Source organism: Lutra lutra, chromosome 2 (assembly GCF_902655055.1).
Source record: "Lutra lutra chromosome 2, mLutLut1.2, whole genome shotgun sequence".
Lineage (NCBI taxonomy): Eukaryota > Metazoa > Chordata > Mammalia > Carnivora > Mustelidae > Lutra > Lutra lutra.
The window spans coordinates 19,065,262-19,209,121 of NC_062279.1; the positions used below are offsets into that span (position 1 = coordinate 19,065,262).

General features: G+C 44.8%; 2 protein-coding genes, 1 non-coding gene and 2 pseudogenes across 4 annotated transcripts; 3 read left to right on the forward strand and 2 right to left on the reverse strand.

Moving 5' to 3' along the window:
* Nucleotides 1-4,198: 4,198 nt before the first annotated feature.
* Nucleotides 4,199-4,845, forward strand: LOC125094008 (ubiquitin-conjugating enzyme E2 N-like; annotated as a pseudogene).
* Nucleotides 4,846-13,798: 8,953 nt separating this feature from the next.
* On the reverse strand, nt 13,799-14,158 carry LOC125094009 (60S ribosomal protein L30-like; annotated as a pseudogene).
* Nucleotides 14,159-17,799: 3,641 nt separating this feature from the next.
* Nucleotides 17,800-60,728, forward strand: LOC125091756 (prolow-density lipoprotein receptor-related protein 1-like). Of its 2 annotated transcripts, none has more exons than XM_047715703.1 (33): nt 17,800-17,895; nt 20,557-20,670; nt 22,111-22,230; nt 22,632-22,871; nt 23,913-24,026; nt 25,271-25,390; nt 26,332-26,457; nt 27,170-27,373; nt 28,082-28,250; nt 28,551-28,719; nt 29,639-29,864; nt 30,370-30,495; nt 32,876-33,100; nt 37,958-38,269; nt 38,965-39,177; nt 40,309-40,503; nt 41,044-41,259; nt 42,804-43,042; nt 44,383-44,512; nt 44,717-44,901; nt 45,664-45,850; nt 46,418-46,636; nt 47,002-47,185; nt 48,412-48,613; nt 48,700-48,864; nt 49,249-49,449; nt 50,450-50,999; nt 51,403-51,528; nt 52,832-52,942; nt 53,815-54,051; nt 55,648-56,125; nt 57,404-57,512; nt 58,241-60,728. In XM_047715703.1, the coding sequence occupies exons 1-33, from the start codon at nt 17,820-17,822 to the stop codon at nt 58,265-58,267; spliced, it is 6,315 nt and encodes a 2,104-aa protein (XP_047571659.1). In that variant the 5' UTR covers nt 17,800-17,819; the 3' UTR covers nt 58,268-60,728. The 2 variants fall into 2 exon arrangements, with proteins under 2 accessions (XP_047571659.1, XP_047571669.1); XM_047715713.1 differs by lacking the exon at nt 17,800-17,895 and adding an exon at nt 20,273-20,432.
* Nucleotides 60,729-66,539: 5,811 nt separating this feature from the next.
* Nucleotides 66,540-68,289, reverse strand: CLDN23 (claudin 23). The gene has a single exon (XM_047715726.1). It carries the CDS (start codon nt 67,983-67,985, stop codon nt 67,104-67,106), a length of 882 nt encoding a protein of 293 aa, XP_047571682.1. The 5' UTR covers nt 67,986-68,289; the 3' UTR covers nt 66,540-67,103.
* Nucleotides 68,290-104,961: 36,672 nt separating this feature from the next.
* TRNAM-CAU (transfer RNA methionine (anticodon CAU)) lies at nt 104,962-105,034 on the forward strand. Its single transcript has one exon. It is a non-coding gene; the product is annotated as a tRNA-Met (tRNA).
* Nucleotides 105,035-143,860: the final 38,826 nt, after the last annotated feature.

Here is a 143,860-nt window from a genome sequence, read left to right on the forward strand (position 1 = left end):
AAATATGGAAAAGCCTCATGGTGAAAGGACATTTTACCATTCGTTGGGGGGGGGTGGTCGTCCTGGTTGCTCAGCTGTGGGGTGATCTTCCCAGGCACATGAGGGAATCAAGCATGTCATACTATCAAGAGCTGTTGACTTTGAAACCCAAGATTTGAGTTTGAACCCTGGGGCTTATCATTTACTAGTTGTATTATTTTTTTTTTTTGGACAGGGAACTTGATTTTTCTGAACCTTGGTTTGTTTCCTTGTTTGTAAAGAAGGGGTAAGAGTAGCTATCTGATTGTGAGGAGTAGATGGGATGATGGACGGACGAGAGGTCTGGCTCAGAGGAAGCAGGAAATAGATGCTGGTGTTTCCTGTGAATTTTGTCATTCTTATTTCCACTGGGGGGTAGGGGTGGGTGGGGTGTGGCCTCATCTCAACCTCTGGCTAACTCAGGAGGGGTAGTGTGGACTACGTGGAATTTCCAGGCTGAGAATGTGTGACCCTGGGAGTCTACACAGGGGTCATCTCAGGGCCTGGCATGGGAAGATGCCCGGTATGAATTGTGCCATTTTCTCCCTGACACATAGATGTATGTCTGTAAGTCCTGGATACACACCATATTCACTGTGCAAGATGCAGCCAATACGGGTGTTTAAGGGACCATTTGGCAACTGTGAAACAGCGCCAGAAGGCAAAGTGCTGTGCCCAGACTAGACTGTAGGTGGCAGCAGAAACTCAGACATGGAAAAAGGAGCCAGTCCCTAAAGCCTTCCTGGGAACTGCCCTGTAGGGGGTTCGCTACTTGCTTTTAGTAATTTATAAAAAAGACGCGGAAGCCGTAACAGCCATAACTTTAGTAGATCTGACACACCATTTGAAGCTATCTTATCTGTTCCTCAGAATGAATGAAGATATCCGAGATCAGTAATACAAACTCCCCCAAAGCATAAATTTGCGGTCCTTTACGTTAAAAAGAAAATCAGAATGCTTTCAGCAATAGAGTATTATGAGATTAGGTTCAACATTTAATGAGGAATCGCTTCCAAATTATGGCCTGTGATGGCCATCATTCATGTTATTCATGGCGAGACAAGTTCTCCCTTTGGGGGGAAAATTATTTATTTATTTATTTATTTAGGGGTGAAGGGCAGAGGAAGAGAGAGGACCTCAGGCAGACTCCGTGCTGAGCATTGAGACTGATGTGGGGCTCCATCACATGAACCTGAGATCAGATCTGAGCAGAAACGACTGCCTTGGAATTTCTTTTCATCTGATATTCTCTGGTTTGCATATGTCTGATTAATATTTACCTACCCCTTTTCAAATTTTCTGTGAAAACATGTACAGTATATACGTGTCGCCTAGAGATCATAGAGCGCCATATTGTATCTTAACCCAGTCTGAGAGTCCCTGTTGTCTGATCCTGGACTTGCCCCCATTCCCATCTCTTGTGGTAGTTTGATTCCTTCCTCTTACTGTATCTTTGCCATTTACTATATTTATTATTGTTCATGCTCTTCCCCTTTTCACATTTCTTTCAGATAAATTGGGACATCCATTTTTCAAATACTTTTCCCCATCCTCCTTCATCTCAGGCAACACACCCGTTCATCTATAGCTCTTACGTTTTGCATCATCTTTCAAGTTGGAAGTCCCCATCACTGTGCTGGAACCACGGTGTCCCCTTGATGCTCCAAAGATTTAACATCATCCTTTTCCCCTGTCAACCATTCCTGACCTCTATATTTTGTTTGTAAAATTAGAATTTGTAGTTGTGGATCCTTTCTTCTAATTTTTTTTTAAGATTTTTATTTATTCATTTGACAGACAGAGATCACAAGCAGGCAGAGAGGCAGGCAGAGAGAGACGGGGAAGCAGGCTCCCTGCTGAGCAGAGAGCCCGATGCAGGGTTTGATCCCAGGACCCTGAGATCCTCACCGGAGCCGAAGGCAGAGGCTTTAACCCACTGAGCCACCCAGGTGCCCCTCTTCTAATTTTTTTTTTTAAACAATTTTACAATTGGAAAAACAAAACTAGGTGTGCCTGGCTGCCTTGGTTGGTGGCCCATGTGACTCTTGATCTCAGGGTTGTGAGTTCAAGCCCCACGTTGGGTATAGAGATTACTGAAAAATAAAATCTTAAAAAAAAAAAGAAGGAAAAGAAAGCTAGTACAAAATGCATCTGCAATGCCCTTTGTCGGACTTCTTATTAACATTTTTACCCCAACCTCCTCTATCGTTTACTTTCCTGTACACACATACACTGGGATATAATTATTTTTTGAGGGTAAGTTACATATATACCCTTCTATCTACTCTTATCTCTAAACACTTTGTGTGTACTTACTAAGAGTGATAGTCTCTTACAATTCCCATGGCATACTTATGGTTTTGTACATTTTGTTAAAATATTTTAATTTAATGTACAGTTAATATTCATGTTTTGCCAGTTGACGTCCGGCAGTAATGTTTTCTAGGGCATTCCCCACCTCCACCGTGCAGGGTTAAGTATCATATTTGATTGTGCCTCTTTAGCCTTCTTTACTCTGGAAATTTCTATAGCCTTTCTTGGTATTTGATGACATTCACATTTTTTAAATTGAAGGGTAATTAACACACAGGGTTATAGCAGGTTTCAGGTGTACAATATAGTGATTCAACAATTCTATATATTACTCAGTGCTCGTCACTATCAGTGTACTCTGAATCCCCCTCACCTATTTCTCGGTGCCCCTTCCCACCCCTGCAACCATGAGATTAGTCTCTGTATTTCAGTCTGGTTTTTTGGTTTCTGTTTGCTCTTTTTCCTTTGTTCATTTGTCTTGGTTCTTAAATTCCACATACGTGTGAGATTTTATGGTATTTATCTTTCTCTGATTTATTTTACTTAATATTATATCCTCTAGATATATCTGGCAAGATTTCATTCTTTTTATGTCTGAGTAGTATCCTTGTGTGCGTGTGTGTGTGTGTGTGTGCGTGTATTTACCACCTCTTCTTATCCACTTACATATAGATGGACACTTCGGTTGCTTCCAAATCTGGGTATTATGAATAATGCTGCAATAAACATAGGGGTGCATGTATCTTTAGGAATTAGTGTTTTCATTGTATTTGGGTGAATACCCACTAGTGGAATTACTGGATCATATGGTAATTTTATATTTAATTTTTTGAGGAGCTTCCATACTGTCTTCCATGGCAGCTGCACCCGTTGGCATTCCCACCGACAGGGCACAAGGGGTCCTTTTTATCCACATCCTCGCCAACACCTGATGTTTGTTGTCTTGTTGATTTCAGCCATCCTGACCCCTGTGAGCTGATCTCTCACCGTGGTTTTGATTTGCATTTCCCTTGATGAGTGATGTCGAGCATTTTTTAAGGTGTCTGCTGGCTATCTGGATGTCTTCTTGGAAAATGTTCACATTTTATAGGATCAGAGTTTCCCTTGACATTTAAAAAAATAGAAGGTTGCTTATTTTGTGCCTGAGTCTTCCATCATGACTAATTCAGAGTACACCTCCTCATCTCGCTCTCATCAAGGGAACTTGGGTCTCCCTTAGCTCCTCCCATCTGCCCTCACACAACACGGACCTGTCCTCTGGAGCTGATGTGAAGTTTGATCGCCTGTGCAGACCGTTGTCTTATTTTCTGTTCTGTCATTATGGTTTTCTTTCTCTCCCTCGCCACCAATAATCAGTCAGAGTGCTATACCTCATTGCCATGCAACTCTCCTGCTCCTTATCAAAATCCCCCCCAGATTGATCATTTACTGATGACTCTTGCCTGATCCAGTCATTACTTGCGATGCTTGCAAAATAGGGATTTTTCCTGCTCCGTCACCCCTGCACACTGACCAATCAGCTCCCGGCATTCAGCGGAAAACTAGAACCCTTATTTCATCTCTCTGTTTACCTATCAGTCTAATCTATTAGCATGGACTGATGAATCCCTCTGTTTTCAATGGAGTGTAATTCAGTACTGTGCTTAATTATTTTGGCACTCAAATTGTGTCAGATTTGGCAGTGGGAGTCATATCTGTGTGTCCCTTCTTCCGCCGTGAGAACTTGGCTCCCAATAACCAGCGCGTTTAGTCCGCTCCATTCTTGAATCCAGCTAAAGTAGTTTCAGAATTACTTTGTCCATGCCGCTAAAATAAGCAAATCACTAAAAAGAGTTCAAGATTCATCTTCAATTCTGCCTTCACCTCAATGGCCTGGAATGAGGCAATGTAGGCAAATATTGTGTTCACAAGGTACTTGGATTCCTCTCTTCCTTCCTTCCTTCCTCCCTTCCTACCGTCCCTCCCTCCCTATACATACATACATAATAACAATTTGAGCAAAGAGATGTTTAAAAAGTAGTATTGGGATAATCGAGACCAGAGGCAGAACTCCGGATCCGACAAGACAGTGGGGTTGCCCCCACAGGATTATCAGGGAAACAGCATTTGCTGGCAGAACCAGTTCCTGGCATAAAAGCAGAACCGGATGAGAACAATGCCTGTTATTTTCATAGGGTCATTGCTGGGCCCCCGGGGTCCCCCCTTTGAGGGAGGGACTTTTAAGCTTGAACTATTCCTACCAGAAAATTACCCGATAGCAGCCCCTAAAGTATGTTTCATGGCCAAAACTTATCATCCAGAAAAGTTGGGAAGAACATGTTTAGATATGTTGGAAGATAAGTGCTCCCCGGCCCAGCAGATCCGCCCAGTTCTGCTGGCGATCCAGGCTCGGTTAAATGCTCCCAATCCAGATGATCCATTAGCAAATGATGGAGCGGAGCAGCGGGAGACCATCGAAGCCCCCGCCGGAGAGCTGAAGCATGGACTAGGCTGTCTGCCATGAATAATTTTTAAAATCAATCTGATCATCAAGTGGGCATCACTTCTTCTGTTCTGCCAAGACGTCTTCCTTTTTTGTATGCATTTAACGGACACAGTCTTAGAAACATTACAGAATAAAATCCCGGACATCCTCAGCCCTTTGGTGATTAAATGCCCATTAGCAAATCTCTGTCTTGTCCTGAGTCACTGCTGGAAAGCAGGAGCAGAGGCTTGAAGTACCATCTGGATTGTGGTGAATTGTTTAAAGGCAGTGACTCTTCTCTTTTTATTCATGTCCCCCACCCTGGTTTAAGCATAAAGCACTTCAATGAAGGTAGTTAGCTGTCAGGGTTAGCTGCCAGAGTGTGGGTGTCTTTTTTTTTTTTTTTTTTTTTTAGGGGAAGAGGTAGTTTTATTTTAATTTTCTGGGCTCCTTTCCCCCTTTTTATGGTAATCTAATTGCATTGGTTAAAAGCAGCAAACCAGTTCTTTCAAATATCCTCTCTAGCCAAGTCTAACTTTATTTAGATGCTGTAGATGGACGAGCTTGATTAGAACCAAAATGGGAAACTAAACAGACCTCATAGCCCTCACTAATAACACTGCAACTAGAATCCTTCCCTCAAGAAAAAGCTTGGGACCATTTTGTATGGCGTGTCTGGAAACTTCTGTAAATCTTAAGTTTTAGTAAAATTGTTTTTTGTTATTCTAAAAAGAATAAAAATAAAAAGTAGTATTGGATTAGGACAGAGGTGTAAAGTAAGAATCCCTCAGTTCCTGTTGATATAAATACATGCTTGAAGAAAAAAGGAAGGAAGGAAGGAGAGAGGGCACAACTATATATCATTTGTGCTCATTTGCATTTGGCTTATCGTTTTAAATTTATACATTTTATAGGAATATATATGCTTGTCACAGTTTTTTGTATTCTCACATTTTTTGTCATTAAGTTTTGGAATCAAATTAATTTTTCTTTTTCTTTCTTTCTTTCTTTTTTTTTTTTTTGAGTATTGTGTGACTTCCTTGGTAACAAAACAAAGGTGATACATTTCTGAATTCTTGAATGTCTGCAAATCTCCTTCTTCCACCCTCGCATTCGAATGGCACGTTTCTGTCCTTGGCTCCCAGATCGCAGGCCTGGTCTACCAGAAGTCTGCACACGAACCATTTGCTCTTAGCCTAGATTCTCTTATTATGCAAGCAGTGTTTTCTCTGTCTGAAACTTGTATTTTCTTCATTCTCTGGGTTCAGAAACTTCAGTGATGTATAGCTAGATAGAAGTCTGTTCTCATTAAGTTTGCCTGGGAATTGGCAAGCACCTTCTGACAGAAAACAGTTTCTTTTCAGTTTAGGGAAATTTTCTTCTATATTTATTCAAGCATTAATTTCTCCCCTTCTAGTGCTTTTTCTCCCTCAGAAACTCTATTATGCACATGATAAATCTCCAGGCAAGGCCCATTCTTATCTCTTCCTTCATTTTTTTTCTATTTCTTTGTGTTTTGTTCAGTGGGCTCAGCTCTTTTTTTCCCATTTCTTTTCCCAAAATCTGAGTTCGATTCTTGACAGGGACCATTGTATTTCTCGTGTCTGCTGACTTTCTAAATTCATAAATCATATTTTGAACTTCTGAAAGTCTTCTATTTACTCCAATTTTATCTCCAAAGGGTTATTTTTATGTATTTATTGAAATGTCCTTCTGTCTTGTGTGCTGATTCTACCTCAGCAGGAGCCCCCTGTTCTCAACCAGTCTCCCCACTCTTCCTCACTCACCACCTGCTCATGGGCTCGGGGGGCATCTCTCAGCCCCCACCGAAGTCAGGCTGTGGAAAACCATGGCAAGGGGTGAACCGGAAGGACATTTTGAATGACATGGCAGATTAGTTTGATAGAGGATGGGGGAGCTTGTGGTTTGGGGAGAGGGGAAGCCATGCATGTTGTGTGGAAGAGTTCCAGGGAGAGGGAAAGTCTCTTCTGGAGTCAGGTGGAGAGCAGTTTACTCCTTATGTGGCTCAGCTCAGTTCTGAAGTCTTCCCTGGGACCACATGCAACAAACACGCAGAGTGCCAGAAAGATCCATCGGAATCTCTCAGTTGGGCTTTCTCAGACCACCTCAGCTTCTGCAGTCTGGATCCTGAAGCTTCTCTATGGGAGACACAAAGTTTTCTGCTTTCCACCAAGCATGTCCAAAGTCAGTCTCTGCACCTATCCAGCTCCTGGAGAATTTAATTCTCAGACTCGCTCAAGAATCCCTCAAGGGACCTACACATGCCCAGCAGCAGCTGCCTTACCTGGGAGTTAGAAATGCAGATTCTCATGCCTCCCCTCAGATCTACTGAAAAGGAATGTACGAAATAACAAGACCCCTAGATCATCTGTCTCTATTTTAAAGCATTAAAAAACCATGCCCTGGGCCACGGCCCCCAGCCATGGACACCTGCTGGTACGTCAAAGTCATCTTGGTTGTTGGGTGGCCTTGGAAAGGAGGTGGGTGGCTGGAGGGTCCAGAAATGTACACTTCCCCTGACATTTTCTCAGAATTCCATCCTTACAGGTTTGCAAGAGTATTTTTAGATGTTTGTAACAATTTGGTTTTCAATTCATAGAATAATGAAGTTTAGAAAGATCTAGAAGAGAATCGGTTTTCCATCATCTGATTTTCTACATGAGGTCTAAAGAGGCCCCAAAGTTTAATAACTGTCATAGAGCAAATCAGCAGCAGAGCAAGGGGAAGAATTCAGATCTCTTCATTTCTAGACCATAGCTTTCTTCCCTCACTTCACCACCGAGATGGTCCTGGGCGGTAATTTTTATCGATGTTCTATCAACAGATGAGTATGATCTTCAAATATTACTAGGACAAACCTAAACTAGAAGCAAATCAAGACAACAAAAACCACCACCACTTGGGGTGCCTGGGTGGCTCAGTAGGTTAAGTGTCTGCCTTCAGCTCAGGTCATGGTCCCAGGGTCCTGGGATAGAGCCCTGAGTCAGGCTCCCTGCTCAGCGGGGAGCTTACTTCTCCCTCTGCCTCTGCTGCTCCCCCTGCTTGTGCTCTCCGTGCTGTCTCTCTCTCTCTCTCTTACTTGCTCTCATTCTATCTCAAATAAATAAATAAAATCTTAAAAAAAAAAACCAAAAACACCACCACCAGAAAAGATAAAAAAGAAAAGAAAGAAAGAAGGGGGAGGGAAAAGAAAAAAAAATCCAGTTAGTTAAAAAACAAGCCACACTTCCAAAAGTCTAATAAAATCAGATAGCTGTATCTTTCTCTTAGTCACGATCTTGCAGTATTTGGTAAAAAAGAAACAGAGAAAGAAAATTTCTGAGACAGCAGGGTCTGTATTTAATTGTGTGGAAAAACGCTTATGGCCATGTTGGAGAGCAGCCTGCTGCAGGGACAGGAGCGGCTCACAAGCACACTGGTGCCCACACAGACACTGAGCACAAGCCTCTGAGAAGGGCACATGAGGGACGCCACAGGGGCCAGAGCTGGGGTGGGGCCAGGGGACATTGCAGGGGAGGGGGGTGGATGGGAGAGGGAGAAGCCAGTAGAATAGGTGGAATTATTTGACCTCATGAATACTTACTTGATTGAACCAGCAAGACAACTGTTAGCAGGGTATAGACGAAATTCACTAACAAATGCTTTTCTTCTTCTTTTTTGTAAAGATTTTATTTATTTGAGAGATAGAGCATGAGAGAGCATGAGTGGGGTGTAGGGGTAAAGGGAGAGGGAGAAGCAGGATCCCCACTGAGCAAGGAGCCCGATGTGGGGCTCGATCCTAGGACCCCAGGATAATGATCGCAGCCAAAGGCAGACACTTAGTGGACTGATCCACCCAGGTGCCCATGAATGCTTTTCCTGTTAGAAACTTAATATGTAAACAGAACACGCTGGCACAGACACTGTCCCCAAACGTTCGGCTGCAGCTCGGAAGTCTTGCTATATCTGTACCTTTTGTGGTCCCTGCTTGCGATGATTCCATGCTGACATTTGCCACTATTTTTAAGAGAAAGACTAATAATGCTATAAAAAAAAATAAATGAAATGCCAGTACGGGACTTGCTATTTTTTTTCTGCTCTATAACTTCAAGGTCTTTTACTCTCTGGGTTTCAGCGTGGGTGTCTCCAGGCATACTCTTTGGAGAAACACAGCAGAAGGAGTTAAAAAGACTCATTTTTACCAGGGACGATAGCATTTGAATGACTCTTTAGAAATGGAAAGTGTGACGTTATAAATGGAAATAATCCATGACACACGTTTGGGTAAGGAGTGAAATCAAAGGATCTTTAGAATGGAGAGACAGACCTCACCCAGAAACGCGGTTAAAGTCATTGGTGGGAAAGCAGGTCGCCGTTTTGGAAACGTCTCTTGTCACACCAGATTATATTAGCAATCTGTTTATCGGATGGCCCAGATGGACACCCGCAAGGGAGGCTGGGTAAAGGTGATTCTCTGATATTTATACTCGAACAGATGGGTGCATCCAACCTGCTTCAGCCTCCCGCTGCTGCCAAATTAACAGCCAAGGAGATGAACACAGATCTGACTTCCTGTATAAATGATCCTCTGTAGCATGTACTTTCTTCTTTCAAATGGCTGCTTGAATTTTACCTCTTTCATGAAATCTCTCCAGGCTAATATCTCTTGGCATGTCATCATTTCACATTTATTCCTTTTGGCTGCTTGACTTAACGTGGACACCCACACGGCTCTCTGCTACCCAGCTTTGCAGGGGAAATCAGCTCACTGACGCAGGATTCAAGATGCTTAAATGTACACAAATTAGCAAATTCCACAATTAGGAGATAAAATACGTACGACACTAAATTAATAACTTTAGTATCAATCATTGGTATAAAGCTTTGGAGCAGCTTATCCCATCATTTTATTATTAATAAAATAAGAACAGTAATTATTATAAAAGAACCACAAGGGCCAATCTGGCCACAGCATTGGCTGAGAAATGTCCATGGGGGCTGTAGGGAGCAGAGGGACCCCTCAGGCATTTCTACTTGACAGGCTGAGGCCAGCCCAAAATATTGGTTTAACATCTGCAAATAGATCAATATAATAATCTATCATACTAGTAGGAAACAGGATTTTTAAAAAACCACGTGACCACATCAATAGATTAAAAAAAAAGCACTTGACAAAATTTAACTCCTTTCATGATAAAAATACTGAACAAACTGGGAATAGAAGGAACTTTCTCAACCTGTTAAAGGGCGTCTATAAAAAAACCCATAGTGAACATCTTATATAATGGATGAAGCCTGAATGCTTTCCCTTGAGATTGGGAATGTTGCTGGCTCAAAATTCAGTCCCAGGGGAGACGAATCAGCCACGTCTGGGTCACCTACCTGCTCCCTTACCCTACTGCGGAGGACAGAGAAAGAATCTGACCCTGGCCCTTAGTGGGAGGCAGGGACTAGGCTCCCACCAAGATGCCCTCACAGCAGGGAGCAGGGAATTCCACAAATTCCATTGGCTTTGTGGAAAGTGTTGCTGTTTGGTAATATTCAGGTCTCCTCACTCCAAGTTCTTTGCTATGTCACCACATTTAAGTATATCTTTGATAGTTCAAAAGATTTTTTTGAGATCTTAATTATGAACTTCAATGTTATTAAAGAATCTATGGCCAATGGATTTTGAAATAAAGGCTGTTGTTCATCCTTGCCTCCAGACCATTCCTTCCCTGGCAGATTCCATGTCTGATGACTCTACCCTTCTCCTGGCACCAGCGGGAGGGAAGCCAGCAGTATGTGTCTGGTTTCTTACTTCTAGTTGCTGGACCAGGCATCCTCCAGTTAGAACTTCTAGAATGGCTGTACCTGCAATCCCTTTACCAACACGTCCCCTCCCACTGGATCTCCTCTTTACCTCTGGCAGCCTCAACCTGGGTCTAGTTTGACTCTCGTACTCCTATGTGGATGTCCAGAACTTTCTACAATTTAGCTCATCAGCCATCTCATGGTCTGGGGTCTGCCTGTCTGTCCAGCTTCCTTGCCTGCTACCTCCTCATGAGAACCCTTCACTCCAGCAATTCTGGATTAATGAGAATTTCTTAGAACACATCTTGGCGCCTTCATATATTCTACTCTGTCTGCCTGGAATGTTCTTTATACAGATAACGTGTCTTTCAAAAGTTAGCTCAACATCATGACCTCTCTGAAGCCTGCCCTGATGGTGTGTCTCCCAGGTCAACCCTGTGTCCTCTCTGCGTCCATGACATACCTGTGTGTTCCCACTGTTATATTTATACTATATTTGTATTATATCATATTATATTTATATTTATATATATTTATACTATAGTCCTTGGTAGGCTGGTAGGCTGGTGTGTTACCGTTGCTGTAAGTTGTAGGACACACATCCTAAATTATTTTGAATCTTCACTTCTCGGTGCTCTGTAAAATTCTTTAAGTGTCTATTGCCTGGAGCACAGAGTTTCACTTCCTGGCTTTTTTTTTTTTTAATCAACCAGAGCTGAGAGGGAGGGCAATTTTATTAATAACAATCAACTAAATCCATGAAGCACTTTAGTTTTCATAAAACAACCCGTATTTTCTAGATTGGATCAGAAGGCTGAGGCTTTAAAATAAAAAGTGAAAAATAAGAAAAAAAAAAAACCTTAACAGAAGAACAATCATTAAGAGCAGTTCAACTTGGTTTAACATTTGTCACGTATATCCTGTAGGCAGGACACTGGTTAGTTACTAGGATATAGGTTCATTTTCACTAGATATGGAACTTTGGGAAAAAAGTAAAAATATGAAGTTTCAGAATACCTGTGTGCTAGATTCCAGTTGTGAGAGTTCAGCATTGCAGATTATATTGCATAATTCTTCTGTCTTGTTTTCCTTATATGGATTGAAATTTTGGGGCATAACCATATATGCAAATCTCCTGTTAAGATATGTATAAAAATAGGAGAACTAATGTAAGATTTTTCTAGACAGAATCTTGAACATGCCAAAAAATTACCTAATAGAACTCTAGAGGCCCAGGGGTTGAAGTCTAGATTTTGGTTATATATATGGTTCAAATTTAGGGTGATATTCACTCAAATTTCATGACACTGATGGATTCATCAGGGTTCTCCAAAGCAACAGAACCAATAGGATATATAAATAAAGACATTGATGTAGATAAATAGATAAGAGGAGATTTATTGTGGGAATTGGCTCACATGATTATGAGGGTTTATATATACCACAATATACCATCTGAAAGCGGGGGATTGGAAAGCCAGGGTGACTGCTGGTGTAAGTCCTGGAGTCCAAAGGCTGGAGAACCAGGAGTTCTGCTGTGGGAGCGCAGGAGAAGATGGATGTCCCAGCTCAAGATGAATGAGAGAATTCTCAACTTCCTCCATATTTTTGTTCTTATCGGGGTCCTCAGTGGATTGGATGATGCCAGCCCGCATATGGGAGGGTGGCTCTTCTTTACTCCATGTACTGATTCAAATGCTAATCTCTTCCAGAAACATCCTCACAGACATGCCCAGAAATAATGTTTACCGGTGACCTGGGCATCGCTTAGCATCTCAAGTTAACACATGGAATTAACAATCATGACCGGTTCAGATCGCCCCTATAGATGACTGCAGGATGTGTCTTGTAGGGCCACATCAAAAGGTAGTTAAGCATTTGACTACCAAGTTCTGGAGCATGGTTATGGAAGGACATGTCCTCAGCAGGGAACAGAACGGCTGGGTCCACTCCTTTAAACATCATTCACCCAGGCACCAATCACAGATTCTTCTCTTATACCAAAAATATGCTATGGCTGGTTGGTGGAGCTTAAAGATGATGAAGAAGGGCACCTGGGCCGCTCAGTTGGCTAAGCATCTGCACTCAGCTCAAGTCATGATCCTGGGGTCCTGGGATCGAGCCCCACATCTGGCTTTCTGCTCAGAGGGGAGCCTATTTCTCCCTCTTTCTCTCTGCCTGCCGCTCTGCCTCCTTGTGATTTCTCTCTCTCTGTCAAATAAATAAAGTCTTAAAAAAATTAAAAAAGAAATTAAGGTCTTATATCTAGAAACATATATATCTATGTATTAATATTAATAAGAAATATTCTAATATACTATTTTAATATTAATAGAAGTATTATAATGTTATATTTATCATATATTTAATATTAATAAAATCTGGTAGATTTTTATAGTTTCAATCTATGTCTTGTCCCTTTTATATTTCAAGTATTTTGTAGACTTTTTTAATTATTTTTTTTGCATTTCCATTTCCACTGTTTGTTTGCTTTCAGAGAAAGTACTATTATATTGTTTCCACCCATGTTAGCAAATTCTCTTATGAATTTTAGTTTAACTAAGGGTTTGTTTTCTGTATATAGCACCATTGGTAAACAAAATATTTCTTTATTTTATAATACATTTGATTGTACTGCCTATTTTGTTTCCCTGTCTTATAGGAATGGCTGCTGAATTTCATCAAAGGTTTTGAGCATATATTTATAAAACATATGGATAATAGAATACTAATCCTTTAATTTTTGAGATAATTACTTATATTAAAGATTTCCTAATGATAAATGAACTTTGCCTTCCCAAAATAAACCATACTTGTTATTCAGTATTATATATTTTAAACTAGTTGATATAATTTACTTTATCGTGTTTAGACTTTTTGCCTCCATTTTCATATATGTCTGTTATGAATTATTATTAATCTTTAACCAGCTAAAAATTTTGGTCATTTAGCTTTTTTTAAAAGCTAAGGTGCCCTAGGTGGCTCAGTGGGTTAAGCCTCTGTCTTTGGCTCAGGTCATGATCCAAGGTCCTGGGATTGAGCCCCACATCGGGCTCTCTGCTCAGCAGGGAGCCTGCTTCTCTCTCTCTCTCTGCCTGCCTCTCTGTCTACTTGTGATCTTTCTCTGTCAAATAAATAAATAAAATCTTAAAAAAACCAAAACCAAACAAAAAACCAAAAAGCTCTGGCCAGTTTTACTAAAGAAAACTTTTATGTGATTTGCGTTTCATCTGGCTGTTCTGGCATGCCCCCAATGATACCAGAATCACCTGGATCAATGAGAGACAGTGAACGTACCCTGTAGGATTTCCCACATGCTGGGCCCAATTCAATATTATTGCCACGGTTAATGGTGGACACCAGTTCTGGCCAACATGGTATAGTATTCTACCTCAGATTTCCTCAAGGCTGGCTGGGCAGTTGTTGGCAAGGATGACTAGTTTTGCTTTGTCATGCTTGGTCATTTTTGGAGTCTGCTCGTACCCCAGCACGTACTTTCCACGTCTCATAGCGAGGTGGAGCCTAGAGTTGATCGAACCCAGAGACTTTGGTTTTATTTGCGACCACCATCTTCCTGTGTTAACAGCCCCAAGCTGGAGCAGCTGCCAAGGTGGATGGGAGCAAGAAAGGGGTCAGCTGGCTTCTTATTATTGAGTTGTAAAAGTTCTTTATATATGGTGGATATGAGGCCTTCCTGAGATGGTCTATGTATACCTGCAGGTCTGCAAAGCCAAAACTATTTTCAAAATAATATTTGCCTTTTTCATTACATTGACATTTGCCCTGATGGTAAACAAACAAACAAACACTAATGGTGGGTAAAACTGTTGCCTCCTTACCATGACTCAAGGTGGTGGCACCAAACTGTCCTAGCCATCAGTATATTCTATACTACCACATCCTTGTAGCTTTAAAATATGCCTTTAAAAAAAAAAAAACATAAGAATGTACTTCATGCAATACAAATGATTAATTTTATTAAATTTTAGCCTGATAGTATATAGCTTTTTAATGTTCTCTGTTACTAACTGGAGCATTTGCATTAAGCCCCTTCCATGGCGTACCAGCGTTGGTGGAGGAAACCACCTGTACCACCGTCTGACTTGCAAGCATAATGAGCCCCACTTCTCACCAATTACCATTTTTACAGGAAAGAATGACTGAAAGACATCTGGTTATTCAGACTCGGGTACTTGGCAGACTCGATCCTCAAAAATGAGTGGTGCATATGCATCACTTCAAGGAAAACGACTGGCAATATTTGTTGCCAATGATACAATTCAAGCTTTTGAGGGAATATAGTTTTTGGAAACTGGAGGCCACCCTCATGAGCTTACCAGATTTCCAACAGTCAAAACCTTTTCTGATGATATCAGTAGGGATGGTCACAAAGGTGACCTACAAAATATTGTAGGATAGAGGCGTCAACATTTGGAGTATCAGCATAACTTAGTGAACCTTTATTTTCGAAATGATCAAGGCATGATGTTACAAAGTCATGTGTGGGTGAAAGATCCACTCAAAGTACAAAATAAGTTGATGGGGTTTATTTTATTTTAAGTATTTTATTTATTTATTTGAGAGAGAGAGAGAGCGCATGTGCACCTGCATGGGCCAGGGGAGGGGCAGAAGGAGAGGGAGAAAATTCCCTCCCAAGCAGGGAGCCTGATGTGAGGCTTGATCCTTGGACTCTGGAGTTCATGACCTAAGCTGAAGGCAGACGCTTAACCGACTGAGCCACCCATGTGCCCTTAAGGTGATGGATTTTAATAAGAACAGTATGAAATGTTCATCGATGTGGTTTTGGATTCTGCACTGCAGTTAACCTTTAAGAAATGATCACTTCTTCAGTTTTGGTCTTTGTATCTATGCTAATTTCATAGGAATGACATAACAAATTACCAGCAACCGGGTGACTTAAAACAGAAATGTACTGCCCACATTTCCGGAGGCCAGACGTCTGGAGTCAAGGTGTCCGTGTTCTCTCTGAAAGCTCTAGCAGAAAGATCCTCCTGGCCTCTTCTATCTTCTGGGAGCTTCAGATGCTCCTCGGCTTGTAGAAGCATAATTCCTATCTCTGCCTCCATCTTCACATGGCCTTCTCTCTGTGTCTCTTCACACTGTCTTCCTTCTGTATATATCTGCATCCATATTTTAAGGACATCAGTCACATTGGATACGGTCCCACTCTAATGCTCTCCCCTGAACTTGAGTAAATATGCACAGACCCTTGTCCAAATAAGGTCACGTTCTGAGGTACTGGGAGTTAGGACATCGACATAATTTTTGGGAGGCAGAAAATCAAACCAATAACAGCATCAAAGAGTATCTACAGCTTAACTGGAAAGGCTGTTACTTTTTCTGTAGCCAACACTCACCTGGGTGAGGCCAGATTTTCTTCATATCCTGCAACCAGAACAACAATAAATCACATTTTTTACAGGCTCTGGGGATTAGAATGTTACCTTTTTCAGGTGGCAGTGGTGGTAGGACATTATTCTGCTCACCATGGGCTGACAAGGTGATTAAAAAGGTGAAATGGAGGGACAGACCTAGGAGAGGACAACACATCACTAAGAATGAGTCAGAATATAAGGATTTAAAGGCAAATACAAATGTTACTGAAATTCTTATATCACGCATGTCTGTGGTTTTCTCAGCTGGTGTGGGTTATTAAGAGCTGACATGGGCTGTTTTAACATTATAGCTGCCATTTGCGTCCACACGTCACTTCATTTAGCTGAGACTGAACCCAGGTCTCCCACACTTCAATTCCAGGAACTCACCCCTAGCTTCAGTGCCTTTCTGGGAGGAAAACTAGTCTATATTCTTAAAACTCTGAGTGCTCTCTTATGTCACTCAAGACCAATAAGCATCTGAAATAATCTGGTTCTAAAGCAACAACCTTTCAGCAGAAATCAATATGATACACTAGGAGATTTTTGTTAAAAGCGGAGGGGTCCTTTTAAGTGGCTTATGCAATCAGAGCATACAACGAATTTAAAGAAAACTTTAGAGCATATGGCATTCTGATATCTTCAAAGTGTGGTTTGATGGGACCAGCAGTGAACATGAAGAGGAGGTATGATTTAAAGAAAGCTGTTGGAGTACTGTGTTGCAAATAAATTCTAAGAAGGCACTTTGCAATTCAGTTTTCTGTTTCTATTTTCTTTCCTAGTGTTTTATTGCTGCCTTGCACTCCCAAACACTATAAATGTTCCTTGCCAGTTTTACATTCTAAAATTCTAACTCAGTCACGTTCTCTCCAAGAATCTGACACTCACGTCTCCCAGTGTACTGGAAAGAAGGAATGCCACAGCTTAGCTAAATAAGGGGATGGGAGGATAGTCTATGTCCTTGGTAATGTGTCACCAACTCTCATTTTTATCCATCATCTCATCCCAGAATGTCAGTTTTTGCATAAAATGACCTTCAAATTCTTTCAGTCCCCGAAGTCTGCGACCCTCCGGGGATTAGGTTTGACTCTGGTTTAGACCCACCAAATGGGCTCGGCGTCCTTGTTTATGAGAGCATCCCATTCCTGCGACCCAGACTGAAAGAGGAATGGTGTTTTTCAGGGCCTTTCATACTCTTTGTATTTACAGTATGGGGGCCGCCAGCTAAAGAGCACTGAGACCTCAGAGCCATCCGCCCAGACCCAGGTCAGGAAGGCCAGCTTCTGCCAAGGTCGCTGGGAAGACCAGAGGCAGAGAGGGGCACCTGGGCTCCCAGTGCTGCCTTAGTTTGGAAGCTATTAAGCCCTGGCGTTTCAGTGTGAGGTCTGAGGCAATAAAGGCATTACCTGATGATAATTTTGTTAGAGACTCTCAGGCCCCGCTTCAGATTTGCAGGATCAGAGTCTGCCTATTAAGGAGAGTTCCAGGCGATTCCTGTGCTCATTTAAGTTTGGGAATCCTTTGGTTAAGCATGGCTGAGCGCTCCTACTTTGCCCCTCAGCGTGGCAATGGCCAGGCCCCGAGTTAGGCGAGGGTGTGCTGTCCCACGGCTTGTGGGAGACCAGCGGAGGGGCTGGCGCGGTGCTCCCGGTAGCTTGGCTGGGTCTCGGGCAGCTCGGCCACCGGAGCTGGAGGCGCAGATGCTCCCACGCCCCGCCCACGGTCCCAGCCAGACCCAATGAGCGGCGCGAGCGGAGGAAAGCCCGCCCCCGGCAGCGCCCGCGCTCCTCCCGCCAGCGCGACACCGGCCGCCGGCTCACAGTCGGTTCCCAGCCATGGGGCGCCGGGAGCTCCTTCTGCTCTTGCCGCGGGTGCTGGCAGCGCTGGGCGGCCTCGCGGGCTCCGGGACCGGTGAGTGGGGCCGCGGGCGGGGCTCCCGGGAAGGGACCGCAGCCCGCCTCGCAAAGTGCAGGGGTGGCGGGCTGGGGTTGGGGGGCGCTGCACAGGGCGGGAAGGGAGCCTGGGGCATCCTGGCTGGCGAGCGCGCTGTCCCCCACCCCGCGTTCTGGAGTGACTTTCCATAGAGGAGGGTGACATCGGACCTTCTGGGGGGGCCGCCAGATGAGTCGCGTGGTCCCCGGCTTCTCTGCGCTTGACTCCCCGTCCTGCTCAGTGGGTGGAAAGGTAGGTGGGCTCAGCGGACACCCTTGGGGTCTTTCCTTCATCCTTCCCCAAGCGTGTGGGAGGGAGCTCTCTGCACCCCTGAGGGCAGGTGCACTCCAACGGCCTGACCTAGTGGGATTTGCTTTCTAGCCCTGGTCTCCGAGGGGACCTCCAGCTCAGGGTTCCCCAGAGAGCAGATTTACCCTGGGTGGAGGCCGGGGGCCGGGGCCTCCGGAAGACATGACCTCACTCCGGAAACAGCACGGGGAAATGGGGCTTGGGTCAGAGGTGCAGCTTGGAAGCAACTCTCTGTGGCACTTGTTGATACCATTCAGGTTTAGGCAGACCCCAGGGCAGAGGAGAGCTGAGTGGATGCCCCAGAGTGACCAAGACATCCACATTTCCCAAGTGGTGGGTGGCTGGTTGGTGGCTTAGCCATGTCTAGGAGGTGCCTAGCATTGGTCAAACTGGCCTGCAGTCTCTCCCCACAGGTGTTGTCAGTGGCCCTCATAGATTGAAGTCTGTTTTTAAATAATTTTCACTTAGCAGACTCTTGGTCAAGGGGGTGTTAACTAGGTCGGAGGATGTGCCACTTAATTGAGTTGTTCGTCTTCCAGGAGGGATTCTAACCCACAGGATTTTTGCCACAGGTGGTGGGGCATCTCTGCCGTGATGAGGAGCCCTTGCTCTGTGTGGTCTTTTTGCATCACTCTTGAAGCATCTTTACAGTTGCTTGCATTTCTTATTAAACAATGGTTACCAAAGCTTTCTGGCATGTAGCCCTCTTTCGGATGCCCATTCTAGAATAGCATGTGATCACCCTACTTTGCATATTAACAGACTCTGAGAAAGCTACCTTATACTTAACATTTAAGTAAATATGTTGATACATTTCTTATTTATTCACAGCAAGCATCTACATAAGTGAAAAATAATGGTTTGAGATCCACTTGCAGACGTGTAGAATCTGTATGCACACTTGGTCTCCAGACCAAGAATCAGCAGGGCAAAATATTATTCAAGGTGTGACTCACCTGGAAGTGTGAGTCTTTGAGGGCTGACTGGACCCCTAATTAGGATCCTTCTGGAAGGATCTGCTGGAAGTGGTAGCAAAAGAGTTAATGCTTTACAAAGATTTATATGGTGGGTATAGGGTACCAAGTGGCTTTGTGCCCATTTATTCTTTGAATCTTTCTCTTCTGATCACTTATTTATTAGTCTCATTTTATAGATAGAAAACTGAGATCCCGAGAGAGGAAGTAGCTCTCCCAAGGTCACATTGTTAGTAAGTGATTTCACTAAAATGCCAACCTATGCAGCCTGACAGCTAAGTCTGTGCTTCCGTATTAGTGGCTGGTAACATCACCTGCTCTTGGTGGTTTTGGTCAAGCTAAGTGAGACTGCTTGGATGGCATGTGAGTAGATGGGAGAGTCGTTAGGTACCCATTAGTCACCAATACTTTTTGAATATTTAAAATGTTTTTTATACACCAGCCTCAAAAAAAAAAAAATCAAACCTTGAGTAGCTAAGCTAAAATATTATCTTAGAAGGATACAAGTAAGACTAAGAAATGGTCTCTTAGAGAAGAAGGTGTGGTCTACACAATGGCCTTCCATTATCAACTTCCATTACACAACTTTGCATAGCGCTTTCCATTCCATGTACAGATTGTTCCTGGGAGTAGGACCGTGGGGTGGGGGGAAGTCTTTACTGGATCTTACAGAGACTCCAGTATAAGACATGTGGTTTATCTTTTCTAGGAACTAAAGATTGGCTTTTTCTCTTTGAAAGTTAGGACAGTATAGTAAATTTGCTATAGTCAGGCCTTCCTGGTGCTTCCTTCTGAGGACCACATTCCAAAACAGGCTTAAGTTTGACCGTTAGTTATTCAAGGTTGATAAATAGAAGTTCATGACTTGAATAAGACACAGTAAATCAATCTTAGGCAAATCACTGAGCACTTAAATATTTATAACCAACCTATTAGAGGTATTCTTATGAAGATTGTGTGTAGGATCTAAAATCCGAATCTAATTTTTAGATGTAAAAAGTAAACTTAAAAGTAAACTATAGAGTCCAGACTTTGAGCTTAGACTTCTAAACGTTCAACCATTCAGAGTCTTTAAGATCAAACCAGAAGAAGTAGCTGGGTCTCTTGGAGCACAGTGCACGTTGGTCCCATTCCAATGGGAAAACGGCAGCGAATGGTGATTTCCCAACCCCACAGCACCAGAAAGAACAGTATCCAAGGATCATTACTGCAGAAGTCCAATGGATTTTTATGGTACTGAATCCCCCTAATGTTCTCCTGGGTATTAGTTGAAGGACCTTCCTCTGAATAATCTTTTCACTACAGCTTCTCATGAAAAGGTGCTCACATGGATTTGCTTTTTGTTCATCCAATGCAGATGAAGCAAGGTGTAACATGACAAGGCAAGCTGCGTGTGGGAACAGGTGCATTCCTGTGGCCTGGCTCTGCGATGGACAGCAAGAGTGCCCTGATGGGACAGACGAGCAGTGTGGTGAGCACTCCTCGCCGTTTCGTGTCCTCATCCACGAACAGCTGTGTGCCCGGCCGACAGAGTCAGGTCCTGTGGTTTTCACTCGTAGTGGGTATTTGGAAATAGGAGGTGTTCTGGGTTGTGGCAGGCTTTCAGCTCGTAAGTCTAGGGATGTAGGTGTTGGTAGCACTGTTGTCAAGACAAGTGTGGAAGGGCTAATTGGGATAGAAAATCCAGATGTTCTCAAGACAAGTGTGGTGGGCTAGCTGGGATAGAAAATCCAGGACGAGTCTGGCTTCTTGCCTTTAAGTCTAGCTTCAACACGTGGCGGGTACTGAAACTGGACTAACACAAGATCGCTCCATGGGCAGCCCTCACTGACCGCAGCACACACTTGTAAATAGATAGAATCAACTACTTTAGCTTTACTTCGAGCTTTTGTACAATGAGAAGACAATTTTTCAAATGGAGGACAGAAGAAAACTATAAGTCCAATAGAAGCCAAGTTAGCCATTTGGTAAATGTGTTCCTGAAATCCAGCTCAAACATCTCCATGCTAAGAGTGCTCCCAGCCCCAGAAGGGACATCTGACCCTCTGAAGATGAGGAAAGCCTTTTAACCGATGCTTCACATCCTTGAGCGGTGAATATGGAAGGAGAAAATTCCTGAGTAAAAGAGGAACCCCCCCCCGAAAAACTTGGGGAGTGCTCCATTCCTTTTCTCTACCCTGATTGCACACTCCTGGGCTGGCCATTTACTGTAACTAATTTAATATGAAAACTTTGATTTTAAAACCTGTACTATTACAGGTTCAAATTACATTTTATACTTGCAGAAGTGCCTTGTGCTGTTCTCCCCCCATTACTTCCTCACAGCTCTCCAGGTTTACTTGCATCTGCCAAGAGGCATACTTAGGTGGAAATATTCGAAGGTCCCATTAGACCCCAGACTGACAGTGCCCAGGTTGTCTTCAATCTCAGTGTGGTCTCAAATGCCAAAGGGGTTCCAAGAAGTGACACTATAAGGCTGTACTGGCCCATACAGTAGCCATTAGCCAACGTGTGAAGATTTACATGTATTTAAATAATAAATATAGCTATTTTATCCTACTAACCACGCTTCAGATGCTCAGTAGCCACACGTGACTAGTGACAGCCCCTTTGGACAATGCCTCCATTGTCACAGAAGTTTTTATTGGACAACTTCATCATTCTAGCAGCATGACTGGGAGTGTAAGCGATGTTGGGCTGCTAGGTGATTGTCCCTAAGGCAGGGTATGGTGTGCGGTTAGGGTGACATGGAAAGGACAGGCAAATTTAGGATGGACTCTGTGGCAGACGGGGACTTAATTGTTGTTCTGCTAATGAAAATACTTCATACAAAACCCCAGCTGAAAAGTTATCAGTGCCCTGGCAAACAGCTCTTCCTCTCTGCCCCTCAAACATTCCCCTTGGCCCGCAGAGGAAGCGTGTCGCGGACATCCACAGGCCTGGCAGTGTGACGACGGGAAGTGTATTTCTAGTAGCCGGCTTTGTGATGGTACCGGGGACTGCCTGGACGGCTCCGATGAGGTTAACTGCGGTAGGTACAATCTACTTTCTCTTCGGACATGACATGTCAAGTTAGCTGCCTTGAGGAATGAACTTCCACGGTATTAAGTGACACCAGCAAGTCCCTAGGTAGTCTTCTGCTGGACGGGGGCTAAATGCCTATGTTCAGTTGTCGCTGGGATGACAGGTGACCTTTTATCCACTACTACATTTTGCAAAATCACCTAAAAGATTCTCGCTTCTGTTGGCTTTTTATACTCCTTTGGGCTCACACTTTGGGGTGCCGAATTGGGGCCTCATCTCCAGTGGCTGGCCTCCTGCTCAGTTCTTGGTATTCTGGAGACCAAAGCGTGAGCAAACCGTGAATACCCAAGGGCACAAGCCGGCAGGTCAGGCCTTCCACCTCACTGGGCCAATGCCTGCCTTTTACAGAGACTTCTATGGTGTGCCCTGGACAGAAAATCCAGTGTCCAGGACAGTCTCAGTGTCTCGAGCCTTGGGAACTCTGTGACGTCCCCCGGGACTGTGAAGATGGGCTCGATGAAGCACGCTGCTCCCCGAACCACTGCCTGGTGGGCCAGTGGCTGTGCAGGAGCAAGCTGTGTGTCCCGGAGAGCTGGAGGTGCAATGGCGTCAATGACTGCGGGGACTCCTCGGACGAGGACGCCTGTGGTGAGTGCCCCTCCCCCACCCCCTCCTGGCCTGTCCTCTAAAGAGGAAGGTACCTGTAAAGGTATCATGTGGGCTGCTTTCTGCGGGTTGCATTTTAATTCCTAGGACTGAGACGCCATCCTAAAAACAGGATGTCTCCTAGCAGTAACCAAGATGTAGTTACCCGTGGAAACATCGAGCAGTGCTTGAATAGTAACTCCATGCAGGACACTCTAGGCAATGTGGCCACGGCACAGAACACCAGAGTGTCCGTATTTGAAGGAGCCTCCTAACGGATGCCTCATGTCCTTGTGGGGTCCATGATGGGGAAATTCCTCATTAAAAGAGGACCTCCTGCTCCGCTCCCCCAAGCCCTGCAACAAACTCGTTGAGTACAATGTTCCTTTTCTTGATTCCACATACACAGTGCAGTGGAACCTCCAGCTTGTCAGTAAACCACAATTCCACTCGATCTTTGTAAAATTAAATCTGCAATATTCAGATTCTAACATTTTTATCTTTATAAACTGGTTTCTTTTCTTTTTTTTTTTAAGATTTTATTTATTTATTTGACAGACAGAGATCACAAGTAGGCAGAGAGGCAGGCAGAGAGAGAAAGAGAGGAAGCAGGCTCCCCGCTGAGCAGAGAGCCCGATGCGGGGCTCGATCCCAGGACCCTGAGATCATGACCTGAGCTGAAGGCAGAGGCTTAACCCACTGAGCCACCCACGTTCCCCTATAAACCGGTTTCTTAAGAAGATCTTCTTTTAGGGCTCATGTTCACCGACTTTAACACCATCAAAGTTAGAACTACTTAATGCTAATTCAATTTGATCAATATTATTTCAACCAAGTGCCCACATGGCCTGCTTGACTTCATCATTATCAGTCTTAACTCCCAATTCCCTGAAAACTCTGCTTAAAATGATAAAACTTTCTTTCCTACCTCAACTTGCCTTGGGTTCTGGAAACCCTGCTACCTTACTGTAATTAATAAGGGTCTGTTTTGACTCCCCCTGCCCCCACGTGCTGTTGGAAAAGAAAGCTCTCCTTCCTACGCAGCCTCCTGTCCAGAAGGCATGGTGAGATGTGATGAAGGGAAATGCATCCTGGAATCCCTGATGTGTGACGGGGAACTTGACTGCGTAGATGGTACTGATGAACCGGCTACATGTGGTGAGGACCCAACTGCCAGGCGTCATGTGGGGGGTGGGCAGAATCCGATTACATTAGCCAATGCCTCAGTTATCATGGGGGTCCACGCTCTCAGAGAATGCTCGGACCAGACCCCTATGTCAGCAATCATCCTTCCGTGGTGGGTCCCCCACGTCTTACAAGTTCCGAGCCTTGGCTCTGGTCTCCTGAGTGTGCGCAGAGCTTACCTGAGCTGGAAAACTCAGTGAGCTTGCCTCATGCTGTGGCTCTAAGGAAATAGACTAAATGCCTCAAACCACACTGCTCCAAAAATTCTGGAATAAAGAACAGACTGTGGCACTGAGAAGTGAATCCTGTGTTCAAGACCGTATGGTGAATTCTCTAAGGATTTAACTGAGGAAGGACTGAGGAAGACTATTTCCTAGTGAGGAGGGAGCTCCTGAGCAAGTGTCTGAAAATTTAAAACCTTGTGATTCTCACTCTAAAAATCACTGTTGGTTCAGGTTGAGGGGGATGGGGACGGGGCAGGTCTCCCCAGGTCACTTTGTCATCTGTCTCGTTTCCTCCTTAATCTGGGCTTAGATGTGTATGACGAGACCTTTGTTAGTGCTAAGGGCTGTGCAGGCCACTTTTATTTATTTATTTGACAGAGAGAGATCACAAGTAGGCAGAGAGGCAGGCAGAGGGAGAGGAAGGGAAGCAGGCTCCCTGGTGAGCAGAGAGCTTGATGTGGGGCTCGATCCCAGGACCCTGGGATCATGACCTGAGCCGAAGGCAGAAGCTTTAACCCACTGAGCCACCCAGGTGCCCCGAAGGCCACCTTCTACTGAGGGAACACATAAGACACAGGAAGCATGAACAGTGGGACGACACACAGGTTTTTGGTGCTGTAGAGGTAATTCACTGGGATTAAGAAATTACTATATCACTTCCTGGGGCAAGGGTCCTGGCCCCTCAAATTTTCTAGAGGAAATAGGGAAGAGGTTGCTGGGCCTTCTGTGGGTGAGCAATACACCAGCATTTGAAATTGTCCAGACTGTCTGCCTAGAAAAGTCCTTTCCCCTGGTCCATGATTCTTCACTTTCTCTGTTCTGTGGTCTTTCCCCGAAGCGTTCACATTCCTAGGTCAGAGGGCGGGGTCAAAGGTTATTCTTCAGAAGCCTCTATAGCCCTCACAGCAAGTAGGGGCTTGTAACACCACGGCTTAGAAAATGTTTGATCTGTACCGTGTTCAACTCTCCTGACCACTGCCCTGTCTCTACCAGGGAGGAACTGCTCTGTGGCCAACGGGGGCTGTGAGGGACAGTGCAGTGACACCGCCTGGGGAGTCCAGTGTTCATGTGGAGCTGGGTGGCAGTTACAGCCAGACGGCCAGAGCTGTGCAGGTCAGAGTTCATCGGGCGCATCTTCCAAAGTTTTCATGGCAGTGGGATAGACATGCCACACAGCTTACCATCTTAATCACGTTAAGGATGTAATTCAGTGGCCTCCACCACATTCACGACGCGTGTGAACATCACCACGATCCATTTCCAGAACTCTCTTATCTTCCCTGACAGAAACTCTGTCCCCATTAAACAAGAACTCTGTCTCCAATCCCCAAGAAACTCCATCCACTTCCTCTCTGAATTTGCCTGTTCTAGTCTTGCATCTAAGTGCAGTCCTGTGGGATCTGTCCCTCTGGGCCAGGCTTTTTTCACTTAGCCTGTCATTAAGTTTCATCCATGTCATAGCAAGGTCAGACTCTCCTTCCCTTTCTAAGGCCAAATACCTCATTGCATACATATGCCCCATTTTATTTATCCGTTGATGGGCATTTGGGTAGTTTCTACGTTTTGGCTCTCATGGGCGATGCTATGAGCAACTGGTGTACACATGCCCAAATCCCAGCTTTCCACACTCTGGGGTATACACCAGATGTGGGATTGTCGTATCCTGCAGCAACTTCTGCGTTTAACTTGAGAAAACTTCAAGCTGTTTTCCACGGTGGCTGCCCCACTTGACATTCCCCCAGCAGGGCACAAGTGTTTCCAATTCTCCATGTCTTACCATTCATTCCAAATCAGCAACGCCCCCGAGTGTTGCTAGAGTAACCTTCACCTGGATTCCGTGCCAGCCGTATGTCTGGGGCCTCCACACTGACGTTCCCACTTAATTGCTCATATGGCAACTCCTCAGCGGCAGGGACACTATCTGTGCCAGCACCAGCACAGGGATTTCCACATAGTATGTGTCCAGCGAGCATCTGAAAGGGGGGCCCAATGGCCCAGAAATACTCAGGAGATGGCTCCGTGGTCATCTCTGATTTCTGGCTCTCTGTCATCAGATATAGATGAGTGCTCCCAGGCCTACAGTCCCTGTGGCCAGCTGTGCCGTAACATCCCGGGCTCCTACTCCTGTGCATGTGTTCAAGGTCACCAGCTCTACAATGGGACCAGTTGTCGAGTTACAGGTGAGATTCATGACCCTGAGCAAAGCCTAGCCCTTGCTCTGTCCTTAGTGGTCATTATAGATAGAAGTGTTGTTCATGGTTTACTTTAGGGTCTGGTATGAGAGTGACATTATTCTTTCCATAAAGAAGCTGCTATTAACAACATTCCTTGGCCAAATCAAGTATCAGTTGCTATTAGGTGTCTTTATGTTTCTTTAAGTTTATCTGTTAAATCTACACCCAACATGGGCTTAGATCTTACGACCCTAAGATCAAGAGTTGCATGCTCTCCTGACTGAGCCAGCCAGGCGCCCCTATTAAGTATCTTTAAAATGACTTAGCTGTCCTGCAGGCTGTACACCTGGGTGTGCTGGAGACCACACTGACGTAGTGTTAACTTGGCCTGTGCTGCTTTAATGAGGGAGTGGTGAATTCCATTCGGCTGCTTGTGTACAAGACAGGGAGAGGAGCTCTGTCTAGGTGGGGGGAAGGGCAGAATCTGAAATCAAACAGGCCCAGAGTTCCAAAGATGAGTTGGAATGTGCTGGAGTTCAGAGGAGGAATTGGGGCTTAGGGTGGTAGGCTAGATTGCCTCTGGACACGCTTCAGTCCAGACCTGAGCTGTCGGTGGATTTTAGCACAGGAGACGGGACAGCATCTTTGGTGAAAGAGAATGGCCTGAAAGAAAGTATCCAAGGAGTGTGTCACTGTTCCTTTTCCCCCTTTATTGCAGATGATGCTGTTAAAATTCTTATAGCGGCAGAGAGAGAACTTGGGGTTCTGGATCGGAGAACAGGCATCTATGAGCCTCTGGTTCCTATAAACTCGAGGCCGACTTCTGTAGCCTATGATCTCGACAGAAGCATGTACTTTTGGGTGGATGAAGCCTTACACGTGTTTGTCCTTGGGAAGCCAAACCCGGTTCCTCTCTATCCAGGTATATTTCTTGACGTCCAGAGCCCTGGCTTCTTAAAGCGCCTTCAGCAGAGTATAAGAGGCCTGTGTATTCATCTGGACGTCGTCTGGGACTCACTTGTTGTGACTTCCCAGAGTGTGTGCAACCCTGATTTGAGATAAGGCCATGTAATTTGGCTCAACAGGAGCTTTGCTGGAGCATAACCGGCGAACGAGGTTGCTCTCAAGAGGTACAGAAAGTTGGGCATGTGGGCTCAGGCCAGGGTTAATCTCCGCTTCATCCCTGGGTATGTGACTTAGAGCCCGTCGTTAACTCCTTTGAACCGCGCTCAATAAGACGAAAGGGACAGCCCTTGTCTCACTGGGTAAGCGGGGGTAGGGGGGATTCAAGAAGAACGGTCCATGGGAGGAAGTGCTTAGTTGTCCTGGGCATGTAGAAACCCTCTGTTAGCCACTCCCCTGAGACTTCTGTAACAGATGCTGCCCCAGACTGAGGCTGCATTCTCTTGGATTTCTTGGTTCTGCTTCTGCTAAGGTCCTTCTCTTTTCCGGCCGCCCACAGTATATTGCACAGAGCTCATTTCTGGCTCTCCTTCCCTGTGTCCCACCGGCTGCCTTGTACAGCTTGAAATCAGAAGATGTAGAAAAGTTTAGTCCAGATCTTTTTTTCAAGGTAAGAAGAAGGTAGGAGAATACAGGAGCATAGTAATACTGTCTTGTGTATCCCCAGAACTTCAGGCCGTGGACAGTATCTCTTTGGACTGGCTCACGGGGCTGCTGTATTGGGCTAGCAGCTTTGCAAGGGTCATCGGTGCTGGCTTGAGTGATGGCAGAGGCTACGTCAAAATCTTGGAGAAGGATCTGGTGCCAGAGCAGCTCATCGTGTTTCCCCCGAAGAAGTAAGTAGCATTTCTTTGAGAATATATCCCAAATCACTGGTTATCTTAGACATTTAAGTTGATAAGAGGACCTTTCCACATTTTCAACATAGGTCTTCATTTGCTCCAAAAATATCTTCTAAATTGAATCCTACAGAGAGCCCCTTTTCAGTTCACAGGGCAGAGATCTGCATTCTTAGCTGCTCAATGACCGGGGGCCTGAACAAGAACGCTCCAGGGGCCTGGCTGTTCAGAAGAGCGTGTGTTCAGGGCTGTGGATGAGGGGGGATGGTTAACACTCTGTGCTTTTGCTTCCCTCAGGTCATTATATTGGGTAAATCGTGGTAAGAAAGGCACGAGAACTCTCGAGGCTGCAGGGATGGACGGCTCGGATCGGAAGGTCCTTGCAGCCGTCCACATGGAGGAGCCTGTGGGACTGACGCTTGACCCCGTGGCCGGCCGCCTCTACTGGATCAGCGAGTATAAAGAGGTACTGGAGAGAGGTCAGGAAGGAGAGCGTTTTAGTGGGGGCTTGGTAGGCCCGTGGGTAACTGCAGAGTCCTCGGTAAGTTTTACATCAACCCCACACATGGTCTTCTGGCCACGAGGACCGAGGAAAGCGAGCTGGGCTGGGCCAGGGTCTTGAGGAGAGCCCAACCAGATCAACACAGGCTGGGAGACTTCGTGTGTGACTTTCTCCACCACCACGGTCACACCTAGCCCTGGAATTTCCTGGTAGTATAGGTCATACTGTATGTTGTACCTAAGACATAAAACCATGTGTGAGCATGCATGGGAGGAGGGGGAGAGGGAGAGACAGGCTCCCCGCTGAGCAGGGAGCCCTACTCCATCCCAGGGTCCTAGGATCATGACCTGAGCTGAAGGCAGATGCTTAACCGACTGAGCCAGCCAGGCACCCCAACTCTTTTTTTAAAGTCATCTTTGCACACCCAATGTGGGGCTCAAACTCACAGCCCTGAGATCAGGCGTTGCGTGCTCTACCAGCTGAGCCAGCCAGGGGCCCTGGGAGTCGTATTTTTAAGTCTGTTACTTCAGCTGTGACTTTGGCAATTTATAGCCCCTCTTTGAACTCCCATCGCCCTCTCTGAAGAGAGATGGATCATTCACCTCAGAAAGCAGCTGGAGAACGTAGGGAAGAACTTGGTATACCACATCTGGACACAGACAGTAAGTTAGGGTAGCTACTTATACAATGTACCTGTGACCCCAGTTTGTTCAAGAAGCAGTCCAACCACTGGCTTGGCATTAGCCTCCATGAATTCTAAGACACTCTCCTCTTTATCAAGTTGATAGCACGTGAAGATGTTTAATCGGTGTCCACACAAGAGGTGTCCTGATGCCAGAGTCTCATGCTAATGGCGACCGACTCTCATGACTCTACCCTTCAGTCCATAGAGACGGTCAACGTGGATGGCAGTGGGAGGCACACCTTTCCTGAGATCTTCTTGGAAGACGACAACCCAATAGGACTAGCTATATTCGAGAACTCCTTCTTCTGGGCAAATAAAATACATCTGTATCACACTTCACCCCACACCCCCAAGGAGAGAGCGGTGTTGCTCAATGCTTCCATATCTGCTTTCTCCGTCCTCCACAAATCCCAGCAGCCCAAGGGTATGTCCCTGACATGTTCATTGTTAATTGCAGTTGATGTTAATTTTTCTGCTCTTCACAGAAAACTGAAGAAAGCCCAACGTTCTGTTTATGGGAGGAAGCCAAATATTCATTGACTAGGAGTTAAAGGCTTTTGTTAACCAGAAACTGTATGTCAGATTCAACTCAGATAATGCTGCTTAAGTGGGTCGGAGAGACTCCCCAAAGTAGAGAGCTGTGACCACTATTACTTCTAAAGGAGTCTTCCTGTCAGCAAGCCAGGCAGTCTTTTTGCCTTAACTCTAGGGCCAAAGATGCTGTTGGTTGAAGACTTACTGGCTGGAGCTTAATATGGATAAGTAATTGCCACTATCTGAAAGGGGGTCATGGGAGTTTAACCTAGAAGGTAACGAGGATCCTGGGATTCCTCTTAAGGCAAAACCAACTGAATTCTCTTGAGTATTAAGTTTGGAACTGGTATGGAGAATTCTGAAATCGTACCTAACCTATTTCTATTTGAAAACAGGCAGACCCCCAGCATGTGCTCCAGGCTCATGCAGCCACCTCTGTCTCCTGTCCCCCGTCCATTCCAAGGGCTATAAATGTGTTTGTCCAGAAGGAATGTTCCTTTTGCCTTCCGGTACATGTAGCGGTAAGTATGCTGGGGCAAATGGGCTTGGCTCAGAGAGACTCATTCCATTTTGGGATCAATCACTTGTATACTGACAACCTTACCTTGTTAAGTTTTGTTACCCAAAGATCTTAAGTTCTTTTATTATTGTGTTACAAGTATAGAACATAGGGGCGCCTGAGTGGCTCAGTGGGTTAAACCTCTGCCTTCGGTTCAAGTCATGGTCTCGGGGTCCTGGGATCGAGTTCCGCAAAGGGCTCTCTGTTCGGCAGGGAGCCTGCTTCCCCCTCTCTCTCTGCCTGCCTCTCTGCCTACTTGTGATCTCCCTCTCTCTGTCAAATAAATTAAATAAATAAATAAATAAATAAAAGTATAGAACATAAAGCTCAGTATTTTAACCACTTTCAAGCGTATAGTAGCATCGAGTGCATCCACATTTTTATGCAACTATCGCTACCATCCATCTCCAGAACTTTTTCTTTTTTTAAAGAAAGATTTTTGTTTAGAGAGAGAGCAAGAGCAGGAGGGAGAAAAAGAGGGAGAGGGAGAGAGTCCCAAGCAGGTTTCCCACTGAGTGCAGAGCCCAACTTGGAGCTTGGTCTCATGACACCGAGATCACGCCCTGAGCCGAGATCAAGAGTTGGCCGTCTGACTGACTGAGTCACTCAGGCTTCCCTCTTCAGAACGTTTTCATCTTCCTAAACTGAAATTTTGTACCCACTAAACAATAACTCCCCATTCCTCTCCCCCCAGCCCTAGACCACCATTCTACTTTCTATATAAAGGTGACAACTCTAGGAACGTCATAGAAGTGGAATCCTACAGTATTTGTCCTTCGGCTGCTGGCTTACTTTCCTTTACTATCTTTAAGGTTCATGTTGTAATATGTGTCAGAATTGCTTTTCTTGAATAATCATTTAATTTACATTTTGATTTCTCCATTCATCTGTCAATGAATACTGGGGGGGGGGGTTGTTTGATTTTAAAACAGGAAAAATAGGGACGCCTGGGTGGCTCAGTTGGTTAAGCAGCTGCCTTCGGCTCAGGTCATGATCCCAGCGTCCTGGGATCGAGTCCCACATCGGGCTCCTTGCTCGTCTGGGAACCTGCTTCTCCCTCTGCCTCTGCCTGCCATTCTGTCTGCCTGTGCTTGCTCTCTCTCCCTCTCTCTCTCTGACAAATAAATAAATAAAATCTTAAAAAAAAAAAAAACAGGAAAAATAGGTTATACCAATCAGTTTTACCCAAAGTTGGTACAAGAAAAAAATCCTCTGTAGTCTTATGGCTTGTGTATTCTGACCTAGGTTTGTAAGCAGGGTCTACAGCAGTATGGTTAACATAAATTCTTGTTGTTTTGTCTTTGAAATATTAAGGCTTACAAGCTCCTTTGAACATCTCTATCCAAATTACCTTTTTTGGGAAAGATTTTATTTATTTTAGAGAGAGAGCGTACGCGCAGGTACAGAAGTGAGAGGAGGGGTAAAAGGAGAGAGAGAGAGAATCTCAAGCAGAGCCCTCTGAGTGCGGAACCCAGTGCAGGGCTTGATCTTACAATCCTGAGATTGTAACCTGAACTGAAACTGAGAGTCCAACGCTTAACCAATTGAATCACCCAGGTACCTCCCACATTACTTTTTTGCTAAAGAACACTTAGGTTTTAAGAAGGATAAATGATATAAATATCTTCATGCTCTAACCACCTTTAAAGAACATAATTCTCAGGGGTAGATGCCCGATGTGATCATGGTGCATGTAATATGCTGTTGTGCCAAACTCAGGACCACTTTAACTTGTATCTTGAGGGGCACCTGGGTGGCTCAGTCAGTTCAGCGTCTGCCTTTGGCTCAGGTCATGATCCTGGGGTCCTGGGATCCAGCCCTGTGTCAGGCTCCCTGCTCAGCAGGGAGCTTGCTTCTCCCTCTACCCCTCCCCCTGCTCATGCTCTCTTCCTCTCTCAAATAAATTAATAAATCTTTAAAAATTTTTAAAAATTGTATCTTGAACATTCTATATACAGCTAAATACCCGAGTAACTTTTCTTTAAATAGGCAATCGAATTTAAAATTCTTTCTACTGAGACTTGTGCACCATGAGCAAGGGTTTGAGGACATTACTGAAACAGATGGGGCACCGCCCAGCCCTAATCCTTGTGTCTCTGTGTTAATCTTTCAGTAGAAATTCGAAAGCTTTAGTGCTTTGGGAAAGCAGAGCGATACTTCATTTGCCCAAAGGACTCCCTTCTCCAAGGAAGCTCAGGCTTTCGTGCTGTATTCATGCCTCAGAAGCAAACTTGCTAAGACCCCTTTCTAGGTGTTCCTCAGCTGAAGAGTTTACTCCAGAAGGGAGCAGGGGGCTTATCTGACAAATGGCCAAACGGTAAATCTCTCCTTTCTCTTGGTAGAGTTAAAGATAGTATTTTCGTCTGGCAAACGTCTCTACTTGTTGAAAGTTGGTTTTATGGGAACTGCTATAGAGAGAACCCTAGTTCAAGAGCATCCTAGAAACATCTATTTACTGGATATTGATTGGAAAAGAAACCTCGTCTACTGGACAAATGCCGAGGGACAGCTGTTCTGCTCAGCTGGCTATTCAGGAGAAGAGCAAGAGATTTGGACAGAGCACACAGGTAAGCTGGATGTCTATTTTGGATTTTCCCCTTTATTTCCTGGCTTTAAAATTAACTAAAACAAAACAAAAAAAAAAAAACAAAAACAAAACCCAAGCCCAAAAAACAACAAAAAAACCTTACCTGATCTGAATCAACCTTAATGCCAAAGGATGGTTTTAAGGTAATTTAAACATGGACTGTCTGACTTAACCTTATACTTTTGAGAGGAATACAGGCTGTTAAAAGGCTACTGTGACTTGGGAAATCCTAGGGTCAGTAGTAAGTTTGTTGAAATTCTATTTTTCTGGCCTTAAGTTTGGGTAGGATAGAAATAGACCTTAAATATTTCAGTTTTGCTTTGCAGATTTTTCTTGCACTAATTTAGAAGTGGTTTGCAATGCAGATTTCTGAGAAAACTAGCGAGATATTTTCTTAATGTGGTAATAGATCCTTTCTCTCCTCTCCCACACTGCTGATGCACAGCCCATCCTTAGCACTGTGTACTCCACCTAAAGGCAAGCATCTACTTTGTAAAAGAGATCTGGGGCTAAAGCTCTAGGGTGAGTAATTTGATTTCTGAATGTCTGGGCCCCGGGTACTCTACGCACCAATGATAGCTTTACTACAGGAAGCGCCATATTGAAATGCATGTTCCTCTGACACGCTTCTGAGCAGTAGGCTCTGCTGAGTCCTGTGGGTGAGCACAACGCCTGGCACCTAGGAACTTCTGGTACCTGCCCCAGAGAACTTTTAGGAAAGAGTGGAATGGACAGCATTCTTGAAACACATCTGGTGGCTGTCTGAGGAAAGTTGTGATCTTGAATTTCTCCCGATTTCTCCCCACCAATTAAAATGCCACCTTCATTCCACTGGCTAATCTTAGCTAATAGGGTTCCGTGTTACAATGATCACATCGTGGGTTTGTAAGGGACTGGCAGTTTCATTTGAGCTGGCTTCTAGTGTGGAATATGGAGTCCCTGTGGTAGTAGCTCTGAAATAAAAGAAAATATGTACATCTCTGTCCCCTGCTTACTGGCACAGAGTTCCTAAGACCTTTGTAACTTCCTGAGTGATAGCACCAGACACAGAGCTCCCCTAAGCCGTTTGGAATTTTCTAGGTGATAGGAAGAGCTTAGTTAGAATGAGGCAAGTTTGGTGGGGTCTGCAGTGCAATGTAGCATTGAATTTAAGGTCCATTTCTACATTACCCAGACTTAAGGTCAGAAAAATTTAAAAACCTTACCACCGACCCTGGGAAGCTATTTACCAGAAAGATCAAGCCGTAACTAAAAGCTTAGAACTTTCAGCTCTACTCCCTGTTCTCTGGAGAGGGGAGAGGGGCTGGAAATGGAATCGGGGATCAATCACGCCTGTGTAATGAAGCAGCCATGAAATCCCCAAAGCAGGGGCTTCAGTAGAGCTTCCAGGTTGGTGAACACATCTGTGTGCTGGGAGGGTGGTGCAGCCCATCTCCATGGGAACAGAAGCTCCTACTTCTGGGCCCTTTGGATGCGGCCCTGTGGCTCTCTTTGTCCGGCTGCTCATCTGTATCTCTTATGAAATAAACCAGTAAATGTGTTTCCCTCAGTTCTGTGAACAGCAGATTATCAAACTCAAGAACGTTGTGGGAACCCTGATTTAGAGCCAGTGGCTCAGAGTGCTGGTGATATCCAAGACTTGTGACTGGCGTCAGAAGTGGGGGCAGTCTTGGCACAGAGCCCTTAACCTGTGGCCTCTGATGCCAACTCCAGGAGGACAGGGTCAGACTGGGTTGTAGGACATTTGGCTAGTGTTGCAGAATTGCTTGGTATGGGGAACCCCCCGGGGTGACCCCACATCTGGTGTCAGAAGTGTTGGAGGCGTAAAGGAGCCACACAGGTGCGTTTCTTCCTACAAAGTGACTGAAAGCACGACAAAGCCAGGCAGGCCCTTCAGAGCAGGGATCAGGCTGGTTACTACCTATGGGCACCTGTTTGCAGATCCCCGGGTCTCTTACAACCCCGGTGAGCATGCAGCTTTCAGCTTCCCCTTGCATCAGAGGGTGCTAATATCAGTGTTGTTGTCTCTCTTTCTTTTTTTTTTTTTAGAAGATTTATTTGAGAATGGGAAAGAGAGCACATTGTGGGGAGGACCAGAGGGAGAAAGATGCTTAAACACACTCATACTGAGTGTTAAGCCCAATGTGGGGCTTGATCTGTTGACCCTGAGATCATGACCTGAGTCAAAATCATGAGTCAGATGCTTAACCGACTCTGTCATCCTGGTGCCCCAGTGTTTTCTCTTGAATGAGTGAATCTTGTCCTCATTGAAAAATGTAGGTTAGGAAATACAGAGGAGATTGCTTAAAAAAAAAAAAAATGGGAGGGCTCCAGAATTCTGTTTTAGGCAAGAGTGCCTAAAGAAACCTGTACAGAATCGCTCAAGGAACCTTCTGTGGCCCTGGCAACCGTGCAGACAGCACCAGTTAAAGCTAATGCCATACAGAACGTGTCTTCTGTGCAGAAGGCAGAGCCCATAGGAGAAGAGAGAAGCTGATCTGGGTGTGGCTGGTCTCTTCTTACTAACTGGCCAGCCTTAAGTCCCTTCTTTCCTGGGGTAACTTAAGGAATGTGGAGGACAACTCTGTGCAAGTTCCTCCACGTGAGGAATAGTAAAACCTCCCACCCTAACAGCCAGGAAGTAGGAAGAACTAGAACTCAGGAACCCTCTGTGTATAGGCTTCTTCCTTCTGCCTCCCACGCCCCAGCTTCGTGCCTCATCTGTCAGTCTCCCTCGTAGTTAACATTTGAGTTCTTTTTTTTTTTTTTAAGATTTTATTTATTTATTTGTCAGAGAGAGAAACAGTGAGAGCAGGAACACAAGCAGGGGGAGAGGGAGAGAGAAAAGCAGGCTCCCCGCTGAGCAGGGAACCCAGTGCGGGGCTCATTCGCAGGACCCTGGGATCATGACCTGAACCAAAGGCAGACGCTTCACGACTGAGCCACCCAGGCGCACCACCAACCTTGGAGTTCTGAAACACATTCCGGCACACCACGGTGTTCTACTAAGACCCAGCTCTGTGAGGTTGGGGGGCGTGGGGAATGTGCACATAGATGCATTATATAGGTTTGCAATAAAGCTTGCCTATATAAAGGTTGTAACACAACTTACAAATAACAAACTATACAACAGTTCTTTGTTGTAAATTTCATGTAGCTACATGATTTTCAGATTGGTTACAGATCCAAGAATTCAGAATAAAAAAAGCAGTTTATAGCTGCAGTTCAATCAAAATTTAACAAAATCCAACTATGAATAAATGCTCGATTGCGATCTGATTTGGCACAGAGTCGCTGCCATCACTGAGCAAATACAGTCTTACTGTAACGTAATTTGACAGTAGTTTCTGTAAACTAGTGGGAAGTGTAGCAGTGAAGACTAATTGAAATTAGTTTATTGACCGAAAGGACTGATTTGTGGATTTGGATAATAGTTTTCAAAATCTAGGAAAATGTTTTCCCAACTTCTGTGGTCTCTAAAATGTCGTGGGCATAGGTGTGACGCATTAATTGGCAATATGAACACTTTCCTCTGCCACTTAAGTCCAGACCAGTGTTGTCAGCCTCCTTCTATAAAAGGCCAGACAGCAACTATCTCAGGCTGGTCGGGCACTGTGCTGTTCTGTCTGCAAAGGAGCCAACCACCATATGTGCGTTAAGGACCATGGTGTATTCCCCTGGAATTTACAAAAACACGCCAAAGGTTGGAATTGGCCCAAGGGCCATTCTTTGGCAGTCCCTGGTCTAGAAAATGAAGCTGAACACAAATCAAGCCCTGATTTGGAGGGTTTGCCAGTGCCTCTGGTGGAAAACACTCCCACAGTGGCAGGTTTCAGGCTCACAATGTAAGGTGACTTATCATAGGGTTCGGAAGGAGTGTCGGGTAGCAAAGTGCAGGAAAGCGAGGACCGGAGTATTTTTGTTTCAAGTGCAGTTAAGTTGATGTGATTTAATTTTAAAAATGACTATATTGGACATCAAGCTTGCAGTGTTCCTGAATTCAACTGGCCTTTCCGAACTTGTGCAAAGAACAGATGCTCTCCTATGCTTTTCATAGGTACTGATTCGAATCCTCAAAACTGGGAGAAGCCCTGTCCCTACCACACATTTGCAGGAACTGAGCCACAGTAATTAGCTGACACCTTATCTTGGAATGTGCTTCAAAAATGGCAGTCTGACTTGCTAGCCCAATACTGCTCTTAACTTTATAGCTGTACTCACCCTAGGGTAGGTACTGCCTAGCTGAGATCCATTTACGCGGGTCTAGTGGGCAGAATGGAAGTAGGGAGTGCTTGGTGGGCTAGTGCCCACGTCTGTTACGCTTAAAAGCTACCACTTTGTGGCTTTTATATACTTGGTCCCTGTCCTATCTCTGTCCTCAAGCTCTAGGTCTCCTCACTCCCTGCCCACTCTACCAGTGACCTTTCATACCACTGCTGTGGTGACACTTCCCCCAGTCTCTGCTTTCCCATAGCCATTTCAGTTCCAGGCACTTGGCATGTAATTGACTGATTTTCCTACTTAACCGACGAAGAGGGAGGTGAATGCAGAGTTGCATGTCTGCATTCAAACGTAAATGTTGCCGCTTAGGTATCCAACTCCTAAAAGGCGGTGGCTGTGTCCCTTACCAGCCCATTGTGAGGATCACATGAGCTCGTGTGACAGATAAGGGCCTGGAACCAGAGTAGGCCTAATGGGACTCCTCATGTGAACGAGGTATGTGGGCTTGTTAGGGACCAGGCTTCGCATCCCTCCGAGCGTCTCCCTTCCAAAACATTAAGGGTGTGCACAAATGTATTTGAATGTCCTAACGGGAGTTCCTTTCCCACCCTCACAGTCTGCTCAGCAAAGGTGGACATATCCACGGGGAACTTGTACTGGCTGCCATGTGACCGACGTGCTATCCAGAAGACTGGACTCCCCGGCCCAGACACCCGGACCCTCTACACGACAGGCCGCATTATATTGCATCTTCTTCTCAACTGGCCAGAGAGACTGCTCTACTGGGTGGAGAGTGGGAAACATTTGCAAAGTATGACCCTCGATGGCAAAACCAGACGGCAAGTCTGGATGGGCACCTGGACAGCAGACACCCACATGACCTTGGACCTCGGTGCGTCTAGCATCCTCTGGACAGCCAAAGGGTCAGGTAAGTGCCACGCAGAGCAGTGGTTGGTAGAAGCAGAGGAGAGGTGGTAGTAAGTCTCGTTCCTGCGTGAGGAATGCGCTCATTCCGAGAACTAACTAGACCTGGGCTTGAATTAGGTTCTCATAGTTACAGCTTGGGCACGTGTCCCTCAGCTCAGACTCGGTTTCCTTGGCAAGTCCACATTTTTGACTTGAAAGGCAGAACATTGCAGAGCTAACATGCTTAGTTGCTTTTGGTTCGGAATGGGTTTCTGCCTCCATGAGCAGACCTAACAAACCCAAACCTGCCTTGCAAATGAAGCAGAGGTGCTCTGTCTGCTGGGTACCGGATACAACTTCTACTTCTGCCTGGCTGCCGGCTCCGACTGTCTCCACCAGGAGCCGCCCCCCAGGGCTGGTGGCTTCGTGCGGGCAACGGAGTGTGTCTACATACTGCCCGAAGATAGGAGGGGGCTTGCCTGACGCTCGCAGGTGGTAGATCTCAAGTTCCTGGAGCTTTAAACACTTTCCGGGACTATCTTTAACTGCAAAACTAAAACCTACAAAACTCAGTAGGAAGAATATGGGCTTCTTTTCAGTGGGGCTCACTGACCCTCAATCGAGGGCTGCCCATGCGTCCGTCCCCACCCCCCACCCCCCACCCCGTCACAGGTTACTCACTCTCCGCCAGCCTGTAAGCACTTGACTCTTCCTTAGGTTTGCAAAGTCTGAGTCTCCTAAAAAATAGAACATACACTTTGAACAAGACCTGGAGTGACGGCATTCTTGCAGCTCACGAGCCCTACCTGGTGACCGTGCACAGGGGAGCCCTCCTGCTGTGGGACAGGAGGACACTGGAGCCCTTCGCCGTGTCAAAAGAGCCATATGTGAGGACAATGATCATCTTGGCTGAGAACCAGCAAGTCCCAGGCGAGTCTTCCTCTGTGGGGTTCTTTGAAATCACTTTCTTTGCCTCTGGTCTGTGTGTTTGCGGAGGGTAAAATCCTGGGGGGTCTTTGTATTGGCCCTTGTCCCGACTCACAGCGCAGCAGGACTTCCCCCTCACTCAGCCTTATCCTGGAGGAGTAAGAGTCACACACGTTTCTCAAAGTTGCTACATTGACACGACCCCCAGCAAAACTTCCAGAAGTTTGCCCACCATAACCCCTTTGGGGAGTCCTCTCGTACGTTAGCATCTTAAACCTCTTCATCTGGCGGTAAAGAGATCCATTTAATTTATTCTGAAGCACTTTCCCGAACAGGTTTTGCCATGTTACCCCCTTCCCCCAGCAGCAGCATCTCGCAGAGGACCCTTTGAGGAACCATCCTGGGGCTGTGGACACTGGGACAAGCAGGTCCTCCCAGCTGTTGAAGCTGCCGCAGTAGTTCAGTTTACCCTGCTGACGGCGGCTTTTTCCCTCTTCACATAAGCCTTTGGCCCAGAGCCAAAAAGTTAGTTCCTGGACCTTGAGGGAGACAAAGCCGAAATCCTATCACAGGACCCGGGGGGCTTTGTTATAAGGGCTGTAGCAGGGAGTGAGCCAGAACCAGGCCCTGTCTACAGAAACTTGATTTTTTTTTTTTAAAGATTTTATTTATTTGACAGAGAGAGACACAGCGAGAGAGGGAACACAAATAGGGGGAGTGGGAGAGGGAGAAGCAGGCTTCTTACCAAGCAGGGAGCCCTATGGGGGCCTCAATCCTAGGACCCCGGGATCATGACCTGAGCCAAAAGCAGACTGAGGCTTAAAAACTGAGCCCTCAGGCGCCCGAAACTTTATTTTTCATTCCTAGCAGCTAGTATCAGGCAGGAGAAGAAGTTATTAGGCGTGAAGGAGAAAACGATTTGCCCTAATGTGAAGCCATCAGATGATTATGGGCCATGGATCACGTCTGACCTAAGGATCTAGGCTTTGAGGCCATTTCACTTTTTTCTTCTTAAGAGGGAGGCACACGTAGCTGCCCGGCCCCAACCTGGCTCTGGGAGGAGGGGGCCGCAGAAGCACGTCTCCAGTGCCAGGAGCCCAGGGCCAGCCTTGCTGACGCCACTGTTTATTGCAGATCCTGAGCTCGAAGGAGTGGCTGCAGATGGTCCTCCTGTGCTTCCTCTCACACCCCCATTGCTCTGTACCCCGTCTTCTGTCCCCTGTCGGAACGGGAAGGAATGCGTTTCTCGGGAGTACCTCTGCGATGGCAAGCCGGACTGTCAGGACGGCTCGGACGAAGGGGACTGTGCCCGGTTCTGCAGCAGACCAGGTCTGTCTCTGTGTCAGGAGGAATGCCACGTGGTAGGAGTGACCAGCGTTCATCACAAGCACCCTTGCCTCCCCTCGGTAAAGTGTCGTAGCTAAAGGTCCTAGTCTGTTGGAATACGGACTCTACCAGTATCTGTTTTATCATGTTAAGTCAAACGTTTTACCGGGTGTAATTTTTAACTATTGCTTCCTTGTCTCCTTAAATTTGCTTAAGTGTTCCAGGGTTTGCCTTAATAAAGGCTGAGCCATGAGCCGACCAGAATGGACCACTTAGAACAGATATGGCAGTGATTTTCCATAAGTTGTTCAAGTACCCAAACCAATATGAGTCCTTATTACTGAAACAGCCTCTTTCAGCTGGTTAATTTAACCAACCTGAGCACTTTATTAAAGCTTGCTTAGGGATTAGATAAGCTATAGAGCTTGATCAGATAGGATGCAGTCTACCCCTTAAGCCCCAGAGTGAGGGGGCGTTCATCTGACTATCAGCCTTCAGTAGGACTGAGCAGACGGTGCAAACCCCCGGTCCTTCCCGTCGCAGGGCTCTTCCAGTGTCTGAACAGAAACCAGTGCATCGAGGAGACGTTCCGCTGTGATGGGGCTCAGCAGTGCTCTGATGGGTCTGACGAGCTGGGCTGCTGGAAGCCCGCTGAAGATTGTTCTCTGCGTTGTGACAACGAGACCCGCTGTGTCCCCAAGAGCTGGCTGTGTGACGGCCACCCTGACTGTTCTGACAGGAGCGATGAACAAGGATGTGGTAAGTGCCGTGCAGCTCACATCAGGGACCTTGTGTACTACAAGGTTGCCACCGACCCCGAATGCACAGACCCCACATCACTGCCCATAGAAGAGACACAGGGTGACATTTCTGAGACTCTCGTGACAGTACTTTTGTCGACTGACCAACATAAAACCTTGTTTTAGTGCAGGCTGTTTAGAGACTACTTGATGTGCACATTGTCAGCTCATTGACACTGAAGCTGCAGCCCCAGCACGGTAACACCTGCCCCAACAAAGCTTGACACGTGCATTTGCTCCATGAGGCGGCTCTCAACGTCTGGCACTAGGAACGCCAGACCGCATTTCTGCTCTGCCCTTGAGGGGAGCTTTTCAACAGCAGAATTCTCCCAGAGTACAAAAATGTGGGAACTATGGCTCTAAAGAGACTTTGGAAAGGACACTTGTTTCCAGTGTGAGGACGGAAACGAGAAGGCAGAGCGTCACCTCGTTCCATCTCAGCTGGAAACACGCGCTAGGCAACACAAGTGTTTTTCTGCTTTGTGAAGGCATATCTTTAGATGACCATGAAAGCGTGGGAGCATGGATTTGAGGGTGATGGTATGAATTTTGGCAAGTAGGTGAATGTGTAAATAAGGAATCTGCAAATAGCGAAGAGGGACAGTACTTACCACAAAGTTAGCAGACTGGGATGAAAAGATCTGAGTTGGAAGGACATTGGAGATCATGGTACAACACTTCCCTCTTTGTGACAAGATTCCCATTAGTGGAAAACCAGTCTACTTGACGCAATGTTTCTTGAGCTGGAGTCGACCATCTTGAAGATTTTAATTTTGATCCTAGGTCTTCTCGTGTGGTCGGCCATCCTTATCTTTAGGTGTGATTGCTTTCCCCTCTTTTCGTTAGGATATGCCATCTTTCTTTTTAGTCTTTCCAGTGGCCTGTTTCAAGGCCCTTAATCGCATTGTGGGAATAGGGTAGAAGAGAGAATTTGGAGAATTGAGTGGGAAGAAGAGGAAGCTGGGTGAGGTATCATGACAGATTTGAATGCAGAGGCCATGGAGTAGCTGGACAGTATCAGTGCACTTGGGTTTACGAGAAGAACATCAGGAGAGGCAGGAAGGAACACCGGGTATAATTTCCTTTTCAGTGCATGTTTATGGTTTTGCGTAGGACCTAAGCTTTTTTCTTGAGCCAAGTCCAGCAACTTCTATCTGTAGGAACTGAGCCCAAGAACATAACATGTAGGGTATGTTGGATGTCATGAGAGACTTTCTCTCATGGATGACAATAAGGTCCCAGAGAAGAGTCCTACTCCTCAGCCTCTCCCAGTGTCCTTCCATGTATGCCCCCTGCCTGTCCCCCAGCCCTCATTCTCTGAGACAGGGTTCTTCTGGGCTATTTAGTAGGACTTTTCTAGCCTAAGACTATTCAACCACCTTGAGGGCTGGGGTTTAGTTCCCCAGGTGACGGCAGAAAACTGGGGAGTCTTCAAACCGCTCCACGTGCCCTCAAATGGCTTCCACATCTGGATGACTTCTTACCCAAAGCTTTGTTTTCTAGTTCAGGCGAAGTGCAGCGCCTTTGAATTTCAATGCGAGAACGGCCAATGCATCTCACGCTTTCTGCGCTGCGATGGGAACCGAGACTGCCTGGACCACTCGGATGAAGATGGCTGCTCTATGGCCTGGCCGCTGCGGTGTCCGTCGGGGGAGGTGAAGTGCCGGGACAGCGGAGAGTGTGTCCCCGTGGCATGGCTCTGTGACCGTGACTTTGACTGTGAAGACGGGACCGACGAGAAGGTAGGGAGGGCACCCTTCTCCAGAAAAACTGATTTCTCCTCACAACCAGAACATGTGTCTTCCTGTAGAAAATGTGAGAAAACCCAAGAACAGAGAAGGCTTCTCATCCCTCCTGCCCAGAGAGCCACTCATCACGACATCAGGGTGTCTGGAGTGAGATCTCTTGTCAAAAGGCAAATGTTTAAGTAGTTTTTATTGTAGGTTTACAAGTGTTGGGTCTTCAATGGCTCTGGTATAAATGTCCCCCCAGAGACCTGCTCCAAAGCTCTGCCTCCCCGTCACTGAGCAGCCACGACCCTGCCACGTTGTGGGAGGTGCAGTCTGGCTTGAATCCTGCTGCTTGCGTTTGACCCGAAGAAAGCACTTACTCCCTCATGTTCTACTTCCCCGTCTGTCAAATGGGTAGGAGATAGGCCTCATGGCCCCTGAGGGGGTGAGAATGCCTGTAAAGGTTCAGGGCTATTAGCAGGGGCACAGATGTCCCCTCCCCTCCTCTAGCACATGCTGCCCCAAAGCACAGTGTCCACGTCAGGGGAGGTACAAGGGAGGCTGGAATGTCAATGGGGTAGGGGTGGTTTTGGAAATGGCAAAGGAATTCTTCTTTTTTTTTCTTAAAGATTTTATTTATTTATTTGAGAGCGAGAGCAGGGGAAAAGGGAGAGGCAGAGGGAGAAGCAGACTTGCCACTGAGCAGGGAGCGTGAAGCGGGACTTGATCCCAGGACCCTGAGATCATGATCTGAACTGAAGGGAGACGCTTCACCAGCTGAGCCACCCAGCTGACCCCAAATGGCAAAGGAATTCTAAAGAAAAGTTTCTAGAGCACATTCTTATCATTTTTATTCCTAGATTTCTTTTCTTTTCTTTTCTTTTTTTCTTTCTTTTTTTTTTTTTTAAGATTTTGTTTATTTATTTGACAGAGAGCAAGAGAGATCACAAGTAGGCAGAGAGGCAGGCAGAGGGAGGGGGAAGCAGGCTCCCTGCTGAGCAGAGAGCCCGATGCGGGGCTTGATCCCAGGACTCTGGGATCATGACCCGAGCTGAAGGCAGAGGCTTAACCCACTGAGCCACCCAGGTGCCCTTATTCTTAGATTTCTTACATGAAGATGCCCCAATTTGACAAAATAAGACCTTTCTTTTCTCTTCATGGCCAGGTTCGCCTTACCTAGACCTCTTCACTTAAATACCTGCTGAAAATGTTTTTCTGAGTCTTGGGGCTTCTCTGGCCTCCTTGCAAAAGGGACTCGAGCATTGTCTTGTAAGCCAGGCTCTTTCTCCCTCCAAGAACCCCATCCTGGGCTCTGAGTGCCGGTGTTGCTGACCGAGTCACTGTCCCCTCAGGACTGTGAACCCGAGAAGCTTCGCTGTGGCTCCAGGCAGTGGTCCTGTGCCGGCGGAGACCAATGCGTGCCTAACGTGTGGCGCTGTGACGGGCAGAAAGATTGTGAGGACGGCAGCGACGAGGCTGGGTGTAAGTGTGGGGGCCCCCCCGAGGGAAGCGGCTCCCAGGGGCACCGACTGCTTGCTTCCTCTTGGCACGAGAAGCCAGCTCAGCCAGCAGGTGCTACCAGCCCTGACAGGACGGGGGTGTCTTGATTGCACATCCTTGCCGTGGAAGGGATGCTCGGGGCGGCAGGGAGCAGACGATATAACAGTAGAAAATCATCCTCTCGAGGCCGCACCAAGAAGTGCCTGAGCTCTGAGTTCCAGTGCCGCTCCCTCGGCTGCCTCGACCTCCGCCTGCTGTGTGACGGGAAGGAGGACTGTGCGGACGGCTCCGATGAAGGTGGAATGTGCCTGTCGTCAGCATGCAGCTGGGCACAGTGTTCCCACACCTGCTACCGGTCCCCGCACGGGCCTGTGAGTTCATGCCGCTACTGCTCGCCCGGCAGCCGTAAACTGAGTCTAGTGACGGGGGGAAGCTTGTCGGTCGGTCCTGACTGCTCATGAAACCCTCAGTCTTATGTGGCTGAGCTGTCCTGACCTGTCCTCTCGTGTCCGCTGAGCCCCTCCTGGCTCCTGCTGAGTCCTGTCAGGTTCCTCCCCTGTGTCGTGTCTCCTAGAACTTGACCACCCAGCCTCCAGAAACTCTGCTGTGTGAGCTTGGGGTGACACTTGGGACTAAGCCTGACATTTTTATGGACTTGTCTTCCATATGTGTATTTGGAATGTGACCTGCCCTTAAATCGAGGACTGCCCATGTTCTGGTCTAACATTATCAGCTGGCTGAACATCGTGACCTTGACTCTGATGGGCAAGTAGAAGAAAACAGTGTTCTGATGTCTGATCATGGTAACCTCTCCATTGGCAGGCAGCCCGTTCAGTTCACTCTCCATGCCTCTTACTGGTTCTGCTGGGATTCTAGGTGTCCTGGGCTGAACTTGGACCTCTACTTTAGTTAACTCAGGACCCACCATGGTAGCAAGGGTGTGAGGTGTGCAGTGCCATTGATAAGACTGAGAGAATGACAATTTAAAGCAAAGTTGGTTTTCAGAACTTTTCATTTCGAGCTGCTGAAATCAAGTACATCGCCATGTGCTTTTAATAGCAAAGTCAGGCATTTTCATCAAGGTTATGTGTCAGTGTCTTCAGGAAGTCTCAATGTTCTTGAAATCTCTTCAGGTATGTGCTTGTGAGCAAGGCTTCGAGCTGGGGAGCAGTGGCCGGGTCTGCAAGGATGTGGACGAGTGCCAGAAGCTGGGTGGTCAGCCTTGCAGTCAGACCTGTGTCAATACCCAGGGCTCCTACCGCTGCAACTGTCACCCTGGCTACTCACTGGAGCCTGATGGCCACACCTGTAAAGCAGCAGGTAAGCCGGAACCCTGATGTCTCCTGAGCCCTGGGTCAGGAACTTCCAAGTCCTGACTCTCCAGGAATACAAATGCAGACCTTCTTTCTCAAGTCTTAAACGCTCCTGCCTGCTTGTGCCTGCCAAGCAAGCCTAGAACATTCTCCAGATCCCCTTTTTAAATGCAGTATTTCAGATGGAATTAGATCTAGGAAGGTGTCTACAGATAAGCCGTCGTGATGACAAAACCATGGCTCAGGACCCTCTAACCACAGGTCAGCCTTACCTCAAGTTAGAATAAGTGTCAAAAGTCTTGACAAGCCCTTCTTTCCTGTCCACCTGAGCTTAAATACTTAGTTAGAAATATCTTTTTTCCTAGTTTATGCTAATCATGCTAATTTTATTCTAAGTGTTTTTAAATGGTGGGTATTAGCAGAAGCAGCACATCGAGGGGAGAACTACCGGGCTACCCCCAGCCCTGGCAGCGAGAAGGCAAAGGCTACTTTGCTCTCTGGTTCCTTAGCCAGGGCTGAGCTCAGCATTCAGGCTCCGTAAGGCCACATGCTGAACGCAGTTCTTATCTGGCAGGTACCGAACCCATTCTACTGGTGGCGATTCAGTTCAACCTCCTCCTCTACGGCTTGAGGAGCTTGAAGGAGGACATTCTGATGACTGTGGACAAGAACGTGATGATCTTCTCCATTGACTATGACTTAGTGGGGCAGAAGGTCTTCTGGATGGATCCTGGTGCTGAAAGCATTAAGTGGATTAGTATGGACACAAAGAGGAAAGGGACCGTGGTGAAGGGTATGTCCCATGCGGGCTTCATCCTGCCCTTATGAATTACATATAACATGGAGAATGAAATGGTCGTTAACAGTCTAAACGTTGATTCAGTGAAATCTTCTCCACTAAAACGGACTGAGGCCTGCTAGTGGGCTAGAGATGGAAAGCTGCATTGTCACCTCAGTAGACCATGTGAGTCAGCCAGTGGCCTCTATTTCTAATGGTCATCCTCCTCTGCAAATAGAAATTGCTCTGATGGAGATGCGTGCACCAGTTGTAGGATGACTTAACATGGTTTTCGAGTCTGATGCCTACGATCTGAAACCTAGTAGGAGCCGTGACTCAGCCTGGATTCACGTGTGGCATGGTTTCTGCTCTCTCTTCAGGGATGAAGTCAGACTGTGTGGCGGTCGACTGGATTGGGAGGAACCTCTACTGGGTGGATGGGGCAGCAGGCCAGATTTCGGCCATTCAGCTGACGGCTGTATGGAGAGGAAGATGCGAGCACACGATTGTCCTGGGCGATGACTTGGCTCAGCCACGGTCTTTGGCTTTAGATCCGCTAAATGGGTGAGTCCAGGGTTCAGAACGCCAGTCAAGTCGTTCAAGTGCATTATTCCTCTTTAGTTCTACTTTGGTGCTCTTCACTCAACACAGAAGGACTAAAAAACCTATCTGATTTGACTTTAAATCTTATGGTGATGTGGGTCAACCATACGTATAGTAATCTTAAAAGCTTCTGATAAAGTTCTTTATTTCAGTGAAGTGAGGTATAGGTGTTCACACTTGGTGGCTCACCTAAACTTTCTTCTGTGAACATAATTCTCCCTTCAGAGGTATATATATTTTTTTTATGGCTTTAAATGGCAGGAGGAAAAAGAATGGAATTAGGGATGGTGTTTTTTTTTTTTTTTTTAAGATTTATTTATTTATTTATTTGCGAGAGGGAGAGAGAGAGAGAAAGGGCAAGCAGGGAGAGCAAAAGCGCAGAGAGAGAATCCGCAAGCAGGCTCCCCACAGAGTGCAGAGCCCGACGTGGGGCTCGATCCCAGGACACAGGGGATGATGACCTGAGCTGAAATCAAGAGTCGGATGCCTAACTGAATGAGCCACCCAGGCACCCAAGAATAGTGTTTAATTTACATTAATGGGCTTGGTAGTAGTGGGGAAAATAATTGGAAAATAATTGTGTGTGAGGTTGAATCAAGGTTCTTCCATCCAGAGTCCTTTCTCTCTAGAAAAGTCCAGGAACTTAGAAACAACATATCCTAACTGTCAGAGCCCAGCTGTCATTGTGGTGGCCATGCGTGTACTGAATGTAAGAGCAAGATGGAGCAAAACTTAGGACTGAACGGTGATCCGGACTGGGTACCCTCTATCTGCTTTCTCCCCTTTTCAATACCTTCTACCAGGAATCTGTTACCATGGTCCTCAGGAAACTGGCAGTAGTTACTGAGGCGTCTATTGGCCTTGACTGTGACCAGTGAAGTCCGAGGTACACCTCTTCCCATAGAACCAGCCTGCTCTCTGGCCCAGGAGAAAAAGGCAGGTTCCCTATTTTCCAGGTCCAGGAACTACTATGTTCCTTGGCTGCTTATAACCATCGTGATATTTTATCCCCACATGATGACGAATGTGCGCCCTAAGATTTCCAGGGAAACTCTTTTCTTCACAATTTCACTTATGGCACAGACCAATTTTGAGGAAAATATAATTGGGCTAGAAATCAGTGTTTCAAGGAATGAATCGATATTGTCTGTGAAGTAATACTTTACAGCTGACTTTTGTCCACACAGGTTAATGTACTGGTCTGAAATCGGAGGAGAACCTCAAATAGAACAAGCGGGGATGGACGGTAGTGGCAGGAAAGTCCTCATCAGTCAAGGTCTTGGCTTGCCAACCAGCATAGCTCTCGACCGGTTGAGCTGGAAGATATTCTGGTCTGATGACAAATTTCACTGTATTGGCTCTGCTAATCTGGATGGTACTGGTGTTAGCGTAAGTATTCCTTGGTATCAGGCTGTGTGAGATGTCTTATGCCTTGTATAAAACTCCTCCCAGAAACCTCATCATCCCCATTTTAGATGTTGCAGCTAACACAAATCAGGAGCCCCTTTTCGGTCGCTGTGTTTGAAGATGAAGTCTTCTGGTCTGAGATGAAGACGAGAACAGTACAGCGCATGAAGAAGACAACAGGCAAGAACAGGGCTGTTCTCATCAAGCGTTCCCAGCAGCCTCATGGACTCAAGGTCTCCAGTGTACTCTTCAGAAATATTCCCCTAGGGGCACCCTTAAGTGTCAGCCCTTAAGCATCTGCCTTCGGCTCAGGTCATGATCCCAGGGTGTTGGGATCGAGCCCCACATCGGACTCCATTCTCGGCGGGAAGCCTGCTTCTCCCTCTCCCACTCCCTCTGCTTGTGTTCCCTCTCTTGCTGTGTCTCTCTCTGTCAAATAAATAAATAAAATCTTAAAAAAAAATTCCCCTAATTCTCCCTGAAAAGGCTACCAGTATGACCTTCCCAAGTACAGACTGTAGTGACCTCCTTCTGTCGTGATTAAAAAGCAAGGGTTATTCACTTGCTGTTTGTGAGGATTCAACAAGGCCTGGTGACATCCAGCTACTCTCTTGCAGATAATGCACGAAGTACTCCAGCCCAAGGCTCCTAATCCCTGTCTGGACGCCCACTGTTCTCACTTGTGCCTTCTGAGCCCGCGATCCAAGGCAAGCTGTCGTTGCCCAGTTGGCCTCCTGCTCACGGACGACAGCACCACCTGCGTTCCGCTTGAGGATTCTGCATTTCTGTTCCTCGCGTTGCCCACAGCTATCATGCAGGTACTGGTTTGCAGCCTCACTCACATGTCTGTGCCTGGGCCGCAGTCTGTTTCGGACTGACTAATTCGAATTCTCCAGGCAACAGTTATAATAGTAGGGGTCCTGGTCCTTGGAATATTCTTTTAAAAATTTTTTTTTTATTTTTAAGTAATCTCTACAGCCAATGTGGGGTTCAAACTCACGACCCCAAGATCAAGAGTCGCATGTTCTACTGACCAAGCCAGCCAGCCCCACTTTCCCTTGGAATATTCTGCACATACAACTTAAATTTTAGTATTCACTGTGTCCTGGGAGCTATCACGACCAAAAATGAAGTGGCTATGAAATGCGGACACTCCTTGAGAACTAGTACGCCAGCACACGGGGTAGGGTTCTGAGAGTGTGGTATGTCTGGCATAGTTGTCCAGGCATCTTGCTGATGATATAGAGTAATTCTAGTCCCAGCAGCTCAGCTGGGTTTTAGCCTGGTGAGGGGGAAGTACAAGTTATGAGGGAACTTTTCTTAAGTCAAAGGAGATACCAACAAATAAGTTATTTCTAATAACTTCTACCACATTTACAACTTGGTCACTTTAAAATGACAAATGTTGGGATGGAGGGTTGACTTCGGTTTCAGTAAGATATCAATAGTAGAGTCTCATTTAAAGGGGAGGGCCTTTCATATACAAGTGTATCCAAGCAACACATTGTACACCTTCGAAAAACTTAGTAAACTAGACAATCCTGGTAAACTTAGACAAATGTTGTATGTCAATTATAGCCCAAACATTTACCAAATAAAGGGGAGGGCATTTAACAAAGGGATCGATCTTTGAAACACATGGATTCAAGGACATTTAAGTGTTTAAAGCTCCAAGGAAGGGAGAGAAATAATGACTATGTTTTTAGATGATAAATTCAGATTTCCCTAGATTCTCAATATTGTGACATTATTGCAAAATCAAGATGGAGAATTACACTAGATTCAGCTGGTGCCATCCACCTAATTTTTTTCCCATAGATTTATCTGAAAAATCTAGAAGCTTTACTAGGACAACCAACTTTACCAGAACATAGGATACTTCCCTTTACCAATGTGAACCAGCTTGCATCCCTGGATTACATAGTCCAGGAAAAGGCTCTCTACCTTTCAGAGTTGGATAATGGTGATATCAGGCTACTGAGGCTCAAAGAATCTGGAAAACTCTCTTGGAAGAAAATCCTAACGGTGGAGGGAACAGTCACCGACCTTGCTGTGGACTGGTTGAGTGGAAACATATATTGGATTGACAGTGAGAATCCTCACATCAATGTAGCTTCCTCAAAAGGCCAGTATCCCACTGTGCTGGTCAGTAAAAATCTCTACCGGCCAGCCTCGGTTGTGCTCCACCCGCCCTCTGCAGTCATGTGCTTTGCAGACCTGGGTGCCCAGGACGATGGTGGGCGCGGGTCCAGCATTGAATGTGCCTCCATGGACGGCCGCAGGAGGAAGGTGCTGTGGCAGAAATCCCAGGTCCCTGCGGGCCTGACCTTGTCGGATTCGGGAACCCGAGTTTACTGGGCTGATACTGGTAAGCAATTATAACACACCCTAACACCCTGACTGAAGGACTTCAGCCAGAGAGAAAGAGTGATGTTCTGCTTTCTGCTCTTCATCCATGACTCCAAACAGTTTTAGGCCTGAGTTTACATATTCTGCACCACCTTCCAGACAAACCCCATTCTGAGTAGGATATAAGCCCACAGAGTCATGCAGTTGTCCCTTTGTGAAGGCATAAAATCGAGAACTTAACCAATGTGCGTGAGCCAATCTTTGGTGTATCACTGTTAGAGTAGAGTAAATGAAGAACTGTCCTTCAGAAAATGCAGAGAAGACAGTGTCCTCCTGGTGGGAGGCAAGACAAGACGCAAAGAGCTGCAGGATGGAGTAGAGCTGGGTGGGCTAAGTGAGACTAACTGAGTCTTTCTCTCCAGGGCGAGGCCTCATAGAGAGTATTCAACAAGATGGCTCTGGGTACAGAGTAGACCGCAGAGGCATTGAGGGCCTTTCCCTCTTTACCATTGGACAAGGCGTGATGTTCTGGATCACAACTGATGATGGTATGTCTTATTCAATGTCTGATTGTCTTTGTGATCTGAATTTACTCCTGGGTCTCTAAAGCAAATCTGCCAATGTCTCGCACTGATCTTGGCAAAGTCTTTCTTCTGGAAGGACTAATTAAGCAACTTCCCTAATCGAACATGTATGTGTAACAGGGATTCTATGACTTGGGGAAACTTTGACTTATTTGGTCATTCTTTATATGTGAAGATGCTTAGTCCTGTTCTGCCTGACATTGCTGGCTTTGATCCGAGGCTCTCTGCTTTTGAGGGCCTTCTGATATAGTACAGAGAGAACTGGGCCAGGAATTGGAACCAGGTGCGATAACTGCTCAAGGTAGCTGGAATACCTTGCCTATAAAATGAGTACATGTCTCACTTGACTCATACACAAGAAAGTACGAGGTGAACTACAGAATATTCTGTCCTTGCAGGGTATTACTGGTATTTAAAGTGTTTTTTCCTAAACAACAGTGTTCTAGTATGTTGTTTCTGGCTAGAGTCTAGATTTGGTTAAACTGGAAAACTCTATTTAAAATCTCTCTCTTTAATATTTCTGAACGCTGGTCCATTATCAAGTTGGGCTGGCCATGTTATAATTGCAAAAACCAGGTTGGGTAGATCCTACCCTCCAGAGGTGCTAATTTATTAGCTATGTGGTGAGACCTTTGCTCTCTGTTTTGAGATCCACTGGTGACACTTATTGCAGAAAGCCATTTTCAGATATGTTCTAGAACAATGTTTAAAATCATTACCCATCATTTGCATGGACTACATTTAAGTGTCTCCTATCCTAATTATCTATCTTTGTATTTCTGGACATATATGAATGCTCAACATAACTTACACTTGATTTTTTTCTGGAGGAAAGCATAGAACTATTTTTATTTGTCTTGAAATTTCTTTCCAGAAAAAAAAAAATTTAGAAAAACACATGTCTCTTCTGTAAAACTCTTGTTATTCAACTGGAGTTTATGCAGATGGGTGACAGTTTTCACAGTGAGCAATTTTCTTTGCACAAGAAGTTGTCTTAAGGGGCGCCTGGGTGGCTCAGTGGGTTAAGCCGCTGCCTCCGGCTCAGGTCATGATCTCGGAGTCCTGGGATCGAGCCCCGCATCGGTCTCTCTGCTCTCTCGGGGAGCCTGCTTCCTCCTCTCTCTCTGCCTGCCTCTCTGCCTGCTTGTGATCTCTCTGTCAAAAAAAAAAAAAAAAAAAAAGAAGTTGTCTTAAATTAAAATTTGCTTTTCTTGAAATAATTTAAAATTTGCTTTTCTTAATGATTGTTCACTGGCTTTTGTTTCAGCACAAATCACTAAAGTTTGGTACGGCAAGGCAGAACTTTCAGAAGACCAGTGGTTCCAAATAGACCAGAAGATTGTGGATTTAAAAGTTTACAGTAAACTTAGTCAACAGGGTAAGCAACTTTGCAGCGATGAGAACACAGAAGCCTGTTGAATTTCCCTTTGAAGGGGATCCTCTGCCCTGCAGTATCTCCTTGAAATGGTTTTGTGTTTCCCACTAAGTTACTTCTCTGGCAAGTTCTTATAGATCTGCATAGCTCTCTTGTCTTCATGCAGTTATATATAGTATAGTTCTGGTATAAAACTAGTCCCATTACTTTTCTAGGAGACAAAATAGTGGTATATATATTGGGCTCGAGTTTAGTATGATTTTATGTTCTCTTGTAGGAGAAATTACAACTGTGGTATAATTGAAATTATCTTTTAGCTCTGCACTAGAACTCATCTTTATTCTACTTATTGTCATATGTATCTGCTTGTGATGTTGACTCATCATTGTAAGTCCAGCTTGGGGGTGCTCAGATGCTTTTCTCCAGTGTTTGAGTGGAGCGATGATGGGCTTAGTTAAAGTAGTCATAGATACAGTCTTTCCTAGGCAAGAGGGACACCAACAATGTGAGCTCAAATGGTTCACCACACCTACCACTACCAGGGATGTTGACTACATTGGTCTTAAGCGAACGCTACTCCATTGCTTTGTTCTGGAAAGCTAAACTCTGTAAACTAATGTTAGTCAAGCTTAAACTTCTGAAGTCTTGGCTTTGTGGAGAGAAACTTCTTAGAATTCTCCAGTGTGATTCACGGTGAAGAATCACTGATCACTTGCCACCTGGTTGGCCAAGTGGAGTTAAACTGAAAAGCTGTCCACTCTGGAAAAAATATCTGGGTCCTGTAACTCTGATAGCGTATTTGTAGAATGTTGGCAGAAGACCCTTATGAAACCATCTAAATCAAAGTGGTTTATTTTGGGGTGTGGGGTCCACAGGTAGTAACAGCTGCTCCAAAGACAACGGAGGGTGCAGCCACATGTGTCTACCAAACCCTGAAGGAGCGACGTGTAAATGCCCCAGTGGGCACTACTTGGCTAACGAAAGCAAATGTGTTGAAGCTGTCCCGTGCTCTGAGCCGTCCCAGGCCTGTGAGGATGGTCGGGAGTGCATTTCCACGGAGCAAGTTTGTGACGGTCATGCTGACTGTCTGGATGGATCTGACGAGATGCGCTGTGAGTAATTCCTATCTAGGACCCCACTCTTGATCACCATACATGACATACTTTGGATATTTAATAAAATAATCCTTAATATCTCAACCTAATTCTTAATATCTAACTCTATAATATCCCTGAAGTTTTTATCCTCTCAATCACTTTTATCACTGGCGCTTTTAAACTGAACAACGTAAAACTTCTAACAATGGGCAGTTGGATACAGATTACATGGACGCCTTCTGGAAAGTTTTAGTATGGGCGATGTGATAGTTCCGTAGGGCTCAACAGTTTGTATGCTGTCTGAAAGAACACTGTTTAACTACATCTGATTCTGTCCGTTTAAATGGATCACATTGCGAGCATGGTCCAGGAGGAGGAGGTGGGGTAAACAATTTGACCTTAGTTCGGGTTCCCCCTTTTAATGTGGAAGTAGCACTTTCTGCCTCAAAGAGTTATGGAATACAAGAGTGTGTGACTAAATCTGCCATATGAGTACATACCATTGTCAGGTTACTTCTTAAACTCTAGCTAGTAGATGGTTGTTACAGAAATCTTACTGCCAAATACGGCCTTCATGGAAAGGTGTTGTCATGTCCGGTCGACCGGCTGAGCAACTGTGGTAGCTAATTCTGTGGTAGCCGCTATGCTCAAATTCTACAGCATTCCAGTGGTAGCCAAGTCGTGGTGGCTGTAGAGCTGAAGCAACAGTGGGCTCGGCACTGAAACTTGTCCTAACTAGTAAGAGAACAAACTGGAAAAGGAATCTTGGAGTGAAGAGTTCTTACTGATCTCGCAATTTCAATCTTAAATAGGAAAATTAATAGATTTTGATTCCCAGAGTTGATTCTATGGTCTCATGAATGAGGGCGGTTTTCTCAAAAACCTCACGTTACAGTGACTCTAGAGGCAGGTCAGTGAGCAAGAAATGGATTGTCTTCCCCATCTGGTTTGAGAACTACACCAGAAGCCTAACGTACCCTCACTTGCTCTCAACCTGACGACCAGGAATTGGCTCTACTCCTCAACAAGTATCTCATGCTGATTTGTACACGGAATGATGCTTATGCCAACAATGATGGAGGATAAGGTGAAATACCCACAGGCAAACCTAACTTTCAGATTGGTGTTAGAAATACCCTGTTGCCTACTCCCTCCTGCCCACTACTGCCACCAAATCTGGTCGAAGATGTGCAGCTTGTAGATCTTGCAAAACCAACAGTTTACTTGGACCAAAAAAAAAGAAAAAAAAATCATATTTACAGATAAACATATATCTTAAAAATCTTTCTAGATATTTACCACTTAGATCTACCATACTATTCTTTATAGAATAAAACCTTTTTGTAATTGAGGGAATCTGCCTTGACTAAAACTGGGCATACCATCCTTTAAAAATAGATTGGTATGATATACTGGTCCTGGAACCAAACAGTTTAAGTGCCTTAGGATATGCAGTTTTTTATATGTTTTTAATTGTTTTTTGGTTGGCCAAAAGGTAGTGGTAATGGTGACTTCACAGATTCAAACTTATCTGGTTAAGTCTTCTAGAATTCTTCTTCTGTAATCCTTTCTGACAAATATGTGTATATAAACTCACACCTGTTTTTGTAGGTACGTATCCAGATAAAACCCATTCAACACCAACATCTAAAAATGCAGAGGCTGGGAAAAGGTTGACTCCAGAAGCTTCCCTACCTTTCCAAGCTCCCAAGTCCACCAAGGCTAGATATCCGGGTCCAGAGGGGATGAGTTCTCCTGTCAGAAAAACATTAATCCCTCCAGTTTCTGCTAGAGAAAGCAAGAACTCAGAAACCAAGGAAAAAGGCGAACTTGTCCAGCCCAAGAACTTACAGAGAGCAAAACATCTACCCTGTAGCACAGATTTCTGTAGCGGGAGGGGAATCTGTACAATGGTAGGCCCGCTGAGAAAGTGCCGCTGTCCAATGGAATATGGTGGAGAGTTCTGTGAAGAGCCACCACGTGGACCTGCCCCTGGCTACATCGCCCTCAGCTTAACCATTGTCTTAGCAGTCGCACTAGTCGCTCTGGGAGCATTTGTCTGTTCCAGAAGAGAACATAAATTCAAAAGGTGAGCAGCTCTCAAATGTCCTCATGGGAGAGTTCATTCCAAAGAAGGCTTATAGGACTCATGGGATTAGAGGTATGGCTCCTTCCCTAAGAACTTATCCTCTGAGGAAGGATCTCGGGGATGAGGCAGCCCTTACTTGTTAGATGACCTGGAGAGACAACAGAGGTCACCTCTTTGGGACCTGAGGCAAATGATATTGTAAGAGGTAGGAGGCATTCATGCAGCTAGAATCTGCCTCAGCCCCAGAGGCACAATCTCAGGGATGAAGTGATGAGGTTCTTTGCCAATAAGGCTGAGTTCATGCCAATGGCTGGAGAAAAAAGTCAGGGATGGGGGTACCTGGGTGGCTCAGTGGGTTAAAACCTCTGCCTTCAGCTGAGGTCATGATCCCAGGGTCCTGGGATCGAGCCCTGCGTCAGGTTCTCTGCTTGGCAGGGAGCCTGCTTCCCTTCCTCTCTCTCTCTCTCTGCGTGCCTTTCTGCCTACTTGTGATCTCTATCAGATAAATAAATAAAATCTTTAAAAAAAAAAAAAGAAGAAGAAGAAGAAGAAAACCCAGACCTACTGAGTGAGTCAGGAATTCAAATTTTAACATGGTTCCCAGTTGGTTCACTTTAAAAAAAAAAAAAAGGCAGGGATGGGTTAGTTTGCCGGGGCTGCTATAACAAATACCATGGACTGAAGACACCGATTAGGTCACATGTGCTGGTTAGGGTCCACTTATATGCTGGGAAGGGACATTAAGCAGTCTATATATCAAGAAATACAGAGATAAGGAAGTTTGAAAAGTTATGTCTCTGTCCAGCACTCACAGACTAAAGAAAAGACCAGGAGAGAGAAATAGTGTATCTTTGCCCAAGGGAACCCTGGTTAACAGATTACTAATGTTAAGACTGACTGAAATGCTACCCGTGGGGTTTTGATGGTCACCACAGGTCTTTTTACCACATTAATCTGCTTTCTTAGCTCACCTGCCTCCAATATCCACTAGCCACTAACTTGTCCTTGGATTCTGTTCTGCTTGACCCCAGTTAGTAGAGTCCCCCAGTGGAGAAGCTGTATTCTTTTGGAAGTCAAGTGAATGCCTATTAGCAAATCATAATTGACTCAACTATCATCCATTCTGGGTCATTTGATTGATTCTAAAGACAAAACAGAATATAGTACCCATAAACAGTAGCCTCTGATAGGGGATGAGTCGGCCCTTTCCAACCATTGACCCACCCCAGCTTCAACCTCAAGGAACAACTCTTTTGACTCTGTTTTTTTGATTCTTAGAAATAGTGCAGCAGCATCAAGAAATTCGACCCGCCATAAAGACAATACCCAAGAAGAGGAGAATCTAATGAACAGTGAGACTTTTGTCAACGAGGCCTATGATGAGCAGGTATGCCTGGAAGTGTCTTTGAGGAGAACAGATTGTGAGATAGAGCTGAAGAATGCCCCTTCTGAAAAATCCAAGCTGGTGAGAGTAGGCAGTGTTAACTTACAGTGCTTTTCGTGGTTTGTGAATGATACTATTATGTGTCTCCAATGAGTGTTCAGTAACTGGTTTATCTGTAGACTCTCTTCAATCTCTAGTTCAAACCAAAGTGAAATGGGCATGAAATAGTAATCAAGACATTCAGCTTTTGGTGAACTTCCACCAGGGGCTCAGTCCTATGGTGGGGTGGGATGTTATTAGGGCTAGTTGGAGTTACCCCTAAAATTATGTCCCTCTGAGATCTCTCCTAACCTCAGTCACTCAACCACCTCTGCGTTTTGCTTTGTTTTAACGTAGTGTGTATTCATGGGTGCCTACATCAGTCAGTGGAGCATGCGACTCCTGATCTCGGAGTCATAAGTTCAAGGCCCACATTGGGCATAGAGCTTACTTTAAAGAAAAAAAAAACCAATAAATAAAAATTTAAAAAATAAATACATATGTGTATATATATTAAGGGTCTCCTGGCTGGCTCAGTCAGTGCAGCATGGGACTCTTGATCTAGAGTTTGTGAGTTTGAGCCCCAAGTTGGGTGTAGAGATTACTTAAAAATAAAATCTTTAAAAACAAAGCAAACCAAGAAAAAACTATCATAGTGTGTATTCTCTAGCTTCAGGTCTCTTTTCCTACAGGAACTGTTAACATTACAAAGTGACTAACCTGCTGAAAAAGGAGCGGAAACATCTCAGTAAAAATTGTCTAGACACTGCACTGTCTACTTTTTTAACGTGTGTAAGTAATGAACTGTAACTATGTGCGAAAATGGTAACTTACTAACATAACTGCTTTTTAAATTGGAGGATTGGTTTTGTTGGCGGAGATTGGAGGACTGCAGAGTCACAGGCGGGTCGGATTTCTGCACAAGCTCCATGTGATTTAGGTGAGGGCTCATCTGCAGAGACTGTCTGATCCCAGCGGGACTGGCCCAGTGCTGGTCAGAGGTTCTGGATTTGAATCTTGGTCCTGTCACTAACTTTGATGGGTACTTAATTGCTCTGAACTGGCTTTTTTGTCTTACAGAAGGGAAGGATCTCTTAAATCTTTACCTCTCAGGTAAAGGTCAAGTTTCTGCAGTGTAGCAAGAGTTCAAGTATTAGTTCTTTATCATTCCCTTTCAGATGTTTTACTACAAAGTTAGTACTCGCTTTTGTTGAAAATTTATAAAAAGTGTTTTTTAATGCTCTCATTTGATTCTAAAACCAAGTACAGTGGACCCTTGAACAAGACCGGTTTGAACTACACGGGCCCACTTACATGCAGGTGGTTTCCATCAGTACGTACAATACTGTGAATGCATTTTCTCATGATTTTCTTAGTGATATTTTCTTTTCTCTAGCTTTATTAGAATACAGTATACAATACATATAATACACAAAATATGTGTTAACTGACTGTTATGGGTAAGGCTTCTGGTCAACAGTAAGCTGTTAAGTCTGGGGGGATTCAAGGCGTGTGTGGATTTTCTACCACAGTGGGTGGGTGTCCCAACCGCTGTCTGCCCCAGGATCAGCTGTGCAGGTGGATTTATTCTACTGATGTAGAAACTCAGACAGTGATTTGTCTAAGGCTTGAAGTAAAGTAGGTAGACACTGGGGGCCTGAACATAGCATTACCGGTGTGGACTGGGGCTCATATTAATGAGTTCTAGCCTGCTGGGAAACTCACAGATGCTACTTAGATCCTGGACTCCCTTTGGCCCTCCAGATGGTATCTTCCTTTACACTCTTACGTAAGGAATCAAGGGCACTGAATCTGTGACGGGAGACAGGTAACAGGAGCGTTGTCTAACATTCAGTGGCAACCTGGGGCTGATCACTTAATCATGAAACTGTTTCTCCAATGGTAACAAGAGGGTTAAGAGAACCTACATCAGCCAGTGAATCATCACATGAAGATATAAAAATACGTGCACTGCTTAGTGCGTAGTACCAGAAGCTGAGAACCTAAGTCCAAACGATAGTCATGACTTGTCTTGGAAGTCTTTCCTTGCTTGGCTGTTTGTCTAGGCTATTCATAGTTAAGTTCGTTTCTTACAGCAGGCGTTTGTGTAGGCTTCAAGGCTAAGAGCAGTCCTAAGCTTATAGCTGTGGGTATGGAACATAAAATTGACTGTGCTTTGCAGTCAAGTATAAAAATTCCCAAGTACAGATCAACTTGACAGGAAAAACAAATGCTAGGGGTTCCACCCTTCCCGAGGCTGGGAGACACCCGCAGCAGCATTCAGTTTCCTGGGGGCGCTTAGCTGTATTTGAGAGAAACCATTTCCGCACCAAAGCGCCCGAGACCCCTCGCCACCACAGAGTGACTCTTCGGTTTCTCTTGCCACTGCTCCCAAGAACCATCTCCCTGCCAAGTTGGCCCTTGGCAAGGCTCTGCCTCCATCTGTGGAAAAATGAGTAAAAAAGACACGAACGAGAGTCTGGCTGGAAAACGTGCATGAATGACGTGCAGCGGCATTATCACTTTGTCTGGACACACTTTAGCTGTCGCCCTCACCTCCTGCAGACCCTAAGTGTCCAGCAGACTTCCAAGACTAGAGTTCCGGCTAGCTCCCTTGACCTTGGACTTCCGCAGGCTGTGCGCTGGTATGGTACCACCGGCCCCGCCTTCTACTCCACAGGCCCCGCCTTCTACTCCACAAGCTCCGCCTCCTGGCTAGACCCCAGCCGCTCCACCATTTCCTTTTCCGGGTGAAAGGGTGGCTGACAGCAACCCAATCTGTGTGTCGCGCAGGTACCCCTTCCCTCTACCTCCTGCCCGGGCTTAGTCATGTCTTTTCCTATCTGGTCTCCTATGAGTGTGTGCCTCAGTATTATCCCGCTTGAATGCAGTTTAATGTGTCGTTATGCATCCCCAATTCAAGAATTTACAAGACACCTCTGAACTCCTTTTCACTGACAGACTGAAGTATAAATGTTAAGTACCCATTCATAAGATTAACAATCCCTAACCACTGCTATGCCCAAAACTGGCTTTCATATGTCAGTTACCCAAACTTAGCTGTTTGGAGCAAAGGCATATTAACTGTAAGATAATACTGATGATCTTCGTATTAGGTGTTAATTTCTTAATTTCTCTCCACCTGAATAGACGAAGTAGTAAACTCCATAGCAGATGTGAAATTTGAATTTTTTTTTAAGATTTCATTTATTTGACAGATCACAAGTAGGCAGAGAGGCAGGCAGAGAGAGAGGGGGAAGCAGGCTCCCCACCGAGCAGAGAGCCTGATGCCGGGCTTGATCCCAGGACCCTGAGATCATGACCTGAGCAGAAAGCAGAGGCTTTAACCCACTGAGCCACCCAGGTGCCCCCAAATTTGAATTTCTTTGTAAAAACTCAACATCTGTAACCTGGTGGTAGGTTTGGGTTTCCTTCTGGAGAGGGACAAGGAGCTTTAGAAAAGCTCATAGTTTCATGCTTTAGGTTCAGAGAGCTCTGTGTAAAACTTGACCTTTTAGGTCTCTAGCTAGCAATTCAGTTAAACTCTTGCTACTTACTTGTTTTAGGAAACCAATGGGGGAGAGATCATTGATGTTGGGAGCAATGCACCAGGTTCCTACTATTTTAACTGCTGAAAGGCTTTTGAAATCCAGAGAAACCAGGAACTAGAACATGGAGTTTGTTGCCGTCATTTACCAGATTTACAGATCAGTCTGCTTCCTCAGCCTTCACTGTTCACATTTACTTCTCTCCTCTCAGCCTCATCTAATTCTTAAGCTTTACTCTCAAGACAGTGCATTTGGAATCCGTGCCCTCTCCAATACCCACCACCTGGTTCCCCCAACCTCCCACCCCCCGCCCCTTCAAAACCCTCAGATTGGCGGGGAGCCTGTTTCCTCCTCTCTCTCTCTCTCTCTCTGCCTGCTTGTGATCTCTGTCTCAAATAAATAAAAACAAAATCTTTAAAAAAAAAAAGATGTCTCCAAGGGCAAAGGAAAAAATAGCAAAAATGAACTTTTGGGACTTCATCAAGATCAAAAGCTTCTGCACGGCAAAGGAAACAGTCAACAAAACAAAGAGGCAACCCACAGAATGTGAGAAGATACTCGCAAATGACCGTACAGACAAAGTGCTGATATCCAAGATCCGTAAAGAACTCCTCCAACTCAAAACACACAAAACAGATGATCATGTCAAAAAATGGGCAGAAGACATGAACGACACTTCATCAATGAAGACATACAAATGGCTATCAGACACGTGAGAAAATGTTCATCCTCACTACCCATCAGGAAGATTCAAATCAAAACCACGTTGAGATACCACCTTATACCAGTTAGAATGCCCAAAATTAACAAACAGTAAACAACATGTGTTGGAGAGGATGTGGAGAAAGGGGAATCCTCTTCCACTATTTGTGGGAATACAAGTTGGTGTAGCCACTTTGGAGAATAGTGAGGAGATTCCTTAAGAAATTGAAAATAGAGCTTCCCTATGACCCTCAGTTGCACTACTGGGTATTTACCCCAAAGGTACAGATGTAGTGAAAAGAGGGACCATCTGTACCCCAATGTTTATAGCACCAATGGCCACAGTCAACAAACTGTAGAAAGAACCAAGATGACCTTCAACATATGAATGAATAAGGAAGATGTGGTCCATGTATACTATGGAGTATTATGCCTCCATCAGAAAGGATGAATATCCAATTATTGTATTAACATGGACAGGAATGGAGGAGATTATGTTGAGTGAAGTAAGTCAAGCAGAGAGACCCAATTATCACATGGTTTCCCTTAGTAGGGCGTAAGGAATTACACGGAGAACATCAGGAGGTGGAGAGGAAAAGTAAGTTGGGGGAAATTGGAAGGGAAGACAAACCATGAGAGTCTTTGGACTCTGAGAAACAAACTGAGGGTTTTGGAGGGGAGGGGGTTAGAGGGTGGGTGAGCTTGGTGGTGGGTATTAAGGAGGGCATGTACTGCATGGAGCACTGGGTGTGGTGCATAAACAATGAATTCTGGAACACCGAAATTTAAAAATTAAATAAAAATTGTTTTAAAATTTAAAAAAAAAGTGCATTTGGAAAGGCTGTATGGACCTCAGGCTGGTTTATGAGCATGGCTCCGCCCACCTGCCTGTCAGAGGGAGGAGGTGCTAGACAGCCCAGTGGGACCTGAGGGAGCGTGGCAGAGTTGTCTTTACTGTTTGTTTCAAGCCCTCCTCTACACATGTGAGCCTTGGAAAAGGAAGCCCTCTCGTCAGCATTGTCTCCCCCACGTCCTCCACTCCAAAAGCCTTGTCTTGTGTTTTCCTTGATTCCGACAAATGTCCTTGTTTTCCAGGGTTCAGTCCTCTGTAATGGAGATTTGCTGGAGGGGGTCATTGAACTGCGTGCAGTGAGGAGAGAGGAATGTACGCGGTGGTCACGGGGAAGACTGGATGAGAATTGCACACAAGTTTGTGTATTTTTCCCCTCCCTGGCCCCTCACACAAGTTTGTATTTGAAGTCGTGACGTTGTCCCTTATTTTGTTCCCCTCACATAGAGAAAGTCTCATCCATGACATGTTGGGACCAGAGGAGGCACTGGTTGTGTTGGCCTGGTCCTTGCAAGCCGATGGTAACCCAGTTCTCAAAGTTGGTCCTGTGACCCATTCCCCGCCAGTGTCCGTGCTCCTCCACACCCTGTGGGCCTGTGGCCTTGGTCACAAACGACTCTGTACAAGACAAGTTGTGTATAAGGCAAAGAGGCACTTAGGGTACAGAAACAGATTTTAGAGGTAACTTATTAAATTTCTAATGGTTCCCAAACAAGTGTTAACACCCGTTCTGGGACTACAAATAGACATAGAAACCATCATACCCTTACTTTCAATTTAGAGGTAAAATAGGAAAGTACATCAAGAAAATGACACGCTTGAACATGCGAGTGATATGTTCCAACAGGACCCCTGGAAGCTGTTGGGGGAAAGTAGCTATTTAGGGTGTGTGGGGGGATGGTGATAACATAGGCCTTGGCCAAGCCATGAATGGAGTTTAAGCTGAGAGAGGATAACACCTAAGGAAGATCCCAGGGCTTTTAAAGACACGATTGACTGAGTTTGTGCCAGACCAGACTGTATTCCCTCCTCAAGCTCTTAGCCTGACAAAGGGCAAAGGGCGAGATTTTCCCAGCCTCACTCAAAGACACAGCCAGCTTCTTCTTGTCCTTAGCAGCCAGTTCTAGAGCCGAGTAGAAGCAAAACACACTGGTGCCACGCCTGCTGCACCATCACTGTTCTCTGGGCCCGGAATGTGCTCTTCTCTCTTCTTTCCATTCTCTGCTCAAGCATCACCTCCTTCCTGACCACCTTCCCTAAAATACCACCCTCTTCTCCTCAAGCCCTTGTTGCTGGTCTGTTTCTCCTCATTTTCCTAGTACATGTCTCTCAGGCTATGCTAGATTGTGTAAGTTCCCCAAAGGCAGAGCCTGGAGTGGTCTTCCAAGGTGCCCACAGATGTGCCGACGAAACAACAGGTGCCCCCGCACCTACTGGTTGGATGGTCTATGCAATGAAGAAGACCATGGTCTAGAAGCATCTTGACAGCGCCTCCTACAGCATCTGCAAATGTTCAACAGCTTCTGTGCTGAGATCTTCACCCCTCCTCACAGAAGGCATGCTGCTAGGTCAGAGCCAGCCTGGCCAACAGGCAGAGCAGGAGCCCTGTGAACAGTGTCTGCTCTACGTTCACACATTCCTCGGTCCCTGCAGGCAGGCACAAGCTGAGTAATCTTGAGAAGACTTCGCCCATTAATTGGGGACACATACTTCGTATGTGATCAGGTTCATTAAGAACAGGTCGTGATGGCGCAAGGGGGGGCGGCGGGGGTGGGTATGAGGCAAGGGGGCAGTGCTGTTCCCTAGCAGTGTCTTCCCTGTGGGAAGGTTGCCTGGCTCATGGGTTTTCAGTTTAGGCAAGTTCACGCCCATAGCAGCAGCTCCGGAGGCTCCTGCCTGGTCCAGGGTCTTGAGTGTCAGAGCCATTGTCTCTGCTGCTGTGGCACAGAATGACCCGTGTGCCCACAACAGATCCCAGCCTGACTCAGGAGCGCCTTTCCATGCTGTCTTGACTTTTTTCACAGCAAAAAGCAGTTTGCATTTTTTTTTTTTTAAAGATTTTATTTATTTGACAGAGAGAGATCACAAGCAGGCAGAGAGGCAGGCAGAGAGAGAGGAGGAAGCAGGCTCCCCGCTGAGCAGAGAGCCCGATGCGGGGCTCGATCCCAGGACTCTGAGATCATGACCTTAACCCACTGAGCCACCCAGGCGCCCCTGCATTTTTTTTTAAAAGGGAGTTTCGGTTTCATTTCTGTTGCTAGGGCAAAACAAAGCTCTCATTCCTGACAACAAATCCTTAATCAGCAGAGGGGGGTATCTTCTGGATACAAGCCTCCGAATGACTGGGTGGGGAGGAAAAGTGAAAACGTACAAAGCCCTAGTTTTGTTTTTACGCAGGCCTCCCTGAGAAATATCTGGAATTATTATGCAGCAAGATGAGTAGATTTGGCACTTGCTAGGAACTCGGTATCTTTGTAATCGGCTAGGTCCTGACTTCCCAGAGCCCTCATGCCTGCCTTTGGAGGTGTTCCCTGAGAAAGCAGCTTGCCTCTTCTCCCTCCGGCTCTGTTCCCTGTAGCAGCAAGCTCTCAAAGGTCTGATTCTCTGCTGCCAGTTGGGGTTGCAATTTGGGTGAAGAACCCTCCCAGGGAAGCCTTGCAGCCCCAAGTGGGGGGACCACAGGCATCCCAGGTGTGGCTCCCTCCTGGGAGCTGGTAGGAAAAGTTCGTTTCTGACCTCTGCTCCAGACCTACTCAATGAGAATTTGTATTTGAAAGAGATAGCCGGGTCATAGGCCTGCACTTTAAGGTTTGGTCCCCAAAAGATGTAAAATATAAGTGTATCTGTACTATCCCTTCCCCTGCTAATGAGTAGAATGTGCTGTTTCGTTCTGCTGTAGCTCGCTGTTACCAGTGCTTGCTGAACTGAATGTTCCTGCAACTGAATGGGCTGCCACCGGCCGGTTTTAAAGATGAAATTCAACTCAGTGAAAGGCGCCCTTAAAATCAACTACTTGAGGGGCACCTGGGTGGCTCAGTGGGTTAAGCCTCTGCCTTCTGCCAGGGTTATAATCTCAGGGTCCTGGGATCGAGCCCCACATCGGGCTCTCTGCTCAGCAGGAGGCCTGCTTTCCCCCCTCTCTCTGCCTGCCTCTCTGCCTACTTGTGATCTCTCTCTCTGTCAAATAAATAAAATATTTTAAAAAAAAATCAACTACTTGAAATTAGAGTGGGCCCTGCCTGAGATTTAGTCCCTTTCGTGGAACGCAGAGCTGCCTACCTGTGATTTTAGGCACCACTGTTTACAAGAGGAGAGGATTTCTAGTCTCACTTCATGTTGGAAACTGGTGCTTCTAGTTTTTTCAAACAATAGAAGTGTCTTTGCTCAGAAAACAGCACCAACTTGAAAATAAAGCGGTCAAGGATTTAAGTGGGGCCCGTTGGCTCCTTTTAGTAATCTTATGCCAAGAGGGGCAAAGATCTGAGTGCTAGATTTCAGAAACAGTGCCCAAGCAGCCAGGAAATCGTTAGTAATGATGAGCAAACTCCCCAAGTTTGTATTGGAGACAAAAACGCCTTTGTGTGTCTACTGAAACGCTTGTGTTCAGCTTTTATTTATAAATAAGAGATATATGCCCATGTTCTTTACCTAATGTGATTAACAGGTTCCATTCTGTACCAAATACGTAATTTATGGTCCCCTATGTCCAGTGTGAGGTAGCCCAAGAATGGAGCAGTAAGTCTGTTCAATCCTACCTGGCTTCTAGGAGAGAAACTGCAGTGACCTCGACTTTCACACCAAAAGTAAGTAATAAAGACAAATCCTATGTACACCTGAAGAAATGTAAATAAGAGTTAATCAAGTTATTCCATAAAAGCCACAAGAGCCCGGGGTGCTTGCACGGCTCCAAGTTTATTTTAAGAGCTTCAATCAAACATAGCCAGTATATTGGTCTCTTGAGAGAGTGCAGGAGAATAAGTTATACGATGGAAAAACAAAAAACATTATATTGATGTAAGTTTCCCTGGCATTTCCGGATACTGTTTCAAGGTGTTAACATGGTTTTTGAGCCTCTCTTTGCTGATTTTGGCTTTTTGTCACGGTCCTGTGTCAACACGATGCAAAGGCGTCCTTTCTAGATCTCCTTCAGCTTCAAGTATGAAAATCCCGTCACTCCGAAAGAAGATCCTCATCCCTCTAGGGGAGGAAAACTAAATTTTACAGAAAGAAAAGCAAAGCCAAGCTGATCTAATCGCCCAGAGTCTGGCTGAGTCACAAGAAAGGAAGATCACCCTCCAAACCAGTTCCAGGAACCTGTCCGGGGTTTCGGACGCCGAGTCAGGTGTTTCCAGCCGCAAGGTACCGGGCAAGTGCAGGGCTGGACATGGTGGGGGCGAGTCCTTCGTCCCCGCAGCACCGGCCCAGAGCAGGCCTGGGAGAGGAGGGGGGCGCCGTCTACAGGTCGGAGTCACAGGGCAGCGAGGCGTGGCTGGACCAGGTGCTGCCCAAGGAGTCGCGGGGGGAGCGGGCGTCCTCCCCGCGGAGCACGTCTATCTGGTTGGTGTAGGCGCCGGGCTGCGGCTGCGGCCGCGGCATGGGGAAGCCGGCCTTGGGCTGGCGGGCGGCGCCGGGGTTGGCCGGCCGCGGCTGGTGCTGGCCGTCGCTGTAGTACTTGATGGCGGGCGGCAGCGCGGGCTCGGGCCAGCCGACGTGCACCGTGCTGATGCTGGGCCGGCGCGGGCCGCCCGCGGGCTCCTTGCGGCGGCGGCGGCAGCGCTCCTCACACCAGGGCGCGAAGCTGAGCGCCAGCGAGAAGCCGCCCAGCAGCAGCAGGCAGCTGCCCAGGTAGCCCAGCACCAGGCTGTAGCTGACGTGCAGCGTGACCGGGCTGGCGTCGGCGGGCAGGACGCTGCGGTCCGCCAAGAAGTGGTTGTACCAGGAGACCGGGATGAGGCTGAGCAGGCCGGCGGCGAAGAGCACCGCGCCCGAGAGGCCGGCCAGCGCGAAGCGCGGCTCCTCCTGCCAGCAGCGCACGCCCAGCGACGCCAGCAGCAGCCCCAGGGCCGTGGTGGCCAGCGACGTGACCATGAGGGCCCGCGCCACGAGCACCGGCTGGGCGTCGAAGTAGCCCCACGGGTCCGGCTGGTTGCACTGGCGCTCGCGGCTGCTCTGCTCGCGGCACATGTCCCACAGGCCCTGGTACAGCTCCACGTCCACAGGCTGGTTGAGGAAGCCCTTCACCAGCCGCCAGCCGGGCGCCAGCGTGGCCGTCAGGTTGAGCAGCAGCCCGCAGGGCGCCAGCACCATGCCCAGCGTCATCACCGCCGGCGTCCGCATCCCCGGGGCCGCGCACCTGCCGCCCGCGCCAAGTCGGCGGGACCTTCCCCTCTCGGCCGCTCGCCTCCGCGGGCCCTCAGCGCGTCCCCGCCGCTCCCGCCTCCCGCGCGGCCGCCGGCCCCAATCGAAACCGGTTCGCTGGCGCGTCTGGCCGAGACTGCGACCGGAGGTGCGGGCGCCCGGGGGCGGCCGGCGGGGCCCAGCCCGCCCGGGTGGGAGGGGCGGGGGGTGCGAGCCGAAGGCGGAGGGGCAGCTCGCGCGCGGCGGGCTCCGGGCCGCGTCCACACCCCGCCGCGCCGCCGGGCTCTCGGGGACCGAGCAAAGGTCGCCCCGCCCCTGCTCGTCGCGCGGCCCCGCGGCCCGGCCGGCCCTGGGCGGGGGGAGGGGGGAGGGGGCGGCGCCGTCCGTACTGCCGCACCTGACTCGGGGGCCGCGCCACCGCCCTCCCGCGCGGCGGACCCGGGTTCGCCGCGGTCCCTGCGGTCCCCGCCCGTCCGCCCGGCGGAGCCCGCCTCTCCCCGCTCCACTCCCGGCGGGTCCGACGTCCGTTCGCAGTTCTGGGCTGTTGACTTTCGGCCGCCCGCGGCTGAGCGGGCGGCACCCGCGCTCCTCCGTGGGCCGCCGGGGATGCGTCGGGCAGGTGTGCGCCGAGGGTCCCGGTCCGGCGGCGCGTCCCGGGATGCGGCGCTTCGGTGGCCTAAGAAACCGTGTTCAGCGTGCTGAGTAAAAGCCCCACACTGCAGTTTCAGTCCCGCTCAAAAGAATCAAAGGGAGTATTTTTCTGGGATGAAGGGTTTCAGAGGATTCTAATTATTATTATTATTATTATTATTCCCATGGAAAAGTTTGAAGAGGCCAAAAAAAGGAGGAGTGTTACTGGGCGTCCTGTGCGGCACACTTTTCAGTTGTGTCTAACCGTATAGGGTCCTGTGTCCGTTTCTCGTCCTTGAGCTGCTTTATACCTTTATACCTGTCGGTGACTTTTGTTCATAAAGATACAGATGAGGGGGCGCCTAGGTGGCTCAGTGGGTTGGACCTCTGACTCACGATTCCCGCTAGGGTGCTGATGTCCTGTGGCGGGATCAAGCCCAGCCTGGGCCTCTGCGCTCAGCGGGGTGTCTGCTTGGGTCTCTCTCTCTCTCTCTCTCTCTCCCCCTCTGCCCTTACCCCTTACATTCTCCTCCCTTTCTCTCTAAAATAAATAAATAAGTCTTAAAAAGAAAAAAAGAAATGCAAATGAGCTTGAGTCAGTAGAACCAAAATGATGATTGCCCAATGGATAATTTGTAAATTTCTCAGCTGTATACCTGTAAATGTGCATTCTTCTTTGAACTGGTCCTAACATCGTATTCCTTCCCTTATTAATAATGAGTTAAATAAAATCTTTGGCATGTGTTCATTTTATACTTGTGTGAGAGTCATGAGTTTACATTTTTCTAAAAATTATTCTTAAAGATATTTTTCTCATTTTCCATACTTCTTACAGTGGAAGTGTATTACCTTTATAATTGGTTAAAATGAAAACTATTCCTAAAATCAAAGTTACGTGTTGATTTGGAAATAATTTTAAACATTCTAGAGTGAATAATAACCAGATATAGGAATCAAAGGAATACCTTTGTCATTAAAAACTTTTTTCTTAAATTATAGTAAAATACACATGGCATGGAATTTACTATCTCAGCCATTTTTTTTTTTTAAGATTTTATTTATTTATTTGACAGAAAGAGATCACAAGTAGACGGAGAGGCAGGCAGAGAGAGAGAGAGGGAAGCAGGCTCCCTGCTGAGCTGAGAGCCTGATGCGGGACTCGATCCCAGGACCCTGAGATCATGACCTGAGCCGAAGGCAGCGGCTTAACCCACTGAGCCACCCAGGCGCCCCTATCTCAGCCATTTTTAAGTATACAGCCCATTGACATTAAGCACATTCATGCTGTTGTGCTACCATCACCAATGTCCATTTCTCAAAGTTTTGTATCTTCATAAACTGAAACTCAACCCACTGACCAATAACTTCCCATTCTGCCACCACTCCTCATGCTTCCAGCCCGTGGTGACCACCATCCCCCTTTCTGTCTCTGTGAACTTGGGTCCTCGAAATACTTCATCTAAGTGAAATCATATAGTATTTATGAGGCTTATTTTACTTAGATGATATACCCAAGGTCCCTCTGTGTTCTGCTATGTATCAGAATGTCCTTGCTTTGTTTATCCAGTCATCCTTTGATGCACGCTTTGATTACTCCCCCTTTTGAGTTGCTGTATGGGTGAGTAGATGACATGTCAGAGCCTGAGTCAAAAAGTCATGCTCCGTGGGGCACCTGAGTGGCTCAGTGGGTTAAGCCCCTGCCTGTGGCTCAGGTCATGGTCTCGGGTCTTGGGATCGAGCCCCACGTTGGGCTCTCTGCTCTGTGGGGAGCCTGCTTCCCCCCTCTTTCTGCCTGCTCGTGACCTCTCTCTCTGTCAAATAAATAAATAAAATCTTAAAAAAAAAAAAAAAGTCACACTCCCTAAGCAGAATCTACAAGCTTCAGCCATCTTTGTCTTCAATCAGTACCAGTGACTTTGATAATGAACATAGTACTGGTTACTAATGCCCTTTCACTGGTGCAGTCATTCCTGTCTGAGATTTGGGAATTGGCTAGAAATAGGAGCAAGGCATTCTGGGCCCTCCAGGAACAGAGTGTTAGAATCTAGATACCCAATACCCACAAGAATGCAGCCCCAGCTGTGATTTATAAATGACCCTGTGTAGCGGCAGCCTCAGAGAAGCCCATCTCTCTTGACCCCAGCCAGAGGGTTAGCTAATCCTGCTGTAGAATATTGCCTCCAGGGAACTTTCCTGTCAGATGCTCTTGGAGCCTCTCAATGGACGGAGAGAACTAAGACTTCATCAGATTTATGAAACCGATTGAAAGACTGTTTTTGCCCCTGCTTGCTAATATGTTGTTGATGAATGTGTTCTGAAATTTGATCTAAGACACTTTGAGATTGCATATTGGAAGTTACTGACCTTTATATATATATATATATATATATATATATATATTTTTAATTTATTTGTCAGAGAGAGAGGGAGAGAGAGCAAGCACAGGCAGACAGAATGGCAGGCAGAGGCAGAGGGAGAAGCAGGCTCCTGCTGAGCAAGGAGCCCGATGCGGGACTCGATCCCAGGACGCTGGAATCATGACCTGAGCCGAAGGCAGCTGCTTAACCAACTGAGCCACCCAGGCGTCCCTGACCTTTATATTTTTAATGAGGTATAAATGACATACAATGTAGTGCACACATTACATATTCTAAGTTTTGATATATACATAACACCTGCGAAGTGATCACCACAGTCAGGATAGTAAACACACCCATCACCTACAGAAGATTCTTTCTACCCTTGGTAATCCTCCCACTCTTCTCCCCCTGCCACCGTCCCCCCATCCCCAGGCAATCACTGATCTGCTTTCTGTCAGTATAGATTGGTTTGCATTTTCTAGAATTTTGTAGGAGTGCAATCACACAATATAGATCACCCACAAGAGACTATCAGCATGCTTTCCCCGGGGCCAGCAGCCCCCTCATTTGTCTGAACTCAAGATCACCTGGGGCCATCACTTAGGGAAAACACAGATTCCCACTGAATGGGAATCCCCAGGGTAGCGTGATGGAATCTGTGGGTTTGCAAGCCCTCGGGGGATTCTTAGGTTTAGGGAAGTCTGGAACACAAAGCCAGTGTAGCCAAAAACAATTGAAACCCCCCTCAGCTCTAAAAGAGGACATTTTTGCTTTTGAATAGCGTTTCACAGATTATCTCTAATTTACTGTGATTTAGAACCCAGAGAGACTTGGGGAAGACTTTAAAGTATCTGAGTCCTCTCCCCACGTGGATTCCTGTGTGGAATGAAGGAAGCCCAGGCCATGTAACCTGGGAGGAAGAGGACAGGAATCCTCTCTGTTCTGTCTCCTCAATCTGTCTCCTGCCCTTGCACTGTCTCCTTTTTCCCTTTCGCCTCTCCTTCAACCCAGGACATCCTATCATCTTCCCCTTAGACTGGTTTCTTTTTTTTTTTTTTTTTTTTTTGTCAGAGAGAGAGAGAGGGAGAAAGCAAGCACAGGTAGACAGAGTGGTAGGCAGAGGCAGAGGGAGAAGCAGGCTTCCTGCCGAGCAAGGAGCCTGATATGGGACTCGATCCCAGGACACCGGGATCATGACCTGAGCCGAAGGCAGCCACTTAACCAACTGAGCCACCCAGGTGTCCCCTTAGACTGGTTTCTAAGTGACTTCCTATACCCACACTTTCTCTGTCCCTTTCTCTTAGCCCAGGCCCTCAGAACTGACGTTGTAAAACTGAAACTGAATCTTGTGCTTACATTAACCTCTGCCTTAATTTTTTTTTTTTTTTTTTTTTTTTTGAGAAAGAGAGCACGTGCAGGGGGCAGGGTGGAGACAGATGAAACGGGCTCCACACCCAGTGTGCATCCTGACTTGGGACTCCATCTCAAGACCCTGAGATCATGACCTGAGCTGAAATCAAGAGTCAGACACTGAACCAAGCCACCCAGGCACTCTTACACTAATCTCTTTTCAGGCTGCCTACAGCCCGGCCCCAGCTACCCACTCCTGCCCACCTCCCCTCCACCGCCTCTTTTTCACACCATTCCCCCCAAAACCTGGATTTTTTTCTCTTTGTTTTTTCCCCTTTCATCCCTAGATCTTTGATATGCTGTTTCTTTTTCTGGAATCCTGCCTTCCTTTTCTGGACCCCAAGGCACCCTTCAGATCTTTGCTTTAAATACTCTTTTCTCTGGGAGGCTTCTCGGTCTCCGGACTGAGTTCACGTTTCCCCTTGGGTCCTGCCGAGCACTCTCTTCCACTGCAGCACGGGCCTCAGTTCCTCATTACTTGAACCACCTGGTTGTCCCGCGAGGTTGTAAAGCCTTCGAGGGCAGGGGTGACGTTTCTCTTGTTCTGCTCTGGCTCGAAATCCATCTTAGGGCCTGACCACAGTAGCCACTGAGCAACCCGATTGTCTCCTTCTGCCCGCATTCTTCCACACGGTACCCACAGGCTTGTCTCCCAGACGGCCGCCTGGCCAAACCAGGTGGTTACCGCATCTCCGTGAACCGGTTTGTTTGGTGGTTGTATGAGCGCTTGCTTTTCTCAGCATGGAAACCAGTGAAATACAGGCCGGCTCCGGGTGTTCCTGACAGAGCAGGGTAGCCCTGGGTGGGTGGGTGGGGGGGTCACTTTCTACAGTGGTAAGAGAAAGGGAAGATTGCACTCTGTAGCATCTGACCGCAGACCTGCATCACCCTGTCCCTGTTCCACGGACTTCCAAGTTCATTGTAAGGCTCAGTGAGAAACAGCACAAATCCTAGTGCGGCAGGAAGGAATTGTTGCTGAGATCGTACCTGTCCGTGAAAGCTGATCCCAGGGCCCTAGACTAGCTTTCTTTTCTGCAGACAGGTCCTATGGTAAGACTAGAATCTACTCACTGTGCCCTGGGTTTCCAGATCAATAGTGAGCTCCCAGCCACTAATTCTAAAGGGACGACGTCTGGGTCCCCTGTTAGCCCTCACAGGCTGGTCACAGATAACACTGAGCACATAGTTCCAATCTTCTGCAGTGATGTCATCCTGGAAGTCACATGATAAACTTCCGGGGGCCCAGAGGGACCCACCCCATCAGCGCACTCTTTTGAGGTGTCCTCAGTGTTCTTCCTCAAGGTCCTTACATTTTACTCCCCACAGAGAAGGCCCTAAACACTGTCGCTAGGCTTTCAATGGCAAATTCAGTAGATTATGGAATAAAAAATATTATAAAAAATTAAACTATGATCATTCTTTGTTTCCTTATATTTTTTTTAAAGATCTTATTTATTTATTTGACAGAGATCACAAGTAGGCAGAGAGGCAGGCAGTTGGGGGTGGGGGGGGCAGGCTCCCTGCTAAGCAGAGAGCCCGATTAGGGGCTCAATCCCAGGACCCTGGGGTCATGACCTGAGTCAAAGGCAGAGGCTTTGACCCACTGAGCCACCCAACCACCCCTCCTTCTCTATTTTAAAACAGCATTAAAACAGCTAGAACTAAGTCCCTTCAATATAGCATTAGCTTTCCTCGTTGGCAAATAGCCTGACAGCGCTTTTGCTAGCCTTTGTATTATATTATTTAAAAAAATAACTTTTTATTATTATAAAAAATAACTTTTGATATCTTATTTAAAGGAGCACTCAGTCAGCTCAGTATCACATCCCCTAATTTATTTCCTTTATGGAACTTATTGCTACCCAAAATTATTTTTTATTAATTATGTATTGACCTATTTATAGTCCATTTCTCCCACTGCATTGTTAAATTCCAAGCACTAGGGACCTTGCTGGTCCTGTTTGTGGCTGTATTTTGGCACCTAGACTATTCCTAGCTCATAGTAGTTACTCAATCATTGCAGTATGTAAATATGTACTAAGTTGATTAAAGAAGTTTTGTAAAATTTCCACACAATAACACATAATGAAGTTACAGCATACCTCACTTTATTTTTTAAAAGATTCATTTATGGGGCATCTGGATGACTCAGTCAGTTAAGCGGGATCAATCCCACATCAGGCTCCCTCCTCAGTGGGGAGTCTGCTTCTCCCTCTCCTCCCTGCATGTGCTTTCTCTCTCTCACTCTCAAATAGATACATGAAATCTTTAAAAAAAAAAAAAAGATTCATTTATTTATTTTAGAGGTGGGGAGGGACAGAGGAACAGAAAGAGACTCCTCACAGAGTACAGAGCCTGACACCACCTAGAGTTCATAACCTCAGCCAAAATCAAGCGTGAGACACTTAACTGACTGAGACACCCAGGTACCCCACACCATACATCTTAAAAAAAAAAAAAATCTGAATTTGACTACTCTGTGAAACTTATGTAAGGGGAATTATACACTATTTGTCTTTTCATGACTGACTTCTCCTACCGTAATGTCCTCCAGGTTCATCCCTGTGGTAGCACCTGTCAGAATTTTCTTTCTTTTTTTAAAGCTAAAAAAGATTTCATCGTATGTGTTACCACATTTTGCTTATCTGGTCATCTGTTGGGGGGCACTTGGTTTGTTTCCACCTTTTGGCTTTTGTGCATATGATGGCATATGACTTCTAATTTATTCCATTTCGTTCTGTATGGTGGTTGCCTATCCAAAGCAAGATCCTATTTGCCATTCCTCTCATACATATCAGAAGGGATCATGCCATTAAAATAAACAAACAAAGGCAACAACAACAACAACAAAAACCCAAAAACTTGCTTAGCTTTTATCTTCTAAAGGCTTCAAACCCGGGCACCTGGGTGGCTTAAGCGTTAAGCGTTTGCCTTCAGTTCAGGTCATGATCCCAGGGTCCTGAGATGGAGTCCCGAGTCAGGCTCAGTGAGAAGCCTGCTTCTGCCCTTCCTCCTGGCTCATTCTCTCTCTCTCTCTCTCTCTCTCTCTCTCTCAAATAAATAAAATCTTTAACTCTTCTTGCCTTAGCCTCAGGCTGCTGCTGTGCAAACATGGGGCTGCACGGTGTGGGCGGGGAGAGGAGTCTCCGGCTGCCTTCCATCGCAGCCCGCTTTTCTCCAGCCCGGTCTATTCCTGCCTACTGCAGAGCAAAGGCTGTTGCCCAGCCATGGGTGGGTTTCTCTAGGTCATTGAGATAGTTTTCAGTTTGAGAGTGGTATTCTTGGGGCGCCTGGGTGGCTCAGTGGGTTAAGCGTCTGCCTTCGGCTCAGGTCATGATCTCGGGGTCCTGGGATCAAGCCCTACAACGGGCTCTCTGCTCAGTGGGGAGCCTGCTTCCTCCTCTCTCTCTGCCTGCCTCTCTGCCTACTTATGATCTCTCTCTCTCTCTCTCTCTCTGTCAAATAAATAAATAAAATCTTTAAAAAAAAATACCATGTTCATTATTGTGGTGAATGCTCATACTCATGAATATTAAGAAACATGTTCTCTCTTTTTCTTCCTGGAACTCTGAATACACTTTCTTGCGGTTGCTAAGCAGGTAATACAATTCTCTGAATGACCCAATATTGTGTTTACCATATTGTGCTACGTCGGAATACGTGTGGGAAATGCACTGAACCCAGTAACAGGCAAAAAGGCTATACTGTGAGTCCATAGGCTTCAATTAGGCAGGTTAAGTTAGATTAAAAGGGAAATTTTAGTCTAAAGATAAAAAGTATTGTGCCTCTAAAGGGAACTAAAGGGAACTAAATCCATAGGATTTATCAGGGCAAAGTAAAGGGTAATAAATGTAGCAAGCAGTTGTTTTGCCTCACGGATCCTTTGGACTTGGTAACGAAAAAGGAGTATAAGAAAACATACCGTCCTCCTTATTTCCAGAGCGAGGATAACCCCCCTTGTCTGGATGGTTGTAGATTTTCCACCCCTGCCCCTCATCACTAAGAGGAGAAAGCAGTGTAGACTGTGCTGGAAAGTTCTCTGTCCTGTCTTGCTCTGTTCACAGTTCCGTTTCCCATCAACAGACAGAGGCTGGGGGGAATTTCACGGAAACAGCCTGAGGATGAGACACAGAGGGGTTTTATTTTCCTGCCACCGGAGAGTGATTTCTCAAGCACATCACCGGGAAACCTGCCGACAGGTTCCGTTCCCGGCTGGTGCGGGATTTGGTTAGTCTGGTAGCTGGCAGACGAATGCCGTACCATAGCACCGTTTCTCAGCAGAAGCTTTCGAGAAAGACCCCTTTCTCCCCAGCCCAGCCTTCTTCTCCACCTCGGTGTTGTAGAAGCAATTCCAGGCAGAACCTGTTCAACTCGTAGAACTCGTCCGTTGTTTGCGAAGCTTGATGCCATCAGTCAGGCATTTTATCAGGTTTTCGGTTCCACTGGATCAATAACCGCACATGATGTTGACTGGCCTAGGCGCCCTCCAGCTCCTGACCCTGCTCCACACCAGAAAGACCCAGACGAAAACCAGCCACAGAGAAACTGGCAAGGCCCGCAGGGTGTGTGCACGGAAACACACGCAGGGGCGGGCAGGACCGTGAGGAGGTGCTCCAGCCTCCTTATTGTCCTGATGTGGATTCAGAGGTGCGGAGGGAAGTGACTTTCAAACCTGTGGAGGGAAGGTACTCGGGTCCTGCTTTGACTGATTGATGTGAGTGTAAGACTAGCACCGCTGCTTTGTTTGCCTCTGGGCGGGTTCAGTTCCCGGAATCTTAACTTACAAAGCGGAGCACTTAGTTTCTACTCAACCAGATGGTTACAGAGATGAACGAATTAGCCTTTGCAGGGTTTCCAAAATATAATAAAGATGGGAAGCTGTAAGTCTCAAGGGCATAGCAGAGATCAGGTGCTCAGGTTGACGATGTGGTGGGACTTGAAATAAAAGGCAACGTTTAGGTAGATCCGGGGTTCCCTAAGAGCAAGAGCCAGCACGTGACCAAGGCCATTAAACCAGTGCATCCAATCTCCAAACCCAGGCAGCATTAACAACCACCGGAGTCCTTAACTCCTGCTTCACTGATCTTTAGTTTTTAGTCAGTCATTCTGTAAAGCAAATTCAAGTGTCGAAAACCCACAGACTTTAAAAGTTCAGTTCGTTTCGCAGAAGGAGAAGCATAAAAATCTTAGAAGTTGGCTCGGGCCAGTGTTGATACAAAACTCTAAAGCGGATTTAAAATATTTTCTCTCAGTCACTGAAAATGTAGCAGAACATGTCTGAAAGTAGAATGCTTATATATAATTGGACAATACAAATGTAAGTTCCTTTTTTTTCTTCCCTACAAATGTAAATTCTTTTTTTTCCTCTACAAATGTAAATTCTAGATTGGAATAACTCTTTGTTGAGGATATACAAAATATCATAGGTATAATGAGGAAGACAGTGGATCAAAAGAAAGTGACCACATCAGAACTGGAAACTTACTGCTTGACGCCTAGAAGGATAGCCAGCGGGTACCCTATACTGTTATCAGACCCCAGACACATGCTATTCATGGTTTTGATTTAAATATGTTTTAAGGGGCTGAGCCTGGGTGGCTTAGTCGGTTTAGCGTCTGCCTTCAGCTCAGGTATAATCCTAGGGTCCTGGAATCGAGCCCCACGTCATGCTCCCTGCTCCGTAGGGAACGAACTTCTCCCTCTCCCTTTGCCCCTTCCCCCAGCTTGTGTTGTCTCTCTCATAAATAAATAAATAGGTAAAGTATTTTTAAAAATTTAATAAATATGTTTTAAATTTCTTGGGCAATTGATTTTACTAGAGTGTCATTCACAAACAATTCTAGTCGTGAGGTTACTTGGGGGCTCGTTCTGTCGTAAATAACAGATTTAATTAACTGGAAATGCACTCTCTCTTTTGCTGGGGGAACACCTGCTGATCCTGGTGGGAGGAGTCTGGCTTCCGAGGGTGAGTCAGCGGGAAGTCTCCCAAGAGAAGGAATGACCTAGGATTCAGAAATCCTGGCTGGGCTACTTGTTAGTCACATCACCTGTAAAAAATCTCTTATTGCTGGGGCAATAAAAGTCACCTCCTGGAGGCAAGGGTGCTTATCTATAAATGGTTAGAAGAAGAGGAAGTTTCTTGAGAGAGAGATCTATAAAGTACGTGAATTTTGAACCGCATGATAAGGCAGGTAAAAGTAAGGGAGGACACTGGTAAGAGATGACATCATGGTGACCGATTTGGCTACTTTAAAACCCATCATAAGATACTTCTGAGGATCTGATAATGTGGTTTCCACTTACATATAATTACACTGATACCTACAGCACGAGTTCCATCTTCAAGACTGAAAGTACTGAATCGGTTGGCCTTTGCTGCGTAAAAATTATATCCAAAATTCTAGTGCGTGAAATAACAGTTGACGATTTCTTTTGATTCTGTGGCTTGGCGGGGTGGTCCTTTTGCCGCTGACGTTGGGGCTGGGGTCTAGGCTCTGCTGTCACAGCTGGGATGCCCACACAGCATGGCCTCTCCTAGGGTCTTTGGGTCTCTGGGAGGCTCCCAGAGATATGCCATGTCCGGCTCCAGGGTTCCAGCAGCAAGAGAGGGTGGCCCTTAATGCACCAGCTCTCGGCAAAGCTCTGTTCACTCTTGCCAAGTCACACTGCCAAGGCCAGAGTGAGCGTGGGAAGGGATTATCCAGGGCGTGGAGATGAGAACAAATTGGGGCCACTCCTGCAAACATTTATCACAGGTATGTCCAATTATCTTTGAATAAGACTATCGAAATCTTTTAGAAATATTTGTAACCAAAGAGTAGCCTTCATCTGGATTGGTGTGGTATAAGAGAGGTATTATGTGATTATATATGTATAAAGGTCTCTAAACATGTTAAAGTAATTTTAAATGTTCTAGTAGCCACATTAAAAACAAGTAAACAAAAACAAGTGAAATTAATCTTAATACCATGTTTTATTTAACCCAATATATTCAAAATAGTATCATTTCAACATGTACTCAATATAACATTTTTTTAAATTTTTTATTTTTTATTAGCATAAAATGTATTATTAGCCCCAGGGGTACAGGTCTGTGAATCACCAGATTTACACAATTTACAGCACTCAACATATCACATACCTTCCCCAATGTCCATAACCCAACCATCCTCTCCCTACACCTCCCCCCTCACCCTCCCACCCCACCCCTCCCCCCCAACCCTCCGTTTGTTTTGTGAGATTAAGAGTCTCTTATGGTTTGTCTCCCTCCCGATCCCATCTTGTTTCACTTTTTCCTTTTCTACCCCCCAGACCCCCCACATTGCCTCTCAACTTCCTCATATTAGGGAGATCATATGATAACTCAATATAACAATATTAATGAGGGTCTACTTTTTTTGTGTGCTAAGCATTCAAAATCTAATGTGTTTTACACTTAAGGCACAAGGCAGCTCAGAACGTACCCTGTGCTTTGGGGCAGCACAGATGTAGCCGTTAACAGATGGGGAAGGCTGAGATTACCCCACAGTCCCTCCAGACGCAGAACAGTCACCCCTCCCAGCCCTGCCCACATCCCTGGCGGTCAAGGGCGAGGGGCTGGGAGGGAGGCCCCATATAAAAAAAGGAATGACGGTCTGTCTGATTCTTGATGCTTGGCGCGAAATAAAGCTTTGCTTGACCTTCAAAAAAAAAAGGGGGGGGGAATGAGCGCTCAACAGCAGGAAATCTACTAATACAATCCATCGTATAAATGAACCCAAAGAAATAATCATCCTAAAAGATTCTTTTTTTGTTGTTCACATTCAGTATGTATTACTATAACTAAAACAAATACCAACAAACACACTTAGTGAAATAAAAAAGAGAGGTTTCCCTCAGTGGTAAAGAATATGTACTTAAGGGGCACCTGGGTGGCACAGTGGGTTAAAGCCTCTGCCTTCGGCTCAGGTCATGATCTCAGGGTCCTGGGATCGAGCCCTGCATCGGGCTCTCTGCTCAGCGGGGAGCCTGCTTCCTCCTCTCTCTCTGCCTGCCTCTTGGCCTACTGTGATCTCTGCCATATAAATAAATAAAATCTTAAAAAAAAAAAAAAGAATATGTACTTAAGTCAGGAGCCAACAGAAAAGTGGTAAATTCCCAATAAATTCAGAATTGGTTTTCCATGTTGACCTGGAAGGGCTAAGCAATGAAATGAGGTAAGAACCTAAATCTGAGGGTAGATGTGTTGGAAGAAGGAAGCAAAAACAAACAAAAAAGAACAAAAACAAAAACAAAAAAACCCCACAAAAGTCCTGAAACTCCGTTTGTTTTGGGGAAGTTCCCTGTCTTCTCCAGCCCGACACAGACTGCATAGTTCCACTTTGGTGGAAAAAAACGAAGTGTGCGTTCATCTGTCCAAGCTGATTAGGGTTCGAACCAGGAATGATTCTACCTAGATTAGCTGAAGGTCAAAAAACTCGAGTTAAAATGGCAGTTAATTGGGGCGCCTGGGTGGCTCAGTCGTTAATCGTCTGCCTTCAGTTCAGGTCATGATCCTGGGGTCGTGGCTTCCAGCCCTGCATCGGGCTCCTTGCTCAGCGGAGAGCCTGCTTCTCCCTCTCCCTCTGCCGCTGCCCCCTGCTTGTGCTCTCTCTGTGTCAAATAAATAAAATCTTTTTAAAAAATGGCAGTTAATCTTGTCTAGCTCCAAGTTTTCTTGGGTAATTGTTAAGAAAGTTTTGCTTGGATGATCAATGGGATTACATCCAGGTCTTTTCCAAATAGGAGTAAGTGGGAAAAGCATTGATAACAAGACAGAGGTTTGTGCTTTTATTTATTTATTATTTTTAAAAAGATCTTATTTATTTATTTGACAGACAGAGATCTCAAGTAGGGGGAGGGGCAGACAGAGAGAGAGAGAGAGGAGGAAGCAGGCTCCCCACTGAGCAGAGAGCCCGGATGAGGGACTCAATCCCAGGACCCTGGACCATGACCTGAGCCGAAGGCAGAGGCTTTAACCCACGGAGGCACCCAGGCACCCCTGGTTTGTGCTGTTAAAGGATATTGGGTCTGTTGGTAAACATGCTAACTGCCCACACAAACTCAGGAAGACAAGCCAACAGTTTTCTTAGAAAGATTGAGAGAGGCTCTCAATACACAGCGACCTCCTCAGTTCTTCCAAGGTCAAGATCTTTCTCTAAGACCCAATGGGCCCCAGGTATTTGGAAGAAAACTGCAAAAGTTGGCTGTTTGGCCCCAAGGGGACCCTAGAGGAGCTCTAACGAGCTGCCAGCGGGTTTTCTGCATTTGGGACCAAGAGGAGAGTGAGGACCAGAAGCTGAGGCTTTACTTGTGGTCTTGCAAACCGTCATCAGCTCTGCCTCCCAAGGCTCGGCCACCAAATGCATCTCTGTGGCCACCCAGGATACCCGAAGTGAGAATGCCCCCAATGGCAAAAACCAAGGCCCAGCAACCCTTGTCCCGCTTGAGGAGGGGACACTGGAAATCTGAATGCCCTGGGGGACCTCAAGCTGTGAAGGTTCAGGTGGCCAGCACCCCCGATCTGGACTGATGGGGTCCGGGGGCTCTATGTGATGGCCTCTTTGAAACGGCTCACCCCAGGGAACCGGGGGTGGCAGGTAATTCTGGACATAGAAGGGAAACTGGTCTATTTCCTTCAGATACTGGAACCATCTTTTCTGTTCTGCTCCACCCCAGGCCAACTGTCCAACCGCAGGGTCGTCGTTAAGGGTGTCACCGGGGGACCCGATAGTCACATTTTTTTCTCGCCTTTTGGGATGCCCCTGGGGAGATCCAATTATCTCTCACCCTTTCCTAATGCTGAGAGCCCCACCCGTCTCCCGGGAAGAGCTCTTCACTCTCCTACTCATAGCCCCTGGGCAGACTAGCAAAGGCCTCCCCTTAGTAGAAGCTGATACTCAGTCCCAGGTCTGGGCAGATCAAGCCAAAGTGGGTCAGTGCCCGTTCCCATACTCCTTAAGGACCCCACAACTTCCCCTTGTCGGAAAGGTTTTTTGGGTTTAACAGGACACAGTCGCTCATGGATCCTGGGATTTGGAGAAAGAGCAAGGCCCCTCTATCGGTTGATCAAGGACACCCCGACAGCCGGTACCCATCTAGTAATGTAGGATCCAGAGTCAGAAAAAGCTTTTAAAAATCTCAAGAGGGCCTTGCTCAGTGCCCCAGCTTTAAAGGGAATGGCCTTGGCCTGGGGGCCAGCTCAACAGCAAGTGGGATAATCAGCAAGCACTTGTGCAAGCCGGTCTGGGAAAGCCCGCAAAGGGGATTTTAGTCACTCCAACAGTGTCAAAGCGCCTACATTTGAAGCCTGGACCCACCATTCCAGAGTCAAACCCTGATCCCCAACGGCGCCTAACAAGGAACCAAAATGCCTCTGAACCCACAGAGGACTAGTCTTCAAGTGACAAGATACAGAGAAATCTTCTTAAATGTTACTTTCCCTATATCCATCAAAATCATAATCCTTACTGCATTCCTTTGGGCCAGCCCTCTCCTCCCCGCAGTAGGTGGGGAATTCACTAAAACGGCCTCTATCTCTTGCAGGACCCCTGGCTGTCCTCGGTCTTGCATTGTGTTTTGGGCCTTGTCTCCTAAATGCCCTAACCTGCTTTATATCCTCTGAAGAGGAAACCACCCTGAAAAGGATTTTACACCATCCTGGAAGGAGCCGTGCACCCTATCTCATAGGATAGGTTGGTGACAAAAACCTGACTGGATGACAGGCACAGGGAGGAGAGTTAATCAGATGAAGACAGCCCACCAACAAACCCATAAAACCCTTACACTTAGAAACTGCGGGGGCAAACCTCTTGGGTCCCCTCTGTCCTTGCGAGCTTTGTACTATCACTTTGCTATGGCTCAATAAAACTTGCTTTGCTGCCCCAACCCACCCACCCTCCCCACAAAAAAAGAAAAGAAAGCAAAGCAAAGGAGAAAGGTCCTATTCTCCATTTGCAATAGTGGGGACAACAAAATTAACTTACGAGTATTTCTGTGATGTTGTAGTGGGTTAAAAATAATATACAGGGGTGCCTGTCTGGCTCAGTGGGTGGAGCCTGTGACTCTCGATCTCCAGGTTGTAAATTTGAGCCCCGCATTGGGTGTAGAGATCACCTAAAAATAAAATCTCTAAAAAAACAACCAAAAAAGGTGACTACAAAGTTTTGCCGCTTTGTCCACAAGAGGGGAAGTGCAAGCGCCCTTGCACGTCACGTGACTTGCTTGGTCATGTGACTTGCCCAGGCCCATGGATATGCCCATGGAGGACTTAAGAGAGGCTTGATCAGCGTGTGTTCAGAGGAGAGGGTCCACGTAAGTGGATGGCTGCTGAGAGGCTTGGGAGGGAACCAAGGCCCCCAGCTTACACCAAGACTCTGGACATGTGAGTCCCGCTTCATGCTTCCATCCAGCCTGTTGAATGCTCTGGCATGAGAGAGCACAGCCAGTGCAACTGCAGAGAAAGAATAAGGGGTAAATCATTCATTCTTGGGGTGGTTTATTACGCAGCAATCATTCACGGATATCAAAGGACATGTGCATAGAATCCTAGAGTGGTAGTCACGTTAGAAAACATTTCATTGTATTTCCTTATGACAGAGGGGTCCTGGAAGCTAGGATTAGGGAGGTAAATGAGGGGTGACGTGAGCAGGCTTGGGGCCAGAAATTTAGTTTCCGTTAGTGCGTTAATTTATTCTCTCTTCCACCACACATTCGTGAGTGCTCACTGAGCTCACTCACGGAGCTTTCATTCCTGGTGACGGACCACAATGGCTCAGTTTAGAGGGACAGAGAGACACACAAACAGTTATGGAGACAGAAAGAGAAACACTATAAGAAAGGTCTGCAAAGAGTGCCATTTCTGGGGACATGGAGCAAGCATGGAAGGGTCACAGGAGTGCCTTTGCTCCGGTCATAAAGACAGGTGAGCCAGAGAAGGCTGGAAAAGGACATTCCAGGCAGAGACAGAGGGACCAAAGCCCAGAAATGGCTAAGCACAAGCCTGTTTTCGGAAATGGTGAACACTCCACTCTCCAACCCGGTAGTAAGACTAAATTTGGTTTGACTTTTGCCTATGGTAGACCCCTTTGTTCTGGTCCATTTTGTTTTGTTTTTATTTACTTGATTCATTTATTTTAAGTAGGCTCCCCATGGAGCCCAACCCAGGGCCTGAACTCACAACCTTGAGATCAAGACCTGAGCTGAGATCAAGATTCAGACACTTAACCGACGAAGCCACCCAGGCGCCCCATCTTCCAATCCATTTCAGACCAACTTTCCCCCAATCTAACTCTTCACCATCCTTTTGACAAGAAGCTCCGGCTGAGGTCTGTTAGGTTAAAAGGACAACTCTTGTAATATTTTACTAGGGGGTTCAGGATTGACACTTTCTCTTCTTTCTGCTGTTTTCTTTTCAATACGATACTGCTGCTCAGTTTTATCCTAACGGACAGGTGAACATAATCCCCAACGTGACTTTTGGCTTTCGGAGATAATCTGCATTTCTGACAAGAATGGTTGGTTTCCTTCTGGGCAGAAGATGGAAGAGGAGACCTTATGAATTCACCCCAATCTGCACACTCCCCTCTGTCATCAAACCATGCCCTCGAACTTCCTGATGCAGTATATCTGAGTATCATTTTTTGGAATGTGGCCCAGACTCAAGTGTTTCTCATTGTCTCATTATGTAACTAAGGAAATGCGTTTCCTGGGAGTTTTAAAATTCTAGTCTGTTGTCTAGCTAATCTGTTTATCCCTGTAGATAAAAGGGAAAAAATATTTCAAGCATTGTTTTTATCTTGCCTTACTCGCATCCTCATTTACCAGTTGCACTGTTGACACTGTTAAGGAAATCAGATTCTTTTCTGAGCACCTGACAAATTACTTGTTGCTGGTGAATGTGGAAATTTTTTTTTTTTTTTAAGAGGCCGCATTGGACTATTCCAGTGCTTAAAGTACACTGGGACAAAATGTCACATCAAGCCACTTGAAAATAAAGAAGGACCTGAAATCATCTTCTCTCATTTTGTGAGTTAAAAGTATGGACACATTGTCACACTTGCTTCATTCTTCTCATTTCAGCGACCCTTTCCTTTTCGTTTAGTGTGCTTGCATATTTGTCATTTAGAACTGATGTCCCCTTGTTGCTTTGATTTTCTTGAGTGCCTTCATCCCCGCCCCGCCCCCACTAAGCTAGGTGCCCGCATTGATTCTGCGGAGTCCTCAGGAGGAACAATGCCCAGACTATCAGACAGGGCGGCGAGGCCCCTGCCTGGATGGGATGGGGCCGGGGGTGGTTTGAGGAAAGCCAGCTAGAGGACGCAGGGTGAACTGGTCCTTTGAAGATGCGACTTCACCAGGCTGATAAAGGGGAAACGGGGTCAGGCAGGGGAACCGGTAGGAGCAAAACCACGGAGGGGTTCTTGAGAATCAGCAAATGTGTGTTTGTGTAAATGTGTGCGTGGGCGATGTCATGGGCGGCGGCAGCCCCGGCAGCCCCAGGAGACGGCTAAGGCGTGCTCTGAAAGAACCTGCCGTGCTCAGGAGCGCCCCCAACCTGCAGACAAAGGAAGTGCCCCGGTTGTAAAGCAAGGCAGTGCCCTGTTCTGCCGGGTCACCTCTCCAGCAGAACAGAGAAAAGTAGGAGTCAGGGAGACTGGCCAGGAGGCTGTTCATTGTAATGCTTCAGGTGACAGATGGCAGACTTGGACAGAAGCGATCCTACTGGAGAAGAGAAAAGCAAAATTAACATGGGGAGGGAAGGGAGGGGGTGGTGTTCAGCCTGGTGTCTGGATGAATGGTGAAAACCACAACCGGGAGTTAAGGTGGGCGTTCCTAACTCTTGGGTGTTGGGGAAGGTAGAGGGCTAGGGCTTGTGGACGTGAGTGTAGGTGAATTTGCCTTTGGGTACTTTGGAATTAAAAAAAAAAAAAAAGATTCTATATGCTTAACATCACTTATCACCAGGGAAATGCAAACCAAAACCACAATGAGCTATCACCTCACACTTGTCAGAATGGCTAAAATAAAAAACAAACAAACAAACAACCCCCCCCTCCAAACCAAGAAACCACAAGTGTTGGTGAAGACGTGGAGAAAAAAGAAGCCTCTTGCACTGTTGATGGAGATGCAAACTCATGGCCATTGACAGATGAATATATAGCACCTACAGAAGAAGAAATACATACACAATGGAATATTATTCAGCCATAAAAAAGAATAAAACAAAGAATAAAAGAATAAAACCGTGCCATTTGCAGGGACATGGGTGGATCCAGATAGTATAATGCTAAGGGAAATAAGTCAGTCAGAGAAAGACAAATACCATACGATCTCCCTCATACGTGGAACTTAAGAAACCAAACGAAGAAAAAAAGAGACAAACCAAGAAACAGACTCTTAACTATAGAAAGCAAACTGCTGGTTACCAGAGGGGAGGTGGGTGAGGGGGATGGATTAAATAAGGGAAGGAGATTAAGAGCACACTTCCCATGATGAGCACTGAGTAATGTGGAGCATTGTTGGCTCACTATTGTGTACACTTGAAACTAATAACACTGTATGTTAATTATATTAGAATTAAAATTTAAAAAGTAAAAAATGAATAAAAAGGAATTTTAAAAAAAGATTCCATAGATGACTCAGAGATCTGATGGGGATCATGGTGAAATGTGATGCCTTTTGTTTAAGCTAGCTCAATGTCTCCTTGGGTATGCCAACATTTTCAGACTCTTCTCACCTGTTTGGGTGATTTTTGCTGTCAACTTCTAGTCCCTTAGATTTTTAGTGTTGCTTTCTGTATAAAAATTATGCATTTTTTAAGGCTGAAATGGTCTGTTCTAATAGTTAACATGTAATTGAATAGAACACAAGTCAACCCATTTGAAAATAAAAGTTACTTATATCACTATATATATATATTTTTTGAAGAGTATAGAGTTGTCAGTTTTCTTATCTTCCACATTCTGTTTTTACCTTTATACCCATAGTTCGTACTTATCCACTTTCTCAATATTCTGTTCCCTTTCTCAATATTCTTTTCCCATCTTCCCAAATAGAGGGAAGTCACAGACACTGGGTCATCTCTCTGGTCTGTACTCTGCAGGGTTGCAGTGCAAAGAGAGGAAATGGACTCTGTCCTTCTCTGAATGTCTCCTTGAAGCATTGGGAAGCTCAGAATGCTAGCATTTCCTTTCCCATTCATTGAGCCTTGAAATAGTGGGATACATGAAAGCTTTATAATTCTGGAAGTGGAATTCCGCATTATGGGTATACTTCAAGACTTTGGCCAAGTTCAGCAACGCTTCTGCTGAGTATAAAATTGAGATCATGTATCTTTCATGATGAAACAATAGTGGCTTGCATTTTCTGGTGGCCTGTGGTGCATGGGGCAAAACCCTGAGCTCACACCAACTCATTTCATGCTTTTGTAGACGACGTTAACTGTGACGCTTCTGAATCCTCTGCGTATTCGGCAGAAATGGATTTGAGATGTGAAATGAGGAGGGGGACTGCCATCTTAGAAACCAAATTCAGGCTTGATCAAGGCAAACACCGGAGAGTGATTAAAATGTGACAAAACCTTTCTGTATTTAATGAGTGATTTCAAGTCAACAAATAACAGGAAGATAAAAAATATATAGCCATTTGTGCTCCCTGGCATTCAACTGGGTCATTGTGTTGAGCAGGAAAACAGAGGTTCTTAACCTTTGCTTTTTTCTGTTTTGATGGGATGTGACAGGGCTTAGCGGAAATAATTCGGGTCTTTTATAACAGTAGCATTTGCTGTGTGTTAGTTTTAAAATTTTGGCGGGTGGGAAATGAACTTTCCTTTCAGTTTTCTCACGCCTGAAATGAAGACAATAATATCTGTAGTATAACTTGATGAGAAGAATGGAGATAGTATAGTGCACCCTGCGGTCTTTCTTTTCTTTTTCATTTTTATTTTATTTCTTTTCAGTGTTTCAAAATTCATTGTTTATGCACCACACCCAGTGCTCCATGCAATACGTGCCCTCCTTAATACCCACCACCAGGCTCACCTGTCTCCCTACCCCCTACCCTCCAAAACCCTCAGTTTGTCTCTCATGCTTCATATCCCCCTCTGATTTCCCCCATCTCACTTCTCCTCTTCATCTCCCAATGTCCTCCATGCTATTCCTTATGCTCCACAAGTGAAACCATATGATAATTGACTCTCTGCTTGACTTATTTCACTCAGCATAATCTCCTCCAGTCCCATCCATGTTAATACAAAAGTTGGGTATTCATCCTTTCTGATGGAGGCATAATACTCCATAGTGTATATGGACCGTATCTTCTTTATCCAGTCATCCATTGAAGGACATCTTGGTTCTTTCCACAGTTTGTTGACTGTGGCCATTGCTGCTATAAACACTGGGGTACGGGTGGCCCTTCTTTTCACTACATCTGTATCTTTGGGGTAAATACCCAGTAGTGCAATTACCATGCTGTCTTTCATCTCTGATTCCTACATGTCCTTTCAGAGACTGGCCCAGGACTTAGCTTCCCACCAGGGTAAGTCTCAAAGGAGTTGCTGCTGCACCTGCTCTCTCATCCCTGTCCTCCCCACCCCACTCCAGTCAGTCCTCTGTCCCTGGAATTCTACAAGAATGGCTTCTGTGAAGTTCACCAGTGACTTCCACCTGCTATCTCCAGTTCAGTCTTCTATCCTCAGAGCAGCATTTCAGAGCTGAGCCCTCTGTCCTTCTGACAACACGTTTCTCCAGGCTGCCAAGACTTCCAGCTGTCTGGAATTCCTCTCACGGCACAGTCCTTTTTTCATGTCTCTGTAGTTTCCTTCTCCTTGTGGGTTTCTAAGTGTGAGGTGCTCCAGGACCCTGCTCAGGGACAAACTTCTCTTCTCCCCTCCCTACCTAGACCATCAGGCCATCTCACGCATATGCCAATGACTCTTGGTCTGTCATCTCAGGAAGAGAGAGAGAGCACAAGTAGACAGAACAGCAGGCAGAGGGAGAGGAGAAGCAGGCCCCTCTGTGAACAGGGAGTCTCACACAGGACTTGATCCCAGCACCCTGCGATCATGACCTGAGCCGAAGTCAGGTGCTTCACCTACTGAGCCACCCAGGCACCCCTAAAATTTCATTCCTTTTTGTGAATAGTATTCTTATATGTATACAGCTCATTTAGTTTACCCATTTGTCTGTGGATGGCACGTGGAAATGCCAGAAATACAACAGGTCCTCAATAAAAATTCGTTTCTTTCCTTGTTTTCATTTGTCTGTTTGTTATGGTCAGTAGAGTTGAGGAAGAAGTTGCGTCGTCTGCGAGGTAGAACATTTTGGTGTTCTGATAGCATGATTTGCTGATTTTAGGGCTGAATTAGAGAGAGATGTACAAGGTGAGGGTAACCAGGAGGGAGGCAAGGCCGGGTACTCGGAGGTCCCATCCACACACAGTGGGGTGGTTTTGGTGGAAGAGTAAGTTATACATAACAGGATGGCTGATGCGGGGAACATGTAAATGAGGATGGACATGGGTTCCCTAGAACCTTGTTCACAGATTCCACCAGAATTAAAACTGCCCAGGGTTGGGGAAATACTTGACAAGGCGCAGGAAAAGCTTCGTCTGGTCTTCTGGCTCCCCCTAGTGGAACAAAGTGGTATTTTATTGTCTCAAAAGCCCAGCCCTGGTTTTCGTCTCTAGACCCAGTTGTAAATGGGATGGCTTTGTGTGTTCGTGTTTATGGTGGTTATTTATCTGAACATACCTGTGTCAGTAAGAGTTTAGTTAGGATAACTCGAGTGTGTCTCATATGGTTGCCGCAGGAAAGCAGAGGCAAGGAACTGCGGGGATCTGTCCACGGTGACTCCGTGAGTCCAGTACTTGCCTTGCAAGTATTAATTACACGCTGCACAGGGCCCAGACACTCTGAGACTTGGCGTCCGACCACCACCCCCGGCCACAGACTGGCTTGGCAGGGATGCGCAGGGGTCTTTTTTACAAAAACTTCTTTACTCGGTGCCATTCTTCCCTTGGTCAGCAGGTGGCAGCAAATATCACGGAGCAAAATACACCGTCTCAAGATGCAGTCTTTTGTCCCCAAATTGGGGGCAGGGGGAGAGGGATGAAGCAAATGGGTAGATACTTAACCAGTAGGGTCCCTATCAGTTTGCTGTGGCCTCCTTAAAAGAGACAGAGTATCATCCTTGAGAAATGGCTGGGTGGGGGCGCGGAATGTAAATATCAGTACGAATCTTTCGCGGGCTTTGTCACTCTTGGTGCTTATGTGACAAACTCTCTGAGCCACCACTAACTCCTCTGTTAAGATGAGAACAAAACCCTACCTACTTTTCAGGATAAGGTGCCCCAGAATGCCTTAGCTTTCTCTACTTCTCTACTGCTATAGTGCACCTTAGAAATAGAGTATTAGGGAAAAATTTGGTGAGAGACATCACCAAATGCCTCCCCTCATCATTCCTTCTTCAGCTGACAATAGCTCCGTTTATATTCACAACTTGACTTCTAGGGGTGCCTGGGTGGCTCAGTTGGTGTCTGACTCTTGATTTCGGCTCAGGTCTGATCTCAGGGTTGAGGGATCAAGCCCTGCATGGGGATCTAGGCTCCGGCGCAGAGTCTGCTTCTCCCTCTCTGCCCCTCCCCCTGCTCTCTCTCTCAAATAAATAGATAAAATTCTTAACAAAACAAAACAAAACAAAAACTTGATGTCTAGGCTTTGCACAGTAAGTAAAGGAAGGGTTTATTAATTCCCTGTAGCTCCCCCAACAAGCCCCCATAGAGGCTGATTCTCTTGCATTCAGACAGCTGGAAGTCTGGCAGGATTGTCCTCCATTCTGGAGTGTTCTGTGGCCTGTGGCCACATTGCTATAGTCTCTGCCTCATGGTCACATTATCTTTTCCTCCTCTGCATGAGGAATCCGCCTCCGCCTCTAATAAAGAAACGTGTGTTTGTATGTAAGACCCACCCAGATTATCCACGGTCATCTCTCCATCTCAAGATCCTTAACTGCATCTACAAAGCCTTGCCATATAAGGGAATTCTGTGGGCTCCAGAGATTAGGATCTGACTTCTTTGGGCAACAACCAGCTTTCAGCGGGGATTCGAGAGGGGCCGTTTGCCGCTGGGCGTGGCACCCAGGACACGGACAGTGGGGTAACTTGAGCTGAGATTCCGCAGTAATCTTTCTCTCCTCCATTTCTCTCTCCACCATAGGTGTTCAGGGAGTTGCAAGAAATTTTCTGGCTTGGCAGATGCAGGAAGGTCAGAAGTGTTAGGGGTAGGGAAGATTTCTGTGAAGAATTAGAAAGCCTTACATCAAGAACCTCAAAACGTCTGCAGTTTGGGGAGACTCGTGGATTGGAACATCGCCTCCAACTATTCAGCCCTGCTGTTCCAGGAGGGAGGGAGCTACCGACAACTGATGAACAAACGGCCAAGGCTCTGCTCTGATTTTTGTAAAATAAATTCAGACTTCCCCGCAAAGAATGGCTAAAAGAAGTTCTCCAGACATGAAAGAAACTGTAAAATAATAAAATTTGGAAAACCAGGAAGAAACAGACAACAAAGCAAGAATGTTGGTTTTCATGACTCTGATTCAACATAGTGCTAGAAAGCCTAGCACAGAATATCTCCCCATATCTACAAAATACTCCTACAACTAATGAGTGAATTTGGCAAGGTTGCAAGATAGAAGATCACGATATAAAAGTATTTCTGTGTACTAAACATGAACAGGTGGACACTGATATTAAAAACACAATGCAATTTATCGTCTGCTAAAAAAGAAGAGACAGAAAAATAGGTGGAAATCTAGCAAAATGTGTACAAGACTTGTATGCTAAGAACAACACTTTATTAGCTAAGCGCTAATAAAAAAGCAAAGAAAGTAGGGGTGCCTGGATGGTTCAACTGGTTGAGCATGCAACTCTTGATCTCATGGTCATGAGTTCAAGCCCCATTTTGGGCACCACACTGGGTGTGCAAACTACTTAAAAAAAAAAAGCAAAGAAAGTATAAATAAAAGGAGAGATATACTGGATTCATAGATTAGAAGACCAAATATGGGAAAGATGTGACAATCTCCAAACTGATTTACAAGTTCAACACCATTTCTAACAAAGTCCTAGTGAGGTGAAACTTTTGTAGATAACAAAAATTATTCTGAAACTAGGAGAGGAGGAGGTAAGACACCCAGTCCACATCGCCTCCCTGAGAAAGTGTTGGCCAGGCTGTTGGGGAGTCCCAGCACAAAGCCTGACCATCAAAGGATTCCTACACTGGGCAGGGACGCCCTGGCTCAGGGACCCTGCCTTGCTCGGCTGTACTCTGGGATCAGACGGGAGGAGATGGGGCTTTGGCATAAAAGCTATGGATCAAAGGTGTGGCGGGTGTGGGCTCTGCCCCAGTGACACTCCTTGCCTGAAGTGCTCTCAAAGATACACGTGAGGGCTACAGCTCCCTGGTGACTAACTTCAGTATTTTCAAATAAAACCCATGCTCTTCAGTGAAGTTAACATGACCATTCAGCTCTTTACTTTATAGCCATAACAGGAAGCTCTCCATATCATGAACAACTAAGCAGATTTTGCCAAGGAGTCGGGAATAGAAGAAACTGCCCGGATACCCCAACGGTGACAGTTTCAAGCGTGGGCGACTCACTTGAACTTCCCGAGCCGATTTGTCTTGCACAGAATGCCAACAACACCTGCTTTCCAGTTACAACCTTCAGAAGCCTGAGGCTCTAATCGCAATTCGGCTATTCACCGACAGGGCCATCTTGGACCCATTTTCTTCACCTCTACCCTGGAAAGGACAAATACCACCCAAAGTTCCCACTCCCAGCTCACGCTGCCACTCGCCAGGGATGGCTGTCAGACTCAAGGAGATGATAAGGACTAAGACACAATAAGAGTTGTCGAAGAAAAAAATACAAAATAACGGATGTAAACATCACTTGAAAGGATAAGGAATCAAACGCCATTTTTGCGATTAGCGGGAGGATGGTCCACAGCCTGGAACCCACAGCCATGGCAGCGTGCAGGGCTCACGCTCAGCAGCACCCCGGTCCCTGGTCTGGGGACCACGACTTGAGCAGCTTGGGGAAAGCACTTGGTTTGTTTCACAGGAAACAATGGAATCACAAGCCCGTCTCCTCTAATGAATGTTCACGTCACAAATATCAGATGTGTGGCTCCCTGCTTTTTTTTTTAATACACCTAAGTTCTCCTTTCAGTCCTGAACCATGGGGGACTCTTTCTAAAGACGGTTGACATGGCAGTTAAACCTGAACGTGTAGGACCAACAAGGCCCAGCATCCCGCTGAAGTGATGACAACAGCATCAGTGGTGAATGACCTGGCACACACGGGCAAGGACAAGTGGGTCGCCTTGATGCCTGGAGGACGCGATTATAAGATGCTCTGCGTCAGAAGACATATTCCGATTTCAGAGTTTAGAGTTGTTAACAAAAGAAAGAAACACACACATCTTAGAATCAACGCAAAATGCAAAGTAACTCCTTCTTTCCCTTTCTGACATTCCTCTCTCTCCTAGTCTTGTGTGTGTGTGTGTGTGTGTCTTTTAATTTGAAGAAATTTCCTTCAGGGGTTGATTTAACCTCATGTGTGCTGTAAATTGGTTTTGCTTTTTGAGGGGTTGGTTCTCTACCCCACCCAGTCCCGTCCAAGGCCCTGCTTGAGAGTCAGGGAAGCTCTCACCCCACCACCTCCTGTGAGAGCCTCCGTACTGGGGCTGAATGTCACTTTCCAGCTGGGCTGCTCATCATCTACCCTCCCCCACCCCTGAGCCTCTGGGGTTCTGGGAGTTGGGGCCACACCTCTGTGAACCTGCAAAACCAGGGTCCTGCTGGCGTGCTAGGAATGCACTGAGCCTAGCACAAAGTCTGTTCCTAGCAAATGTCTGGTGAATGCTTTGGTGGGACAGTTTTGAGTTTCACAGAATGCATTTTAACCGACTTTTTCTTTTCTTTTTTTTTTAATTTAAGATTTTATTTATTTATTTGTCAGAGAGAGAGAGAGATCATGAACACAAGCAGGGGGAGCAGGAGGCAGAGGGAGAAGCAGGCTCCCTGCTGAGCAGGGAGCCTGAAGTGGGGCTCAACCTAGGACCCTGGGATCATGACCTGAGCTGAAGGCAGACACTTAACGACCGAGCCTCCCAGGCATCCCGTGAAGATGCATTTTATGTCTGGAGGGAGCATCAGTGCTTTACAGCAGCTTGAAGTGAGGTTGGGAGAGCTATTTCTATTTGAGAATAGTTATGCTAGGAATTTTTCCCGCCAATTCACATGTTATCAACACTTGACCTAGAGTGGAATATCATCAGAAAGAGGGGACAGGATGAATGAACACAATCAACTTAAATCTGTAGGTCCACATTTCCCAAAATATTTTCCATGCAAAAACATTTGAGTTTCTAGGGAATAATCGGAGTGCCAAAGAAATGATTCTACCTAGCATGTGAATTAAACGCACACCTCTGTTTGCCTCCCACTGAACTCAACTATAAAACCTGGACAGAATACATAATTCATAAATTTGGGAAATGCTGGCATTGACCAAGTTAATCAAGTCTTGGATTGTCTTTACTGAGTGTTGTGGATCTAGAAGAGGTGCCCGTTTGTATGAAGTATTTCCCAAATATTTGATTAGAGATTTTTTTCTCAAGGAATGTCCCCAAAAGATAATGCTGTCTTGTTTCTATGTGTCCCATGTCCCCCCCATATGTGGATTAGATGGGTATAACTCCTCTCATCTATCATGGGGAGATCATGCTTTTCTTTTGACAACTGTTAAATTTAGGGGGAAAAAAACCTGTCAGTTCATGGTGATCTTAACTTGGCATGATAACTCGGCTGATGGGTGGCTAAAAATGGCTACTTCTAGTTTACTAATTATACCAGCCTTGCTATTCGTCCCTGTTGGGTGATTCATGTTGTAATAATTAATACAATAATCTAGTAAAATTAGTTTTTCTTTCCTAAAACTCATTGAGCTTGATGAGCCAAGAGGAGCAAAGGGAAAGAAAGCAACAAAGCAGATTATGGTCACACACAGATGGATTGCTGCATTGAACTCTGCCAGAAAGTTGATAAGGAGCAGATCTGAAATATTGAGATATTTCTCTAATACTATCCTGGGAATTCAGAGGAAGAAAACCCAACAAAGAACTTAGCTAAAAACATATTGAGAAATAATCAACGCTTTTGGAATAACATTCGCTCATAGAGAACAGGCACGTTGTTTCCAACACTGCTGCAGGTAGGAAAAAGCACGTTAGATTTTTATAGTGGAACAGATTATCACCGACACAGAGACTCAAAGCAACACTGCTCACTGGGTTAGTTTCCCAGTTTCTTCTAAGTCAGAAGCCCAGGCAAGGCTCACCAGAGCCCTCTGCTCAGGATCTTACAGGTCTGCAATTAAAGTGACAGCTGGGGGCGCCTGGGTGGCTCGGTGGGTTAAGCCTCTGCTCAGGTCATGATCTCAGGGTCCTCTGCTCAGCAGGGAGCTTCCTCCCCGCCTCTCCCGACCCCCTCTCCCCCGCGCCATGCCTGCCTCTCTGCCTACTTGTTATCTCTGTCTGTCAAGTAAATAAATAAAAATCTTAAAAAAAAAAAAAAGTGACAGCGGGGGTTGTGGTCTCATCTGAGGCTTGAGGGCTTCTTTTCAGCTCATATGCTGCGGGCAGGATTCATTTCCTTGCAGCTTTGCTGAATTCAGCTATATTCTAGCTGCATCTTCAAGGTTAGCCGAGAGCCTTTCTGGCTTTGAACCTCTTTGACAGCTTTTAAGGGCTCATCTAATTAGATCAGGAACATCTTGATCTAATCACCTCTTTTGATTAATTCAAAGTCAACTGATTAGGGACCTTTTTTTTTTAAAAGACTTTATTTATTTATCTGACAGACAGAGATCACAGGTAGGCAGAGAAGCAGGCAGAGAGAGGAGGAAGCAGGCTCCCCGCAGAGCAGAGAGCCCGATGTGGGGCTCTATCCCAGGACCTTGAGACCATGACCCAAGCCGAAGGCAGAGGCTTTAACCCACTGAGCCACCCAGGCATCCAATTAGGGACCTTAATTATATTTGTAAGATCCCTACTGCTATATAAAATAATATAATCTGGGAGCTTGCCTAGCTCAGCTGGTAGAGCATGAAACTCTTGAACTTGGGGTTCTGAGGTCAAGCCCCAAGCTGGGCCTAGAGCTTACTTAAAAAAATACGAAGAACTATAGGACTACACCAAAAAAATAAATAAATAAATAAATAAAGTCACATAACCATGGGAGTGATATTCCATCATATTTATGAATCTGCTCACACTGAAGGGGATGGGAGGCATTATGAGGGGCATCTACACGAGGGGCAGGATCTTGGGACTAATCTTAGAAGTCTGTGGATCATGTGAAATTAACACACATCTCTCTATTTCCTATTGAACTCAATTATAAAACTTGGACAGAATGCAAGAACAGTGCTTTGAGAACTCTGAAAAATGAATCAGCAGGCAGATTAGGGAGGAACCCAGAATTCTAAGTACTATGAAACTAGCAGATATAAATAAGATCGTCTTATAGCATAATAGTCAAAATGTCCAGGACATGAACCCAAATTACTTGTCATATAAAGAACTACAGAAACCTCCACTTATGGGAAAAGACAATCAATGGACACCAATAATATGATGATATAATATTGGAATTTTCTGATAAGAACTTTAAAGAAGCTATCATAAAAAATCCGTAAGTGTTAAGCAAACTCAAAGACTCTTATAAATTTGCATTTAATTTGGTCTTCTTTTTTCTAGTTTTTTTTTTTTTTTTTTTTTTTTTTTTTAAAGATTTTTACTTATTTGACAGACAGATCACGAGTAGGCAGAGAGGCAGGCAGAGAGAGAGAGGAGGAGGAGGAAGGCTCCCTGCTGAGCAGAGAGCCCGATGTGAGGCTCGATCCCAGGACCCCGGGATCATGACCTGAGCCAAAGGCAGAGGCTTTAACCACTGAGCCACCCAGGTGCCCCTCTAGTTTTTTTTTTTTTAAGGTAGAAGTTGAGGTAATTGATTTAACTATATAGCATTTAGTACCATAAATTTCCCTCAAGAACTGCTTTAAGAGCATTTCACAAATTTTTTATTTCATTTCACTGAAAATATTTTCTGATATCTTTTTTTTATTTCTTCTTTAATTCATTTAGTATTTATTAGTGTACTATTTCATTTCCATTAGGCAAAAACTTGTGATTTTCCAGAGATTATTTCCACAGGTTATTTTTAATTTAATTCCACTGTGACTGGAGAATACTTTATACTCTTTATATAACTTGAACATCTATATAGTTTATATAACTTGAACATTTAAAAATTTATTATAATTTGTTTTGTAGTCCAGAATATGGTCTATTTTGGTAAATGATCTGTGTGCACTTAAAAATAATGTGGATCTTGCTATTCTTAGGTGGAGTGTTTTATAAATGTCAGTTATATCAAACTAGTTAAGAAGGACTTTTAAATCTTCTATATGCTTACTGGTTTTCTTTTTACTTGTGCTATCAATTATTGAGAGATAATTATTGAAATTTATGACTATAATTTTGGGTTTATTTCTCTTTGTACTTCTGTCAGTTTTTATTTCGTGTAGTTGTAGTTCTATTATTATGTGCTTCTGTTATTTATAGTGCCACTCCAGATCTCATTTGACTTGTATTAGCATAGTGTATCATCTCATATCCTTTCACTTTTGACCTGTGTCTTCACACTTAATAAAGTCTTCACACTTCATATTTAAAGCACATTTCTTATGGTAACATTCATTTGCAATTTGTTTTTTTTTTCATTCAATGTATCAATCTCTGTCTTTTAATTAGAGTTGTTTAGATAATTTACATTTAATGTGATTATTGATATAGTTAGGTTTAGTTTATTATCTTGTTATTTTTTTTTAAGATTTTTTTTTTTTTATTTATTTGACAGATCACAAGTAGGCAGAGAGTCAGGCAGAGAGAGAGAGAGGAGGAGGAGGCAGGCTCCCTGCCGAGCAGAGAGCCCAACACGGGACTCGATCCCAGGACCCTGAGATCATGACCTGAGCTGAAGGCAGAAGATTTAACCACTGAGCCACCCAGGCGCCCCTTGTTATTTGTTTTTATATGTTCCATGTCTTCTTCATCCACTTTGTCCTATTTTTGGCCATCTTTTGGATTAACTGACTTTTTTGTGCTTCCATCTACCCTCCTTTGTTGGCTTCTTAACTATAAGTATTTGCTTTGTTATTTTAATGGTGCTAAAATATGGTATATACAGTGTATAAGATAGTACACAGCTCTGACTTATCACTGTCTTTCTTTAAATGATTATCTACCACTTCATGCATGTAAAAACCTTAGAATAGAAAATTTCCACCTCCCTCTCCTGGTTATTATGCTATTGCTCTCACATATTTTACCTATACGTATATTATAAACCCCACAATACATTGTTTGAATTTTTGTTTAAACAAACAATAATCATATAAAATGATTTAATCAGAAAAAAATATATTAATCATTACTGGAGATTTTTATTCATTTATGTAGATCTGTACTGATTTCATCTGGTCTTCTTTTGCTTCTGCCCAAAAGACTTTTCTTTAAAATTTCCTGTAGTGTGGGTTTGCTGGTAAATTCTTTCAGTTTTTGTCTGTCTAAAAACATCTTTATTTTGCCTTCATTTTTGACAGATGTTCTTGATGGGCAAAAATTTTTTTAAAAATATATTTTATTTATTTATTTGTCAGAGAGAGAGAATGAGAGTGAGAGAGCACAAGCAGAGGGAACAGCAGGTAGAGGGAGAAGCAGCCCCCCCCCACCAAGCAGGGAGCCCAATGTGGGACTTGATCCCAGGACCCCAGGATCATGACTGGGTCAAAGGCAGATGCTTAACTGACTGAGCCACCCAGGTGTCCCTGGGCATAAACTTTTTTTTGGCAGTTTTGTCTTTCAATATTTTAAAGATATCTTCTTGCCTACATTGTTTCTGATAAAACTCTGCTCCCACCCTTATCTTTGTGTCTCTTTATGTAATATCTTATCCCTTTCTCTAGATGCCTTTAAATTTTCCATTTATCATTGGTTTCCTTAGCAATTTGATTATGGCAGATCTTGATGTAATTTTCTTCATGCTTATTTTGCTTGGGGATTGGTTGAACTGGGATCTGTGAGTTTATAATTTTAATTAAATTAGGAATATTTTTGGACTTATTTTTCTTCAAATATTTGTTTCATCATCTCTCTTTTGGCAACTCCACTTACACATACATTAGGCCACTTGATACTCTTCATTTTTTCCAGATGTTTTTTTCTCTTTAGGTTTTATTTTGCATCATTTCTATTGTCACATTTTCAAGTTTACTGACATCCCCATTCTTTCTTCCTTTCTTCTTTTCTTTCTTCATTTCTCTTTCTTTCTTTCCTTCCTTTCTCCCTCCATCCATCCCTTTCCTCTTTCCTTCCTTCCGTCCCTTCCCTCCTTCCTTCTTTTCTTCCTTCCTTCTTTCTTTTTTCAATGCAGGGCTTGAATTCACAACCATGTGATCAATACCTGAGTTGAGATCAAGAGTTGGATGTTTACCTGACTGAGCCACTCAGGTGCCCCTCAAATTTATGAATGTCTTCTTATGCAAAGTCTAATCCACTATTAATCCCTTCTGTTTATTTTTCATTTCAGATGTTTCAGTCTTCATCTGTAGAAGTTCAGTTTGGGTATGCTTATCTGGAAACATTCTTATGTTTATAACTAACCTTCTTAATATCTGAAATACAGTTTTAACAACAGTTTAATATTCTTGTCTAATAGCTAATATCCTAATATCTATTTCAGTTCTGAGTCAGTTTTGATTGACTGATTGTTCTCCTCGCTATGGGTTACATATTCCTTATACTTTGAATGTCTGGCAATCCTTGATTGGATGTCAGTCATTGTGTTATTACCTTTGTTGGATATAAAATATTTTGTTTTTCTATAGCCATTCTTGAGCTTTGCTTTGGGATGTCATTAAATTATTTGGAAATAGTTTGAGCTCTTCAGATCTATTTTCTGATTTATGAGGTAGATCTGGGTCAGTGTTTGGTTTGGGTCTAAATATTTGCCACTGATGAGGCACAACCTTCATGAGTATTCTGTCCAGTGTCCTGCTAAATCTGAATTTTTTCCAGGCTGACTGTAGGAACGGGCTATGTTCTTGGCGCTGTGAGAGTGTTGGGTGCTTTTACCTGATTCTATCAGATTGTTTCTTCCTTGGGCATTAGGTAGTAGGTTCGCATGTGTGTAAGGATGAGAACTCTGCTGAAAGCTCGAGAGGACCCCCTCCAGATCACCAGCATGCTCTCTTGGTGTCACTATCTCTGGTCTGGTGCTCTGTCTGTGCACTACAGTTGCCTGGTCTCCCTGGCCTCCCATCTGCATCTCCTCACCTTGGGGAGTCCACCAGGCTCTGCCTGGGCCCCTCTTCCTGTGTCACAGCTTGGAAACTTTCTGGAGGTAGTAAGCTGGGGCAATAGTAGAGCTCTCCAAATTTGTTTTTTGTTTGTGTGTCTGTTTCTTTCAGGCAGCAGGCAAAATCTCTCCTTTTTATTCCATCTTGAGTGGAATTCCTCAACCAGCCCCCTTTTCATGCATATTAAATGCATATTTAAACACAGTGTTTTGCTGATGGAAAATGAGACACTGAGAGGTTAAAGGTCAAAGAACCAATCCATCCCTTAATCATAATGTTGCCTCCTGGTGGAGGAACATGGGCTTCTCACATCCTCACAAGAGAAATTTCAGTGGCATCTTTCCAGCACAGCCCAATACTTGGCTCTAATTATATTTATAAATGCTAATAGGAGTGGCAATCACAATTATGCTATCTCTGTTTACAGCCAACTGTTGCAAGTGATTATGGCCAATGAGTTCAATTTGTAAATTGGAATTTATTAAATCTAACCAATTAAATATACTTCTGTTTTAGGCAGATTGCCTCTAATATTTTGACTAAAGCTATTTACTTTTTAAAAGTCCTAATAAGACATAAGCACTTAGAAAAAGTCTTTTCTTTATTTTCCTTTGATGGAACAGAAAAGGAAAACATGCCTGCAGTCAGATTTTTGGTCTATTTATTAGATAACAAGGGCTCTGTGAAGCTCTTCAAAATATTTCAGGGGATGTTCTGTCTTTTTTTAAGATTTTATTTATTTATTTGACAGAGAGATAGAAGGAGAGAGGTCAGGTAGGCAGAGCAGCAGGCAGGGGGAGAGGGAGAAGCAGGCTCTCCGAAGAGAAAGGAGCGTGATGCGGGGCTCGATCCCAGGACCCTGGTATCATGACCCGAGCGGAAGGCAGCCACTTAACTGACTGAGCCACCCAGGAACCCCGAGGGTATTTTCTGAAGAAACATCCCAGCTCCAGCTCAGAGCCTACACAGGAACTGCAGAGGCATTGATCCAGAAAGCACATATTCTGGATCCTGGCAAACAAGAGAGTTGGCAGCCCAGTTAGGCAGTGGAAGACAATGAGGACAAGAAATTAAACACACGTAAGATTTCTTTAGGTTTGTAGGGTGCCTGGCTGGCCTAGTAGGTAGGACACATTACTCTTGATCTCGGGATCATAAGTTCAAGCCCCATGTTGGGTATAGAGATTACCTGAAAATTAAAAGAAATTTTTTTTCTTTCTACTTGTTTTTCATACATTCATTTGGGCATCCATAAAATGTAGATATGTTGGGGCGCCTGGGTGGCTCAGTGGGTTAAAGCCTCTGCCTTCGGCTCAGGTCATGATCCCAGAGTCCTGGGATCGAGCCCCACATTGGGCTCTCTGCTCAGCAGGAAGCCTGCTTCCTCCTCTCTCTCTCTCTCTCTCTGCCTACTTGTGATCTCTGTCAAATAAATAAATAAAATCTTTGAAAAAAAAATGTAGATATGTTAAATGGATTTAGAACTAGATTTAGGCAAGATTCTGAAGTATTATATTGTTCTCTTTGGTATTGTTCTCACTGTAACTGAGATGGTCTTAAAAGTATTTGCTTTCTCTGGGAGTTTTTGATTCTCTGACCCAGGTCTTCTGAGGCTCTAGGGCCTCATGTTGGAGTGAGCGGAGGCTGGCATTTGCCAGTATTTGGTCCACATTTACCTTCTCTGTGGCCCATTTCCTCAAGGCACCATCTTCCCTGGCTAATCTGATCACCCACCACAAGGAAGTTATCACTTATATGAGGAGTGCACTGTGGGGTACAAGCAAGAGGGGTGTCTGATATTAATCAGGGCAAGGGAAGAACATGACAGCTTTCTTATTTGCATTTTTTATTTCATCCTTTCTTATTTACACTTTGTTTCATAATGTGCATAATATATTAGTTACAATACTACACGTATGCAACTTAATTATACACACTTACAATAGTACGTGTATCTAATATACATATGTTTAATCTTAAACTTTCCCTAATTGTGTCTCTTCTGTGTGGTGAGTCAATGAATCTCGAGGACATCACTGTACTGTGGCTCTCTAGGCTTGCTGTTTACCTGTCATCTTGGGCTCGCTCCCCCTTGGCCGCCATCTTGGGACTTCTCATTGCTTCTTTCTTCCATTGGTGCATCTATTTCCTGGATCCCTTCTGTCTCTTTCCGTGGGTGTATTTCTGGTGTATCTAGCTCCTGAGAGCTTCTAGTTGCTTGCCTGAAAAAAGGTAAAAGGAAGGTAAATCTTGAAATAACTTGGATGTTTGGAAATATCATCAGTGGAACTTCACAAGTAATTGATGATTTGCAGGATATGGACATCACTTTCCTTCAGAAATTTGAAGGAATTGCTTTATTATCTTGTAGTTTCTAGTTGCTGTTGAGAAATTCAGTATTACTCCAACTCCTGATCTTTGTATAAAACCTGTTTTATTTTTATTTTTGTATGGGAAACTGAAAATTTGATTTTCTCCACACCCTCTCTCCAGAGTAACCGTCATGCTGAATCTCAACCCTGTGGCCTTTTGTGGTAACATTATATAGGTGGAATCACAGAATATATACATTTTTGTGTGTGTCTGGCTTTTTAAATTTCTGTATCATGTTTGTGGGATTCATCACGACACACGGCAATAATTATTCAGTCTCATTGCCTTTGGTAACTCTACTGTATGAATAAAATGCGATTTATGTGCTATCCCAAATGTTCACTTTGTGTATAATCTATTCTTGCTTTATGGATCCAAATGTATCTTATCTCTCCAAGAATATTGATCTTAATTAAATACTTTTTTCTTACCCCTATATAATCTTTGTTTCTTCCAAGTTCTTTTAATACAGGTTGTTTAAGTCTTTGTATTTTATTTTATATGATTTCCTCAAATGTCTGGTGATCCTCGACTTTCTGCTCATGTTTATGCATGAGGTACTAAACAGCTGATTGCTGGAGCTCTGTGCTCAAGGGTGGTCTTCCTTGTAAGGTGATTTTGCTGCACTGTTTTCTTCAAGGAGATTCCTGATGTTCGTACCCTTTGTTTCTTCCTCCCTCTCTTGAGCTGGTCATATCCCACAGAGTATGAACTTTTAAGCAGAAGTCCAATCCTGACTTCCTGTATTTGGGGAGCCAACTAGGGGAAAAGGCTAGAGAAGTTCTATCCTGATATGTGGCTGTATTTCCAGAGTGGCTCCCCACCCTCAGTGGGCCAGGTATCTCTTGTCCAGAGACTTTCTGTTTTACCCTTTAGAGAATATACTTCCTGTCTTTTCCTGGTGAAGCCTTCGGCTTTGGGAAGGCCACCCGAGGGTCTCCCTAGTTTTTCAACAAACTAACTAGACCAGTTTTCTGTCTTTAGCTCCATGTTTACCTCCATTTTCAGAAGTATCTGGTGCTACCAGCTCCTGAGTTTCTGGAAGGTTCTACAAAGGAAGACATGGTTTCCATGACATTATTTTCCACCTTCCAAGTTTATTGCTATTGTCCTTTCTCTTTCTCCATTTGACCTTTGCATTTATGCCTTTCAAGATCTTTTTATTGTTATTTCAGGAGGTTTCAGGAAGGAGTGGCCACAGATAGGTACATTCGTTACTCTATTTTCACTCAGAAGTCTTGTTCAATAATTTTTCAACTCAACTGTCTACACCTTGACTCTGGCTTTTCTAGAATGGATAAGTTTCCAATACCCAAGGAAGAAGTGATAGTTGTACCAAAGTAGACAAGTGCTTAATTTTTGTTAATATTTATATGTTTATACACCTACTCTTTTAGATGGGCCTAATCACATTTTGGTTCTTTTGCTTATGGGCTACAATTAACATAATGAGGTCTTTTTGTTTTTCCAAAGTACATGCATCATTTGCTGAGTTATCTTCCAGATTACTTAGGAATCTACTGCTATGGGAGGAGATGTGGGAAAAGAACATTTTTGATGCTATTATAAATCCACTCAATCATTGTATTGAACTACATAGATGAGCGGATACCTTTCTCTTTAAGGAGCTAATCGCTTGAAGAGGCATTATTCCTCATGTTGAAGATTACTCTCACAGCCCTCTTAGCGCAGTGGGCAGCGCGTCAGTCTCATAATCTGAAGGTCCTGAGTTCGAGCCTCAGAGAGGGCACAGCTATTTTGCTGTGCTATAAAAGGGTATTTGAAGAAAATAATAAAAACTTTAAGCAAAGGTGTTTAGAGGCCCCGTGTGGCCAGGCAGATGCAAGGATGCCCCCCCACAAAGGCATCTGTGGGTAAATGTCTAAATCCACACGTAGATCATTCAACCTCATTTGAAACAGAAGGGATGCAAGCCACCACCAAAAGGAAGTTGTCTGCTCTCCCAAGAACTAAAAAAAAAAAAAAGAATTTTGAACTTAAAAGAACAGCTCCAAATCTCAGGTCTGACACTACTTACCAGTGACCTGGAACAAAGTTTTTTCCTGTTTTGTTTAACTTTTAGAGACTCATCCTATGTTTGTAAGATGTGGATGGTAACACCTAAGTGGTTAGGTGTTATTAACAAGTAACTCTCAAGGTGGGCTGAACACACTAAATGATACTGATCTACTACAGTAAGTGTGAGATACTTCTCCCAGATTTTGGCAAGGAGTGAGTGGTCCAATAACTGATGTTCTCCATGTGAGGAGAGGGACGCAGAGAAGGGCACTGGTTTTTCCTTTAGAGAACGGTTACCTGCATTGCCCAGAGATGACAGGGTGTGGCACCGTTGTCCAGCAGCTGCCCGTCTCTTCAAAAACAGAATGACCTCGCAGACGCTGCAGGATCCCAGCAAAGCTCCTGACGCTGACACAGACATGCTGGGATCAGAACGTCGCACTGAGCACAAACACACATGAGCCCTCTCCAGGCAGTGTGCAGAGAGTCCCTCCACCACACGGTGTTTTCGACACCAGAACCAAGAAGGTGACGTCAGGAAGAAATAAACAAAACATTCAGGATTCTGAGAGGGGCAATTCTCTAAGCAGAGGGGCCCCAAACCTCCCACCTCACTTTTCTCCTCAGGGCTTCTCAGGGTTCGATTCCTGGTAATGTCCCTACACACGCCTAACCCTTCTTCTTGACTCGAACTATGTTTCTTTACGTCTGTCTGCTCACACCCTCACCTACACCTGAGTGCTTTCCGAAGGAACACTATTCTGTATTTAACACACACATTCACAAAGCATGGTCACTTTGAGTCTGACAATGGAAGAATGCATGTGACAGATAATCTTGATGTATGCATTTTAAGGAGGTAAAAATAGTGAGATAACTACCTATCTCATTTTTTTTTTAATAAAGTTTTGCCATAATGGTGATGTGTATTCTTTCCCCTTCTTCTTCTTTTTTTTTTTCTTTTGTGGTCGTATCATCATTAATTTCTGTCTGCAGAGTTCACCCAGTTCACATTTGACCACTTTCCCCTGACCTCACCATATGTTTTCTTCATTGTTTTTATAATTTCATTAGCTTTTCTAGAGTTTTGAAGCAAATGTGCTCTAAGAATGACTTCTTCTTCTTCTTTTTTAAAAGATTCATTTATTTGAGAGAGAGAGAGAGAACAAGTAGGGGAGCAGCAGAGGGAGAGGGAGAAGCAGCCTCCCCACTGAGCAGGGAGCCCGAAGTGGGGCTCAATCCCAAGACCCTTGGATCATGACCTGAGCAGAAAGCAGATGCTTAACCAGCTGAGCCATTCAGGTGCCCCTCTAAGAATGACTTCTAATGATAGAACTTGCAAGCTACAATTATCCTTAACTTTGAGATTAGGATGCTGTATATTCCATCGGAAGACACATAATGGAATATTATTCAGTTGTGACAAAGAAGGAAATGTTGCCATTTGCCACAACATGGATGGACCTTGAGGGCATAATGTTAAGTCAGACAGAGAAACACAAATACCATATGATATCACTTATATGTGGAATTTTAAAAAGGTAAACTTGGTAAAAACAAAGAGCAGAAAGGTAGTTAGCAGGTTTGGGGTTGGGGGAATCCAGGGGATATCATTTAAGGGTACAAGCTTGCAATTAATAGATAAATAATTGGGGCACCTGGGTGGCTCAGTGGGTTAAAACCTTTGCCTTCAGCTCAGGTCATGATCCCAGGGTCTTGGGATCAAGCCCCGCATCGGGCTCTCTGCTCAGCGGGAAGCCTGCTTCCTCCTCTCTCTCTCTGCCTGCCTCTCTGCCTACTTGTGATCTCTTTCTCTCTGTCAAATAAATAAATAAAATCTTAAATAAATAATTACTGGAGCGCTAATGCGTGGCCTGGGGATTACAGTGGTCAATTACTGTATCATAAACTTCAAAGTTGCTAAGACTCTAAATCTTAATTGTTCTCACCACAAAAAATAATTATGTGATGGACAGAGGTGTAGTTAATCACACTGCAATATACAAATGTATGAAGTCAACACGTTGTACACCTGACATTTACACAATGTTATATGTCGTTTATGTCCCAATTATAATAATAATATTAAGATGGAGAGAGAAAAGTGGGACACATGGGTGTTAGCCCCAGTCCGCTGACTTCAGGAACGGTCAATGATCTCATTGACTTGATTGAGCTGATTTTCTTCCCAATCTAGGTGGCCAAAACTGAGTACTACTGGGGAACTGCTCCAGCTGGGAGCATTAAAGCAACCCGTAATAGAGATGTTCCATGAGAATGTCGTAAGGAAACGGCAGGGTTGTGACCTAACCACGTACAGTTAGAAACGTCCTGGCAGTGTGAGCTGCGTCTGAGTTCCCACGGTCCCATTAACGCTTGCTGCAAATCAGGGTTCCCATTTCCAAAGTCTGGGCCATTTTTGCCTGGAATGTCGTCCTTTCAGGTATGGCACACTTGATACTATTTGCAGACGGAGCGACATTGTAGAATCTGAAAGCTTCTGACACCTTTCAGGGTCAAGCAGACACTCCTGGTGGATGCACATACCAGAAGACTGAAGTCAAGTTGTCCTTCTGCCTCAGCACACAAGCCAGAGACAATTCCCGGCAACCCAAGGCATAATGAATGTGACCCAGCTCTCCTCGTGTTAGGAAAAGAGAGAGAGAGAGAGAGATACAGAAAAGAAAAAGAAAAAGAACTGAAATCTGGGCCAGTTAATAATACAGTCCACCGGTTTGTGCCCTAGACCTTGAATCGGAGAGGGGTGGCCCTTTCCAAAAGATGATCTATGCCTAAGGGAAATGCCTAACCTTTCACCTGTTTGTCTTGTAAGGCTCTGTTACCTTGGAGTCACCTTTTTATACCAGCAGCAACACCCCAAATTAGTCTCTATTCACAAATTACCTCTGATGCAGCCTCCCTGGGAAAACTTAAAAGCCTATTTAGCCGAAGGAGTGCCTACTGCCAAAAGCTGGCTTGGGAGAAGGGCAGTAATTACATGGTGATAATATTTCGGATCTTGCAGGTATAACAAAGGCTCCTTTCTTTGTCTCAGGTGGGGACACGTTAACACGTTGTCTCTGTCTGGTAAGGGAGGAATGCAGCCATTGTGGGGATGTGAAAATGGGGAACTGGAGGGCCCGGGGGGGGGGGGGGGAGGAGGTCTGGAGGAGAGCCTGGTGCTGGGAGGGAGAGAGGTTTAATATTAATATTCATCACAGAAGGACCCTGTGGCATTTCAGCCTAAGATGTCTTAGAACAGGTGAGAGATGAAACAAGGCCGAGTTCTTTGTTAAATGGGTAGGGGTCGGGGAGGGCAGGGTTTGTGGGCAGAGAGGAAAGAAGAACGTAAAGAACTGCCTTTGGGACAGTTTATCTTTTTTTTTTTAAGATTTTATTTATTTATTGGACAGACAGAGATCACAAGTAGGCAGAGAGGCAGGGAGAGAGAGAGAGGAGGAAGCAGGCTCCCCGCTGAGCAGAGAGCCCCATGCGGGGCTCGATCCCAGGACCCTGGGATCATGACCCAAGCTGAAGGCAGAGGCTTTAACCCACTGAGCCACCCAGGCGCCCCGGGATGGGTTATCTTAACGAGTCTCACGCTGTCTGCTTGGCTGGAGATGTGAGGACGGCCAAGCTCTGAGACGAGCCTCGGGCCCGGGTCTCACAGTGCCGGCAAGAAGGCAAGTGGAGTTCCCAGGGACCAGCCTTTCCTCTTACCAGTTGTGGGGTCTCGGGAGCATTGGTACAGGCAGGAAGGGGAGCGGCCCAGGGCGGCAGCCCCCTACCCATGTGCACGGAGAGGGCGCTGCACTGCCCACCCTGTTGGCCCCGAGACAGGAGTGCCCGGCACTCAGATGTCTGCTTGAATGTGTACTTGGCTCATGATTCCAGTCGGTCCCAGGGTCGGTATGATGGATGCATCCTGTGAATCTAATACATAAGTAAATTCATGCCACTTACTTCAGCTAAAGCAATTTCATCTGTTCAGCCCACAAAAAGGATAAATGGAATGCTGGACTCAGGGCTGGGGGCCAGGGTTCCAAACATGTGGGAAGGAATGGGCCTGTGTTCCTCATTCGTCCTGTCTGAACGGGACAAAATCCATCCAAGATGGCCGAAGGCCAGATCAGTCAGCTTCTGTCCCCCCAACCCCTTTCTCCTCTGTCTCTGTCTCTCCCTCCCTCCTTTGCTTGCTCTCTCTGGGGAAATTTCGCTCTGGCTAGGACAAAGGGAACCTTGCAGGGCCAAGGGGCAAAGACCAGGTTTCTGCTTGCCACATTTGGGAGGATTCTCTGTGTTGGAGCCAGGAGTGTCAAGGGTATAGGGAGGAGAAATGAGGAGAGGAATTTAGCAAGAGCGACTTGTCTTAGTGAAGAAAAGTAAGGTTGACCTTGGCTAGGTATTGGATCCAGCCTGTTTACTTCTTAGGGAGCCACGGGAAGAAGTGGAGAAATTCCACCACACAAGGCCCAGGGACCAGGTGGGAAGGTCTCAGGGAAAGAACGAGACATAGTTTCTTATGTGTTCATTATTGTTGTTTTTCTCTGTTTATAAATATAACACTTACTTATTATAGAAAACTTAGAAAATACAGAAAAGCCTAAAGAAAAAAAAAAGGGAAAAAAAGAGCCTTAAGAAGAAGACTAAATCACTCATATACTAAAACTTAAGGATAAATACCACTAGCCTTTTAGAGAATGTTATTTTAATATAGTCTCATAGCCTACCCTTTTCTTTTAATAATTACTTCGTGGGCATCTCCCGAAGACATTGCAACATCTGCAAGAATTTGTTTTTAAATCAACCGATTCATATTTCATTGTGTGGATAAAACAAATGTTTTAAAATCATTTCCTAATGCTAGCACTTAGGTTTTTAATTTTTCCTATTATATAAGAAAAGCTCCAGTGAGCACTTGTGTGTGTGTGTGTGTGTGTGTGTGTGTAGTGTGGGCATATGGAATTATTTTCAATAAGTATGTTCTTAGGAGTAGAATTACTGAGTTAATTCTTGATGTTCCTCCAAATTCTGGCAGGCAGAAACTTTCTGGAGACTAGTTTTAGTGACGCGTTACACGTAGGGGGCTCCAACACCTCGGCTTTGCAACAGATGGCAACTGGTACACTGAAGGTCCTTTCTGGAGGCCAGCTGAGAGAGAGAGAGAGAGAGAGAGAGAGAGAGAGTTAGGGGGGAGAAGAGGGTGCAGCTGAACTGTAATATCCGCGTTTGAGGTGGTCCCTAGAGTGCCTCTGACCTCTGGCCTGCCTGGATATTGAAGGAGACCCCCAGCCAGCTGTGTTCTTCCTCAAGTACATGACCCACTGAGGCAGATGTGCTGGAAAGACCTAGGATTACTGGGGGCTGGGGAAGGTGGGGAGAGAGGAAGCTTTCTTCATTTTCTCAGACACACAGAGAGAGGATCTCACTAGTCCTGTGGAGACTACATAGGACCCCCGTTCCCCTTTCCCTCCCTGGGTTCCCCTGGGGACATCTGGAGGAACCCTCACAAGAATCTCCCACAGGCTTGGTGGAGAAAGACCATGTGAGCGTCAGGGAGGGGTCGGCCTGGGGTGCAGAGAGAGGACAGCAGGGGCAGAGCTCCCCAGCATTCACCCAGAACATCGGGGAGAGAGGGGCACCCTCCCCTGGGCTCCCCACTGGAAAGGCCTTGACCGTGGTGGGTCAGGTGAGGGTGATGCTTCGGGTTCACCAGCCTTCACTCCAAGCTCATTCAGCATCCTTCTGATTCATGTTAACATGTGAAGCTTCTGGGCTCCTGACAGGAATGGGAGCGTTTCTGTTACGGAAAGAAAGAACCTTCGGCACATATAAAAGGCTGACATTTCAGTGTGCGGACTTTCGAGCGAGGTGAGTCAGCCTCAGGGAATCCGTCCCAAGGGCACCGGTGCGGGGAGGGGCAGCCCCTGCACATGGTGAAGGCAGAGAGCTAGGGCCATCTGCCTGAGCCTCAGAAGCCCTGTGTCATATTCTCACCGGGACCTGCAAACCTCCTGGTGTCACTCTCTGTCCCACCTTCGTCGCAGCCATCAGCCCACGCAGCCAGCTGTCTCATAAGGCCCCACAGCGGCATTTGGTTACCTCCCCTTGGTTACTGAGAAGCAGCACGGCAGTTCTCGGACTCTTACTCCAACACTGGCAGGTCCACAGCCATACAGTCTTTGAGCAGGTGCAAGTTGTTTGTTTTTTCCTTCTCCTCCTCTAGCCTCCGAATGACTGAGAACCATTACTGATAACAGACTCGGGCACTCAACGTGGGACTGCCTTCTCCGGGCAACTGTGCTATCGCTCGCTGTCACGGGGTTCGCTGTACATCCTCCAGATTCATAGGTTGAAGTCCTGATCCCCAGCACCTATTTGGTAACCTTATTTGGAAATAGAGTCATTGTTGATGTCATCAGTTAAGAGGAGGTCACACTGGAGTAGGGTGGACCCCTGATCCCGTATGACTAGTGAACTTATAAAAAGGGTGCCGTGTGAGAAGATAGACACACATACACACAGAGAATACCCCATGAAGACTGGAGTTACGTTGCCACAAGCCAAGGAGCTACCAGAAGCCAAAAGAAAAGCCTGGAACGGATCCTTCCCTAGTGCCTTCAGAGGGAGCTTGGTCTTGTTGATAACCTTGATCTCTAATTCTAGCCTCCACAGAGCTGTGAAACAATACATTTTGCTTGTCTAAGGCCCTCAATGCATGGTCTTTGGTTAAGGCTGACTTACGACACTAATGCACTCGCCATCACTGAGGAACTCTAGCCTTCTGACCTCGGGAGAGCTCCTTGTCTTCCTTACGCTTCTGCTTTATACAGAAGGGCCAAGCAGGTCGTGCCTATTCTACAGATGGAGAGACTCTATCTCAGAGAGATGAGATGATTTATTTGAAATGGCTTTCTTGTGAATCTTTTTTTTTTTTTTTTTTTTTAAAGAAGCTGGGAAAAGTTAACTCTGGGAACATACTAATTGTCTGCCAACTGCCAACCTCACATCCCATGCTCCTAACCACCTTAAGCTTCTGGCATTTCGGATGCCCTGTTCTTGGAGATGGAGTACAAATGGGGAGCAAATCGGGGAGCCCTGAAGGGCAATACTGAGCCTGGTCTCACAAGAATGTTGAAGGACCCCTTTGTGGAAAATCTGCCAATAAAGAAGGGCGTGTATGTGGAAATATTTATTTTCATGCTCTACAATGCCAAAGAATGTTTTAAATTAAAAAAAAAAAAAAACAAAAGATTTTCACTCTGATTGTGGAACTTCCCGGGTTCCCAAATTCTTGGGCAAGTATCTGGATCAGACTCTCATTTTAAGTGCCCGGTCGTGAGGGGTTTAACATAGGAGACACTAACAATAAGCTGTGAGGTGTGGGGGGAGCCCTGGAGTCAAGAGGGAGTTTCAGCTCCCTCTCCCTGGGGGTACAACGACCTCAGACAAGATGCATTCACACACCCCGTGTCTCACCTCTAAATGGGACAACAAACCACAGCAAGTTCCAGAGGGTTCCAATGGAACAAGGTATATGGATGGCCGTGCTTTATAAAAGGCAAAGTCATGCTGCAGCACAAGCGGTTAGGTCTGAGGTGGTGAGAGAGGGCAGTTCAGATTTTGGAGGTGGCCCTGCCCCAGGGAACATCCTGGTGTCGCCAGCCGGAGTCACACAAAGAAGGGGCTGGCTGGCAGCTCCTCCCGGGAGCTCTGAGGTGGATTTCTGACTTGAAGAAGCAGACCATGGAAGGACTGGGGGAGACCCAAAGCTGAAGTTTTTTTGCAAACATGTTGTGTGTGTGTTCATTTTCTGGGGAGAGAACCCTGGGCTATAAGGGTAGGTGACCACTGATCATTCCTCCCAAAGGCTTCCTCCCTTCTTCTTTAGGAAGGGCACGTGGGGGATCTGGGTGGCTTGGTCAGTTAAGCCGTCTGCCTCTGGCTCAGGTCCTGATCCCAGGGTCCAGGGAGCCTGTCTCTCCCTCTGCCTGCCACTCCCCCTGCTGTGCTCTGTCTCTGTCTTTGTGTCTGTCTCTCTCTAATGGATGAATAAAATCTTAAAAAAAGGGAAGGAAGGGCTTGTGTGTGGTGGTGGGGAGCTCAGGTAGAGTGGTAGGGAGGAAGGCGCTGGGGCAACTTGAAAGACAAGCAAATAACAAACCATGAAGACCTATATTCTCAAGTCAAATCGAATTCATGCAAACCTGAATCAAAATTCCTCTTTCCAGCCTTGCCCACCTTACGGAACACCCCACCATGCTCTCCAGCAGGCTGCTGTGGGGGGATGGAGGAGGGAGAAAGGGGAGGTGCCATTTGCCCCTAAGGATTCCTTCCCCCCCACTCCCTCCCTCTGCCCCCTTACTCGAGCTGGTATTCTCTGCACACCCACAAGAGGCTCTGGTGTGAGAGCGGCAGTCTGAGGAACCGGCTGGCTCCACCCCGCCCCAGCCCCTTCCCCCAGGAAGATGTGGGAGAAAGAGCAGGAACACAAAGGGCCATCCTGCCAAGCTCCCATGCTCCTGAAAGGATGTGGGCTGGAGGTGGAGCGGGCAGTGGGAGGGAGGTGGGGTAGGAAGGTGAGAAGGTGGTGACTCACTCTCAAAGAATTGGGTTGTCTGATTTTATAAATTCTCAGGGGCTGGGAAAGCAAACGCAAATGACCTCAGATTTAGCTAATAGAGAACATTGATTTCCTTTATGTGGAGCAGCCAAATGCATTTCGCTTCTACTCAGATATTGCCAGCAAGTATTTTTCAGTTCTTAAACTAAAACCCCCACTTTTAGGTCACCTTTAAAATTTCCCAAGCTGTGCCCTTGGAGGAGCTGCATTCAGTGACCATGTCTCAATTCAGAAAGGAGGCTGAGGGGCGCCTGGGTGGCTCAGTGGATTGGACCTCTGCCTTTGGGTCATGATCTCAGGGTCCTGGGATCGAGCCCCGCATGGGGCTCTCTGCTCAGTGGGGAGCCTGCTTTCCCCTCCCCCTCTGCCTGCCTTTCTGCCTACTTGTGGATCTCTCTCTCTGTCAAATAAATAAATAAAACCTTAAAAAAAAAAAAAGAAGAAGGCTGACTGTTAATTACACAGCCAATATGCATTTCTTCCTTCCTTCTTTGGAGAAGAGAGAGAAAAAGACAACCATTCATTCTTCTTGAGCTGTTCGTTGTCTGGTGTTTATAGCACTACTGTACATATATGATCCCCGCTCTGGCAGTTGGCCCCGAGGCTGACCTGTCCGCCAACCATTCAGCAGAGCCAGATGCATTTATCAACAGCAGGAAAGCAGTAGCTTAATAATAGCAACAGACCGGGCAAGAAGAAAGTGTGTCCTTTTTTGTTAGCTTCTCTGGCTGCACGACATCATAATTATCATTTCATATGGCTTCTAAACTCCTTTAATCTGATTTCAGGGGACAGCGCAGAAAGCAATCGATGTTTTTATTGTCATATGCCTTCATGTGAAAATGGATCTAGAGTTTGTGACCTGACCATATCAAGGACTAAAGAACATTTTATTATCTAAACTGGTTATATTGCTGTATTTAGTTTCACAATAGGAGAATTTCAACATCCCTCCTGGGGGAGGCTGTCTAGGAAACACATCTCAGCAGTTGGAGAAATTCTCCTGCCCTGGGTGTTCCTGGCTTCCTGCTGTTTTTTCACTCCTGCTCCCCTCCACCCCTCATCCTAATGAATATTCAGCCTACATCCTTCAGCCAGGATTTTGAATAGGATGCTTCCTGTTTTCCTATTCGAGATTAACTGTTGTCCTGGGTAAAGGGATTGTTTGGTAGGATTTTGCAGCTGGGAATTCCTGTTTATTTTTTATTCTGACCCTGGTTCTGGGGATAACATAGATCTCAGAGTTTCAAATAAAGCCTTGTATATTCCAGTGCTTGTTAGGTCTGACTCTATGTTACAAATATGGATATATTTTAAACCTGCATACTTCTTCCATCTCACTGTGAGCAATTCAAAGGCAGGGATTAGGTTTTATTGATTTCTCTTTTCTGGTGCCCAACAGAGTGCCCAGAACAGAGCAGAAGCTCAATAAATTTTGTTGAATGGATGAATAGACATAGCGATTAGAAGTTCCAGAGACGGTCATAATCATCCATCTTTGTCCTTAGGCTAGAAAGGGATAAAGAAAGATGAAGATTCATGTGTACCTATTGTGTGTCCCTGTTGGCAAAGTAGTGATTACCTAGGCATGTTGTGCCTTGACCCACTGGGTCCTGGAATTGGGTTTTAATCTTCTGTCTTTTCCGACAGTGGATTTTCCCATTTACCTCTCAAGAGCTCAGTATCTTATACAGTTTTCCCTGGATCAAGGCTGTGGTTCCTCTTTTGCCGCGTGTGTCAGAAGTCCGCCACTCAGGGTGGTTCGCCAACCTTTGGTGGTTGTTACCTGGGGAGACTCGAGGTGTTCCAGGAGAATTAGTTCATAGGCTAGTGATGGTTTTGCCCCTTTACAGAGAATTATGAACACCAGTGTTTGGAAGTGTAATTCTTCCAGAGCTGTTTATAAATATGTCGAGATTTGCCATTAAAAGCATGTGGAGTTTTGATCTGTGACTTGAGCTTCTTGGGATTTGCTGTGAGGAAACCTCAGGGAATGCTTTCACAATTAAAAGGAGATCCAGGTGTTTCTTTCCTCAAGAACTTATGGATGATGTTTTCTATTTACCATCTGGGAGAAGAGATAGAAACACCTTGCTTTTCTTTCATACTCATGTTTAAATTACAAATATGATTTCATGAATCCTTTAAACCCGTCCTGGGAAAGCGCAGATTCACTTATCATTGATTGAAACTTTTCAATAGCTTCTTCTTGCCCTAGGGATAAAGTCACCCGCAGCCACCTCTGCCTGCATTCTCCACGCCTCTTCTCAGTCACGAACCTCCAGCTTCACCCCAAGATCGAAGCTTCTAGTCTCGCGCATGCTCTTGCCTTCAGCCTCTTGTGTCATCGTTCCTTCCACCGGGAATACTTCTGCACCGAACTGGGTTGGCTCCCCTTGCTATTTGCTTTCTCGCAGAGGGACCTACAGAGAGAAATTAAAAGCCCACAGGGCATTCATTTTCAAAGAGTGATCACAATTTTTTAGTTATTTTAGATGTAAGTAAGAAATGTCTGAGCTCCACGCTGTCCTCTTTGTAATACTCCATGTCCTTCTATTTATGAATTTGAATTGATGTCCTGTCAAAAGTTGCTGCCAAAACTGTATTTCAGAGGAGCCAGGAAGAGCTTGTCAGACCTCTTGACGTGTAGTTTGGATGGTTTTGTTTTGTCAGATTACTTTGGCTGTCTAAGGAAAAAGTAAATCACACCTCAATCCTTGACTTCTTCCTCTGGATATTTTCACATATTATTAGTAGTCTGACCATCATTCAAATTCCATTATTAAGAACATCTGAAGATGATCTGACTTTTCTGATCGTACTAGAACATTCTTTTATTTAATACTACTTAGTATAGTCCTATGAGGAGGCTTAGAAGCTCTTGGGTTATATAAGATGCTTTGTGATACCGTTAGTTTAATCATGTTAGGTATTCATTGTTCTTAGTAATATGCTGAGCAGCAGCAGGGTCTAGAGAGAAGACGCTGAAGGAGACCCTGACAGTTGTGTTATATTAATTAACGTCTCTGTGGTTCGGTTGCCTTGTCTCTGCCATGGAAATGACAACAGTACCTACCTTGTGGGATTGCTATGGGGGTTAAATAAAGTAACGCATATAAAGAGTTTAGCATTATATACAGCACAAGGTAAGGTCTCCAAAAGAGCTACTGTGAGAGTGTTGACTACACAGACTCCATCTTTGGCCCTCCATCTTGTTCCTGCCCACGCAATGACCTCCCTCAGGGCTACGTGTTCTGGCTCCATGGAGGTAAGCATATGCCCTGCCTGGAATACGGGAAGGCTTGTTCTGATCTTCCCTAAAGTGGTGCCCAGAAGGGCTCACTTTAAGTTAGTAGTAGAAATGACTGATACACAGACAGCGCCACTTTAGATAACTACCCTGTGACCTCATCACTATGCCCCTCGCTCCATAAAAGCTGTGGCTTGAGGTCCTGGTGGGGCAGAGAGAATCAGTTGCCATAGATCTTCTGTCCACCTGAGGGTGACACCGAATAAAACTCTGTTAACAGTGTAGAGTGGCTCGCTTTGTTTTTCCATCTCCAAGTGCCTTTTCAGTTGGGAACATACGTTACTGACCCTCTTCTACCTTCCAACAGCTACCTATTTTATTATAATATATGCACTAGCAAGTGCCCCTTTACATTTCCTGATGAGGGAAGTTAGCCATTTCCTTTCTCAAACTGACCACCTGCAGATGCCATTAAAGCTAGAGTAGTTTCAGACTTAGATCTCGTTTTCCTTTCCTGTGATGCTAGGAAGCTGACCTAAACTCTCTCAGGTCACTTGAGTCCCACAAGCAACTGGGGGGTAAGAATAAGCCTCCTCGTTGTGATGCCCCTGCTGTCCCGTAGCTCCCTGTGGTAAAAGATGGTCTCTGCCACTTGCCTTCATCATGGCATCTTTGTTCTGTTCTCTCATCACTATGTGGTTGGCCGGCTCTCTCCCACACTGGGCCCTGAAACGATTCGTCTAATGGCCCCAGGCCAGCGATGTCTTGCTCGTAGTTACTCAATAAAAGTTCATTGTGAGGGGCATGCTGCATGCAAATAAACCTTTTCAAAGTGAATAGATGAGAAAATAAATGCCTTATTTAAATGCCAATTTACTTTTCTTTATTTTAATGTTTTAGTGAAAAAGTCAGAGAGGAATTGACCACAGTTTTCTTAACTCACTAATCAACCAATAAATCCCTCAGGATCTGAAGAGGCATCCGGCTCCTGTATCAAGGGACAGCTTAAGTCCTATGATCGTTATTTTATTGATGAATTATTGGCTAGCAAATGTATCAGCCTGGTGTTCAATATAGGCCTACTACATGGAATTATACAAAGGAAGGTATTTTTGAAGATTTATTTATGTATTTGAGAGAGAGAGAGGGAGAGTGTGTGTGCACGTGTGCATGGGGGAGGGGCAGAGGGAGAGAATCTCAAGCAGACTCCACACTGAGCACAGAGCCTGAGTTGGGGCTTGATCCCACAACCCTGAGATCATGACCTGAGCCAAAATCAAGAGCGGGATGCTCAACCGACTGACCCACCCAGACACCCCAAAGGAAAGATGTTTTTTTTTGTTTTTTTTTTTTTTAAAGATTTTATTTATTTGACAGAGAGAGATCACAAGTAGACGGAGAGGCAGGCAGAGAGAGAGAGAGAGAGGGAAGCAGGCTCCCTGCTGAGCAGAGGGCCCGATGCGGGCCTCCATCCCAGCACCCTGAGATCATGACCTGAGCCGAAGGCGGCGGCTTAACCCACTGAGCCACCCGGGCGCCCCAATGTTTTTAAAGTTCTATTAGGATTTCACAATTAGATTTTATTGAACATCTTCAGTTTTCATTGATTAGAGGTATAGTAGACACATCTTTAAATACTCTCTTGCAGGTGGAGAGAAGAAGCACTCACTGATACATGTGGGTTCTTCTTCAAGAACACATATCCTGTTAAAAAAATAAAATAAAATAAGACCAGTACCATTTTTCTTTTTTCCCACTTGCCTATCAAAAATGGCTTCTGATTTTGAATAGACAACTGTTTGAAGCCCTTCTCAGGCCCAAGTTTGAAGCCTGCACACCTGCTTTTCATCTGCTGTCTCCTACCAGATAGTGGTATCCCAGAGGGACATTGCTACAGGAGTAAGGGATTCTGATTCTCCTTTGTTAATAACTGTTTTGTGAAGAGAATCAAGAAGAAGCAAATTGGTTAGCTATTCACTCCATAGCAGCCTAACTCTTACAGTCCTGGGTCTCAATTTCCTACCTCTCTGTTGAACTTGCAGTTCTCCAGATAAGGCTTAAGCACCCTTAGACCTGTACTATTTTTTCATCTACCTGTAGGAAAAGCTGGGGGAGGTCTCAAGGGTTTGCAATACCCTGAGAAGAAGGGGATTCTACTCCTTGAAAATTCCATTCTGCTTAGAACTATTAAAATTCATCCCATAGAAATACTTGACTTAGATACATTGTCTATTTAGATGGTAAATTTGTGGGTATTATGATTTATAATACGATAGCTGCTTCCTGTGCTAAATTCTGGGTGTGTTTAGTCATCCTGGAAACCATTATAATCAAGTTAATAGGAAGGAGATCCCTGAACTCTGTGTACCTGGCAGTTCCTGAAAACAGCCCAGAGCTGGTGACTGGATGACCTCCAGGTAAGATCCCTGCAAATGGGAGGGGTGCAACCCCCTCTGCAATGGCCTCTGCCTCCTTTTTCACTTACTTAAATAAATTCAAGTCACTTCCTTAGAACCATGTCTTTTTTTTTAAATGATTTTATTTATTTATTTGAGAGAGAGAGAGAGAGAGAGAGAGCATGAGAGGAGAGAGAGATCAGCGGGAGAAGCAGACTCCCCGCCGAGCAGGGAGTCCAATGTGGGACTTGATCCCAGGACTCCAGGATCATGACCTGAGCCGAAGGCAGTTGCTTAACCAACTGAGCCACCCAGAACCATGTCTTTTTAAGATAGATCATTGGGTGATGGACATTGGGGAGGGTATGTGCTATGGGGAGTGCTGTGAAATGTGTAAGCCTGATGAGCACAGGCATGGGGCAAATAATACATGATATGTTAATAAGATTAATTTTAAAAAGATAGATCATTGAAAAATATTTTTATTAAAGTGCATTTAGAGGCAGAATATTTGTGTAAGTGCTTAACTTAGAGTTAGTGCATTCTGATAATTTGAGGAGAATCTGTAGTATTTAAACAGAAGACTGGAGCTGACTTACAACAAGATCACTTCTTTAGAAACTGTTACAGTATGTCTGGTTTTGTTTACTGCAGATAGCAAATGACTAATAAAAATAGTTGACATGAGTGGAATTTTCACAATTAACCATTGGTAAAATGAGGATTGGAAGACCTTTCTGCCATGTGGGGTTGGCATGATGGTTCAATGGAGATAATTTGTGTAAAGAACTTTGAAGAGTGCCTGGCATTCAGATAGTTCTTTAAAATGTTAGGTAGTGTGGTTTCATCACTAATAAATGAACTTGAGTCTAGGATGAATGCTAGATAGATTCTGTAGTCAATATAAACTCAGGTCTCAAGAAGTTACGATGGTCCGCTCTACTCTAGTGTTTGACAGAATCTACAGAAACACTTGTCTTCCACCCTTTTCTCTCCTAGACCTTTAATTTAAGGAAGCCACTTGGTTTAAAGATCTAACAGCGACCTGTCAGCAAGACCTAAAGTCAAGATTTTCCATCATTATGGAAGCAAGTGTCTATGGGCCATTTTTATTCTCAAAAAGATCAGGTGTTTGTAGCTATTTAAGAATATGCATTGAAGCTTAGAGGATTACTAGGAGAGAAGCAAAGATTGTAAAAAACCATGTTGCTGGTAAAATGGCATGAAAATACAAAACATATATACATTAGAAAAACGGAAAAAGTCTAGAATGTCTGCATTAGGGAACTTTGGGAACCTGGGGAAACCTGACCAGTGGTTTCAGAAGAAGAAGCCAGGCCGTACCTTGTATAGCCTTGACCTGTGTCCCCGGCTTGCCTTTTCTCCCTCCAGCCTGCAGGCAACGGGGCCTTTGCTTTAATTCTACAGTTTCAGCTCAATCATTAGCCCTTCCTGTGACCCTCACCGCTGACCCAGATGTGATCACCCCTCCTTCGTGCCCCCACAAATGTCTGTTAGCACGCACAGCACTGCTGTCCTTGAATAAAGTCAAACCTCCTTATTGTTTCCTTCATGGTACAGACTCTGTTATTCATCTTTATATTCCTGTGTTTAAAACAGTGTTTTGTATTTAGCAGGTGCTCAAAAAATGTTTTAAGTGAAGGAATAAAATAAAACTAAAATTAAAGGGTTGTAGTATAAATGCCTGACAACTGTGATTGCCACAGGGTCCATTTCCAAGGCACCCAGCTGTAGGCCACTAATAGCAAAACATCCAGATAACTAACCAGGTCACCCCAACCCCTCAGCCTCCATGAAACCCCCCTGTTATAAAGCCCTGGGTAACCTGCATAAATGATCACTTGAGTGACCCCCACATCTCCATAATTCCTGCTCTTATGCTTTAAATTTGCAAATAAAGAGTGAACCCTAGAAACTCTAAGCACCTCACCCTTGACCCTAATAAAGGCAGAACCCCAGTCTGTGTTCTCGTCTACCTGTGACCTTGTTGTATGGCCCTTGGGCGTGCCATCCACCCTCCAGGGGCTGTGTGTAATAAATCTTGTTCTTCAAAGTTCCCTGACGGTTTTTCTCAGGTGTGTCTGTGATCATGATAAGAACCACAAGAGCCACTCCAGCCACGACATTGGCTCTGGTAGGAAATGTCTGTTGGTGCTGCTATACTACAGGTAATATGGGGCCCTAGGAGTGTCTCAGGCCTTCCGAGCTGACGGCATTGCTAGCAATAGGCTGAGACCCACACAACAATGGTATACAATGTTATCTTGCCACCTGATATAAATTAGGTACTCAATAAAAGGTAGTTTGATTACGATGATAAAAAATAAATGATGTCATGTCATGCATGACATTTCTCAACTAGTATCTGAAATACTACTTTATTATAGGTTTTTTTAAAAAAATTTGTTTATTTGACAGACAGAGATCACAAGTAGGCAGAGAGGCAGGCAGAGAGAGGGAAGGAAGCAGGCTCCCCGCTGAGCAGAGGGCCCGATGCGGGGCTCGATCCCAGGACCCTGAGATCATGACCTGAGCCCAAGGCAGAGGCTTAACCCACTGAGCCACCCAGGCACCCCTGAAATAATACTTTAGATGGAAAAGTTTTAGACCATATTTCTAAAAAGTTATTAGACAATGAAAGCCTAAATATATAGTTGAATTCCTCTTATATGTTAAACTTTTCAGAATATGCTCCTGAACATATTTCTTTTACAAAACAAATTTTATTTTTCCTGTTAGGAAACTATTGGGTGTTAATTGTCCTAACTTTTAAAAAAATTATAGTAACTTTTAAAATACAGAAAAAAAAAATCATGCCTAGCTCCATCATCTAGAGACAACCATTTCAAGGTATAAATATTGCTTCAGTCTTTCTCTATGCAAGGATCTTTTCTTTTTAACATAATTTGATTCATTCTTTAATTCATTTCATAAATATTTATAAAGTGCTTACTGCGTGTCAGGACTGTGCTTGCATTGTGAATACTATGATTATACAGAAAATACGATTTTACATCCAGTTTTTGAGTTAATAGAATAACAGACATTTGTCAATATTATTAAAAACCCTTTGTCAATATGATTATGCCTTATTTAATCAGCACCCTCCTGCTGAACATTTGGATCCTTTTCAATACTATAATACTGTAATGCAGTTTTAAATGTTTAGGGTGTTTTGTTTAGGAAAGATTCCAAGCAAGGATTTATGGGGAGGAAACCTATGAACAGTTTATGACTTTTGATACATTTACCAACTTGCTTGCCAAAATGTATGACAAATTAATTGAATGGAGAATTCATTAATATATATAACTGTAGAAAAACATGTAGAAATACACAGAAAATGTTTTCTATATTTTTATTCTATAAAATATAGAAAAATGGAGTGGGAAAAAAATAAACTTCATAATTAAGGCTTGAGCATAAAACAGTGAAGAGGTGGTGATCAACCCAACTTAGTTTTTCAAATACTTGAAATTTATTTGGAGTGGCTGGTTTGTCTGGAGGCTGGGAACATGCTCAGAGGGATAGGGGAGAGTCTGGCCCAGGCGCCTTGTTCCTAATCCAGTGTCTCCTAAAAGCACAGAACCTGGGTAATTTAAGCAAGATGGCTCTTTGGTATGCCTAGCAGTGCCTAAAACCACAACAACGAGAGGACAAATATAGCCAGTTGTATGCACACGAGAGTTTCATGTAACCGGTGAAATCAAGATTTTTTTTTTAAGGCTTAGGATTTCTTTCATGTTCAATATGCTTATTTATTTTTAGATAGGAGGAACTCCAGGCAGAAGCAAGCAGTGTAATAGCATCTTGTATTGTCTTGTCTTGAAGGAAATTAGCCAGGAATTTGATTCATTTTTAGCCATGACATTCCAGGAAGCCTTTAAGCTGACTACAGGGTACTCATATTTTCTGAAAATAATTTTGGCCAAAAGAGACAAAGACCTCTGAGGCAGGAGATGCAAACATTGCATACATGGTTCAGTTTCATTACATTCTCGGCACTCTGCAACCCACCCCCACCCCACTCCGCCCGCCATCTGATACATGATACACACATTAAGGAAATCAAGGCCGATTGCAGAGATATTTCAAGATTTTCCTTACAACTGACACGTGTATAAACCTCAGAAATTTCCTATAAGTAAGAAAGAGTATTTACCTGTCTAGCCCTTTCCCAAGGCATGTTCCTTCAAGCTGAACTTTTTTCCATACAATTACCATTATTTTATTGGTAAAAACATTTCAGATCTAAACTCTCAACAGCTTTCAGGTTTATAAGAAGCATTGTTAGCTACAGCCATCACTTTGTACGTTAGAGCTCCAGAAGTCATTCATCTTCAATCTGAAAGTTTTAGCCTTTGACCAAAGCTCTCAATTTCCCCTATCCCCAGTCCCTGGCCACCACCATTATTCTCCATGTCTATAGAGTTTGGCTTTTTAAATTTTTCTTTATTCTTTTTTTTTTAAGTTTGTATTTAAATTCCAGTTAGTTAACATACAGTGTAATATTAGTTTCGGGTGTACAATATAGTGATTCAACACTTCCATATGTCACCCTGTGCTCATCACAGCAAGTGCCCTCCTTCATCCCCAACACCTATTTCACTCATCCCCCCACCCACCTCTGGTAACCATCAATTTATAGTCGATAGATATTTAAGAGTCTGTTTCTTGGTTTCTCTTTTTCTCCCCTTTGCTCTTTGTTTTATTTCTTCAATTCCACATATGAGTGAAATCACACAGTATTTGTCTTTCTCTGACTGACTTATTTCGCTTAGCATAATACTCTCTAGCTCCATCCATGTCATCGCAAATGGCAAGATTTCATTCTTTTTATGGCTGAGTAATACTCCTTTGTAAATATAAGCCACATCTTCTTCATCCATTCATCAGTCAATAGACAATTGGGCTGTTTCCATAATTTGGTTATTGTACATAATGTAAAGCCGAACATTTAGCTAACTCTTATAAATACAAAGATTTGTCATCTCTTCACTGGTTACAAGTGTTATACACATGAGGCCCTGATTTCAGTCCTTGTATGACACAGTTATTTCATTCTGTTTAACTAGACTACCTTATCCTCCACTGAACTGGTGTGTGTGAGGAGAGTGAGAGGTAGAAGGAGAACTTGGAAAGGAAGAAGTGTGGAGGTAGAAGCTTCTGTTATTGGGCCACTAGCATGTGCCATTCATTTTATAAGCAGGACCAGACAAAAGAGCGATAGTAGATCACTCACTACAAATTCATCACCAGCATGGGAGAAACGAGCTGCATTAACAGTGGAGCAGTGATATTTTTGCATATGAAGGACAGCTCATTGCAAATTATATTATATAAAAGCACTATCTACAAATAAAGACAGGATCATTAACCATTATCAGTCTACATACCTTATTTCTTAACTAGCTCATTCACTCGTTCAATATTTATGAAAGGCCCATTGTGTGCCAAAGTTCATACATGAAAGATTAATTCCTCTTATCTAAGAGAGGATTATATGACACAACCTTTAGCAAATCATAAAACTGACCTAAACCCTGATAGATCACCTGATCTAGGAGTGACTTGGGAAAGTCAATATATGGGTCTTTTGTTCTGGGAGCAGCTACATTGGTATACTAGCAATCTATAAGGTAATTGTTTTCCTGAGAATAGATAAGGCCAACTAAAATGAGAAAGAGTGAAAAGAAAAGAGGGCTGGATATGGGAACTATGAGAACCTAACATTAAAAGGATGTTGGAGGAGAAGTCATTGAAGATGGTTGTAGCAGGAATGATGGAGACATAACCATTTTTTCTCTTTAAAATTTTAAAAAAGATTTTACTTATTTATTTATTTACTTACTTTATTTATTTGAGAGAGAAAGTGAGCTAGAGACACAGAGAGAGAGAGTGCCACAAGTTGGGGGAGGAGCAGAGGGAGAGGGACAAGCAGACTCCCCACTGGGCAGGAAACCCAACTCCAGGCTCAATCCCTGGACTCTGGGATCATGACTGGAGCCAAAGGCAGATGCTTAACTGACTGAGCCACCCAGGTGCCCCAGGCAGCTTGAGCAAAACAGAGATTCGTCTTTCTCTGTCTCCGGAAATCAGTGCAGCTCTTCTACTATCTGAAGGAAATTTTTCTCCTCCTGTAGAACTTTGGTTCAAATGGGGATATCTGACACATTAGTTCCCAAAGCACGATGGAGGCAAGGCTACTGTATTTTCATATGACACTTCTAATCTCAAAGGCAGCTTCTCTCATCCTCTCCCTCCATCTACAGCAATAGACATGGTGGGTGATGTTCACTAGGGCCATGTGGATAAAATGCAACCATAAGTACACAGAATGAAAGAAATGGTAAAACCTGCCTAACATGTTAAACTCTATCATATACATAAAGAAAAAAATTTCTTTTTAAAATAAATTAAGTTTATCTTTTCTGTAATAAGAACAAAGCATGCTCATAACAAAATTCAGGCAAATTTCAGGATTTCAAAGACAAAGATGACATTCCAAATACATACTTAGCCCTTTCTTTCTCCCAAGTTCTCAGTGAAATGATGAAACAATGTAATTGTAAATATTCTATAGGTTACTGAAAACTAGAGAAGGGACTCACCATGGAAACATTCTCCATGGGTTTTTTGCCTTTCTGTACAGTTTCTGAGCAGAGGCACTGGCTGAATTTGTCCTGGAATATCTTTTCCAGGCTGTTTGTATAGCAAACAGTTTTGAAAGATAGAGATATGTCCCTCTACAGGACAAAGAGGAGGCATGTTTACTGCCTATTATAAAAGATTTCGATTCCCTAAACTCAGGGTTCCTCTTTTGTAACTCAATCTACTGCATGTGAAGGAGATACCTGGCTCTCTTCGTGTCACTCTGGATTTTGAGTTTTAGAGAACAAAAGCAAGAAAATGCTAATGTTCTAGCATTACAGGTATTGCTATAATAAAGTTCTCGGTCTCCGATCCTTGAGTCTCATGTCTTCTGCAACATCCCTAAAACTGTGATGGGTTAATTTGTTAGTTTGCAAAGAGAACAAAATTTCAGACGCTCTACAGTTATTGACAAGATGAGATGCCACAGAGACATGACTTTCTAGAAGAGGATGAGGGCCTCCAGGATTACTGAATGGGATTTGAGGGAAGTCCCTGAGAATCAATAGTTAGCATACTGGCTGCTTTTTTTTTTTTTTTAAACCAGTGCCTATTTCCAGCTTTTAGTTTATTTAGTAGTTTCTGCTGTGATTCTTGAGTGGAACTCATAGTTATTTTCAATATTTTTAAATAATAAAAGCATTAAGATTATATCTTCCCTCAAACCCAAACAGAAGCATCTGTTCCACTGGGAATGGCCATGAAAGTGCCCACAGCTGGCCCAACAGGGAGGAGGAAAGGGAAATGGTTGGGGTTTAATAGCTAGAGGTTGCCTGAGAAGTGGTAGCCCTACACTCTGCTGGCTGATGGGGGAGTACCCCAGAAAAGTTTAAAGGATTCCAGACAGAAGGGTCCAATGCTTAGCTTACTGGGAATTAGCTGGGAGCTCTAGAAGACTCAGAGAGAAGTTCCACATGTATAGGTGTGTGATGGCCGGACAGTGGTTGGAGGTGTGGTGAAGAGGTGGCTGGGCCCTAGAATAGCCCTTCGGCATGCACTGTAGCAGATAAGCGCCCCCTGTCTGCCAGGATGTGGTTGAGCACGGATGTCCCGGAGAATGTGGAGGAGATGGAACTCGGGAGCAGAAACTGTGGGAATGTGGGAGAATGGACATAAGCAGCACGTGTCAGTGTCAGGCACGATGATGCCCAGGACCAGGCACACCCATCTACTCTGCAGCGGGAGCCGAAGTGCCAGACAGTGGAAAGCCAGATCCCTTCTGGACAAGAGAGAAGAAGAGGAGGGAGGACACTCTTTAATATTCAATTACCTGAGCTGAGATCTTGAATTGGCCCTCCTCTAAAACCGAAGTGACAGAGATCTGAGTTGAAATGGCTAATAAGCTCAATTAGGTTCTGTGGCAGACAAAGAAGAGATAAAGTTGCACATGGAAACACCTGAAGGATAAGTTTTAAACCTGTTCTATCTTAAACATAGTCTGAATCCTGTCTCCTCCTGCCTATTTTGGGACAGTATTTTTGCCTCCTTTCTCTCTGGTGCAGCTAATCTCTGTTTGCTAGCTACTCTGGGTTAGTCACGTTTCTGCGATTCATTACCCTGCTCACCAAGAACAATCCTTTCCTTGACCTCTCCTGCCCCTTAAGCTACATCTGCATTTCTTATCTCTCCTACCTCAACTTCCTATAAACACGCCCACTATCTTTACTCTCTCAATTTCTGCTCCTTCCTAAAGCTATTCTCATTTGGCTCGCGTCACCATTATTCTGCAGCCGTGGAGCTTGCAAAGTTCATAGAAACATGATCGCTTCTTTTGAGTTTCCCTGATCTCCCATGTTCCTGAAATATTTGTCAATGTTGAACAAGCTCTCATCTCCTTTTCCCTTTTAAAATTCCTTCTTATTCTACTTTATCTTAAGTTTAAAATGTTCTAACTTTCTGCAGCCCTGATGAATTCCAGACACTGAAACTCCTTTTGTGCATTTACTTATTCAAGTTGTATGTTAGACTGAATTGTGCCTGTTTATTCTTTGAAGGTAAAGAAAACAAATAACTGTGGCAAAACCTAGGTGGTGACCCAGGTACACTGCCACCAAACTGAAGAACGGGTGTCTGAGACGCTCTGTGCAGAGTGGGAAAGGCTGTGATTTGTGCTATCTGGCAGACACAATCTGATTTATGTGGCACACATTTGCATAAATTAGTCTCATTTTCCTTCTTCCTGCTTCACTCTCTCAAAAGACCTCCCAGCCTTTAGGAAGATGGGAGCCAGAAGGCTGAGCTGTGGTGACCATCTGACACTGGGGAAGGCTGGCCTGTAATTAACTATGGAAATGACTGCTGGGCGACGCCTGACACAAAGAAGGCTAGCCCCTTGTTTGCTTACAGAGAGGACATATTTCAGGATTCGCCCTCCCTTTTGCTTTTGGGATTCAACTGTGGCCTTCTGTTCGCTGATGGGGAAAGGGCATTAGATATAATGTCATCTCTGCTTGCTTTTTGGCTTTGTTTTTAACATTTTAAATCAAACAAACACATACCATTTCTGAAATGACTTCAGATGATGTTGGTGAAGCTTAAGGATATCATATACAAATGTGGCTTATCCCGTGCAAGCATGGGGTGGTAGGGACCCTCCAAGGCATGCTTCCTTGGTGGCCATGACTACTTGTTTCTATCCACCTCTGAGAATTTTGAAATGAGACATTTTCTTCAGGTCCTTGTGCAAATGCCCTTGAACTCGATTTGTGGAGTCTTCTTTCTGATGGTGAAAGGCAAAGTACCTGTTGGAGAATAAGGTACTAAGAGAAAGATTTAAGTTGTAGAGGATCCAAAAGGATCTCAGAACTGCTATCTCTTTTGTACCACTTTCTTTGTCACTTTGGGTTTTATTGTAAGAAACAGTTGGTGATAACATCAGTTCGGTATCACCACGTGTTAAAACACCCAACATCTTGGCAACCCAGAAAAAGAAGCATTCATCTTTACTCATGGGGCCATGGGCCAATTGGGCAATTCTACTGATCTCTACTGGGCTCCCTTATATATCTGTGGTCAGTGGGAGGGGTTGTTGGGGCCGGATTGGTTAGGATGGCCTTAGTGACATGTGTGGCTATTGGCTGGCTGTGAAATGGGCCAGCAGGTGATATAACCCCTTGTTTTTCATGATCAGAAAGATGAGGCCAGAGGGAGGAGTCAAGATGGCAGAGAAGTAGCAGGCTGAGACTACATCAGGTAGCAGGAGATCAGTTAGATAGTTTATCAAACCATTGCAAACACCTACAAATCCAACAGGAGATGGAAGAGAAGAAGAACAGCAATTCTAGAAACAGAAAATCAGCCATTTTCTGAAAGGTAGGACCAGCAGAGAAGTGAATCCAAAGCGACGGGAAGATAGACTGTGGGGGGAGGGGGGACAGCGGCTCCCAGCAAATGGCAGAGCAATGGAGCACAAAATCAGGACTTTAAAAAGTCTGCTCCACTGAGGGACATAGCCCCAGAGGCTAAACCGGGGTGAAGCCCACACAGGGCCAGCATGGCCCTAGGTCCCTTAGGGTCACAGAAGGATCGGGGGTGTCTGAGTGTCACAGAGCTCACAGATATTAGACCTGGGAAGCCAGCTACAGAGACAGAGCTTAGGAGTGAGCTCTAAGCTCGGGGTTACCTTGAACCAGTCGCAGGCTGGGTGAGCTCGGAGCATGGCCAGAGGCCAGGGAGACGGGAGTGATTGGGCTCTTTTCTCCGAGGGCGCACTGAGGAGTGGGGCCCCGAGCTCTCGGCTCCTCTGGTCCGGAGACTGGGAGGCCGCCATTTTCATTCCCATCCTCTGGAACTCTGTGGAAAGTGTTCAGGGGACAAAAGCTCCCAAAAGCGACCCCCCGAGCAGATTACTTAGCCCGGCCCCTGGTAAGGGCAGTGCAATTCTGCCTCGGGCAAAGACGCTTGAGAATCACTACAACAGGCCCCTCCCCCAGAAGATCAACAAGAAATCCAGCCAAGACAAAGTTCACCTACCAAGGAGAGCAGCAGAATTCCAATGGAAGAGAAAGCAAAACACGGGAACTCATGGTTTTCTCCCCATGATTCTTTAGTCTTGTGGTTAATTTAATTTTTTTTTAATTTTCTTTTTCTTCTGCTGAATTTTTTTTAACTTTTACCCTTTTCTTTTTTAATATTTTTTAACTAGTTTATCTAATATATTTATATTTTTTCTTTTTTATATTTTTTATTTGTTTTCTTTTTTAATTTTTTTTTTCCTCTGAACTTCTTTTTATCCCCTTTCTCCCCGCCACGATTTGGGGTCTCTTCTGATTTGGTTAAAGCACATTTTCCTGGGGTCTTTGCCACCCTTTCAGTATTTTATATGCTCCTTCATATACTCTTATCTGGACAAAATGACAAGGCGGAAAAACTCACCACAAAAAAAAGAACAAGAGACGGTACTGAAGGCTAGGGACCTAATCAATACAGACATTGGTAATATGTCAGATCTAGAGTTCAGAATGACGATTCTCAAGGTTCTAGCCGGGCTTGAAAAAGGCACGGAAGATATTAGAGAAACGCTCTCTGGAGAGATAAAAGCCCTTTCTGGAGAAATAAAAGAACTAAAGTCTAACAAAGGTGAAATTAAAAAAGCTATTAATGAGGTGCAATCAAAAATGGAGGCTCTTACTGCTAGGATAAATGAGGCAGAAGAAAGAATCAGTGATATAGAAGACCAAATGACAGAGAATAAAGAAGCTGAGCAAAAGAGGGACAAACAGCTACTGGACCATGAGGGGAGAATTCGAGAGATAAGTGACACCATAAGATGAAACAACATTAGAATAATTGGGATTCCAGAAGCAGAAGAAAGAGAGAGGGGAGCAGAAGGTATATTGGCGAGAATTACTGTAGAGAATTTCCCTAATATGGCAAAGGGAACAAGCATCAAAATCCAGGAGGTTCAGAGAACCCCCCCCTCAAAATCAATAAGAATAGGTCCACACCCCATCACCTAATAGTAAAATTTACAAGTCTTAGTGACAAAGAGAAAATCCTGAAAGCCCAGGAAAAGAAGTCTGTAACATACAATGGTAAAAATATTAGATTGGCAGTGGACTTATCCACAGAGACCTGGCAGGCCAGAAAGAACTGGCATGATATATTCAGAGCACTAAATGAGAAAAACATGCAGCCAAGAATACTATATCCAGCTAGGCTATCATTGAAAATAGAAGGAGAGATAAAAAGCTTCCAGGACAAACAAAAACTGAAAGAATTTGCAAACACCAAACCAGCTCTACAGGAAATATTGAAAGGGGTCCTCTAAGCAAAGAGAGACCCTAAAAGTAGTAGATCAGAAAGGAACAGAGACAATATACAGTAACAGTCACCTTACAGGCAATACAATGGCACTAAATTCATATCTCTCAATACTTACCCTGAATGTTAATGGGCTAAATGCCCCAATCAAAAGACACAGGGTATCAGAATGGATAAAAAAACAAAACCCATCAATATGTTGCCTACAAGAAACTCATTTTAGACCCGAAGACACCTCCAGATTTAAAGTGAGGGGGTGGAAAACAATGTACCATGCTAATGGACATCAGAAGAGAGCTGGGGTGGCAATCCTTATATCAGATCAATTAGATGTTAAGCCAAAGACTATAATAAGAGATGAGGAAGGACACTATATCATACTCAAAGGGTCTGTCCAACAAGAAGATCTAACAATTTTAAATATCTATGCCCCTAACGAGGGAGCAGCCAACTATATAAACCAATTAATAACAAAATCAAAGAAACACATGAACAATCATACCATAATAGTAGGGGACTTTAACACTCCCCTCACTGAAATGGACAGATCATCCAAGCAAAATATCAACAAGGAAATAAAGGCCTTAAATGACACACTGGACCAGATGGACATCACACATATATTCAGAACATTTCATCCCAAAGCAACAGAATACACATTCTTCCCTAGTGCACATGGAACATTCTCCAGAATAGATCACATCCTCGGTCATAAATCAGGTCTCAACCAGTATCAAAAGATTGGGATCATTCCCTGCATATTTTCAGACCACAATGCTCTGAAGCTAGAACTCAATCACAAGAGGAAATTTGTAAAGAACACAAATACATGGATTAAATAGAATCCTTCTAAAGAATGAATGGGTCAACCAGGAAATTAAAGAAGAATTGAAAAAAATTCATGGAAACAAATGATAATGAAAACACAATGGTTCAAAATCTGTGGGACACAACAAAGGCAGTCCTGAGAGGAAAATATATAGCGGTACAAGCCTTTCTCAAGAAACAAGAAAGGTGTCAAATACACAACCTAACCCTACACCTAAAGGAGCTGGAGAAAGAACAAGAAAGAAAGCCTAAACCCAGCAGGAGAAGAGAAATCATAAAGATCAGAGCAGAAATCAATGAAATAGAAACCAAAAAAACAATAGAACAAATCAACGAAATGAGGAGCTGGTTCTTTGAAAGAATTAATAAGATTGATAAACCCCTGGCCAGACTTATCAAAAAGAAAAGAGAAAGGACCCAAATAAATAAAATCATGAATGAAAGAGGAGACTAACACCAAAGAAATACAAACAATTATAAGAACATACTCTGAGCAACTCTACGCCAACAAATTTGACAATCTGGAAGAAATGGATGCATTCCTAGAGACATATAAACTACCACAACTGAACCAGGAAGAAATAGAAAGCCTGAACAGACCCATAACCAGTAAGGAGATTGAAACAGTCATCAAAAGTCTCCAAACCAACAAAAGCTCAGGGCCAGATGGCTTCCCAGGGGTATTCTACCAAACATTTAAAGAAGAAATAATTCCTATTCTCCTGAAACTGTTCCAAAAAATAGAAATGGAAGGAAAACTTCCAAACTCATTTTATGAGGCCAGCATCACCTTGATCCCAAAACCAGACAAGGATCCCATCAAAAAAGAGAACTACAGACCAATATCCTTGATGAACACAGATGCAAAAATTCTCACGAAAAAAAAAAATACTAGCCAATAGGATTCAACAGTATATTAAAAGGATTATTCACCACGACCAAGTGGGATTTATTCCAGGGCTGCAAGTTTGGTTCAACATCTGCAAATCATTCAATGTGATACAACACATTAATAAAAGAAAGAACAAGAACCATATGATACTCTCAATAGATGCTGAAAAAGCATTTGACAAAATACAGCATCCCTTCCTGATCAAAACTCTTCAAAGTGTAGGGATAGAGGGCACATACCTCAATATTATCAAAGCCATCTATGAGAAACCCACCACAAATATCATTCTCAATGGAGAAAAACTGAAAGCTTTTCCGCTAAGGTCAGGAACACGGCAGGGATGTCCTTTATCACCACTGCTATTCAACATAGTACTAGAAGTCCTAGCCTCAGCAATCAGACAACAAAAAGAAATTAAAGGCATCCAAATCGGCAAAGAAGAAGTCAAACTATCACTCTTCGCAGATGATATGATACTATATGTGGAAAACCCAAGACTCCACTCCAAAACTGCTAGAACTTGTACAGGAATTTAGTAAAGTGTCAGAATATAAAATCAATGCACAGAAATCAGTTGCATTTCTCTACACCAACAACAAGACAGAAGAAAGAGAAATTAAGGAGTTAATCCCATTTACAATTGCACCCAAAACTATAAGATACTTAGGAATAAACCTAACCAAAGAAGCTAAGAATCTATACTCAGAAAACTATAAAGTACTCATGAAAGAAATTGAGGAAGACACAAAGAAATGGAAAAATGTTCCATGCTCCTGGATTGGAAGAATAAATATTGTGAAAATGTCTATGCTACCTAAAGCAATCTACCCATTTAATGCAATTCCTGTCAAAGTACCATCCATTTTTTTCAAAGAAATGGAACAAATAATCCTAAAATTTATATGGAACCAGAAAAGACCTCGAATAGCCAAAGGAATATTGAAAAAGAAAGCCAAAGTTGGTGGCATCACAATTCCAGACTTCAAGCTCTATTACAAAGCTGTCATCATCAAGACAGCATGGTACTGGCACAAAAACAGACACATAGATCAATGGAACAGAATAGAGAGCCCAGAAATGGACCCTCAACTCTATGGTCAACTCATCTTCAACAAGCAGGAAAGAATGTCCAATGGAAAAAAGACAGCCTCTTCAATAAATGGTGTTGGGAAAACTGGACAGCCACATGCAGAAAAATGAAATTGGATCATTTCCTTACACCACACAGGAAAATATACTCAAAAATGGATGAAGGACCTCAATGTGAGAAAGGAATCCATCAAAATCCTTGAGGAGAACACAGGCAGCAACCTCTTTGACCTCAGCAGCAGCAACGTCTTCCTAGGAATATCGCCAAAGGCCAGGGAAGCAAGGGCAAAATGAACTATTGGGATTTAATCAAGATCAAAAGCTTTTGCACAGCAAAGGAAACAGTTAACAGAACCAAAAGACAACTGACAGAATGGGAGAAGATATTTGCAAACGACATATCAGGTAAAGGGCTAGTGTCCAAAATCTATAAAGAACTTAGCAAACTCAACACCCAAAGAACAAAGAATCCAATCAAGAAATGGGCAGAAGACATGAACAGACATTTCTGCAAAGAAGACATCCAGATGGCCAACAGACACATGAAAAAGTGCTCCACAACATTCGGCATCAGGGAAATACAAATCAAAACCACAATGAGATATCACCTCACACCAGTCAGAATGGCTAAAATTAACAAGTCAGGAAATGACAGATGTTGGTGAGGATGCGGAGAAAGGGGAACCCTCCTACGCTGTTGGTGGGAATGCAAGCTGGTGCAACCACTCTGGAAAACAGCATGGAGGTTCCTCAAAAAGTTGAAAATAGAACTACCCTATGACCCAGCAATTGCACTACTGGGTATTTACCCTAAAGATACAAACGTAGTGATCCGAAGGGGCACATGCACCTGAATTTATAGCAGCAATGTCTACAATAGTGAAACTATGGAAAGAACCTTGATGTTCATCCACAGATGAATGGATAAAGAAGATGTATATATACACAATGGAATACTATGCAGCCATCAAAAGAAATGAAATCTTGCCATTTGCGACGACGTGGATGGAACTAGAGGGTATCATGCTTATTGAAATAAGTCAATTGGAGAAAGACAACTATCATATGATCTCCCTGATATGAGGAAGTGGAGATGCAATGTCAGGGGTTGGGGGGGGGTAGGAGAAGAATAAATGAAACATGATGGGATCAGGAGGGAGACAAACCATAAGTGACTCTTAATCTCACAAAACAAACTGAGGGTTGCTGGGGGAGGGGGGTTGGGAGAGGGTGGTGGGGTTATGGACATTGGGGAGATTATGTGCTGTGGTGAGTGCTGTGAATTATGTAAACCTGGCGATTCACAGACCTGTACCCCTGGGGATAAAAATACATTATATGTTTATAAAATAATAAAATAAATAAAATAAAATAAAAAAATAAAAATAGATGGGGCCAGGCTTGTTTTCACTGTCCCTGGATAGGATTCTAAGAATGAGAGTAGAAATGGTGTTCAGAACTGATCCAACACAGTCTCCATGCTTTCTGTTGATCAAAGCAAATGACAAAGCCAGCCCAGACAGGGAATGGAAAAACAGACTCTATTTCTTAATGGAGGGAGTCACAAAGTCACGTTGCAAGGGGAGAAAGGGTGGATATAGGGAAGGGAGAAGAAATTTAGGAAAATTTGTGATCCACATACTACAGGGGTATTTCTAGTAGCATTTTATTTTTTAAAAACTTTGCAAACAGACTTACTCAAGCAATGTGCTCCAAAGGACATGAGGAGCATTCAGATTCACCACAAGAATGGTAACACATGAATAAAACCATAGAATTTCATAAACATGTTGCATAAGTCTGGCCTACACGTTAAACTAAAGGGCTTTCCTGGAAGGAAGTGAACATTACAGCAACCCCACTGAAATTAAGTATTGGTGAAAGTTTCCTTACTTTAAATAGCTTATCCTTTTATGCTAATTAAACTTTGGCCGTTTTCCACATAAAAACAGCCTGTTACCTGAGAGATAACCTAGAGGTTATCTAGTTTAGTGGTTTTCAAACCTTCTCAGTTCTGTGAGCACTGAGGTTTGCATGGAGGTGTCCCAGAGGCCACATCCTGCTGGAGGCAGGCACAAGAGGGATAGAGGGGACAGATTTGGGATGAGAATCCCTTGAGAAGTTCTGGGCCAGAGCCCCAGGCCCTCCGCATGTAACCAAATCAATAAGAGTTGCACTGCCTTTTCCTGTTTTATATATTGGTCTTAGAAAAACAAATTCATTAATGACAGCAGTTTCCACAGATTTTTTTTGTTTTTATTTTTATGTATTTATTTACTTATTTTTAAAGACTTTATCTATTTATTTGACAGAGAGACAGAGAGAAATGGAACACAAGCAGGGGAAGTGGGTGAGGAAGAAGCAGGCTTCCCGCTGAGCAGGGAGCCAGATGCGGGGCTCAATCCCAGGACCCCGGGATCATGACTTGAGCCAAAGGCAGAGGCTCAATGACTGAGCCACCCAGGCACCCCTCCCACAGATTTTTAAAAGATTGGAGTTCAACAACAAAATAATAAATAACTCAATTAAAATATGGACAAAGGCTCTGAACAGATATTTCACCAAAGAAGATATACAAATTGCCAATTAGCACATGAAAAGATGCTGAACATCACTAGCCACTAGGGAAATACAAATCAAAACCACAAGAAAACATCACCTCACAGAGTGGCTATGACAAAACAAAACACAGAGAATAAGAAGTGTCGGTAAGGACATAGAAACATTGGAATCCCCATGCACTGTTGGTGGGTATGTAAAATGGTGCAACCACTCTGGAAAACAGTATAATGGTCCCTCAAAAAGTTAAAAATAGAATTACTATATGATCCAGCAATTCCACTTCTGGGTATATGACCAAAAAAATTGGAGTAGGGACTCGAAGAGATATTTGTGCATCTGTGTTCATAACAGCATTATTCACAATGGCCAAGAGGTAGAAGCAACTCAAAGTCTTGACAGATAACTAGACAACATATGGTATGTGTGTACGATGGATAGTACTCAGCCATAAAAAGGAGTGAAGTTCTGACACAGGCTACAATGAACCTTGGATGAATCCTGAAGACATTATGTCGAGTAAAATAAGCCGGTCACAAAGGACACCTTACTGTATGGCCCCTAGAGTAGCCACATGCAGAAAGACAGGGATGTCTGGGTGGTTCAGTTGGTAGGGCACTGGACTCTTGATTTCAGCTCAGGTCATGATCTCAGGGTCATGAGATCGAGCTCTGCGTTGGGCTCTGACTCACTGGGGAGTCTGCTTGAAATTCTTCCCCTCTGCTTCTCCCCCTTGAATTTCTCTCTCTTTCTCTTAAATAAATAAATAAATAAATAAAATCTTAAAAAAAATTCATAGAGGCAGAAACTAGAATGGTGGTTGCCAGGGGCTGGAATGAGGGGAAATGAGGTATTAAAGTTAAATGGGTACAGCGTTTTGGTTTGAAGATGAAAATAGATCTGGAGATGGCTAGTGGTGATGGTTGTACAATAATGTGAAGATACTTAATACCACTGAATTGTACACTTAGAATTGGCTCAAATGGTGAATTTATGTTATGTTTATTTTACTATAATTTTTAAAAAGGCTCGGAAAACCACTGATAAAATCCAAGCCTATTGGGGCGCCTGGGTGGCTCAGCTGGTCAAGCGTCTGCCTTTGGCTCAGGTCATGACCTCAGGGTCGTGGGCTCGAGCCCTGTGTCAGGCTCTCTGCTCAGTGGGGAGTCTGCTCCACTCTCTACCTTTCCCTCTGTGATCTTTCTCCCTCTTGCTCTTTCTCAAATACGTAAATAAATCTTTCTTTAAAAAAATCTGAATCTATCATTTTACACTGGAAAAACACAGACTTTGCTTTTTTCACCCAGCAATACAACTTGGAGATCTTTCCACATCGGTACTAAAGACCTGCCTAGGACTGTTTTCACAATAGCCTATTACTCCACTTTATGGACATACCGCAATTGATTTAACCCGTTCCCTGACAAGAGGCACTGAGGTTGTTCAATCTTCTGCCATCATGTCTCTTTATTTCTGCCTCCTCTTCTGAACTGTGTCTTTTGTGGGCATAGCTTGTATCTTACCCATTATTAGCTCTTCAGAACCCTTTTTTACTTTTTTTTTTTAAGATTTTATTTATGTATTTGACACAGAGAGAGAGATCACAAGTAGGCAGAGAGGCAGGAAGAGAGAGAGGGGGAAGCAGACTCCCTGCTGAGCAGAGAGCCTGATGCAGGGCTTGATCCCAGGACCCTGAGATCACGACCCAAGCCAAAAGCAGAGGCCTAACCTACTGAGCCACCCAGGCACCCCGGTATTTCTACTTATTAAGGAAATGAATGAAGATAGACAGTATGCGGCCCAGTAAATAGAGATTCTGATTCACTCTGAATGTGCTCCCCGGACTTGGGCAAGCCCCATCCCCTTTCCAGGCTTCAGCTTTTCTGTGGATGTAAGTAGATAAAATGAGATGTTGTTCCCAGCTCAGAAATCCCATGTTTGCTAGTGTTAGATTGACCCAGGGCTTGACCCGCTTTTCAGCCTCAGGAATGGAGCGGGGAAGATACCCTTTCCTGCTGTGGGAGAGAGCCTCCCCTTGGCTGGGCCACCACTAAGAGCTCAGTCAGCTCAAAGCCTGATCCTTTCACCTGGGAGTGGAAACTAGCCGTGTCAACCCTTTCATGTGAGGGCCTTGTGCGGTGACTTTGCACTGGCATGAAAATCCCTCCGTAATGGGTGTTTGCTTGGCGGACAGTGACTGACACAGAGCAGCCTCGCAGAGTCTAACTGCTTTGCATAAAATGTTCCCATAATGTAGGGCATTGTGCCTTTCTGCAAAGAATTACGGAAAAAAAAACAAAACCGCATCAACAAAAGCCTTCACAACGGTGGGAAAATGGATGTTAACATTTCTGCCTGACTGATAATCTCTGATGTTACCCTTGGGAAGCCCCAGCTTTCAGAATGATGTATTTGCCAGGGTTTGGAGGTTTTTATGCTTGTAATGGGTTATCTGGCAAATGCAGCAATGGGCAGGGCAGGGAGCCCCAGAGCCGGAAGCAAATCGGGGAGAATTTCACATTTTCTGGCCATTTTCTTTGTTCTTGATTTCCAAGGTGAAATTTTCATTTCAAAAAAAAGAGAGAACAAACAGGAACAAAGAATACAAAGAATCAAGGGACTGTTTTTGTTTGTTTTGTTTCTCTTTACATGTTCGTTCCTTCTTTCTTTCTTTTTTTTAGGGCCAAACTCTCACATTGAATGTCTGGCCCTCAGGGGTGAAGTGGAGGGTGAGGTTTTTCTGACTTTTCCTGTGATATCTTTGGTTTTATATTTCTTTGGTGTACAGAAACCTTGTCGAGACATTATTAGAGAATTCAGAGAGAAGAGATCTTGCCAAAGGGCCAGAGCGAAATCCGTTTTGTAGTACACAGCAGGCATTGTGAGTGGGAGAGGCGTGGAAAGGCCAGCAGCCCGGGGCCCCTTTCTGAGGGAGGACACAGGAGACTGTGTTAGGTATCTGCTTTCCTTTGGCTCTTGAACTTGAAAATCATCTAACCTTGGCAAAGGCCCCCACGTGCTTCTCTTTAATGTCCACGCACAGAATAGCTTTCTTTCCACTTGCTTCTCAAAATCCCCCATTATTGTGAGAACTATCAAACTTTAATGCCTAGAATTTGAATCCAGGGTTCAAATCAATACCTTTCAGCAACAGGGCTAGCTTGCCGTCTCTCCTGGGTTCTCAGAGTTCTGCGGCGTCCCGCTTGTGTGGTAAGTGTCCCACTTACCTCTTAGCAGATACGTATTTGTGGCGAGTACTAAAATGGGGGCCCTGGGCTAGAGCACGTGGCTTCTTCTCCCACTGGATTTACAACATAAGAGAAATAAGAAAAACTAACAACAGAGGCTGCTTTTAAGTATCAAGGGAGGGGAAGAAATTGTCATATGTGCTACGTGCCATGTCTAAAATAATCAGAGCCTAGAGGAATCAAAACTTTAGCATCATGTCAGTGGAGTACCCTTCTATCTATAAGCAAAAATTGTGATGTGACCCCGTAGACAGCTCTTTTGCTTCGGGAATTTCACTGACAGTACTCCCCGACCTTGAACTTGTCCCACATGTGAAAGGTTTTCTCTCCAGTAGGAAAGAGCAATGACTCAGATGGCCTCCATCGGAGGGATATAGTGTCCAATTCATTAATTAAAGGGAAATTCTTGAGGGAGCTTTCTGTGGTCCTTGTGATACCCACTGTTGCAGTCTCTTTTGATTTACCACGAAACGGTATTTGGGGACAAGGCTTCGGCACAGAAAATACAATCAGAATCTCTCTTGCACGAAGTGTAATTACATGGGACTTTAAATTGACAGTGGCTGACAAAATTTCCACCAGCACATTAGAAAATCAATGACAAGACCACTTTTCAACCTCAGGGAGTTGTGCTGGCTTCCCCTTAATTGATAGCCAGGGAGGAACGTGTAACTGCTTGTGGTTTACCTAATATTGGCGTCTATATTTCTTTACCAGCTAACAACACGTTTTCCAGCCTCCCTCCGCCTTCCCTTCGCCAACTCTCTGCAGAGGAGATTACATTTAATTTTATTCATTATCACATCCTGGAGAGAAATTCAAATGTATCACTCTGAGGCTGAAAATAAGGTCTCTACTCCAGAGTGGATAAATGAAAGAAGTGAAATATGGTTCAGAAAACTGTTCCCCTGTAATCATTAAGTCCTTCTGCTGCGTTAGAGAGGGATGTGCTCTTAATTTCTCCCTCCACACTTCAAACAAATAATAGGGGCCGTCAGTTACCACTGTGTGTATTTTTGAAGTGGGGAGGGACGCAACATCTCAGCAGTTTTCCTAAATAAAGGCGAGAATTTCAAGTCGTTCTTGTAATTTTTTTTAAAGCATTTTGTAGCCACCCAGTTGGTTCCTAGGAGTAAAACTCATGACACTAGTTTATTTTTTGGGCGGATTCTATGGAATTGTTCTTCTGCGTGACAAAAACAATGAATATCAGCAATTTCATAAGGATCAACCTAATAAATCAGCTAAGACCCTGTGTATTGTGATTTCAGGAGCTCTTTAAAAAAAGACCCATAGGGCGCCTGCGTGGCTCAGTGGGTTAAAGCCTCTGCCTTTGGCTCAGGTCATGATCTCAGGGTCCTGCGATCGAGCCCCATATCGGGCTCTCTGCACAGCGGGGAGCCTGCTTTCTCCTCTCTCTCTGCCTGCCTCTCTGCTTACTCGTGATTTCTGTCTGTCAAATAAAAAAAAAAAAAAAAGACTCATAGCCTTAAAATTATATAAAACCTCCTGTTTCATAACTAAATGAAATAATAATTATAAAATACTAAATTTTAAACAGTACATAGATAAAAAAAAATTAAGGACAATGACTACCCTAATTTGAAACAAAGGACAAATGGCCAACATCAGAGTCTTTCCTTTGAGCTAAAAGAAGCAGGCAAGCAGCAGGACCCCGAGGGCTAAAAGGGGGTGGTAAGCAGAGGTGGACGGACACAGAGAAGGGGGGCAGAGTCTGTGACAATTTTACCAACCCTATGGCACTTACCTCTCTGAAAAGGCACTGTTCCACATTGTAGTCTCGTTATTGGCTGAAGAGGGGTATTCTCTGTTTTACCCAATCCCACTAGATCTTCACTGATCTCTGCTGGGGAGAGGTGGCTTATTCCTCATGCAAACTCGTGACCATAAGACATAACTGGTCCTATGCGGCCATTAGGGTTGAGGTTGAGAAAAAGAACACACAAATGGACAAAGTCCAGGCTATAGAGAAAAAGAGTTCTGACCCACCACCTGGACCAAACCACCTGGGAAACCCCCAATAAATAATCACCACCCCAGGAAGCCAGCCCACTCTGAATCAGACTTGAAGGAGGTCAGACCGCTATCTCTAACAACAACCCAGGAAGCAAAAAATGATTCCTAAAGAATCAGCCCCAAATGGCCAGGGCTTGATTAATAACTGACAGATTCTCTAATTTTTGTCTCTGCTTCCAACTCGGGACCAACTAGAGAAAGTCGAACACATACCCTTAGCCAATCGCATAGGATGCCTGCCTTCAGATTAGTCTGTCTACAGCTTCTCCATGCTCACAGCTTCCAATCACGGCCTGCCTGAAGCCTTCCCTTTCTTCCCACTATTAAACCTCCCCATTCATCTACTTGTCTTCCAGGCTCTGCAAAAAAGCAAGTGATGGTGGCTGACTTCCTGTGACAGCAAGCTCTGATAAACAGCCTCTGCTTGTTCTCCTTTGGGCGGTCTTCATCCATTTCCACAAGAAGCTGCACCCTCCACCCATGGCTCTGAATATTTACTCCACATCTTAAAAGATGCTGCCTTTATCAGCTTCTTTGTCTTCATGCCAGGCCTCTGCCAGTCCTCTAGCCCTGGGATTTCTGGATCCCCTATGGGTCACCTTATACCATGGGAAGAGGCAGGAGCAATGAGTCAAAATTATTTATCTACCTTTCTTCCACTGCCTTCTTCTGAGCATGACTCTTGTACTGTTTTGGAGGTGCCAAAGCTAAGGCAGAGGGAAACAGAGAAAGCCCCCTTTCCTTTTGGGAGTCACTTTACTCAGACTAACGTTTTTAAACCTGCCCCCCTCCCGCCCAGGTTAGGTGAGAAGAGTAAAGTGTGGATGAATATTCTGGTTCCTGACTTCCTTGCGTTCCTTTTGTCTCCTGTTCCCTCCTCACACCCTTCTGGGCTAGAGGGTTTGGATTGCAGGCTCCTTTCCTCTCAATAAGTTTTACTATCATCCTACCCTAGGGGGAGTCCTTCATAACCCAGATACTGTCTACACTAGGAAACAAAGTCCCACTGAGTCCAGTAGACTTGGTTATCCATATTTGTGAGGAAGACATTTAGAAAATCTTATCTACCCCAACAGATTTTGGTTTTCAAGTCTATCTTCTTACTTCAAAATGCCATTTTGAGTGTTAGAGGCTGAATATTTACTTTCTTTCTCTTAACTTTCTTCGCATTCTTCTATAACTTTCCTAGTGCTCTCATATAAATGTGTCATTTATATGAGAGCGCATACACCAGGTATGACTCTATCAGCTGGTAAATATTAAAATGCTTCCACAATGGTAGCTGACTAACTGCTGCCCTATCCCCCGGAAATGCGTTCCACACAGGCCTTTCCCTCAGGAGGAAGGGCAAAGGTAGGAGAGGGCACAGCAGGTACCACCAGGACTCTTCTTTCTGAATGCCTCCTCTGGATTGTTATGATTGGCTGATGCCATCTGTTGTGATTGGTTGATGCCTGGAGTGTTGTGATTGGCTGATGGCTGGTCTATTGTGATTGGCTGCTGCCTGATCTGTTCTGTTTGGCTGGTACCTGCACTACTACTTTAGTGAATGAAATTTCATCCCTACCCTATTTCCCTATCTCACGCTGACTAGAAGGGAAGGTAAGACACTCGGGACTGTAAATGGGAAGGTAATTGAATATTTTTTAAAGATTTATTTATTTATTAGAGAGGGAGAGAGAAAGAGGAAGGAGGGGCAGA

Bases quoted from the DNA above. Each gene is read 5' to 3' on its own strand.
- LOC125091756 (XM_047715703.1), top strand. From the start codon at position 17,820: ATGGGGCGCCGGGAGCTCCTTCTGCTCTTGCCGCGGGTGCTGGCAGCG. The intron at 25,391-26,331 runs GTCAGAGTTCAT...CTCTGTCATCAG, and splicing joins AGACGGCCAGAGCTGTGCAG to ATATAGATGAGTGCTCCCAG. The intron at 44,902-45,663 runs GTGAGTTCATGC...AAATCTCTTCAG, and splicing joins ACCGGTCCCCGCACGGGCCT to GTATGTGCTTGTGAGCAAGG.
- CLDN23 (XM_047715726.1), bottom strand. From the start codon at position 67,985: ATGCGGACGCCGGCGGTGATGACGCTGGGCATGGTGCTGGCGCCCTGC.